We start from the raw sequence: 144,179 nt of genomic DNA on the forward strand, positions 1-144,179 counted from the left end.
TAGCCAATATCAAACATCCTGGGAAATCAACATGGCTGCAATGAATAGCTGTTAAGAATACAAATGAGGGAGCTTAAGTTTTTTTGGGTTATCTGAAATCCAAGCTGAATGCAGCAGCAGCCCTCAAAGAATGATTTTTTTTTAATATATAAATAATTCACTGTGTGCACAAAGCCTGCATTTTATTTCTATTTAGCTTTGGATTGCTCAAGTTTATTTTCCTGGTATTTGGAGGTGTGGAAGCATAATATTGGCCCTATCATTGCGAGCAGAGATGTAATTCTGGGAGTGGTGGGAGAGCTTGACTCATGCTGTGATTTCTTCCAGAAAGTTTGAACCATGACAGCTCCTGGTCTCCTGCTCTCTCTGCTCACCCCTGGAAAAGGCAGGGAGCAGGAAGAGTATTTTATGGACAGGGAAGGGAGGCCAAGGACTGTTTTGTACCCTGTGGTCCTGCTGAGGGGAGGCAGCCGTGTCTTAGAACAGCTTTGGGCAAGAGCTCAGGTTTCACTCCTCCTTTCCTCCAAAATGTGTGGCACACCTTGCAGTGCAGCAAACAGGCAAACCTCAGAAAGGGAAGCAAAATGCTGCCCTTCCTCAAAGATCTTATCAGCTCATGCAAGGGATTTCAAATACCTTTGGGAGTTTTCACTGGTACTCCAACTTGCTATTCTCTCCACAAACCCCTTCAGTCCCCAAATAGCATCTTAGAGATCTAAAAATCAGAGCCCCTGGCCCTCCTGCAGGCATAATAAGATTTGTTTCCTGTTTATTGGAGTGTGTCTGTGCGTGTTTACAGCACTGAGGCTGGAGCAGGGGCTGAAGGGAGCTGATGTCAGGCTGAAGGACCTGTTTTCTTCCTAAACTGCTGGGAACGCGTAATTATAATTGGCACCTTAAAATTTCAAAGCATCTTCCAGAATTGCTTCCACTCCATAGCAATAATTATTGCTGTACAGTCATGAGGAAACATCACATTCAAGAACGCTCGGTGTAGTTCACTTGATGAGGATGTGTGTATTCAAAGAGTAAAAGAACAATAAATGGAGTTATTCCTCTGAAGGCATTGAAATTCATTTGAGCTGATGGCCTGAAATGTGTGTTTGTCAAATGCAGGTAATGCTCAGTTATGCTGTAAATCACAGACTACCTGAGCTGGTGCATACTGATGTTTCATGAAAAGGATGTGCTAATGCTGCTTCTGCTTGATTTTGTCACCTCTATTTAGCCTTATATTGGTTGTCTGTCTAATAGTGGACTGAACCTGTATAATTTAATGTGTTTTTCCTTATTAAATGTAGATTTGGTTTGGCTTGTAGCAGAGGTGTGAGAATAGGTCAGGCAAGAGTCTGCCTCAGAACCTGAAGGCTTAAGCTAATTTCACTTTTTATCTTTTATCAAAAAATTAAGCAGTCTATCCTTTCTGTCTGTTCTTATAGTCCTGAAAAGGTGGTGAGCTGAGCTCACATTACAAATCAGGGTCTTAACCATCCCCTGAAATAATTGTGGTTTTGCTAACACATAAAGCATTTAATTAAAAGGTTGAAGGTTTATACAACCCTTCAAACCGGGAGTCTGCTTCCAGTTTTTAATCACATTTTTTAAGTAGAAATGGAAGAGTCTGCGGGAGTTTATTTTCTCTGCAATAAATATTTCTCCTGGGTGGTTGTTCTAGTGGCTCAGAAATTGAGTGGGCTTCTCTAGGGTCTTGGCACAGAGTTTGTGTGATCTTATAAGATCAATGGGATTAATAACTGGGCTTGAGCTTTGTTCCCCACCAGTAACCTCCAGCATTGGCTGAAGCCTCCTGCAGCCTCCAAAGGGAGTACTGGCCATGACAAGGCAGTGTTTGACTACCTGAATCACTGGTTTAACATTTATTCCACTCCTTTTTGGCCTGTATCTAAATTCCATGTTTGCTGAAATGTTTTCTCCCAGTGTAAGCCAATTGCTGCTGGGGCTGGAACAAGCTGCCCCTTCCCAAATGAGCCCTGGGAGGTGTTTGGGTGAGCCCCAGCCAGAGCTGAAACACACACAGGGGAGTTCTGGTAGGCAAAGCAAGGTGCTCAAACAATCATCTTCCAGGACACAAGCTGAATAAGTGTATCCATCCTTTTGGAAACAGCCTGGGAAGCTGGTGGAAGGAACTGGTAGTGCTAGAAAAGAATGAAATAACCTAGAAGTGCGGCTTTGGCTACCAAGGGAAATATTCAATTTTCATTAAAAAAAAAAAACCCAGAAAATTGTTGCTCAGTATAATTTTGCCTGAAGTTTTCTCACGCTGCTTCTGTTCTTGGAAGAGGGTATGTGGGGAAATTAGGTTCTGTCCAAGGATATGAGTTTGTCTGAAGGTCATTCAGGAGAGTGCATGTCACTAAGAAAGCACTGGCTCCCTCTTTATGACCTTCTGCCTTTTATTACCATGAAGGAAAAACATGAGATGTATTTAGCATTTGGAGTTTTCATATGTCAAAACTATGAAGAAAAAGGTGATACAGAGAAGGACCAGACCACATTACCCTCTGCAAGTCCTGCAGAATTTTGCCTCCATAGACACTGCTCCTTAGCTCAGTTTCTTGGGCTCATCAGTGCAGCTGTGTGACAAAACTTTGCAGGAGGTGTCCCCAAAGGAGTTTGGTTTTGACAATAACCTGCAATAAGTTGAGGAATGTCAGTGAGGTTGGTCTCCAAATTGACAGAGATAAACAATTAGGGATAAAAATCTCCCTTTTATTCTTTTGCCTGTTTCTTTTTTTATCTGTAATTGGCTTCTAATTTCAACATTTTAAAGCATTTTAAACATCCACCCTAATGATAATTGACTCACAGTTGGGTAGCATGATGAGCAGATGCCACTTACCTGTTCCTTGGCACCCCGAGCAGATACCACCTGCCTTCTACAAGGCATCATAAACAGATTCAACCTGTTCATTGGCAGTGTGAGACAAAAACACCTTCTGTGTTCCCTGGAAAAATGAGGCGTTGCCACTTGCCCTCTGCTTATTGTCTTGAACAAAGATCTGGCACATACATTCTGCCTTGTGTCAGCAGGAGGGATCAGAGATTGCCATTTATCTCAGGTGCACTCTCACCTTTAGGTGCATGTGGTGTCTCATTTTTCAAGAGCAATTAGGTGCAGAAGAAATCATCCCAGCAGTTACAGTAGTGCTGTATTTGTGCCTGGAAGCTCAGTCTCAGATCGGTTCATGAGGCTGCTGGATTTTCCCATAAGTAAAAGTTCAGGAAAGGTGCCAGCTGAGGTTAAGTAGTTTGTCATCATTTAACTTGGCTTGTGAATTGAATTTATGGTGGTGTTGTACAAAGCTTGAAGGATCTCTGAGTGTTTTGGTCAGAGATTCTTGCTGGTTTTTGAGATTTGCTTCCTCCCTCAACCCAGCTGATCAACTGGTGGCCAAAAAAAGGAGTTCAGGTTGCAGTGAATACAAATGTTGGCTGGAATGAGCCACTGGCAGCTCCTTTGCAGCAAATGGAACCTGGAGAATTTGCTCATGCTGGAATCAAAAGCTTGAACAGATATAACCCAAAAAGTCTGGAGAGCAAACCAGAGTGTCCTGGAGGTGTTCTAGCTGTTCTGTGAAATGATGTGAGAAGGACAGAATTCATCAGGGATTGTTCTGAGTGAAAGACTCTCGGTTTCATTCTCATCCATGCAAGGTATGCAAAATGAGAAAGCACTGCCCATTATTTACATCTTGCAGGTATCAGTCCCTGGTGCTGTGACAGAGAGAATTTTCTTAACCAATCCCTTAGGCTATGTATTTCATTTTCTCTTTCTCCACAGCTCTCCCTTTGCTGTCAAGCAGTAAATACACTTGTTATGTGTCCTCACTCCAGCAAATGACAGATCTTACCCTTAAGTATTATCTCTCATTAAGATGTCACTCCTGCCTCTCCTGCCCAAGGCAGCAGCCTCCAATACCTTTGTCTTAGTGGCACTGCAAATGCTTCCCTGTTTTCTCACATGCTGCCTTTCATTCCTGAATACTCTTCTGTAAAAACTCATAAACACCCTCAGTATTTTCCTTTAAATCCCTTTTAAAAGCTCTCCTAGGCCATGTTACCCACAAGGAACTCCTTGATTACAGACCCCTGGGTATAGAGACCACGGCTCCTTGCAACGACCTTGGTGCCAGAGTTCTGTACTGCCTTCATTTCTTCTCCCGTGTGAATAGTGGAGTTCTAATGACGCAGGCTGGATAGAGCTCCTGCAGACTTGGAGCAGATGCTGCAGAAGTGTTTGCCTCCTGGAGAAGCCAGAAGAAGCTCTCCTGGGCCTAAACCAGAGTGGCAGCCCAGAGGGATGGCACGGGTACGCCTTGTTTGAGCCAGGACAAAATCATCTCAATTTGTTTTTTCCTGTTGCCAAATAAAAGCTCAGTTCCAGCTTCACTCTTCTACACAGCTGTTCCAATTAGAAGCTGGGCCCTCTAAACTACTGATGAAGCTTTATTTTAAACACTCATGGTGCTGGGAGAGCAGTGTTTAGCTGTGCAGCGAGCGTCCAGTAGGCCGTGTGGGCAACAAGATGCAGCTAATACAGAATTTCTGAGCATGCAGGCATCTATTTGAGCAAGCTCTTGGGCACATCAAACTGTCACATAAGATTTCTGTGACGAGTTGGCATGAAATTCAAATTATGGGCAACTCTTGCTTTCCAGTCTGCTGACAATTTATTGGGAATTGCTCTGAGTCTCTGCTGCAGGCCACTCCTTTAGCTTAACATGACCTGACAGACAGTACCCAGTGCTGTGCTTCATGACACAAAACATCACACAGTGCCTCTGAAGAGAGAAGAGGGCAGTCCTGGGGGTAGAAATGCGTTTTAAAGCCTTTATAGGGAAAGAGAAGAGTCTTTATTCACAAACGCTCAGGATGGAGGCACTTGGCTTTAATTCCCCTCTATATCCTCAGGAAACTGGTGATGTGCTTGTAATGCAAAAATTGCCACCAGTACCATCCTAAACCATGGGTGATGCTTGGGACAGGGAGATATTCAATGACCAAATCAATTGCTTGCCTTGTGGCAGCACAGTGGCACCCTCAGCCCAGGTGACACCTCCTGGGGCATCACACACCAGCAGCAATTCCCAACCCAGGCTCATGTGGCTCTCAAATGGAAACATGCCTCCAGCCCCTTCTTCTGCAAGACAAATGTAAATTGCACTTAAACACCTCTTCCTAATTTAATTAGGAAATAATTTAAATCTCAACTTTTTCTCCAGGTCAGAGCTGCATGTGCTGCATCAGGAAAAGACTGTGCCCAGAAGGGCAGTTTGGCACAACCATCTCCATTGTGTATGAAATATCTAACTGCACTTCAGACTTCATTATAATTTATCTTGCTCTTCCCTTCTCTGCTTCTTTCCCCCACTGCTATATTAGGTCCTAAAAAGCCTGCAAACTCACTCAGCTTAATATGTCATAAAACTTTTTGCTACACTCTTTTACAAGCGAGTTTCAAATTAGATCAAATGAGAAACTTAGCTGACTCTGCCCAATATCTCAGGAAGCTTGGGCCCTCCCAGAAGGTCTGTACTTATAAATACCACATTTCTGCAAGCTCAGTAGCAAAGCATAGACATGCAAATGTGAGCAGGCCTCCCTGAACCAGGCAGTGGCAAGCACACCAGCTGCATTTGCAGGCAGTTGCATTGCACAGCGAGCAGGCACTTTGGAGCAGCTCCACTTGAAATGATCTGGGAAAGCCACAACCCTCTGCCTGACCACTGTGCCGGGAAAGATGTTGGTGGGTCCCTGGAAAGAATGAGTGTGCCTTTTCCCATTTCACCACAGCTGTGGAAATAGGAAGGCACAGCACCTTTTTTGGCCAAGGGAGTGCCAGCAGTCGTGGTGTGATCAGAGCAAGGAAAGTGTAATGTCAGTGCCCTTGCATGCAAGAGGCTGTGGGGCCGTAGGAGGGACAGGGTACTCTGCATTCAGCAGCTGTGCTGCTCTGTCTGTGCAGAAAGTGGCAGCCTACAGGTGTGGGGATGTGGGCTCGTGCTCAGCTCAGTTCAAAACCAGAGTCACGGTAAAGTGATAAGGGAGTCCTGAGGCATCATTCCAACTGAGTGGAATTAAGGTCTTATGTGGATTTACATTCATTTACCAATTTCTGACTTTCAGGACGTGTCTCCTCCTGAATTTAAAAGTTCCATCAACCAACCTCAGCTCTTCACTTTGCAAATCAATCCCCTCTTCTCTCTGGTGGGAATAAAATTGTTATTTGTAAGAGCAAGGATAATACAGGGAGCTGTAATTACCATCCACATTTTCAGTTCATGCTACAGCAGGGTGAAAAGTCCATGTAATTTTTGAGTGTTCTCCACCCTCTTCTGTTTATACTCTTCTGGTAGTGAAACACAGACCAGTTTCTCCATTTGAAAATGCCTATTTTACTCTATAGATGTGGTGGTAACTCTCTGAGTACTTGATGCAGGTCCCTCTCTGCCTGTCTCTTGCAGCCCCTTTGGCCCTGACCCCAAGAGCTGATCCCTGGCTAGTGCTGCTGAGAGCGGCTCTCGTTTTTCCCTCCTGACAGAGATGTGCTAGAGCTGAGGTGAACGCTTGTGGATTAAGTCTCTAATTAGAAACATGGTTTCAGTGTGCAACTCAGTCTAGGACAGGTGGGAAAGGATTTTCCAGATCTAAGCCTGTGGAGCTGCAAGGATTTTCCAGATCTAAGCCTGTGGAGCTTCCGAGGGTGGGAACACAGCACATGCAGAACATGAGTGTAATGTCACATGGATGCGCTTTCCCAAGTCCAGCTCACAAGAGGGAACAGAAACCCTGTAGGATTCAAGGACACCTAGGTCCAACATCTTACAGGGACTCCCATCCTTATGTTTGTCATTTAGGGAAAAGTAGAGCATGAAAGTTGCTGTGCGGTTATTCTTCCTGTCTTGCTTGGCTCCCTACCTTCACATTGTTTTTAAGCTCTTCTTAAAAAGAGCTTCTCCTCATGTTCCCCTCTGTTCTACATGGGGATTTTCAACCCATCTCACATCCCATTTTCAACCTGTCTCACATCCCATTTTCTCCTTGTGCCCATCCCATATTTTCTCCCCCTTCCCTACTCCCTCCCTGCAAGGATTTGTTTGTCACTTTCTCTTTGAAAATATTTCTAAGCATCTTCTGTTCTTCTCAGATCACCTCTCCCCCTGATAAAATTCTGTAATAAAACCCCTTTTGACAGAGTCAGACTGTTGCAACATTCATTTTCCTTTCCCGGGCTGTGAGCTGACCCTGACTGTGTGTAGGTCAGATTTGGTGGCTACCCCAGGCTACCCAGTGGCTGTGAAATCTGGCAGCTACACAGCCCTTCAGCTATTTGGCCTACATTATGCAATTTGTTTGGTTTATGAGCACCAGGCTCTATCTCTGCACAGAACTTATCTCTTCCCTGGGTGCTGTTGGAAATGGTGCTGTCATCAGGTGTGTTGTAGATGCCATTAAGTGAAGTAATTGTTATTTGACCCCATTGTGTGGGAAGTGTGAGGGTTCAAGGAAGCCTCTGAGGATGGCTGGGCTGTCACAGTGACACATGGGAAGGATGAGATCTGACTGCCTGATCCTTGGGTGGGTATTAGAAGGACACTGTGGTGCTCTGTTAGCCTGTCACTCCTTTCAGCTGTGCTCTAATGTCTCCAGGTGGAGCTCAAACCCTTTCTTGTACAGGCTCCCAGGTAAAATAAATTAGCACCTGAGTAGTTTGAGTACTGACTTTGAAACAGAAGAGGTTGTTCCCCTTAACTTGGTTTGTGCATCTTTGCCTCTGTTTTATAACTGGTGTTCTCCTGCAGTGGTACCAGTCAGGATTAGCTGGGGAACTGTGTCAGGAATTGTGAACTTCTGGAGATCTTCTCACAGTGCTGGCTGTGGCTCTAATAAAGATGCTGACTTTGGGATAGATTTATCATCCCCATGGAAAGAGAGCATCTGATGATAAAGGCAAAATTGGTGAGGTGGAGGGAAATTAGCAGGTGGCATTCAACCATCAAAGGGTCTCTAGGGCCACCTGTGATGGTGATAGAGCTCTTTCTTTAAATGGAATGTTTGGGCAGGCACATCTAGGGCCCTTGGGATAAACCACTAGCTTTACTGGTCTGGAAGTGATATTTGGAGCCTACATTTGGAGCCCTTTACCAATGTGGTAGCTTAGTTCAAATTAAATTAATTAACTCATGAGAGAAAATCTGAGGTAGATGCACTCAGGTATATTCCTGACTGTTCATGTAAAGGGAATGAAATAAAAACCTTAATTATTCTAGCTCAGAATTTAAATGAAATAAATTCTGTTTTATAGGTTTTTCAAACTAGATGATAGCAGACAATAAGAATGATGGGACAGTGGACTGGATAATGAATGCCATCCTAAACACCCAAAACAGGAGGCCAAAACCTCCTTCTCTGCATTTCAAAAACATAAAGTTTTTCCTCAAACCTATTAGTATGCAAAGGCTGTGCACAACTGAGGTGCAAGATAGTGGAGGTAAAGAATCATATTCCTGAAATACTAGTGATTCCTTACAATGCTCTAAAATTAATTCCCTGTGTATATGTATCAGTTTGTATCTTCAGTTTCATAGCCTTGAGCTGAGTAATTATCAATAAAATAGCATAAATAGCATGTGATTGACTTACAGATCAAAATCTGTGAGTGGGGTATTGCTGCCAGTGGGGGACAATTCCTTTCACAGCTGGCTGGAGCTTTTGGCTTTGGAGTAAGCAATGACACCTTATGTTCTTGTTCTTCACTATTTTCTTTCACTCTTCTTTTTTTTTTTTAATTTTTTTTTCCCAATTTCACAGTTCTCTGACTATCACACACACTGTGTCACTGCCTTTGTCCCCTGTGGTTTAGTTCTGGGTCACCTCTCCTTCCCGCTCTTGCACATCTGTTCCCTTGTGATTCTCCACTTTCTCCTCCACAGAGCAGCAACGAACACAAGCAATCATCTTCCTCTCTTTCTGCCCATGAAGGTCTCAAGAAAATATCTTAGAAGAAAAAGGGGCAAACAAAAAAGCCTGGCATCCTCCTTTGCTTGCTGGTGGATTCATGGGATGCTCTGGTGGGAAGCAGATGGGCAGGCAGAGTGGCCAGGAGGGAGGCAGCTCAGAGATCCCTCCCTGAGGCATCCCTGGGGGCTGGGTTCAGTTCTGTCTGCTCCTCTCTGTTTCTGTGGTCTCCTGGAGCCTTTCTCTTGGTCACTGTCACAGGGAATGAGCTGAAGAGCTCTGGGTGGCCCAGCCCCGAGGCTGCCTGCAGTGAGCAATGAAACTCTGCGGCCCACATCCCTCAGGTGCTGGAGGGGACCCAGACTCTTGGTGAACCATGATATTTCTTCCTCAGAGGCACAAAGGGGCTCTCAATCAAGCTCTGGCCTCTTGAGGCCTTGCACAAGCATTTTCAGCCTCATCCAGGCCAAGTTTCACATGGATGGCTGAGTCTTGCAGCTCTTTTCACAGTAAGAGGGATGATCTGCCTGGCCACAAAGAAGTGATAGAACAGGGAGGGGACTGTGAAATATTTGGCATCTTTGTTCAAGTTGTCTTCTCCTGGCCCTGGGAATCAGAGATGTGCCACTGGACGCAGTGCAGTGTGTGGAACTGTGTCTTGTTTTAGGAATAGCCCATGGAGAGGGAACCTGCAGGGCAGGAATGCAAACATGAGAGGCATCAGCTGGTGAACCAGGGCATGTGAAAAGAAAGCAGCAGCAGAAAAATTAGGAAATAAAATATTCTGGGGATTATTTTAAGATGGTGTATTAGAGGGAAAACATTAAATTTATCAAATTTGGCTTCTAACTTACTAAAGTCAGTCCTGTCCTCACTTTAAATGCTGCCCAAAGCAAAACTCAGTGGACGTTGAACTTTCTGCAAAAGAAACAACCATACACTGATAGTTTAGAGCCATGGTCATCCTCACATCTTACCAACTTTTTAATATAGTACTATATTACTATCTTAACAAATATATTACTGTGTTCTGTCTAGGTGCATAAACTGGAATTCATTGCAAACGGATTTATTTTCTTTTTCCCCAAGCAATTTGCTGTAATCAGTAAATTCTGACCAAATATTTAGTCTACAGACTGAAACTGATTTTTCTTCCAGAAGTAAGGCAAAAAACTGGGTACTGAAAAATAAGCTTATGGGCATGGCTGTGATAATCTGATTTTAGACCTAGCTGCCATCATTTTCTTTACCCTGAGAATGATGGACAGGTAAGAAAATATCTTGGCTGTAGCTCTCTATTCCAGCTGGCAGAAAGAATTCTCTTACCTTCCACCAGAATTTCCAATAAATCTATATTTAGTATCGTTCATAGTCTATCACTTGATGAAATTACTTTCCTTCGTGAATGTGCAATAAAGTCTGACAGTGAAATATGTGAGAACATTAAATTCTCAATGGCCATGTTATGAGCAAAGGTGATCCAACAAAAAATAATATACTTTAAGGAGCAGACAGCAGGGCCCTGTCTCTGATCTCATTGACAAGGCTTAGGAGTGGTAGACCTCTCTTTACATTATAAAATCATTCATTTATATGGGTGTATGGGAGAGAAGTTCTTTTTTCCACAGATGTGCTTTTCCTCTCCCACACAACATTTCAAATGTTTGATTTTACTAGTGTAAAGTGTTTTATTTTTTGTTAGATCACCTTTGTTCATGAGGTCTAGTTCAGTGTAAAGCCAGAGATAGAAATTCTATTAATAGAAATTAATGAAGAGAACCAATGAATTGAGTGATACAGGCTGGAAAAAACTATCATCGTCCCACCCAGAAAAAATACTCCCCTCAGGCAGACTATGATTTCCCTTTACCTATTCCTTATTTATGTTTGGAAAGCTAAAATTCTGCTGTTTCTTATAGAGAGAAGAATGTTACTGTTGGTAGTCAAGTTTCTCTGAGTCCTGGGTGGTTATTATCTACTCCTCTGACGTGGTTAAAGATCTCCTTCTATTTTAAGTAAGAAAAAGACTAGAATTTACTTGAGGATTAGGGTTAAAACTGATTGATGTGCTCAAGTGCCTTTTCTTATATCTGGGTATCTTACATATTTTCTTATTACCTCCATTCTCCCTAGGAAAACTGCCCTTGCACAGCCTTCTGCTTTTCTCTCTCTCCCTTTTAATTGTGTGTGTTTATTGGATTTCATTTCTGGAGGACCCCTTACAGAAAGGTTTTTTCATATCCTAGTTAAAAGGTGCTACCCTTTTATCACCCAGCTGAGGCTGGAATCCAATCTGAGCCCTCCCTCGTGGTGCTCTTTATTTATGGTATCATTACAGTTTTTTTCAGAAGAACAAACCCTCTGCAAAACTTCCAGGATGCTTATCTAGCAAGGAATGTCACTTAGCCATGGCTGGCCTCCAATCTGATGCCTTAAATACGAGCCTCACATGAAGATAATGCTTTTAATCAGAAAAGGGAGACAAGCTGTAAGAGCTTGTTCACAATATCTGTCAGCAGGGAGCTGTGGTGGAATCAGGACAAAATCAAAGTCTTTGTTTCCAGAGAGGTTCAGTCCTTGGGCTCCAAAGGATTTTTGAACAGCAGCACCAGGTGATGGCCCAGGTTTGTCCTCAGTCCCTGCTCCCACCCCACAGAAAATGCCAGCCTGGGGCTCCTCAGCCCTGGAGAGATGAGAGGGGCAGGGTAGAGGGCTGCAGATCTGCCCTCCAGCACTGCTGGGGCTCTGGAAGTTTGCTGTGGCAGAGATGGGAGCTGATGAGCCAACAGAGCTCTGCTGCAAAGTGTCTGAGGTTCATCAGCTGCTGTGGGAATTGTGGGGCAATTTAATTTCCCTCTTCTTGGAGGCCAGCACTGGGTTTTCAGAGGAAAGGTGTTGGTTGAGGGAATTTGGAAATAGCTGATTATAATAGCTAAAATATATATAAATATATCTACTTTATATATATATATATATAACCAATATATATAATGTTATATATAATATATAAATATATTACATATAATAATATATAAATATTTATATATATTTATATATAAATAATACATAAAATATATTATATAAAATATATAAATATATTAGATACAATATATAAATATATTTTATATATATTTATATACATAATAATACTATAAATAAATAAATAAATAAATAAATAAAAATGTATATATATAAAAAAAGCCAACCTGGTTTGCTGATTGCTTTTCAATTGCAGCTGACATTTCTAACGTGATATCACAGGTTTAGTTCCAACATTTCCTCTTCTATAAGGGATCAGATAAGAACAGACAGAATTACTCATTGCATTAGGGAAGGATTTACATATATGACTGTAAATTCCTGACTGGTAAATATCAGCCACTTTTGCACTGTGATAATTTCTACAAGCTTGGATTGATATACTGCTCATGTATGAAAAAAACTCTTATAAATAATCTGCCTAATATCCAACTCAAATTTCTGAACTAAACATAAAAGCATAGTAACTTTCCTAAGATTGATGAAATTCTATTGGAGTTAAAAATTTCCTCACCATCTCTATATTTTCCCCTATAAAGGAGTGTACAGGTAAGCACAACCTTTAGAGTTTAAAAGAAGCAACCTTTTGTGACAAGTTATTGTTCTAAATATGAAGAATTCATTAATCTTAAAGCCTAGATTTAGCCTTCTATAAAATATAAATATTAATTGACTTTGAATAAAAGACAAATCAGAAGATTTTATCCTTAAAACCGAGTTAGATTCAGGTATGTATTCAGCAACATGAATCTAAAATAACAATTCTTACATAAAATACCCATAATTATTAAAATAACAATTCCAAACCTTGCTGCCTTAGTCTTTATGGGAGTTTTTAGTGATATGGAAAAACAGAAGTGCTGATGATCCATACCTTTTTAAGGATACTCAATTTTTAACATATCCATTCAAAATTTACAGTTTTATATCAACTGGAACTCTGCTGTATACCTGCATCAAGTAAAAAATATATCTCTGCAGAAGACAATATCAAGTCCAAATGAGAAAGGTGAGCACTTCCCACCTAATCACAGAAACAGGAGAAAATGCACCTTTCACAGCAGGACTGGTAAAAAGATGTAATCAACAAAGCAGGGCAGGAGTCACATGTGCAGGTTTTAAAAAAACCCATTTCTGGTTAAAGTGATGAGCCACTGAGCGGCCAGACCTCTCCTTGGGAGTTTGCAGCAGTCTGAGCCTGCAAAGCAGTTATATGGCTCTGGGTCCACGTCTGTGTGAGAGGCAGAAATTGAACTGGAGGTGTGAAGAGGTGGGAAAATTCATAGCATGCCTGGATGCTCTCACTCAGGGGTTTTAAGTGGCTGTAGATCTCTGTGCTTTATGCCTCAGAGAATTAAATTATAGTGAATTAAAGACTCTGCTGCACAAACTCCAGTGATTCATGGGGGGAAGATATAAGTGATTATCAGGCTGTTCCCTCCTCTGGCTGGAGACTTCTTCCAGCAGGGTCATAACTTGGCCTGCCTTCATCCCCTCTGCAGTGAGTGCTGCAGTTATCACTCTGTCTTATTAATTGCTTACACAATCAATTGCAGTTTGGATTAACTCTCGAGGCAGTGAACTGTGGCACCAGGAATTAGAACTTCCCCATCACCTGCACTTCTGCTTCAGTGCTGGGGAATAAACAGAGAGGACAGGCAGGTGGAAAAGGCAGTGTCCTCTGTCATGCCAGCTAAATCTTAGCAGAGCCAGTGTGCTAGGACCCTGAAGCACCTCAGCATCTTGCTGCAGACTGAGTGTGCTTTGAATTATGTGCATTGTCCCCTGCCTGCAGGAGGTTTGCTTTGACCTTCCTGAGTGTGTGTGTGTAAACAGGACCCTAAAAAGGGAGGCTCTGCCCTACCCAGGAAAACAGGAGAGGGAGGACAGCTGAGTGTCCCTGCCACCTGTCACCTCAGGAATAATCATGTGGGAATGAACAGGCAGTTTTGCTATTTCCCTTTTTATGTTGTCTGGTTTTCTTACAGAAGCCGTGAGCCTGAGCCTGTTGCCACAGGCAGGGATACAGAGTGACAAAAGATCTGTGTTACCCACTTCAAGGAAAAATATGCCACTAAAAACTCCCATGTGGTAGGTGTAGAAGGAGCTGAGCCCCATGGGCTGTAATTTGGAAGTGTCAGAGCACCTTGTATCGAAGGAAAGGAAATAAAAGGGAGTGAGGGCATGAAAAGACTCATACCTGACCTGGAGGGGCTCCCCTGCAGTGGCAGGAGAAGGGGATGCTCTGGCTGTGGTCTCTTTCTGTGCCTGCTGAGGTTTCTCATGGAGGGATCTGCACTGGCCATGGCAGGAGTCAGGACAGCTCTCTGCCTCTTCTGCAGGTCAGGAACAGAAATTCCACACACTGGAAAGCCCAAAGCAGCCATCAAGGCCAAAAGACTGGCCTGAGTTAATTCTTACTTCAATTATAAATAAATCCAAGCCAACTCCTCCCCCTTTAATGCAACTTTTTGCTGTGGTGGAGAATTGAATTTACCCTTGGGTAATAGATCTGGTGATTAAATACAAATATTGTTTAAAAATGGCACTGGATTTTTAGCACCATTTTTTGTAGCCTCAGGTTCCATCCATTTGGTATTTGATGCATTTGACTGCTAGATAGGAATTTTTAGAACCTACCCAAGTAACCACTCAGGCCTTATGGGATAAATAGCTGGAACTCCTGGTGTTGGTTCTTTGTAAGCATACTTTCAAATTCCACAATAATTGTCAGGAAATTTCTTGGAATCTCTTCCAACTTTTCAGATTTTTTTTGAGTGACAGATGCTGCATTTTCATCGCAGATGGGTAAGTCTCATATGCAGAGAAAATCTAAGCTCACTGCTTCTATCAGAGCTCTTTAATCATGCACCTAATGACTGCATTTGTCCAGGGCCACTGTGTTGTACTAAGAATTCACAGTGAACTGATTATCTGCAAGTCTGTCCTGCTGAACATAATGTTTGCTTGCTGTAGAGAGCCAGGGGAATGTTTATCCCCCTGCTGCCTTAAAACACCAACACTTTTTCTAGGTGCCTTTGCTAAAACATGCAAGATGCCTCAGTCAGTGAGCCAGGCTCTCCAGCCCAACCAATATTCTGCACTGCCTTGTCCATGTTTCACCATGTGAATGTGAGAAGGCCTTTGCAAGGGTGCTGAGTGCCCCACTTGGTCTGTGGACACGGGAGAGAATTTAAATAGGTTCAGAAGCACAGAGGGAGGCACAACACAGCAAGCAGCACCACTCTCACTCCATTTCCCATAATGGCTTTGTTATCAGGACTACATGGACTTGTCAAATTTCCTCTCCCCTGCAGAAAAAGAGAGAGAAAAGCTGACAACAGTACATCCCTGAGGGCTGCACACCCGGGGCTAATCTCTGCAGCTCATCCCAAGGCTGTGAAGAGGCGCCTAAGGAACTCCAGTTTGTGAAGGCAGCATAGCCAGCATGCAGTTTATTTATAACAGCAGTGAGACCAGGAGGAACAGTGCTTGGGGGAGGGTAGAGCTCTCCATGTGGGTTTCATAAAACACAGAATGAATATTTAGTCCTTCAGGCCCCTCTTGATGCTGTGAGTTTGCATCATGATAAGGTGCTTGCCCATAACCTGCAGATATTAGAGGAGAAGCTGGTCATATCCTGGTGGTCATAATGCCTAAGATCCTAGGGAAATTATGTGATTAATGGGGCTGGAGGCACTTCTCATGTGCTACAGCAGTGAATTGCACAAATAGTCTTCAGCAGAACCAGCACTGTTAATAATTTCAGTGTAATAGATCCATGTCACTGTGCTATAATGGCATCCAGAAGATTTCTGCAGCGAATGCACTTGGGAGGAGGAGGGGACAGCTGGGCTGAAGCATCATGAAATGAATATTAGAAACATGAAGATGCAGGAGGAAGTGTATTTAAGAAGGGGTTTGGGCATGATTGTCTACACCATTATGTTTAAGTGTCTTCTAAGTGAGGTAGGGAGAGTTTCATCCCTGTCGCAGACATCTTTTCATGAAAAATCCTTTCCTTGGGATTTTTCCTCCTGAGAAGCTGAGAGGCCTCAGGAACAAAATGCAAACAATGATTATCTGCTGCTGTGGAATGCAACAGGTGCATCTGTGATTGGCTCATGTTGTTTGTTTGTAATTAATGGCCAATCACAGTCAGCTGGCTCGGATTCTCTGTCCGAGACAGAAGCTTTGTTATCGTTCTTTCTGGTTCTATTCTTAGCTTAGCCAGCCTTCTGATGACACCTTTTCTCTTATTCTTTTAGTATAGTTTTAATGTAATATATATCATAAAATAATAAATCAAGCCTTCTGAAATATGGAGTCAACATTCTCATCTCTTCCCTCATCCAAGAACATCTGTGAACACCGTCACACATCCCTGGGTGTGCTGGCACTGCAGAGCTGTGGGTGGCACGGGAGTGGCTGGAGGATGTGTGCCTTGGTCTGAGACAGCTTTCCATCCTCTGGGGAGCTGCCTGACCAAAGTGACCCCAAAGATTTTTCTCTTTCCCAAAATGAGAGAGAATTAGGAACACTAACACAGCACATTTGCTTCCGTCATGTTATAGTGACAAAGAGAACCAGAGCACTGAGGGAGGCATTTAAGGAAAAGCAGATCTGTAGCAGCTTTCCTACCAAACCAAGAAGCTTGGGCAATAAATAAGAGGCATTACACATGAAAAGAAATTGGATGCCCTCAGGGGTACTGAGAACTGGTTGGAAGCCCTAAATATCTGGAGTGCCCAAATACTGGGCATGACCTCTGCAGAAACATTAAATTGTGCAGAGAGGTGTGTGTTTTGGGTGCTTGTCATAGGCTGGAAGCAGTTCTCTCTGTCAAAAAGGCCATTTGTACCCCAGAGTGACCTATTTCTGAAAGGCTAAGAGTTCTTGCATGTAGGATAGATACAGAAGGGCTGGGAGGTCACCAAGAGGCCACCAACCCCTTATAACCTAATAGAGTTCAGCAGAGGGAATAAGCAAAGGAGGCCAAATTTTGAAGCACATGTACATTCTTCCATTCACACCATAATCTTAGAATTTCTAAATATGACAGGTAGTTTTCTAAGCACAAAAAAATCCCAAATGTATTTTAAATATCATTAAGAAAACCCCAGTCGCATTTGCTGATCCGGACTGGAAGGCAGACATATCCAGCAATTTCCTCTCTGCTTTAAAAAGAGATAATTCTCAAAAGACAAAATCATAATGAGAAAAATTGAAACACCAGAGTACACACAGTAATAGAAAACTCTTCAGGAAATGTTTATTAAATTTCAAGCCTCTGCAATTCAGCAGTGGGGGAAAACCAGGCCACAACCTCCTGCTGATGAGAAGGAGGGGCAGTGATTGTAAGTGAAACCAAATAGGTGTATGCACATCCATACACATTCCCAATAGGAAATTGGAGTATGGAGCTCTTAAATTTAACATAAAGTTCAGAATATTGATGAAAGAGACTAAAGACAGTGCTGAACAGCCTGAGGAACAGATGAAACCTTAGCATTGGTACATGGAGAGTCATAGAGAAGGATGATAAAATTATCCTGATACTAAAAAACTGAAATCTTTGTCATGAGGGTGCTGTTGGAACCATGGTAGCTTAAAGATGGAGGAGGTAAAGCAGATTTTTCAGGCAGTGATAAAATCTTTTATTATACCTGCTATCAGCATGGTCAAAACTATTTGATAGTCCAACAAAGACGTTTCTTCTCCTCAAAAGCTTTGCCTCAGGACTGCTCAATAATTGTTTGTTCCTTGCCCAGAGAGAAGGGGAATGATGGTTTCATGTTAAGAGCCAGTGTGGTAACACTTTCTCTTCTGTTCCTTATTAGGGAGGATGTTAAACAGCAGCTACTGAAGTGAAACATTTTAAAATCTCAGGATTTACAGTGCTTGTATCCAGAAGCATTGAAAGTGTTGCCTGAGGAGATTTATGAACTGCTTGTGCTGATTTCTGGCAAGTCTTGGAGCAAGAGGGCTGAGGGATGCCAGAGCTAATATTATGTCACAATTTAAAAAGGTAAATCGAATGACCCAGCAAATTACAGACTAATTAATCTAGCAACTCTCTGAAAGAGACATCATGTGAAAATAGAAGAGGATCCATAAGTAATGAAAGAAAAATAATAGCTGAATTATTGCTTTAGGTTTATGAAATATCAATTTACTCATCTTGTGATGCCAACACAGTACATTTTGATTTCTGAAAAGCAGTGGGAACTTGCCATATTGATGGAAACAGCAGTCTGGAGATATCGTGGTGGGCCCTTTATAAAAAAGAGAAATTAAAGTTGTTTTTATTACTAGGCTTTGTCTCATTTATCCAAGGCAAAGGGGCAACTATAAAAATCTTACCCTAGCTAGAGGAGAAGCTGCTGGTAAAAGGCAGCTCTGTAATGCAGCAGAAAAAAAGAGTAAGGACAGAGGTGGGAGAGGTATTACTCAGGAGGGACATAAATATATTAAAGTAGGCTTTTCTTTCTTTTCTTACCCATCTTATGGGGTCACTTGAGCTTCTACTCATGCTTAGTTACCTTCCCAGGTGAGCTGTAAGTCTCCTGCAGGTGAGGCTGGGTGAGGTTCTCTGTGCCAAGCAGGTATCACTGTCAGCATTTTCTTCCTGGCCTTAACACTTTAGAAATGAGGAATATCTGTCTGGTTTAAATGAGCAGGAACATGAGTCTGAAGAGGTGAGTAAGCTCAGCTGGCAAAAATCTGGGAATCTGCTGTCAGGCTTGGGTTTAAAGGCAGTAAAATGTTGTGGAGGGTTGGGTTTTTGGGCAAAGCATTCATTGGTAGTGCTGTTTACACTGATACAACCACGCCATATTTTTTTCTCCTGCAGAATTTTAATGATTCTGTACAGACATAACTTTGCCATTATGGGAACCTGGTTCTTTGTTATGAACACAAGTGCTCAGCTCTGAGATCTCAAACCACCTTTACAATCTTCATCCCTGCAATAGAAGTCTCTGGATGGCAAAAACTTCAGAACATCCATCTGACTTTTATGAAACTCTTAGGCAAAACTCATTAAAAAAACCAACCAAAAAAAAAAAACCCAACCCAACAAAGCAGTTGGAAGAGAATGATTTTTATTTTGAAGTACTTTGCATTTTGCTATGTATTAAAGTATATTTTGCTCTAGTCTATTCCTATATTTGTGAGGGGGATCTAAAAAGAGACAATCTCATGTAAAGAGCACAGTGACCTGATTTACCATTACCATATACTTGTAGAAGCCAAGTGAAACAAGAGTGCTTTCAGTTCCATGTAAATAAATATGTATTTTAATAACAGCCAATGTTGGTTCATAAAGGGAAGCACACTAGGAGAGTTCTTTAGGAAAAGATTACACCCTTGATGCAAAATCCTTTCCTAGAAAGTGATTGAAAAGAAATATGAACTTACAAAACATCATCTCCAACACAGAGCAGTCTTGGCTCCATTTGTTTTCTGACTCCCTTAGGAAAGTAGAAAGGCATTATTAAGGCACATCAATCAATTTTGGTAGCACCTTTACTGCCTAATATTATCATTGTGTACATACTGATAATTTCTCCACATGCTGTTTCCACAGCACATTTTACCTATCCATGCTTCCTCCTTGTAACAGTTATCACAAAAAAGTGCATAACTTGAATAATGCACGTGCACCAAGTGCTCCCCGTTACTTTGACATTATCCACCACTGGCAAAATCCATGAGAAATGCAGAGAAGAGATGGTCCCTTTCTCTCTACTACCACAACCCTACACATCACACATGGTCTGTGCTCCTCACTGGCTTCTCCTTCAGACTGTATCTTCCAGGAGAAATTTGTCACACAGTGGTGCTCCCAGAATAAATTACAGGTGTAGATAGAAATTAAAAAGCCTGCACTGTGTCACAGACCTGCTGTCAGAGCCTGGGTTTGGCCAGAGTTCAGCCCTCTTTTGGATCTCCACTCACTGCAGACACAAAGTCATTGTCAAAACTCTCAGTAGTTGTCCCAGTGTCCCTTTGGCTCTTACATTTATTGCCTGCTTAGCCTGCTACAAAATGAACTGAAGAAATGTTGTGAAAGACCAAACCCTCCAAATACAGTGTGCCACAGGACACCTGAGGGCATTTCCAGAGTCCCAAGACTTCCAAAGGTGAAGTTTTAGCTGGAGAAAAATCCCAGACTGCCCTGAAAACAGGCCCATACCAAGCAACAGAAAAAGATGGAAAACAAAAAAACTAGAAACAGTCAGTCAGGAAACAATGATTGTTGCAAAGTGATGTGAAGACAAAAAAGTTTGATTCCAAACCAGATGATGAGTTTAACCCTGAACTAATGGGGGAAAAATGACAGATGGCCACCTGGAGGGGTTTAATATCTCTGAGCACACACTGCACTGTCTCCTGTGGACAAGCTCTTGTGCTTCAGAGGAAGGTGAGAAAAGACCAGCCCTTCTGAACCCATGTTGTGTGTGCTGTATAAAGAGGAAGAAAAAAGCAAAAGAAGCTCCCACACCCCTGTGCTGCTACTCTGAGAGATTTGAGGCATGTGTAAGTGGAGAATAGATAGGGTGTGAACAAACACTACTAACAAGTGAGATCTGATCCACTCCCTACTCTGCAGATATTGAGAATTTGGAAGTTTTAGGATTGATACAGCAATCCTGTGTCTTAGTCCCTTCTTTATACAATCCCATTAATATATCATCCTCACTTTAAAACAGTGGGAGAGCCCAGTTCCCACTATCTTCTATGTAAGCTATTTCAGTTTCATTTTTTTTATTAATCAGAATCAGTTTTCTGATTTCCAGTCTGAACTCATTCTTGATTCACTCATGGCTATTTGATTTTGTATCAGTACAATTTTTAAACTATTATTATTTTATTGGTATGTGCTTTCAAACCCATTTAAAATAATTATGATGATGGTGATGTCACCAAGAAAACTGTGTTTGAGAAACAGAATTGGGACAGGTTACCTCTTCTGGCAATGAGCAGTAGCTGTTGACTGACTGAGGCTGTGACTACTCCTGAAACTTACATTTTTTGGCTAGTACTGTTGAAACACTCAAACCATTTCACAATAGACCTCTTGCAAGTTAGAAGTGAGAAAATTATATAAGTGAGTCCAGAATTAGCATTTCAGAGAGACCTGGGCTCTCTTAGGAGGCACAATGCAGTATCTGCATTAGCATCTTCCAGAAGAACTGGAGAGTGTTTTGAAATTAATTTCCTGTCCATTTCTCCTCACCCTGCTTTTGGTTCCCACTGGGGAGTGGTTTTGGACCATGTGGCCTTTTCAGGGCATGCACCTGCTGCACTCTGCTTGTGAATGTGGGTCCAGCTTTATGGGCCCAGACTAGAAATAAACACTCAACAGGGACTGTCCATGTGGGCGCTTTGAACCCAGCACAACTATCCTGGGCCTCTTCAGATTTTTCTCCCCACAGCTCCACTCCTCCTGGGCTGCGCTACTTGATCAATTTTACATGTCCTGCATGACCACAGCAAGGTGATTTCAGGATCTGTGCCTCTTGTTTTCCATCTGTAAGGCAGGACTAACTTGTGATGTTTCTTGAGACGATTACAATTATTGATGACTTGTGCTGAGTGCTTACAACAGTGATCACAGCAATTTTTATGACCTTTCCTCTTTGTGGTACCAGAAATTTCTCATTGCTGTTAATTAGCAACCAACTGAGAAAAGGGAAAAAAGAGAAAAATCACTGACAATTAATTTACCGAAAAAACCAATGGTTTTTGAAGAATTGCTTTTAATTTATTATTTATTTTTGAAACAAAAGAATTTTTTCAATGCTTTACTTTACTTTACTTTTTAAAATTTCCACAAAACATGGTGCTTTCCATTTAAACTTAACACAAATTTTGCTTAAACTATAAGGCCTGATTATATAACAGAAAACTATATCCAACAGAAAACTATATCCAAAGCATTTGAGTTTTAGGTCAAATATGACTTTTTACCTCTTCCAGAATGTATATGTTTCCTGGAGTTTTCCTGTGGCATTTTTCAGGTAAATGTGAATATTTTGATCTGACCTGAAACAAATTTCTTATAAATTTTCAGATGAAATGCAAAACTGGGAAAAAAAAAATACAAACTCACAATTTCCTAACTTATCCAACAAAACACTGAAACCAAGCAAAATAAACCAAGAGCGAGATTACTTCTGAAAGAAAAATCCTTGTGTAACCTCAATACTCAGCACAAGCCTCCTGTGGTTAAACTACGTCACTGGAGTGCAGCTTTGAATCCTAGAACAGTTTTTGGTGCACTAATACATCATTAATGTGTCTGCCTTTGCCTCTGAGCTGGCAGAGCATCTCTGCAGAACGTCTCTGCTGGAGACAGGAGATGTGCTCCCTCTGGGAAGAGGGGTTTGCAGCTTCATGCAGCTCAGGCTGCAGGGAGTGCCTGTCCTCAGGGGGCAGCCACCATAAACAACTGGGGCTCATATGCAGATGTGCTGAATATATTCACACATTTAAAGCATTCTCTTTACACTGAGTCAGGCTCTGCTAGCAGTAACAAACCCTTTTAGCACAATTTGACAACAGCTCGGAGAGTTTTCTTCCTGTTTTTTTCCCCTTTCTTTTTCTCTCTCTCCCTCTCTCCCCGTGTCATGAAGCAAAGACAAATATGACTGAATTTCTTTCTTCTTATGGTTGCAGCTTGAAATATTTAATCTCAGTAACTCTCTTCTACCCAGCAGTGAGAGAGATTTTCCATCATACCCGAAAGTCATGTGATACTCAACTGGTTTCTGGTCCTAGCTCCAGCAGGACTTTCTTTGAGATCTCTTAGTGACTGCAAATCTTAAGCAAAGATTGCAAGTGGAATAATTTAGCTGCCTCCAGAGCAGCACAAATTTCTTGTGTCAGAATCTCCATTGATTTGTTTCATGATCATTAATAAAATCCACATGGCAAGTGTTCTGGGCCTTCATTCTTCAGAGCTCACATGCAGGAGCTGATAGAATAGACTCCATGCCAGTTCCTGGTAGATATTTGTTATGTACCAGATAATTTCTTTCCTTGTGTTTTTCATACCCCCAACGAGCTGAATGTGGAAGGCTGCCCAGGTCTGTAAACCACAATTCTCCAGCCTGCTTATAGGAATGGACACACTGATTAATTGCAGGGAGACAATTAATTAATACAAGATTTTGATGCTGTAGAGCATCTGTTTCAATAAAGACAGGCCAGTCACTTCAGATTCTAGAAGAAAAACCATAATGCTATATGTAGCAATATTTCTAAAAAAATCTATTTCTGCCTATGACCCTCCAATCAAGCAGATAAAAAAGAAGAAAGAATTTCTTAAAAAAAAGCCAGTCTGGTTTTGTTTAGCCAGGGGGAACAGTGCTGGGTGAATCTGGAGGGCTCTTACTGAGATTCTGCTTTGTGTCTGCATTTGTTATTTCTGCCCTCATCCTTGAGGCAGCAAAACAGCCAAGGAGCCTTGAGCTAGCCCTAAGAAGAATATAGTCTTCCATCTATCTGAAAAGCACTCTGTGCATACCTGATGAGAACTGGATGGCTCAGTCTGGGTTTACACCATGATTTAGGCAATGAATTGCTCAGTTTTGTCCCTTCCTGGGTTAACCCTGCAAGGTTATCCCTGCACTGCGATCGTGTTGTTAGGGTGGCACTCTGTATGTTCCTAGGGTAAATCATATTTATGTGATGTGAGGTGGAATGTCCTTTGTCTGCAAGCCTTCAGTACCCCCACAAGATCAGTGACAGGAAGGAAATATTGAGGAACCCCAGAATCACAGAATATGCTGAGTTGGAATGGACCCATCAGGATCATCCAGTCCAGCTCCTGGCCCTGCACAGGACAGCCCAAGAGTCACTCCATGAACCTGAGATGGTTGTCCAAATGTTTCTTGAGCTCTGTCAGGCTTGGTGCTGTGAGCACTGCCCTGGGGATCTGTTCCAGCGCCCAACCACCCTCTGGGATATAAAACCACGTATGTTATGAGTATATGAATAAAGCACACTTTTTGTTGCAGATATTCCTTTACTAATTACCTTAATAATTACTAATTAATACAATTCAGGCAATCCCATTGGAATGAGTCTGTAGTCTGCATGCAGTTATAAAGGCAGCAAACTAGGAATTCTATTTCATGTTCTGATTTTCCTGTTACACAAACCCCCAAGTACATTCCTCAGCAGACATGGATGCTCACTAACCCTGCTTCTAAGACGAAATAAATATTTTCCAGGGCACAGCCTCTGTCCATGGTGCTGGAGACCAGAGGTACAACTTCAATGGGAGCAACCATCCCACAGAGATCTCCTTGTTCCTCAGACACAGATTCTCCCTTTTGTGGTCAGGTTTTGCTGTTGTTGGCAACCTGGAATTATGATATTCTTGGAGCCTAGTGGTTGGTTGTTGTGGTTCTGATGTGTTGGGGGCAAAACCAACATTCCCTGGGCACCTTCCCATTCTGGGTGTCAAAAAGCATTGAAGGGTTGTTCAGTTTTCTTGCAGTTTTTCTTCTTTCAGATCATATTATTACATTGAATCTAGCAGTGTTGTGGGTGTTTGGGGTTCATGATGAGCAGAATGCTTGCACACATTCCGTCCCCAGGATTTCACACAAACATGACAACCTTTCCAGGAATAGCTCCAGGAACATGGTGGTGTTTTAAGATTCATTTTGTGGGAGTTTTGCTGCTGCCGTTTTAATTTGCGGACTTTTCTCAAATTTTTCAAATTAATTGTCTCTTGCATTGTTATAATTAATAAATAGTGTGAACATGTTGGGCTGGTATAAGATGCTTATATTCTTGGTATTTTATCAATAGATTATGGTAGTACAGGTAGCAATGCAGAAAAATCAAAATAAGTTTTCTTTTATTTTCTTTTCTTTAAATCTAAAGAAGATTTAACACCAGTTTCTAGGTGTAATCACCAAAAGGTATCTGATGTCATTAAGCAAACTAAGGGAGAGCACTGGCCCTGCAGCCCATTTAAGCTGCCTATATTCAAAATTTATAACCTGGCCATCAACTCTCGTCCAAGGACATGTGGAAAATATTAATTTCCACAGTCTTCACAAGGAAACTCAGAGGTTCTTCTTCCTCCTGAGCACGTGGAGTGTTTTGTAGGAGTTACTGGGACCTCAGGGAGCTGACCTCTATATAGGAGTTGTAACCTCAGTATAGCAGAACTGACTCACAGAGCACCTTGTCTTTTTATTGATACAATAATTCTTTTGTCCCATAAGTGGAAAAACAAACCCAAAAATGCATTAAAAAAAGTCCTTGAAAGAATGCTGTAAGTCTTTGCCAATGCAGAGAGAGAAATCCCGAAGTGAATCTGCATCTCTTACAGGGCTGGAAATAACCTGTTTCTCTGAATTTTCTTCTGGGTGCAATATTTATTTGAGACAGAGGAGAGACAGCAACAAAATGACATATTTTCAGCAGTACATGACCAAAGATGCATCAGGATGAAATCTGCCTTTTTGCTGTGAGTGAATCTCTTCTGTCATGCTCCTGTAAGGGCTCCTTCACATGTGCAGCACTGTCTCCAGTTCCTCACCTGGTATTAAATGCATCCTGTCAGATTCAACAGTAGGGGCAGTGGAATTAAAATTTGGGGGCCTTCTACACAGCACAGGAGAAACTACAGCCATGGTGCCCATGGTCTGATTCAGCCCTGTTACAGCTCTTTTTTTTTTTTCCTGTGCATATTCCAGTTGAGATGCAGGAGGCAGCAAAGTGCTGAGCAGCTGTAGGATGGTTGCAGAGGGGTTAAATTCTCATCACCTTCTTGTGCTGAAGTCCCTCCAGGGATGGGTTTACCGGGTTGGCCATGGGTCAAACCCAACCATGTGAGCACCCCCTGAAGTTCCCTCTCACCCTCCCATGCCAGCACTGAATGTGCACTTCAGGGACCCTCACAGTCCTTTGCTTTCCTCAGACCCCCTGGAGATGCTGGGTGCCTCGCTGCTTTTCCGTAGATGGGACCACAAAAATTTCCTTGGACACCCCATCCTAACTCCAAACAGGTGTCTCCCACAGGTGGGAAGCAGAGGAATAATGAGGGCAAGGTCACAAGCCAGGGTGGAAGAATCCAGCCTCTCCCTTCCTTACCTGTGAGCATCCTTGCACTTTAATCACACATTTTAATCATACATTTTGAGGCAAACTTTGTGCTGTTGTCCTTAAGGGAGGACTGTTTCTCGGCATAGGCATGATGTAATGCTCCTTTTTTCACTTCAGGAAGAAAACAGTCATTGCAGTTTGTGCCTCAGTACTGCCTGTGCAGTTAAATAGCTCACTGTGCAGCTGTGTGTTGGAGCACACCTCAGTGCCAGCCTCAGAAAAACTCATTTCCCAGGCACAGCAGCACCGAGCAGGAACCTCCCTGGCACAAGGCTGACCTGGATGGGGGAGCAGGAGGTGACAGTGGCATGCCAGAGGCTGCTCTGCCTGCTGTTTGCCATCTGGGAGGGATGGTGGGTCCAGGGAAATCATCCCTGCAAGGCATTCTGTGAATGAGGCAAAGTGAGCACTGTGGGATTGGATTCCTGAGATGGACCTGTCCCACCTGGCTCATTCACCTCATCTCTGGCTCCACGGCTCTCTCCTGAGCCAGAAACCACAGCAGGAGGCAGCTGCTGTGCCCTCCAGTTTGTGCCCTCTGTGGGAGAGTTCAGACATTTCCCAGGAATGAAAGCCTGTCCTTTCCACCACCTTGCAAGCCTGAGGTACATGAGGCATGGAATGAAAATGCCTCTGTGGGTAATGGGAAAAATTTTCCTTGATGTTCAGCAGCTCAGAACACTCCCCAGAGACCAGGACAAGGGTGAACTACCCAAGCAGGTTGGATGTGCCCTTTGGGGTGCTCTTTGGATGCTCACCCAGCTCTTTGGGGTTAAGTGCCTGCTCTCTTTGTGCCTGGATTGCCCCAGGAGGATGTTGCCACAGGCCATGCCCATCATTTCTATGCCAGCTTTCCTGGCTGCAAGCTCTTCTGTATTCCCATAGGCAAAATGTCTGATTTTTATGCTGTTCAAAAGTTTTCAGTTACTCAGAAACTTCTGTCAGCTCCTGCTGCTCAGCCTTGGTTTTCATGTCCTTCTCTGAGCCTGAGCCTTGGGCATAAAAGCCTATTGTATTGCCACAAAGCAAGCCCAGAATTTATTAGTATTTTTACAGTTCCACTAGCACAAAGTGACTGCTGTGAAAGTCCATCATGATAAACTCCTCTGGGATGTGATGGCCTGAAACGGATCAAAGACATGCAGGAAGCAGAGCAGTGAGTGAGCATTTCCAGCTGCTGCACGTGTGCCAGGAATGCTGGAGTCCCTGAGAACTGAAACAGAGGGGGAAAAGAGGTGCCCAGCATGTCCTGATGGCAGCCAGCACATGGATATTACTATGAAAAAGGTGGTAGAATGTTTTGTTTAAATGCCTCACCTAAAAGCCTTGCAAGGTTAGAAGTTCTCTGGTATAATGAGCACATTTTCCTGGGATATGAAAGCATAGGATTTGCTAATCCACATTTTTTTTTACTGATTGAACTGGTTAGTAAACAAAAAACCTCTCTGCAATTCTGTGGAACCTTACTTTCTAAGATGGAAAAAATAAATCAGAGGTCAAAATCCATCTTTGACCTGAGCAGCTGTACAAGTCACTACATTTTACTTTGCAACAATCTCAAAAGTGTCAGGACCTTAAGTCTCTGCAGAAAAATTTATGCCATTTGTCCAAACTGGCTCAGAGGTCAATGGAAGCTTGACCGAATATAGAGTGTGTGTTGCTATGTGAAGACTGTTGGTCTCTAACCTCAAAGCAAGAAGCCAGACCTGCTTTTTCTTTTGGTACCATGTGCACATTCTCATTAAGCTACACTAAAATGTCACATCCTTCTTCCACATAAAATGGAAAAAGCTCTGGGAGGAATAATTTTGGTCTGAGAGAAGTTTGGAGGAAGAGGGCAGCATCTGCTTCTCCCTCAGTCATGGGAAGAGAAAGGGTTAAATGAGCTGTCCAGAAAAATTTGGTCAGGCTGAGGCATGAAAAAGGAGAAGAATATACTCCTTGCTCCTGGAAAGCCTGAGGTCCATTCCTGGCAGATGCACAGGTGGAGTCTAGATGGACAAACAGCTACTGAGCAGCAGGGTAGCTAATGCCATCCCATTCATATGCCAAACACTGGATGCTTCAGAAATCCAGGGCAGCTGCTTTCTGCTTTAAGAGGAAAAGGAAGTTTCTGACTTATGAATATGGATGGTTGAGACTGGGTATTCTATGCAGCTGTGAGTTAATCCCATTAAGGGAATGGATAAGAAACCACAAAAAGACATTCTAGGTACAGAAATAAGAGGTGGTCACAAAGCCCCAGGGTGCTCTCAGAGAGCTGAGGTGCATTGCACAAGCTTGCCCTGTCCTCTGGCCTCACCTCACCCAGCAGGTGGGGACAGACTTTTGCCAGGTGCCCCCATCTGTGGCTGCTGTTCCCTTGCTGTCTGCCCACAGGGCTTAGCAGGCAGAGAGAAAATGTGCTAAGAGATAGGAATGTGAAGAGGGGGAAATTTTGTGTTCACAGCAATTTCCCAACAACTGGCATTTCTGCTTTCTGGAGCAGCTTCTCAATCCTAGGAGCTTGGCTGGGCCACCTGTGGAGTGTGGGCTTTATACATCCAGTCAGCCTGATTTTGTGGCTAGAGGCTGCTTAGCGGTGCTTTTTTTATCTGGTAGTGCTTTTAAAGCAGAGCAGTTTTCTTTACTATTCCTCTTATTAGCTGGAAAATGCCAGCCAATGTTCTGTAAATAATGTGACAGTGTTTTCATAACTGCTAGCATCTCTGCCTTCCATCATAATGTAAATTAACCTAGTCCTTCTGAAGGGTTTGGTCTTTGGTTTCAAAAGTCTATCCCAAATCAGGACAGATCCTTTGGGCTAGGCCAAGGTTTTTCCTTCCTCTTCTTCTTCTAAATCCCTCAGAAGAAATTGTCCCACCCATCAGTCTCTTGATCAAGCTCAGGCTTTCTTCCTTGAGCCTCTCCAGTCTCCCCTCTCAGCTGCTTGCATGCTTGAGGAGCACAGAATATTCCTGCCAGAAGTGAAACATCCAGGCTGGTTCAAAGAAATGCAACAGGCAGGGAAAGGGCAGAAACAGAAAGCACTTGAGCAAAAAAAAGAGAAAGAGGACATGTGTGCCTTGGGAGGCAGTGGAGGAGGGCACAGAAGGGAATTACAGAAATATGGTGCAACTTGGTGAGCAGTGAAGGAGACAAGAAGAGCTGAAATGGTAGCAGAGCTGCAAGTTCCTCCTGCTCCTTGTGACGACACTGGCTGTGTGCTTTCTCCTGCTCTGAACAAGTGCATGCTTTAGCTTCTAAAATGCTGTGCACAAATAATATGTAGACCTGGGGGGAAACTCTCCCCCCACCCAAAGCCAGGGCCCTTGAGTAGCTGTGGAGCTCAGCTTGCTCTCATGGACCCCGCACATCGTGCCCTTGAGTAGTTAATGGTGTTCAAGCACTGCCTTGTTTTGGTGTCCTGGCTCTTAGCAAGGAGCAAGGAGCAGGAAAAGTGCCCTAGCAAAGCACAACATGCTCATTTCCTCATTTCCTGAGCTCCACTCTTGGTTTCTTGCTCATCATATGCACCTGTATAAAAAAATTCTCACTAGAACAAGGGACCTGTGTGAAACAGAGGGGAGGACAGGGACTCTCCAGCCTGCTCTCCTCCACGCAGCCCCCATCCTCTGTTTGACTTTAATGCCCACCCAGCAGGTGGGACAATATGTGCTCACTTATTCCACATGCCTTTCTCTGCCGGTTGCTCTGCTGCAGAGCGTGAACAAAAGCAATTCTGCAAAAGCACCGAGGTCTTGCTCTCATTTTGCAGCACCTACCACTCTGTCTGGGGAGAGCACACCTTGCATATACATTTTTGGGTTTGCCAGGCTGCACAGAGCTCTGGTGACCTCTGAGGGGTGAAGCAGAGGCTTGAGTCAGTCTGCAGACCCTGCTGTGATTGCTGGTATTTGATATCATTGCCCAGGAAGCAGAGAAGGATGGGGTCCTGGACTGCCTGTCCTGCAAAGGAATGAGGCAGTGTCCTGGTTCAGGGCAAATTTGGGAGAGACCCCCTCAATGGGGCTCCTCTAGGAAAGCGATTAAATTGCCCCTTCCCCAAAAGTGGTCTGGGAGAAACTACCTCCTTGGAGAAAAGTGGAAAAGACCTGTTTATTAAACAATAAAACCTAAACAATATGAAACAATAAAACCCCTTGCTGTTCCAAAAGAGATGACAAACTGAGAAAGTTCCCTCCCTGGATTGCAGTTCAGCTCACTCAGCCCCTCCAGTGCTGGAAATGTCGCGGCCCAGGCCCGACCTGGTGGGCCTCAGGTGTGAGCTGCTGGTGCTCCCCTGGGTGTTCAGTTCCAAAGAAAAGAGAAAAAAACCACAGTCCAGGGAACTTCTCTGCCTCAGCTAGCTAAACGAACTAAAAGCAAAAGAGAGCTCTGTCCCGCTGTCTGTCCATCCGCAGACAACACAGTCCAGAGCGGGAATGTGTAGGAGGAGGGCAGTGTCTGAAAATAAACTGCTGCTTCTACTCTCCCCCCTTCACTCTCTGGAACACATCTTAAAGGTGCAAAACTTATTATTCAGAAAAAACAGAACAAGACAATCAGGGATAAAAGCATCATATAGTCAACCCAGGGCAGGCAGGAAGAGAGTTTGCTCTGCCACTTGTAGAGATATCCCTGCCCTGAGCAGACATGGGAGGACTGCAGAAGTGGTTTATTGCAGACAGGCTTTCTGGCACTAGGAAGGGCTTGATTAGGAAAAGATTTCTTTCAAGAAAACTCTAAGGAAATATAGAGATAAAACCTGGAGTAATGAGGCAGTGAGATAATTGTATGTAGTGATGGTGAAAGTGGTGCCTGGTGATGAAACATGAAGGTATTTTTTGTGTATACTTGTAAATTTGGCTGTAATTCAACATAGGAGTTCATTTGGTTTGTTTCTAAGTAAAAGCAGACACAAATCCATGTCAGAAGCAATGACAAGCCCACAAGATAGATTTGCTGGGGGTTTCATAGCCTTCCAGCCCTTCAACCACCCTCTTGCAGAGGGAAGGGTGTTGGCTTGAAGAGGCTGAGAGCTGAGACACTCAAATCTTCCTTCCCTTTGCTTTCTTCCCTCTTTTTGTTTTTCTTTTAATCATACAGCTTGAACAGATAAGAGCTCAGGTGTCCCTGTAGCCTCTCTGCCACCTTTCTGTGATTTTCAGCTCATAAAAGGCTGCCTTGATACCAGGCAATAGGCAGAAGCCACCTGTCTTTTGGGGAAGGATTTTACCATGTATTTTACTTTAAAAGAGCGAGTTTTAAATAGCTCTGGTGCTATTGTGTGATGCAGAGCCCTGGAGCCTGAGGTGCACATAAACAAATGTGTGTTAGGAGGGGCTGGGGGTGACCGGGCAGCCAAGGGACATTTGTCATGGGCGAAAGACAAGCCTTCCCTCCTCAACATGCAATTTGCTGCAGTGCAGAGGGCCAGTACAAAACTTACACATCATGTCAGCCCCACTTTAAAAGGTCATTTTTTGTGGAAATAGTCCTTGTGCTGGTTCTCTGAACAGGGATGGATATTGGTCTCTGTGCAGAGCATTGCTCGCTCTAGTAGGCCCAGCTTAAAAAATTAAACATTGCTTTTTTTTTTTTTTTTTTAAATGAGCCACCTCAGTGCAAATCTTTTCACTCCCCTCGTAAGAATTATTTTTATGGGTTTATTTTAAGTAAGAGAAATTTCATTCTCCTTATCATCCTCTTTCCTCCTTCCCAAACACTTTTCCCTCAGAGTTTGCCAACATTAAAAAGAGGTATAAAACCTTTGAAAGCCTCACTAAGACTCTCTTCTCAGACAGCCATGTTCTCTTTGCTCACAGAAAAACACAGGACGTGGAAGATTTTTCTTCAATACCACCTGGTTTCTGGTTACAGCCTTAAGAAAATCATTCTACTTCTGAAATATGGCAAAAGCTCCTGTAAAGTTCTTCCTTCCTTCCTTCCTTCCTTCCTTCCTTCCTTCCTTCCTTCCTTCCTTCCTTCCTTCCTTCCTTCCTTCCTTCCTTCCTTCCTTCCTTCCTTCCTTCCTTCCTTCCTTCCTTCCTTCCTTCCTTCCTTCCTTCCTTCCTTCCTTCCTTCCTTCCTTCCTTCCTTCCTTCCTTCCTTCCTTCCTCCCTCCCTCCCTCCCTCCCTCCCTCCCTCCCTCCCTTATTTGCAGTGCTCCTCACCCTAGCAGCAGTGAGTGGTTCTCCAGGCTTACCTTTCAAAATCCTTTTAATTCTTTTGGTCTTTTGGGAGGGGAAGAAAACCATGAGGGTAAGAAGGGCACTGCTGGAGACCTGCCTTTGTGTCAGCAAGTATTAATTAAAACAGGGCAGATCATCATCTTGTTTCATGTAAAACCTTTCCCTCAAACAGTTTCCCAAGACTAAAGGGATGCTAAAAACCCCAAGCCTTCAAAGTCCAGAGTTCTCCCTGTGAATGTCCATGAACCCTGGACAAGTGAGGTCCCTCTGGAGCTCTCTGCCTACCTTGTCTACATGCAAGTGTTAACTGGAGCTTTGCAGAGCTGAGGGAAGTGTGGAGATTGCATTATGCAAACAACCTCAGCTCCTGCTCGCAGCCTCGGGCGCTGCCATCTGTGCCTGCTTGGCAAGGGGAAGACAGGCACAGCCCTGGTGGTGCTTCTCACCTTTTGAACAAAGTGACAAAGGGCCTTTAATTATGAAAGAAGGAACCAGAAGCCACTTGGGCTGCAACTCACAGGGGGACTCTTCACAGAAAGGAAATGTATTTGCTGATGAATTATTCCGAGAGAGGAAGTGAACCAAAGGATTCCTGGATGCTTATTTTCCAGAAATTAGGTCAGACCTAATTAGTTGCATAATTAATTGTCTGATTGTCTAACTAGTTAACTCTTAGAGACCTTTATTGACTCCTGGTGACAAATGCATGCATGCATGTTCTACAGGAGAGGTCCGGCTGTGCTTTACACACTGCAGCTCCAGCACTGTGATTTCTGGGACAGAACACTGGTGCTGCTGTGTGATACATGGAGGTTTAACAACAGCAACAAGGGGAGAGGCAAAATTGTAATTACATATGTTTACATGTGAGATTTGGCTGCCCTTCAAGTGTCTTTGGATGTGTTTGAGCAAGGGTGAGGCTGTTTTGAGCACAGGTCACCAATTTCCTCCTTAGCTTCTCATGATTACACAGCTCACTCTCCTCAGGGATGAAGGCAGGTGTTTTTTGATGAGCATCAAAACAGGACTAGCACCTACAGCTTGGACAGTCAAACTGAGAGGTCTCTAGTGAGGATCTGAGAATGATGACTTGTCTGGTTAACACAAGTGCAGAAAGGATGGTGAAACTGAGACCAAAAGCACCACCGAGATCATGTCTGCATAATGGTATGCTGTAGGACAGACACTGAAGCTGAGTGCTAGTTATGATGGTATTAGGTGTGTGGAAAAAATATCCTGAGTGTTCCCATGAAGAAAAAAACACCTTACTGGAAGAAAATAGAGTACTGATGCCTTGAAGGTTTTTTCAGGGACTAATGAGTGCTTTGGTAGACTCCAGTGTAATCACATGAAAAGATGCCACCATCCACAGAAGGAAGGAAAACTGGTACTAAAAGTGGTGGTTGTGGGCAGCAGTGGTTTAGGAAGCAAGGAAGAAAGAAAGGATTCCAGAAAGGAATGAAGGAAGAACAAGCAAAAGAAAGGTAAGGTTGGGTAGCAGGAGAAGTTGCTGGAAAAAAAAAAACAAACCCAAACCTTGGTTAGGTTGCTGTGGTTGAAAACAGTACCATGGATATGCCACCTCTAGAAAAAAGCCTAGTTCAATGCAATTTTTTTCCCAGTCCAGGCTATTAACTCTGTAGGGAAAGAGTCTTTCAGGACAGGTACAGCACTGAGCAAAATCACTGTTTCTGGTGCCATTGCTAAATTTGGTATTTGGCACAGCCTCCTGACAGACAGACCCTATGGTTATACTCAGAGACCCCTTGGATCAGGGAATCCTCTCTGACTGCAGGCCTTGGTGGCAGGAATGAAAAAATAGAATGGCTTTGGGCTTTTCTTTGATGTGGGTTTTGGTAGTTCTTGGAGCATTTGGGGGTCATTTTAAAACTGCTCTAATTTGGGTGTGCTCTTCCAGCTTTTGATGTCCCCACTTTATCCAGACTATGTTTTCACCCTCCTCCTTCTGCAGCCTCCCCAGGGCACTTAGGGTTGCCCCATGCCACCATGACATCTGTTAGACAAGACAAAAATGCAGCTGGCAATGTGGGAGAGGAAAACTGTGAATAATCTATGTAAAAATTAGGGTTTTTCTCCCCCCAGCAAAGTCCAGGGAATTTGTAGAGTCAGAGAGAGGGATCTGTTCATATCACCCTGATTTTTGGAAATTGTCTCGCTCAAACAATGACAACTTCAAAGCAGAATGTCTCAAGCTTGGCAAAGGGCCAGTTATCCTCATAACAGTCACTCAAATGACCAAAAAGGAGAGACAGAGAAGCTGCAGGGCAGCATAAAATGATTTGTGCGCCCAGAACAGAGAGCTACGAATAGAGTTCTGGTCTTCCAGCCGCTGATTTCTGAAGAAGTGTTTCTAAGGGATGTGGATTCTGTTCCTCACATGACTGCAGGTAAAAGCAGAGCACTTCCAAGCACAGACAGCATAAACCATCATTGTGGAATGGGGTAAGGCTGAAGCAATGAAGTATAGATGTCCAAGGGCTACCTGCCTGTCCACACAGCACAGCCAAGAAAAGAACAAAATGTGAGCATTTAAAGCTAATCAGACATTTGTAGCTCACAATAAATACCCAGAATTGCAGTGCAAAGGTGACTGGTGTAGTGTGGTGCCTGGATGGCTCCTAAAGGAGCTGCTATCTCTTTTTCCAGAGACAGCACATACTCTCTCATATCAATATTTTGCTTTTAAACCCCACTGACTTGAACTTTACCTTTAAATTTTTTCTCTCCATAGGAATTTTTCCATGCAAATTTCCATTGCTCTCTTCCTGGGAACTATACTTCAGCTAAACTGCCCCTTTAATGCAGAATTTTAGCACTGGATATTCAAATGACTCAACAGAAATGTCCATATTGCTCAATTCTGCCCTGCAATCTTCCACCCACTCACAAATACAGCACGTTCCCATCTGTGCACTGCTCTCATTGTGAACTTGTTGATTTTTCCTGTTCTTTTTTTGGTGGAGATATGACTTGGTGCAGGCGTTCAGGCTGGGGTAACAAAGACCCAGGTGACACATGGCAAACTCTGCGTGAAGCAGAAAACAGAAAATACAATATTTTAGTTACAGCAAGGTTAAACAAAGCATATATCTGATGAGTTGGGCCTGGAAACATATTTTTGTCTCACCCAGCATAATTTCTCTTGGAAAACCAATACTTTACAAAAGATTTTCAATGGACTTGGAGAAGTGGAGGGAAAAGGGCTCCTCTGCAGTTTCTTAACGTTTGAAATCCATTCCTGAGTACTTTTATCCCTAATTAAAGGTCACCTACTGGTTTGTGAACAACTGTTAATGAAGAGTTTAATTATCCAGATGACAGCTATAAAATCCTACTCCTGTTCTTGAATATTTTAAAGCAACAACGCCCAGACTTTCAAATATGTGCTTGTAGCCAAGTACTCAGACAAAAGCTCTCAGGGAAGAAGAGTGTGTATGTGCAATTCCCATTTGCATACACCATGGGAGATTGCATATGCCCATATTAAAAATGCAAACCTGTGAGGAGGTTTTTGTGTGCTTGCTTGACCATTTGAACCAGACCTACCTTTCTTTTCTGTTCTTTCATTCAGGGAGGGGAGGGATGGTTAAATTATTCCTTGAGGATAAATCATTTCACATTATTAACTCCTCTTAACAACAAGGCTGCATAAATTAAATGTAAGATTATCTGCTGTGTCCTCAGTGGAATGATTAGGAGGGAATCTACAGGAAAGAAATGTGGTCAAATGATTTGAAGACTTGCTAAATGGGATGCAAATCTCATCTTGAATTCTTAACAAGCTCAAACACAGACCTGCCTTCTAATGAGCAAACTCTGCTTGGCATATCTGTGTAACCCTCAGAGCAAAGCTGTAGAGAAAATGGATCATGGTTCATTTTCTCTACTGAGTCAGGATTTTGTTTTTATTGGCACTTTTGACCAGGTGCTTCTGATGCTCCTATTACCTTTACCCATGGTGGCAATTTCTGTGATGCTGCTTTTAGTCTGCCAAGCTGAAGTGGCCCCATTTCTCATTTCCCACCACAACACCTGATGAATGTTTGTTGGGGAGGTCAGGTTTGGGTTCTCCACAAGGTACATGCCTGAAGGGATGATATTTCTATCAAAAATATTAAGAAGTTGCTTTTTGTGTTCTCACTGCCAGTACAGTCTCTTTTTTGACACTCTGGTGATGGCACCATAAGGGCAAACAGAAACATAACTCTTTAACTCAGCCTTTTTGGGGGCTTGGTGAAGACTAAAATGCAATGAATTGCCACAATGAATGGCAATTCTACCTGTAATAGACAAATTAGCAGTTTTTTCCTGTGAATCAGAGCTAGGCTTTGATTCAGTTTCCTCGTTACCTTTGGTCTGTCTCTCCTACTCACATGAGCATATGTGCTCACACAGTCATACTTTTATTTGTTTGAGCAAAACACCAAACAAAAGAGAATTACAAGCTCTGGCTCTAAAAATGAGGTGAAAAAAATTAGAATGCATCACACAAGAAGAGCTGTTCATATGAATTAAAGAGGAAAAAACAAGCCTGTCCGAGTTCTGCCAATGGTTAATATCTTATTTCCTAAGAAATATGAGTTAATACAAGAGATTTGTTAAAACAAAGACAGGTCAGTCCTCCTGTGTTGTTTGCTGAAGAGGTTTCAAGCACACCTTTCTGTGCTTTGTTAACTCTCCAGGAGGGTTTTCTCTGCAGAGTCTCTCATCTGTAGGTCACAGTGACCTGACTGTGGGGGCTGCACTGCATAAATGGAACTCTCCAGATAAGCAGCAACATTTATTGCATACTTTGTCAACATATCTCTGGCCACACACTTGTTCTCAAGGCACTGTGTTTTGATATTGGTTTTATTAAAATAGATTTTGGAAAGGGAAATGTAAAATAGTTTAGAGATTGCAACATAAACATGTGGTTCAAGAGCTGAGGAAACCCACACCAAACACCAGCAGGCTTTTTTGTACATTACAAGCATGGACAAAATGTATCCTGAGGTATTTATTTTTTCTTATACTGCTTTGGCGAAATAAAAAATAATGATACAAAAAGACCAGTATCTCACACAGGAAAAGACAGGTTGCACAATGTCCTACACAATCTGAAAGATTTTGAAAATTAAAATAAAAATAATAGCTAAAGCCAAGGAAATCTAAGGACTGGAAGCAGGAGAATTTTATCTTGATAACTGCACAGTCAGTCTCTCACCTTTGGAGCTGCCACCAGAGCTCCTGAGCAGCATGTGTGGGCAGGATGACATGTTCTACACAGGGCAAGCTGTCCAATTTTGCAGTCTTTACCTGCTCCTCAAGTATCAACTCATGTGTCCTCTGGAAGAAAGCCCATGGGCTATGTGGCTCAATTCCAGGCCCTGGTCTGACTCTGGGTACAAGACACAACCCTGCAAGGTCTCTTTTCAGGGATTTTAATTAGAAAAAACATATTTAACTGTGTTCTGATTCTGCAAATGTCTGAGCAATGGGTTTGCATGCAGTAGATGGTCTGTATCAAGCTCATGTGCCTGATTTATCTGTGAGAGGATTTACTAGACTGGCTTCTAGACTGCTGTGCTTGTGTTTTCCTGAGCTGCCAGGTCTCATTCCTGGTAAATGGACAGAGCTCAGCCAAAAAAAGTGTGACATGACATGTAAGAATTTTGCATATTTATCATGAAAAGTGGGGTAGTGTTTGCCAAAGAACATCCCTCAATTTTAGGCAAATAATATAATCAGGACCCGTTAAAAAATATCACTAGATTATTTGTCATTTTGGAACATCATCATTCAATCACTTCCATCGGGATGGGTTTTAATGGCTGCACACCAGCACACAGTATATGACATAAAGCATTTGTGAAAAAAAAATTATTCCTCTGAGTAGGCAGATGATCTTCCCAGAGATGAAGTGTCTTTTCCACTTTCCCGTTTCATTCTTCCTTTTCCTGGATCTTGGAGGGAGTGTTACTTGTGTTGAGTAATGAAATTTCCCCCGCCAAAACACACTGTCTTTGATCTCCCCTGTTTTATGCACTAGGGAGCTGATAGTTCCTTCCCTGGCTAGGACTGAATGAATAATCACCTCCTGTTGTTATTCACATAAGATTCAGATGCTGAAATGTGAAACTGATGACAGGGGAAATTATGGATAGAAGCATCAAGATTTGCTACTGAAATTTTATGAGCTGTAGGTAGGAAACATTTAAAGCACATCACATTTAACCATGGAGACTCCAAGCTTTTATAATTTCATGGGGCAGAACTGTGAGTTGTTTGTGAGATGGGAATGAAGCCCAGACTGCTCTCCTGGTGTTTTCTTTATGCCCACATATCCACACACAGACACATAATCAGCAGGAGAAAACCCTACCCATCCATGAATTTTGTTGCAATTTGGAATGATGAACCATGCAAAAATTAGATATTCAAATCATGTAAAAACTCTGTGCATTCATTGAGATGTTAGTAAAATCCCCTGCAAAATCAGAAAACCTTGATTAAATTATTTTTTTCTTCTTTTTATCCTTTTGGGTTGTTATTTCAACATATGCAGCTTGTGATTTATTTCAGGTCTTCCAATCTGGACCAGCATGTAATAAAGTGTTCACAAAGGATTTTTTTTTAGAAGGGAAAGAGAAATCCTAAAAGGAATATACAGAAAATTAGGATTTCACACGTACTTTTATGCAGGGATGTAAAAGCCACATCTAGTTCCATTGTTCTCTGTGCAGCCCAGGCAGTATAATACACAAATGCTTTTGTATGGCAAACCTGACTCACAGGTCTTGGTGGAGCAGCCCATTGGCCCATGCTGGCATATCCAAGGCTCCCAGACACACAAGTGAATTCAACTTTGTGAAAACAACTTTAAAGTACACTCTTTTTATTATGAGGGGTTTCTCTTGCCCTCATTCTTGCTCTTTCTTACCTTGAAAACAAACCTGAACCAAACCAACTCTTTAATAGAAACTCAGATGAAACTCAGGTTTCTCTGAGCCTGCCAATATAAACCAACATAAACACCACCCAAAATGACACATCTGTGCAGGGTAAGGCAGGTCCATACAGTGTGGAACTGCAAAGATCCAGCATAGCTGGAGATGCCTCCTGCCTCTCTGCTGTGCTCAACAGAAATGGAAACATCATGAGATATTCTCATTCCTAGCAAGCCTGTGCTGGAGGAGGGCTTAAATTGGCCTTCTGTCTCCTATAACCCCAGGAGATGTGATTAATGAAAAAAGCTAATTATCTGCATTGCTATAACACAATTCACAGGAAAAGAAATTAATTCTACTTTTTTTTTTTTTTTAACTGTATATAACCACTACTTAATTCTCAATAAGCAACTAACATGTCCCTAGAATGAAGGGAATCTCTGCCCGCATGGTGGGAGATACCAGTTTGTGATCTCATTTATTTCTTGAGAAAGTTCTACATGAACACTTTGGCACTTTGTTCTTCAAGAACTGATGAACATGATATGCCATCTCTGATGGTTGTTCATTGAACAAAAAATAGGGAATTGGAAAGAATTTTCTTTTCATAAAAAACAAGTTTGCATGCTATGCTGAAGTCATTATTCAAATTCATATACTTGCAAGTGATTAGCACACCGCCTCAGACACAAATTTATGCAAGCATTTCAGTTCAAGTGATTCAGGGGAACTAAAGAATAAATAGTGCCATCACCGTTTTTTGATGCAGGAGGGCAATGGCCATTTCTTGTGTGGAAAGTATGAGCAGACGAGGAGATCTCTGTTCTGTAAATCTGGGCTTGCATTTCACAGCAACCAAACTTGCTCAAGAGAATGAAGAAATCCCTGCGGAAAGTCTTGGTGAAAATGGCATAGAGGAAAGGGTTAGCGCAGGAGTTGATGGGGTAAAACAAAACAAGCAGGATCTTGGAGTTGGACACGGTGATGAGAGGAACCTTGAGCGAAGCCGATATGGCAAAGAAGGATATTGGTGCCATGCAGAGGAAGTCGGTGAAGATGAGTATGGCCATGCGCTTGGCGATCTTGGTGTCGCTGTTGGAGGAGACGACGTTGGGGTTGCGCACGGTGAAGTAGATGCAGGTGTAGCAGACACAGATTACCACGAACGCCAGCACGTTCAGCACCAAGAGAAACATAACATAAGCCTGGGCAAAGGGTGTCTCTATATCCATGGGCAGGCAGATGCTGACCTTCATGTAGCTGCTGACCCCAAATATGGGAAGGAGAGCTACCGTGAAGGCAAACACCCAGCCAAACGCCATGACGGTCACGGCGTGGCGCAGGCGCACCTTGCGGTGCAGCTGCATGGCGTAGGTGATGGTGTGCCAGCGCTCCAGCGTGATCACCGTCAGCGTGTACACCGACAGCTCGCTGGCAAACACCGTGAAAAACCCCGCAGCGTTGCACCCTGCCCCGGTCTGCCAGTCTATGGCATAGTTGTAGTACTGGCTTTTGGTCTGGATGTCTACAGAGGCAATAAACAGCAGGTAGATCCCTATGCAGAGATCGGCAAAGGCAAGATTGCACATCAGAAAGCGAGGAACGGTGAGTTTGTATTGGCTGCTTATTAAAATGATGAGGACAACAGTGTTCCCAGTAATGGCTAAAATGTTGATGAACCATATCAGGACTCTCAGAATGTTGTATCCCATGATATCTTCACATGGGTTGAAAGCATCAGGTTTAGGAGAGCAGACTACATTAACTACTTCATTGCATAAACCATAGTCGAATTCATTCTCTGCTGGGTCAAATCCTATGCCATAGTTGGAAATGTAATCTTCAGCTGCAGACCTTCTCTGTAGTTTTTTGCTAGGCTTCTCCTCAAAGTCTTGCTTCACCTGAGATATGCTACATATAGGATGTAATTCGGTCCTGAAATTGTAAAAAGAGTAGAGTTGGAAGCTAAGAAACACAGTATGAGGCAAAAAACAAATACAAAATCCTCCAGTTTCCATTAACAGCACAGTTTTTCTGGTTAGCTGATTATATAGATTACCCTGGAGCCTGAAAATTAATAGTGCGGCTGGTCCCTATTTATAAAATACTACAAGAACATGTAAATGACTTGGAAACATCATAAACTGCACGGGAAAGGGAAAGCTAATATTTGCCTAACGCTCAGGATGCAGTTATCCACCTGGATAACACACTCTGTAAGAATCCTCCCTCATCAGAAATTAATTTCTCACCTAAGCTGTCACTGACAAGCATGGGGGCAATGCATGACAATAAACACCGGTGTGAGACTGAGCTTTGAGGAATGAGTCAAGTCAGCTAGGAATTCTCAAATTCCCTCTTTTCTAAAGGTTTTGACCACCACCATCTTGTAACTCTGCCAGGGCACAAAACTCCATTTTGTGCTGTTCATTTTTAGTGTCTCATATCATATTAGTGATTAGCCAGTAACACAAGTAAATAGCACAAATAAATTCATTCAGGATTCCAGATAATCTCTAGATGACAGATGCCAACAGAAACACAAGGCACAGGAGACCATTTTGCTTAAAAACTGTTTTTTAAAATAAGTGGATTAGGAATCAAGTGAAGTGAAGCAAAACCAAACCAAACCAAACCAAACTGAATGTTTTACTGTAAAGAGTAGTTGCTTTTGTTTCTGTCAGAAAGCATTTTTTAAACATTTTAAGATTTTTTTAGTAGCACAAGTAAATACTAGCATTTTTGATAGTTTTGTGTTTGGGTTTATTTTGCAGAGTATTAGCTCTGTGCCCTTCTCCATGCATAGACCTACAGAAAAAACAAATATTTTGGCTGATTATATAAAGATGATCAGCTCCAACAAGATCATAGATATCAAGAAATATCAATTATAAACATGAAATGAATTGTGAGTTTTTACAACAGCTCTTTGGCTGCCTTAGAATTTGGTTGCCCCATGAACTTGCATCCACAGTTTTGGACCTAATCTGAGTTATGGAATAAAACACTTGACATTTTGTTGTAAAACCAACCCAGTTCAGCTCTGCCTACATTCAGCTACAAGCCAGACTGCAGTTTAGGTGTGTAATTTCTAGGACAGGACCCCAGTTTGTCTTCCACCCTGACTCTGAGCACAGTTGAAAGAAGAACTCTCTAGGCAAGTAAAGCTGAAATTTTTAACAACTGGTAGCAGCCTAAAAGGGAGAATTCTTCTTTGTAACCTAATTTTACCTTTTGACTTTCTGCACTCACTACGTCTTCTGAAAATTGAGTTTAAAGGGTCTGCAAGAAAGGAAAACTAATGAAGGTCCAGCACCAGAAGGTGAGGGACATTTCCTATGAGATTCTGAACATCCTCTACTATTATCAATATTTTTTATCTTGCCTGTCAACTGAGTCAGAAAACTGATTTTCTGTGAGGTCAAATATTCACTATGAAGGTCACAGTAGCAATAACAAGGCATTACATTTTGCTCTCCTGTGTTCTACTCGCATAAGGATGAGTGAAGGGTCCAGAGTATTGATCAATATATCAACAGTTCTCTGGCTGAAAGGGAATAAAGGCTTCCAAGGAGCAATAACAGAGAAAAAATCCTTCATTTTTTAGTGCAACAGGCACTTGGGGGCACTGAAAGCTACAGCAATTGGTGGTTCTTTGAAAATGAACTGAGGAAAATGTTTGTAGCCAATCATTTCTCAGCAAGAGGCAAAAATAAACTTTTTCTAAAATTTTGGAGGCACTGCCTGGACCTAAATATATACCCAGGCAAGAGTGATTTGTAAGGACAATTAAATATTTCTGATGATTACAATTCATTAATTCTTGACTTATTTTTACAGCCTGTGTCCCAAATGAAAGCAGGATCCCAAGGAATAAGGTGTTTGCTCCAGGGAAGGGCAATGGGGAGTGTCCTGCTGGTTCCCTGTACTGGGAGCAGGCAAGATGAAACTCCCAAGGGAAGGAAGAGCCATCCTCTGATACTGACTCTTTGTCATATCTTTGCCCTCTGTTTCTCACCCTTTGGGCTGTGCAGAGCACTCAGAGCAACAAGTTAAAACATCATTTCCCAAGGGATGTGTGAGTCCTTGCTTCCTATTAAAACCATGGGTGTCATCATACAGTTAATTCATTCCCTCTCTTTGTAAACTTTCCTTACAGTTTAACATTATTTTGCTCAAGTAAACTAGAAAAATAAACTGCGGAAAGGGCAACCTAGAGAACAAAATTGAAATTGGCAGAGTGCTCTGACAAAAATAAACAAAAATTACTACCTTTGTACAAGTTGTTATTTAAGTTGTTATTTTATGCGCCTCGTCTGGATCTGCTGGCAGCAGGATGTTGTGTGCTGAGAAACATGCTCAGCAGAATAAATAGTCTTGACCTGTGTTCTGTAATAAGTCCTATCTCAAGCCAATCATCCTCACCAAAAAGTGCCATTAAGTGAGTTGTGAGCAACTGATAGTATGTTCTTGTGAGATGAGGCCCAAATACCATTCCTGATGCTGCCACAATTTTTGAAAAAGTAGGATTTCAAGTGACAGCGCCTCCAAAGAATAACGATCAAGTGTAAGGACAGAGTCATATCAATGCCATTCTTTTGGGCAGAAGGTGATCTTTATGTCAAGGAAAGCCAAAATCTTTCTGAAGTTCCTAATGGCCTATGTCAAGTTGAGGGTTTTAGCATCCGGTCTCTGCCCTATCCATACCTCAAGGATATTATTTTCCAGTCAAGGAAAAATGTGAGGGGAGTTCAACATACTGTACTACACTTGTCTTAAGAATTCAGCTTACCTTTTCTTAGGCCAGCACCACATTATTCAAACTACAGATCAATATTTGGCATGTAAGCCTTATTGGAATGAGAAAAAAAAAAAAATCAGAACTGTCTTATGTTTTAATTGTGTTTCTTAGACTAGCAGAACTGTGCTTGATGTGGCATCCTCCAAAAGTTAGAAAGCGCTGTTGCTGTAACAGGTTTGAGCTTTCCATTATCACAACAGCACCTGTTTGCTGCTGCACTTAGTTTTTGGAGAGGTGATTGACCCACTATGGTAACTTATTTTATCTAGGGATTTGAGTGCTGCAAAAGTCTCAAAAAGGGGAAATCAAACATGAACAGGCTGCCAGAAAGGGGCTGCATATCCCTGTCTTAATTCCTTCCCAGAGTTCTCATGTGAACAGCAGCTGCTGCTGTGACCCTTAGAAATGCACTTCTGGGGGTGATGAGGATGAGGCATCCTTTTTGTACTCCCTGGACTGCCTGGAAGTGTTTTGTGAGCCAAATGGCCACAAGGAATGACCCTCTCCTGTGAAGGTGCACGACAAGCCAGGTCACACCAGGGCTCACACCACCACAATAAATCCCTGCTGCTCTGAGCCAAGCACAGCTTTCACCAAAGGAATATTACATATTGTGTGATCAAGCACTATGCAAAGTATTAATAACTTCTAAACTTCTAAACAACCTGACAGCCTTCAGTGAACACGCAGCTTGTGCCAGCTGTCATGAAAACTGCTCTGAAATGAAAGAGGGTGTAGCTACTGTATGTGTGACTAATCTCTGCTGAAGTGTATGGTAATACTTTCAGTCTTCAAACCAAACACATGCATCCACTTTCTCCCTTTAATCTGGAGAGGGGATCTCAGTTTCACACCAATTTCACCACAAGAGACATGACCGTGTGAAAGAAATGAAAATTTTTAATTATGTTATAAAAGAAGCTGACAGGAAGGGTTCATCTAGGTAATAGGTTCTCATAATTTTGCATTTATGCCTAATGTTTGGTGGAAAATACAAATGGTAACTGTTAAAGGCATGGATAAATATTCCCAATTTGGTTCTGCTGACCAGGGAAGTGGAGTTGTGACCAGACTTGCTCCAGAAGCAGCCCCACCATGGCATGGTGCTCCAGCCCAGCCTCGAACATCCGCACTGGGGCTGTGTGATCTCTTCACAGGTTTCTTGGCATTTCTTTGCAAAATTACACTTACCCAGGCTGTGCAAAGGGCTGTGTTGTGTTCTCCTTGCCTTCTTGCTAGCCAGGGAAAGGCTTCCAAAAGTGTAAGGGTGTACTAAGAGGGGACTGAGTGCTGAGGACTTCAATTCCATGTGCGAGTGTGTGGCATGGAAGTTTTTCAAAGCCCAAGTGAGCAGACTAGATACTGAGAGCTTACCACAGGGTCAGGACTACTTCCTTCTGTAGCTTCCCTTCAATAGCAACTCCTTGTTTGTGAAAAGTCCAGTTGCCAAATTTAAGTGGTGGATTCTGGGATTTGGCTCCTGATTAGGCCCAAGCAGCCCAGAAGCCAAATACCTTTGAAAATATGAATCAGAGTGATATCAGTGTTCCTTTGCAGATCCAGAACTAAACATGCTTTCAGTGGACTCACTGGAAAACAACACTTTGCCACCAGTTCTGGAAGGATTGGACCCATTTCTGCTCAGAAGCCACCAGGCACTGTGTCTGCATAAGACTGCACAAGTGTGTGAAAATGCCGCCTGCTGATCTAGTTCTGTTGTAGTGAAAACCTAGCATTTTGGACCAAAAATGGGTGATGGATTCTGTCAGAGACTTCTGTCATCACTACAGTCTCCACCATCACACTTGTGCTCTTAACACAGTTTTATAAGAACATGTAGAAAATATTTATTAGTTATCAGCAAACTCAGTTATCTTCCCTTGTCTGAAGACAATACAATGCTAAAAGTAAAACAAAGGACTATTAAAGGGTATTAAAAGAGAAGCTACTAACAGTTTATGCTTTCTCTGCATGGTTTTACTTTTCTTTGAAGTTTTATGCCACTTCTGAAGACGATGTCTTGAATTGTAACAATGGTTCATAATTTGTTTTCTCTCATGGTAAAGTCCAAGCCTTTCAGGACATGAAGTGAAGGAAAAATTTCAAACAATACCAAGGGTTTTTGTAGGAAACAGTTCTTCATGTTTTCCAGTGGCACAGATTCAGGAGGTTCATTAACTACTAAATGTGAACATTTCAAGACTGTATGACTGAGGTGAAAATACTCAGTGAGAATCACTGATACCTAAAGCCTCACTGCAACTTGGTAATGGAAAATTAAAAACAGCATGGAAAACTTTTTTTGGAGCCTAAAAAGGCACCTTAGCCTCCCACCATGCTCTGCTGAGTTGCGTGAAAGGGATCTGCTCAGAAAACATGTCCCAAATTGCTGTGAATGTGAAATTAACAGATAATATATCTGTGATGCTTGGCTGGGCAGTGCTCCAACTTCAATGAGGCTTTCAGAAAGAAGAGTTTGGGATCACTCAGTGGTCCTGTTGCCCTCCTGGAGTGATGAACAAGTGTTGACCATCTTCTCTGCAAACACAGCCTTCCCTCCAGCCACCTTCTGAAAGAGTTATCAAATGTTTCCTGGTTAATATCTTCAGTGTGGCTCCAGGCTGGTCCCAGTGAAAGATGGATTTATGACAGGTGAGGGCAGACTTGTGTCTGGGGAAGGTGCTGATGCTATCAAAATTTAATAATTCCCTGCATGCACTGTGTGGCATGCATAAACCTGGACGTATTGTGTATTTATTTATTTCCATCTATTTACTTACCTGCATTGAAGAGACCTTTTCTATCCACATTTTGAGGAATTTTATTTAATTCACTATCAACTGCTGAAAAGCACCAGAAAGAAAAACAAATTAAATCACTTACTTTTGTCTTTTCCAGTTTGTAAATGCACAGCAATGACTAGGATAGGTGAAGTTTGCCTCAATCAAAGATCTAAATTTGCTTAAGTCAGGAAGCTTTTTTAAGTTGTATGTAGACCTTGCTCTTAGCTTCTTAATGAATTCTAATCCATGACTTGGCAGGAAACTGATTTTCGTGCTGGAAATATCCCTTTAAGAAAACATATGAAAATCTTGGTAAAAAGCAAATTTACTGCTCAACAATGGATATGTGTTTTAGACTGTCCTACTCATTCTCTGAGTAGTGACTGGAAACAGATCAGCTAGAAATCGATGATCCAGTGCTAAATTGGGTGTTCCTCCAGCAAACTGAGGTAATATCCATTGCAAACAACAATCAAGTGGTGTTAGTCTGTGAGAACAAAAGAAAAAAATCCCATAATGTTCTGGATGAAAATTAGCAGGCACATAAACTATTACTGCAATATGATGCTGAGCTTAGTAAATACCCAGAATTGCAGCAATCATCCCATAATACTGTTAAAGGACAAAAAAAATGGCTGATGAAATCACAATAGAAGTTTGCTATATGAACATCACATCATGAGAAGGCTGCTGTGGAAAAGGCAATAAACACAAAGAGAGAAGCTCACATGTGGATACAGGTTGGGGATATCAGATTTTGTACTCATTAGGAAGAAAAACATTAAAGAGAGACAAGGGTGGCATTGTTCAGGCTGTTAGGAACAAAAAAATCCCAATAAAACCTTCTTGGAGGTTTAGAAAACAAATATAGCAGAGACTGAAGCAAAGGAGGGGGCACGACTGCAGGAGTTGGGAGAGATGTGTTTATGTGAAGGCAATTACTGTGGGAAAGGCTATCAGAGGCAGTGATGGAATCAGCAGCCATGAATGAACTAAAGAGAGCATTAGAGGGGCTTTTAAAAGGAAACATGCTTTGCATACACTTAATCTTGACTTGAAAGTGAAGGAAGAGAAGAAGGACCAAGGGTGCTCCTTCTCCAGGCTAAGAGAAAATCCATCCCCATAGTTCCAGACTGTAGCAGCTGGGGCAAAACATCTCTGCATTTCCCTTACTGGGACACAAACCATGTCCCTCAGATCATGACAGCCTGACATCAACTCCTTTCTCTGAATAACAAAGGTAAAAGTGAATTGCACAAAATCACTCTTCCTCCTTTAAGCCCTGTGCTCTCACAGCCTGAGACTGATCCAGGATGCAGGGTTTACTGAGGCTGCACTGCTCCTTATTCTCCAAGAAAAGAACAGATTTCTCCCTAATCAAGGAATTGGACTGACAATATTTGCAGTTTTCTCCATGTGCCCTCAAAGGTACAATTTCCAGTTCATCTTTGACAGTCTGATGTCAGGACACGTTATTTGATCTCTATCACCCCACGTGCACAAATTGTTTTTATTATTGCATTATTACAGGAGAGTGGTGCCATGTGAGGGGGAGACCAGGTTTTAGCAGCATGTGATAAAGTTTAGACAGTTGCTATGTACTACACACACATTTGCACCTCTCTTCTCTGGTCTAGAAGAAAAATTAGTATCAGGAACGGGCTCTGCTTGAGCACCAGCCATGCCTAAGAAGTTCATAGGCAGATGATGGAGCAGTTTGTAAAACTGGTAAAGAGGATCTTGTGTCCATGCTGTGCCCACAGTTGAGGCTTCACATCCAGGCTCTGCAGGAATGTGCCACCTTCAGCCGCTGGACAATGGGCTGTGGCAGAGAGGAGCAAACACAAACCCCACTCCTCTGCCCCAGCTGGGACTGTGGCTTTTACAGAAGACAGACTGGTGTGTTCCAAAGTGCTGTGGACTTCTGCAGGGCAGGCTGAGAGACCTCACAGAAGAGGTCCTGAGGTCCTGGGCCTGTTTCTAGAGGAGCTAAACCTGGCAGCTGATGAGAAATTTTGGGCCATCGATTTCTACCTTGGACGCTTGAAGAGGCAATTAGGCTGCAATGAGCAGCCTCAATTTTCACTCTGATGCTGATGCTGCCCTCAGTGCTCTGCCTAATGAAAACTGTCACCAGAGTGTGTGCTCATGAGTCAAAAACTAAACAGCAGATTTCTGCTTAAATCCAGAGACAGCATCTACCATGGCATCATTAAGAGAATGTGTAACTTCTTAGTTCTGAACAAGAGCACAGGAAAAAAAAATGTTTCCTTTGGCTTGTTAGATAAAAAGCATGACTGCATCCAAATTGGTTTTACACTGTGTGGAAATAAATATGAATAGGGATAGAGCTTAAAATTGTCTAAAAGTTTTCTGAATCTTTCATCATCTCTAAATAGTTTCAAAGATATTTAATAGTTTTCCCACAAAGACTAGTTATTTCTTATTGAAGAAACTTCTCTTTTTATGCTCATTATCACACATAAACAGATGTGAGTTAGGGAAAGTGCTTTGCATACCCCTGTGGGGTTCTTTTTCAGTATGTCTGTGAGGGATAGCTATGGATACACCACTGAAAAGCCCCAAAAAGCAAACACAGACATTGTGCAGGTGCTTTAGTAAATTACTCTATTGAGTTACCACACACACCTCAGCACAGAGGTTCTTTGGGATGCTGTTCTCTAGTTAGAGGCTTGATAAATTAAATAAGCCTGATGGACAAGATTATAAAGTGGCAGTAGGAAATGAAACCAGAAGGCATCAGCAATTGAAATACGTGTTCTTGTGTTATTGTTGCTTGGCTGTGAGTCATCAGCCTTGGCAGCAGCCGGTCCAGGAACAGCAAAATGAATCTGCCTTCTCCTCAAATCACTTCCCTTTCCCACTGGGAGTCTCTGTTGGATTAGCAGAAGTACTGACCAGCTGATGAGGTCTGAAAGACACCTACAGAAACGGCAAAAAATAGCTCCTGGAGCAGAAATCAGAGCAGGATAGGCAGACTGGGGAGAACAATTTTCTTCGTGCTTGTATTTAAACTGATCTCTGCTGCACTTCAGGGCTCAGCTGTGGAGCTGGGGATCTGCTGGAGCTCTCCTGCAGCATCCAAATGTGGGACTACCAATGAAGAAAAATTGCAAGGGTGAGATGGGGCACAGCCATGCCTCACTCTGCATTGAGCCAGGACACAGCCAGAGAACTAAGGACACCAGAAAAGGCTGGTGCAAGCCACTGCAGCTCTGAGAGGAGCTGCAGACCATTAAATGAAACAGTGCAGCTGAAAATTGAAGCTATGAAACTCAAAGTTGGAAAGAGAGTGTATATCTGTATAGAAGGAATATGTATAGTTGTGGGATTTATTAGCTACTTGATTTACTGGCCTACTGTCAATGCTGAAATACTTTAACTCAAAATTTGATGTCTTTCCCAAAGAGAGATTCTAATTCAGCCAAGAGCTGTAAGTCTGAGAGAGGAATTAATTTGTGAAGCTCTGTAGCCTGCACAAGGCCCATGATTGGTGCTGTCTATTAGTGTTTCTTTCACATAACTTTAATATGATGGATTATAAAATAGAAGTTGGCATTAATTGACTCCTTAATACTGGTTCAGGAAGATCAAGAGTTAAACCACCTTGATATTCATTCTATTAGAACACTGCAGTCTGCAACACGGATTTGATTGCAGCAACAGCAAAAATATGATTTGTCCCAGCAAAGATATGATTATGGGTCAATCATTTCCACAAGTGAAAGCACATCCCTGGTGATGGATGAGTAAGAAGGCTCTTCTCTCATGATCTCAGCCAGGATAAAAAGGTAATTTCCCATCCACAGAATAGTGGATGTATTGGTAATGGAACAGAAAACTTTTTACACAAATAACTCAGTGTTAGAAATTGAACTATCAAATGAATCTCAACTACAGGCAAATCAATTTGATAAACCTCCAGAATATGATTGTATCAAGTATAGCCTGCAAAGAAAATGCACTTACTTTTCGCTACAGGAAACAATGATTTCCCAAAGAAACACTTCAGATTTTACTGATTCAAAGATGCTCCAGTGTCAGTCTTTTCCAAGAAAAAGAAGATGCTTTGAAGGAACAATGGAAGTGGAGCAGTAAGCCCAGCTCTTTATATCATAGCTGCACTGATCATCACACAGTGGAAAATGAGGCCTTCAGATGAGCTCTGGACTCAACTGAAGGTTAATAATTTTTTCTCCCTCCTCTTCAGATGTGTAACCACTCTAGCATCTGTGCAAAATCTTCCAACAGCTCCAATGACCCCTCTCACTTATCTGGGGTGACTTTTAGCCCTTTCTGGACAACCAGGGTAGATGCAAAGAGAGAAAGGCTCCAATGAATCAGTGAGATGAAAAAAGAACCTCACATCCCTCTTGCAGCCCTTACATGTGGTGGCTTGTGCTCAGAAAGGCAGGCAGATGTGCAAACTCGTATATTTTTGGAGCCTGTGGCAAACTGTGGCTTGAGGTAATGGTGGCTGAGATCCATGAACATCCTACTGCTGAATTTCTACTGCTGAGTTCTCAATTCCCATCTCATCATTCACCAAGGACATCCTGCTGGAACTGTGTGGGATGTATCTCATACCTATCCCAATCCCCATCCCTGTAGGATGGGAATTTCGCTTCAGAATCAAGCTGCACAGATGCAGGGGCAGATCTTCAGTGGCAAGTCATTCAGATTTCAGCATTAGAACCACTCACTCAGTCTTGATTTTGCTCAAACAGAAAACCAAAAGCATTTTTTTAGCAGAAAAAACAAAGCAGAATGACTCCTCTCTTGCACAGTTTAATTAACTGTGGAGACAAACCTGGATCTAAATCTCTCACCTTCAATACTCTCAAAAACTTGAGGACAAAGTGAAAATAAAGTTCTAGACTGTAATTTCAGTTGTGGCTTCCTTTTTTTTAAAAATTCAGAGCTAGACCTCTGGTCTTGACCTCCAAGGTTTGCAAGATGCTGAAATCCAGACTGGCATTCATGTGTTCTTCTCTGACCTTTTCTAAGGAGTCAGTAATGACAAAAATGTTATCCAACTGCTACTTACAGAACAACAGGTCCATTGGCTCCCTGGAAGACCTCATTTGGTAATTTTTCTAGGTTGTGATTATCACTTAGATTTCTGAAAAACACAATATTTTATGCTGAAACAATCTGAGACTAAACAAAAAAAAAAATCTTGCAGAAGTTACTATCTTCATTTTTCAGAATTGCAAACAACAGAAATAGTTACAGCTCATCCAGGTATGTTCCATTAAATGCATGATCCTCAATGTCCTGAATTCCATTTTTATTGAGCCATCTGCAAGAGAGAAAAGGAGAAGAGAGTAGTGTTCTTATTTATGGTTCATGACTAAAATGTATGCAATTCAAAACAGGGAATCTCAAAAAAAAAAAAAAAACCCAAAAAAACCATTAAATGGACATTGAAATGGTGAAATTTCTGTAAATCCTAGCCTGTAAGACTCCAACAGTGGAGGCAGGCTTTGGAGGGGGCAGACATGAATAGGGTGGATGAGTGCTACCATCAGAGATGGCAGCTGGAGTAAGCTCCAGAGTAAGTTCCAGAGTAAGGTCAGAGCTGTGAAGATGCTGGTGCTGCTCATGGCTCCACTGGGAAGGCAGCAGAGGAGCCAGGGAGACCAGAATCTTTCCTGTTGATGCTGTCAGTGCCACTCACTTTTACTCTTAGCAAGATGCTTTTGAAATGCTGGGCCACGGCCTCACCTTTGCCAGTTATTAGGGAAAAAAGCGTGCTGTGTGCCATGGGCTGACATTCACAGCCAGGCAGGTGCAGGAGGAGGGCTGATGGTCACTGAGCCAGGCAGGAGGGCACAGGGGGCAGCCACACTGCCCAGGCAGCAGGTGATTCCTCCTACACTGCTGCCTTGACAGATTACACCCCCTGTCTGCCCTGCTGCCCAGCCCTTCCTCCCCAGGCTCCTTTCCCCAGGGGGAGGCCACAGGTAGTGAACCTGGCTATTGGAGCTCCTGGGGCTCTCTGCCAAGTTTTTACTCTGGTGCATTAGCTAATTAACGTTTAATGACCTTCCTTCTGTCCCTTCATGGTGCTAAAAATTTACATTGAGGTCAGTTCTATTTATCATCTTTACGGTGCAATCTTTCATCTCGCCTTAAACGTCACCGCGCAGCTCACGCCCTCTCCAGCAGGCAGTGACAGGGCTGATTGATGGCAGAAATGGCCTGATTTAATTAAACTGTCAGCCAACCCGGACTCTTTTCTAATTCACTTTGAAAGCTGAGCATACAAGTGACCCACTTATCTGAGGTCTGAGGTGGTGAGCTAAGGTCAGCACGGAAATCAGTCATGGGTCTGGCTGAAAGGATTGCTCCTTTGACCATGACAGGCAGATGCACATAGCTCTGTGTCTATAATGTCTGTCAGGATGGATCAGGAGAGCTGTCACCGTCCCCGTCACTTGCCAGCACCATTAGACATGAGTGAGCAGGCACGGAGGAGAGACAGGTCCCTGCTTACAGCATTTGAAACATTTATTATATTACATTGATCTTATAAATTTGTAGCTGCCAGGCTGATAGATACGTTTTTAATCACACTATTAGCACTTGCTGCATTCTCTCACTGAACATGATGTTAATGCAATGAGATACTAAGGTTGTAAAACAGTCACTGTAGCCACACAGTGTGGACTATATACTCCTGACACCTGGCTAATAGCATCTGAGTAGTAAAAAGAGCAAAAAACAATTACTCAGACCCTGAGACCTCATTATAGTACACATAGATGAATTCCTATTGAGGCATATTCTCCCCTCACTTCAACCAGCATCCTTACTGACTCCACTAACTCTTATGTTTGCAAGGTGACAGTGGAGGCAGAGATCAGGGCTTGGACATGGGAACTTTTCCTTATGATTTCATGGCTAGAACAGATTTTTAAAACTCTAAAATTCACCCAGTGCAAGAGGTCACTGTCCCTAAGGTACCATTTGCACCCTATTTCAGGAGTGGAAAGATCTGTGTCAGAGCCCAAGTTGCATGCAGATCTGGAAGCAAGGTGGATTTCTTCCACAAATTTCTAGCACTTCATCACTAAATGTCTCCTCAGCTCCCACCTGGGCTGATCCCATGCATAGCATAAGATTAAGTCCAAACTACTGGTGGAAATGTGCTTGGAGCCTTCCATAGCTAAGCCTGTTAAAATCGTTTCTCCCTAGAATGTGGGGGTTCAGTGGGTCCTGGATGATTTAATCTTCTTGATACGCCTGCTTTCACTAAATGATGTTGCTGTGACTCTGTTGAGTTGCTGGGGTTTAAATTTTGTATAGAAAAATGGCATATTTGTGCCTAAAATGAATTAAATTCACCACAGCACAAGGAAAGCCTAATCAGGGACTCTCAAAGGGTGCATGCAGGGCCTCTGTCCCAGATTGGTCAGGGGATAACTACAGTAAAGTTAGGACACTGTCTGATCAGGGTGCTGGAGGCCAGGTCTGCTCACACAGCTCTTGCTCCTTCACACACACTGGTGAGCGTGGGGAGCCTGTGACAATCACAGAATCACAGAAAATTTGGGCTGGAAGGGACCTTAAAGATCCCCCAGTTCCAAACCCCCTGCCATGGACAGCAACACCTTCTTGAGACCAGCCTGCACAAATTTCCATCCAACCTGGCCTTTTCCAGGTATGGGGCATCCACATCTTCTCTGGGCAACCTGGTAAAGAATTTCTTCCTGGTATAAGCAATGAAACATTTTGGGGAGAAAGGAGAAAGCCAACTTCAAGCTGCTCAAGTGGCACAGAGAGATCAAAACACAACAAAACTCTGGGATATTTATCTTACCCTGCAGTGGTATCATGAAAACAAACATAGTATTTGTTGTGCAGTGTTTTGTAAATATATACTTGGAAAAAGCCTGTGTGTATATGTGTGTGTGTGTTTAAAACTTCAGAAAAGTTTAGAGGGTTTGTGCATAACTGATAGGGAAAAGGGAGAAGTAAAGCTAAATGACTTCTCTTCATTATTGATGGTCTGACCTTGCTCCCACAGAATCAACGTGAGCTCAGTCAATTCAAACCTCGCTTTTCTCTCTCAGTGTGCCAGGTAAACCACATGGTGGAAATTTTTTCCAGTCTGGCCACTGGCTAAGTGTAAGGAAGGCAGCTTGTTAGCAAGCAAACAGTATGTTTTGATATACAGAGAGAAAGGATCAAAGAAGCCAGCTAGTTCATTAAAATACATGACTGCTCAAATCAAATGTAGGGCCAGCTAACCACGCAGCTCCAAACTGCATTGAGAACCCACTTGTACCAATGCATTAACATTGTGTACACAGAAACCACATTTCCACAACATCTTCATACATTCTGCCCAAGTAATAAATGTCTTTGAGTGATGTGTCTGACTGTAAATATTTATGAGTCGTGCCATCCTTTTGAACACAATTTGTATCGCAGGGAACTGTAGCTGTAGGTGTTTAACCTTGGCATTGGTAATTACTAAATTCGCTCTCTGATGTGCTTCTAAAATAAAGAGCAGGAAGAGAACACAACAAAAAGGAAAAAAACTCCAAAAGCATTCATTTGTTTCATGGCAGAGAAACAGAATACAGAGATCTCAGGGGCAAGGAGAGATGTAAAATCTCAAATTGAATTTGGAAGTGTATGAAAAAGTGTCCAACTGCTGCTATCCTTGACCCTGTTCTGGAAAAGAAATGAGCTAACAAGGAGAATAATGAGTTTGCTATGTCTACTCACAGAATCACACTTTCAGAACTCAGGCCCATGAATGAATTTCTTTCAATTGTACGTATATTGATATTGTCTTGAATATCTCTGAAAAATAAAATACAATAGAAACTACACCTTTTTGTACTTCTACGAGCCTTTCAATACAATATGCTGCTTCAAACACAGTATTTTCCCCTTATATTCAATCTGAGGAAGTAATGCAGACAGAGGGTAATAACCAAAGTTTCCAAGACATTTTTCTCCCGCAGAGCACAAACCTTCCTGATAAAAAAAGGCTGGAGCAAAACGTTTCCAACACCCCCATACTTTCCTCCCAAATAGGCTGAAGACATTAAAATGCATATAAGCTCAGGTCTATAACCCTGAGGTGGATGAAATAGCTCCTCCAGCAAACATACTCCCCAGAAAATGCAATGTGAGCCACCCCTTCTCCCAGCCTCCCTACAGAAGGAGAAAAGCCATTAGCTTTTCTGGCCTGATCCAGCAGGGCACCTACCAGCCCATGAGTCATTCCCCAGCTGATGTCAACAGGGCTGCTTATAAGCTTTGTATGTGCTTAAGAACTTAAATGCAGGACCCCTGTCAGTGCAATTTGTTGAATGGACAAATAAGAATTTCTGTCTTTCCTCAGTTGTGACTGATATAAATATATATATATATATAAAAGGAACATTCTGTTGCTGGCTCAGTATAGGCCTCAAAGAAGTTAAATAATGTTACTCATAATTTAGACTGGGGATATTGCTGTTTCCATGCTGTTTCTGTTGGAAAGCACGGAACAAAATTAATTATCTGCAAAGCTTGAAATTAAGTGCAAAAATTATCTCATGCTGACAGCTCCATGCAGCCACAACTCTGCACAGAGTGACACTTAGAGGCTTCATTCAGCAAACTGAGGGCAGCAGGGGCAGGAATAGGGAGGGAACACAGCGCCCATGTGAGTGAACTGTATCCCTCTACTAAAGCTCTGCCCTTTATAAATTTCAAGATCTGTCTTTGGGACTTAAATACTGGCACAGCTGAGGCCAAGGGGAATTCTTTTATTGACCTCAGAAGGTCCAAGGTTTGAACTGAGGTCTAGTTTGGGACTCAATCACTATCAAGGTCTGTTTATTCTTACAGGAAAGTGAGGAGTTGCATCTAAAAAAATTAAAAGCTCTTGTTGCTACAGGACACAATAATTCCTGTCCAGTTAAGACTGATGATAAACACAAAGGTGTATAGGTAAAAGTCCTTGTAGAGCCATAGCTGTTGCATTTCCTTCATGGTTTCAAAGAGTAATGAACTGAAGTTCTCAGAATTACAAACATCAAATGTATTCCTGAAATAGATTTCTTATCTTATATGTCTGTACACTATATTCAGGCATCACCTCTATGTTTTATATGCATTTTTAATTGAAATTAATGGATAGTACTAAAATAGCCATTAATAATTGCAGGATTAATGTTTCTGCAGGTTGAAATCTTCTAATCAAACATCTGAGGATGCAGAACTTTGTATGTGAATTAACAATAAATCTTGTTCAAAATAATGTTTTCAGTTACACTAGGAACTTACTGAGAAATGTATGTCAAAATATTTTTCAGTGAAAAAGAAACCAAGTTTTTCTGATATGCATTTTTCTGCAGAAGAAATGTTTTAGGAAATTAATGGCCTGTTTTCATACAAAACTGCACAAATATTTTTTTCCACGTTGGCACTGGAGTTTTCAATTGTAAAAATTTTTAATTTTCTGGACAGTTTTACTGACAGAGGAAAATGGAAAAGGGTATGGTAGATAACCCCCTGAGTTTGAGTTTTGGTGTGGTTTGTTGCTGTTGTTTTTATTTTTCTTTTCTTTGTGATGTGGCCGCTTCTGATGGAACTCAGCTCTGAGATCAGTGACTCTTCCCATGCAGGTCAGAAAATTTTCACCAGGTGACAACAAATTTCCTCTGCCACCATCCTGGTTTGGATTTCAACTTCTGAAAGAGGAGTCAAAGGCTGTTGTCTGTCCCCTGGGCCACCCAGACACTGCAGTTAAAGGAAGAATGGTCTGTAAAGTCAAAGTTCCAATGCTTTGTAGAAGGGAGACCTGGAGAGAACTGAGACCTCCTGACCATCAGTGCCTGCAAAATCACAATCAACACGCCACTGCAGAGCTAATAAATAAACACATGGGGAATCATGTTTTGAAAGGTTTTGCTGGAGGAGAAGAACAGTCAAAGGCAGCTTTCAAAAAGTGAAAAGCAAATGTTCAAACTTACAGCAAAACTTTCTGGAAAGAGTGAACCTTGTGGACAGCAGGTAAAAACCGAAGGCCAGTGTTTGATATCAACCTAAGGGGAAGAGAAGATGAAGATTATTCAGTCTGCTCCTGGAAAGAAGGCAGCAGTTAACGAAGAAGAAAGAATATTGGAATTAAAATGGTTGTCACAAAAGGCAGAGTTTAGCCACAAAAGTGGGGTTTCTCAGTAGGAAACTTGACATTGTAATTTAAAAAGGTTTTTGTCCAAAGTGCAAGCTGAATTCTGCTGACAGAGGTAAGGGGAGAAACCCTACCTTGGATGATAATACAGTCCCTCCTGATGATCTCAGTAAATTGTCCATATTAATTTCCCAACAATATTCTAAGAAATCAACTGCACTGACATGTTATAATTATTTTCATGGTAGATGTTTTAAGACAGAAGTATTGACCCATCACAATTTTAACCTTCTACTATAACAGAGAACACATTAATTCCAGGGGAAATTAATTGATGAAATTAGGAGAGAGTTGGGACATTTTACTCGCCAGCACCTTTGATAGTGAGGAGCCAAAACCACGGGAACATTTCAGCAGTTTGTGCAGCTGGAAATGGACCCAAGCCTCTGTCCTAGATACCTCCACCCTCCCTCTGCACTGAGCATCACTGGCCTCTGCACTGTGGTTCCTGTCCATGAAACACCACCCCAAAACTGTTGGTTCTGAAGGACAACCCTGTGCTCACAGCCACTGAGGCCACAGGTATCCAGAGAGATGGACCACATCTAATTTAGTCAAATTTTGTTATCCAGAGCAGCGGCAAGGTCAGGAAAAATGTGATGTTGCCATGACTGGTGGCTGCTGGTGGCTGGGAGGAGGGCTCAGTGCTGGAGGGAGGAGCTGGACTGGACTGGCCTCTGAACATTTGGGAGCTTTTCCCAGACACCAAAAAGTCTCATGTTTACCCCACCAAACAAAGAGAAAATATGGATTCTTGAAAGTTTGATTACATCTTTGTGTTTTTAATATATGAGATGGTAAAGAAGGTAACCTTTCACTGAGAATATTGGTTTCTTAAAGAACACAGGATATGTAAGTTTTTTTTTTTTTTTATCCTGGCACTTAGAACAACATTATTTTATTATTAGATCAGATCTTTTTCCTTTTATTTATTTATTTTTTAAACAGAATCATTCCTGAATAGCTGAATTGTGATCAAAGGACTGGTTGAGACTAGAAAAAGGTAACATTGTTCACATGATTTTTTTTATGAACCTAGATCATTTCAGGAGAGTTGCAGTCTTTCAGGTTTCATAATTTGAACTGAAACTGAACGGTTCCATGTGACAACCAAATCCTACATTTGGGAACTCAGGGTGACACATAAGTCCATAAAAAAGTCATTCACTTGCATAAGTACTGCTCTGAGCTCCCTGAGATGGTATCTGGGTATCCTCAGATGCTGAAAAGCCAACTTTGATCTGTCTCATCTTGTAAGAGAAAGCAAAAGTTCATATGCAGGGAAAAATTAAAGTAGTATTAGTGAATATTCAAGAAGTCAATTTTGGAAAGTTGCTGAAATGTCAAGACTGTTTCATCTCAGGGTTCAGAGTGGTCTGACATTGCATTAACTTAAAAATAACAGCTGTCACGTGTGACCAAGAAAGCTCCACAAAAATGCCTGTGAAAAACTATTATATATAGTTAAATAGAAAGCATGGTTAATGAAGCAGGTGAATTATACAAGGCCCTTGTTACTTAAAACAATTCTGCACTTACACTTCATAAAAGGACTTCACCAAAAAAATTAGAAGCAATAGAAGAACCTGTAACTCCCCCTCACAATATTTAAAAATACACATTCTAAATTACTGGAGATATACAGGGTTCTAGTGGAAAGCTGCCTTTAATTTTAAATGAGTCATATGCTAAAAATCAGTGCAATCCTATTTTACAAGCCCCTTTTAAACACAAATTGTGGCATACATTTCCCCGAGCAGGAAAATGAAGGAGGAGACTGCTGCCAAGCAGTGTGTGGCTACTGCAGGGCAGAGAAGACATAAGGAGCTTTTCTTTCTACAGTCCTTCCCCAAGAAAATCTCAATCCTCATGGTGCAGCAATGAAAGGTGACAGGGCTCTAGCATCTGCTATTCAAACCCTACTCCCAAAGGCAACTTAATCCCAGCATAGCAAAATTCCACATTGGCTCTCAGGGCTTTCACCCTACATGGGAGAAAAACCATCCCCAATGCCTTGGGTTAGTTCTGATCTTTCCAGTAATTCCAAAGTGTTCAGGGCTCAGTTTTCACTGGTGTCAGCTGAGCAGCATGAGATGAAGAGGAAAGCATCTTTGACAAATCTTTACATATTGAAGTAAATCTACAGGTGGTACAAGGCACTGATTGCACAGAGGCACAGAATGGTGATTAGGAGCAGGAGAGGATGTTCTTTTAATTAAATGCAGAAAAAAGAACTGAAAAAATATTTAGCTAGACTGTAGCCTACATCTTCCCTCTCTTTTTATTCCACCAGCAAATCTCCAGAGGCCTTAAAGTGGATAATCTTTTTAGAATGTAGATAATCCAATTTACTGAATATCTTTCCTGCAGGACAGCTTTGTCAATATATTTACCATACAATGTATACATCCTTAGTAACCTCCCTTTAAACAAGTGTCCTCTTTAATCTGTGTTATAACTGAGTCCCCCCTTGCCATGCATAAACAGCTTGGTGAGAATATTTGTTTTTTTTTTTTCAGATTGCTGATGGCTGCTTTCCAAGGTATTAATTGTCTTTCTGAAAAGGCTTACTAGAGTCAATACTTAAGAAAACAGAGCACCACAATCAGCAGAGAAAAAAAATATATTTCAGAAACTAATTCCTGGAAGATTCTAGCTGCTTATCTCCAGATAAGCAATTTGTCTGGGGTTTTTTTTGTGCCAAATTGTAGGAGCTATTCTGACATATCTGGGAACGCAGTTCACCTCATCAATTTACTGTGGGCATTTGCTAAATTGCAAACTCAAGGCAGACAGAGATAAACACAGCTTCACTCAGGAAGCATTATTTTTGGGTCCCTTAGTCACGCTGGTCTCTTGATGGTGCTTGGGAGCCTGGTTGCAGCAGGACATCCCTCTGATTCAGGTATCCCTAAATCTGCAGCCCCCACTCCTGGGGAAAGGCCTTTAACAGTGAGGCCAAAGGAAGGAGTGGAGCATCGCTTCTTTTTGTTGAAGAGTCAACTCCAAGAAAAGGGTCAGGAGTTCTGTGGGGTTTGCTGCACCTGCAGCAAATGCAGGTTTGTGGTTAGGAAGCACCAGACAGGCACAAGTTGCTGAAAGACTTTGGAGTTGGGCTCTGCTCCTTCTGCGGGCAAAACCTACAATTTTGGGACCTACATTTTCCCTCCCCTCCAACAATTCAGCTGTATGCTCTCAAAATTAACCCGAAAGGAGTGTTACATTCAAATCTTTGTATTGTAGGCTGAGATTGCTTCATACAGGACATGGATACCCCTCAAAAATGAACCAAAGGACATAGATCACATATGAGAACTAATTTTGGAAAGAAAATGAGTTTGAAAAGCCATCACCACATTATTAAGGAGACTATGGCACAGGTCTCCCTAATGAGAGCCAGATAAATAATCTTGTACCCATGAAAAGGTCAGTAAGTTACCATTTTGAAGCAGCCTGTCTCTCTGGCATATACCCAAGAAAACCAATTAGCAATTCTCTTCACTGCTTCTAACAGACTGGTGGGAAAGTTAAGGTTGCCTGTTTCTAGAAGGTTTAGGCTGTTCAGCTCTGTGTTTTTTCAGCATTTTCCTCTCCTTTGTGTTTTTGCCATGGTGGTAATGATGATGCAGGAGACAAAGGGAGTGCCAAAGGGGCTGGGAGGAAATGCATTTGTCTCCAAGCTGACAGAGATAAAAGCATATTAATATTCAACAGCTGGTGGCCATAATGAGCCCATGAAACCGATGAGGGGACTGACAAGGCTAGCTAGAGCTTCTTGCCTGCCCATAAACATGACCCAGTGGCTTTACAACTATTTTTGTAGAAACACAGAGAAAGCCTTGCAAACAATGTGTTGCAAAGGTCATTAAACTAATGGGTTGTAGTACCTGGGCTCAATTTTGGACATTGAGACTGATTATTTATTTTTTTCCTCTGTGTTTTCTGAACTAAAAGCACCAGTAAATATAATTTCTTTTTTCTGAAAGTTTTTCTGCATTGTGTTTTAAGAGTTCTGCTACAGCCCCAGAACTGTGTAAGGAATCAGAGCATGTGTCTTGTACCCTGCCAGACTGTCCCCACAGCTGGGGGCTTCAGAAGAACCACAATGATCCAAGGATGGGCAGGTACCCAAGTCCTTTTGAGATGCTGGTTGCAGCTTGGTCACTCTGTACCTCCTTAGACAGTCAGACATTATCACCTAATCTGTTATGTGACAAGATATTGACAAAACCATGTGCTATTCCTTCCTAACTTACAGCAATTAATGCAAAAATTAGGCAGTGATGTACAGGTTTACAAGTTTCCAGGTTTTACAAGTTTCCAGGTTTTACAGGTTTCCTTTCATGGCCTTAAAATTTTTATCATTTCTGCAATAGCTGCTCCACACAGATGCTTTACACTTTTATGAATTATTCTAAACTATAGTCCCACATGTTTACAACCTTTTGCTTGTGTATTGTATAAAAAACCCTGAACAACCACCACAAAACAGAACAGAAAAAACATCAATCTATTAGCCTTCTCAACACCTTACCTTATATTTTCAGTACTGCCTCTTCCTTGCATGTCACAGGAAGGTGAATATGAGGACTGGGTTACCTTTATCAGATGGTGTTTTACAGCCTTCCATCAAGGTTTCTGCTTTCTCATTAAATTAACTATCCTACCCTTTCAAACAGCTTTCTGCCTGTTCTGTTTCCAGAAGGGCAAGCACCAGTCAGTGAAGCCAGGGGATGGAGAAAATGGCATCTTTCCTCCAGAAATGCAGGGGAGAACACAAAGAGAGGTGATCTGACCATGTTGATTTGAGTATGATGTTACTCAGCATCACACCCAGCTCTTTGGATACACAAAGTCCCCAACAAGAACTTTGTGTCCTGCTCCCAGTCCCTGTGTTGGGAAATGCTGTGGCTCCAACAATATTGCACAGATTTATACCCCCAGCACACCTTCCTCAACCCCTGTTTTTAGAACAAACCCCACATTCATCTGCTCAGAAGCTCCCGGCCATGGAACCTGCACCTTTTGTGCTCTCTATAGTCATGCAAGACTGGGGGGTTTTACCTCCTAAAATGAAGGCACAGAGGGGATCCAGGATGAATCCATTAGTGGAGTAAACACCAAAGACAGATTTTATGAACATAAATCAGAGAAAAGCTTTGACACAAGAATGAACATGGATTAAGGGGCTGTGAATAAACTAGAGGAAGGCTTGTAGTTACCAAATCATTAAATTTCTAGAAAAGCCTCTCCTGGAAAATGGAGCAAAGGAGGGAACAGTGAAGAGCATCAGGAATTTCAATAAAGCACCTAATTAATGGGATATATGAAGTGGATCTGGGAAGAAATAGGATACAGCAGCTGGAGAGTCTCTTCTAGCCCTCCATGCTCATAGGAGGAAAAACCTTGAAAAAACTTCAAAATGCAGTTTCCTCTGATATCAACTAGCAAGTAAAACTAGCTGAAGAGGACAGGGAAATGGTCAGGTGGACAAGCAATCCTCTGTATTTTCAACCTGTTGCTTCTATAGGTCATAGGAATGGAATCTCTGAATGTTTGAGTAAACATGCATGAGAGCGTGGAATGACAAGTGTTCACAAGTGTTCAACATCCACTAGTGCCAGGAGAAAAACTTTCACTATTTCAGATATTTAAAGTGAGAATTTACCTTGTCCTATGATTTCTGTGTCCCATATTTAAATGCTTACTGTGTGTTTTTTAGTATGTTCACATTTTTGCTTCGATTTCATGTGAGACAAATGTGCTATTGTTCTTTCCACCCATCTGTACGTCTGACAAATGTACTGGGGATTTTACATGGAATAAACAAATGCTGTGGTTTTGTTCTTAGGTGGCCAGAGCTACTCAAAGTCAGCAGTCACTGCTGGATGACTCAGGTTTGAAATGGGAGGATAAAGGCACATGATATCTCCTCATGACAATGCAAACTTAGAGCTTTATTTCCCCACTGTCAAGGGAAAATCTGTTTCAGTTATGCAAACACAAAAGTTAAAGTTGACCAAGGCACCTGATGAATTTGATAAAGTGGGAATCAGTCAAAATAGTGGGAAGAGCAAAAATTCTACTCCAAATCTAGACATATATTCCAGTTCAAGGAGGGTTTAAACTGTAATGGCTTCTGTAGTGCTAAATACACCTTATCTCCTAAAGTCCAAGTCTTAAATCTCAAATCTTAAAGTAAAAATTCAAAGCAATGCCCCTTGGCATTTTTGAGCCCAGAACCTATCAGATATTAGTGATTTTCAGAGACTTTAAACACTTCTTGGCTTACTGGGAGCTATGCTTATCAAACTACTGACCTGATTTCATACTGTCTTTATAAAATTGCTAACCAGACAATTAAATGTTTCCTTTTATGTACTGAAATGTACAAACCATGGCCAGGCTTCTCACATGAGTAAGGAAAACAAGGCTTCTTGTATGAGTGAGGTTTCTTGTGTCAGTCAGGAAGATCAAATGGGGTTTATGTGTTCAGGTTGGTGGACATAAAAAAGTTAAGTTGGTATCCTGCTGGTATCCTGCTCACCAAAGGGCATCATTTGAGCTGTACAAGCTGCCACCATTCAAATAAACTAGTTTTAAATGGGATTCACTGGACTTCACTGGAGTTCTAACACAGAGGAGAGATCATCAGTCACATTAAAACCACATGCTAAAAGCAGTGAAAATGTATTTGAGTAACCAGCTTCCTGTAAGGATGCATTCAGTTACCACTGAATTTTGATGGCAACTCCACAGAAGCAGATGTGGCAACCACAGAGGTGAAAATCACATTCCTGATGAGGGTGGCTGAGGAAATAAAGCTGTACATACAGCTTTATTTTATATTTTGTATACAATTATTTTGTATCTGTATACAGCTATATGTTTGTATTTTGGGGATCTAATCATCTCACATCAGGCATTTATGAAGACCATGGCTATAACACCCCCTTTGCCAAAGAAAATATAATCTGAATGTTTAATATCATGGATGAGACATATAATAGAAGGCAGCACCATAGCAAAGACTGATGAGAGATTTTATTTTTGTCTCTAAGCTCCCAGGAGGAATTTCAACCTAAATTTGTTTCTACAGATGTAAGAAAGCTCCAGCTCCTCTTCTCATCACTCATTTTCAACCTCTTGCTTAGAAAGGATGGAGGAACTTTTGTGTGGGACTCTTCTGTGGAAGCTTTATCTTCAGCTTTTCTGAGGACTGTGCAGGCATGAAAATGTGTCATGATAACGTGCAACTGGTAGTGAGGAGAGGGAATCATCCTGTCTTATCACCCAAAGTGCTCAGCACCCCCTGGACAAACACACAGGTGTGTAACTCAAAGTGACTCTAGGAGTTGTAAAGAGCAAAAGGTCTTACAAATATCTGAGGCTTGGAAGGTGTTGGAAGGCGTCTTTATCGATGTATACGAGGTTGTTGGCTTTCTCAATTCTTCTGCAAAGAGGAAATGAAACATCAGAGAAAAAATATATCAATAAATTGATCTTACAATTGTGTTTGTCCCATGATGCAGTGGAACAATACCCTGAGGTTTTCTTTTTGGCAGCAGCAGATCTGGATGATTTCAGGGAGCAGCCTACCATGGACGGGCAGACCCCACCACCTTTTGATCCTGGCAGTGATCTGAGGATAAATTTTTGCCTGAGCAGGTAAAGAAAGGGGCAGCTAGATAAGAGGATGGAAAAGACAAAGGGAGATTTCAATTGCTCCTATAATGCTAAAAATTCTTCAGTGCTTACCTGAACCAAACTGCAAAACCTTTGATACTTGCCTATAATGAATCTTTATAATTGTCTCCTTTGCATTTAGATTGCTCATTACTTACATTTCATGTAGTTTGGGAAGGTTGGAAAACACATTTGCTTCTATGACCTCCAAGGCATCATTCTGTGAGATCTCTCTGAAAAATAATTTAGAAGTCAAGATATTTCAAGTCATGGTGAAGTGGAAAATGGAGAAGGGAAAAATTCACAAGGAACTTCTTCTCAGATTACTGATGAGTTTTAAAAACAAGGTGGATATCAGATAAGAAAACAGAAATGCTGCTGAGTACAAGGGGCAAGCAACAACAACAGTCAGGAACAGAGATCTGAGGCTGGAGTTTGTATCTGCAGCATCAGCCCTGCATGTCCTGCTGTCACCATTCCCTGAGCATTAGAAGTCAAGGTCTATCCATCATGGGCTACTGGCCCTCTGACATTGCTAATTACTGAGAGAAATTTAATGAAACCTTTTAACTCAGTGAAAAAAAGAGGAGGTGAAGGTGACTGAAAACAAAGACAGCTAAAAAGTTCCCAAGAAATATTGCACAACTTCAGCAACAGGACACTGCTCTCTTGACTCCATGGGAAGAACAGAGATTAAAATTAAGCCACCAGCAGATGTGCCCTTGCTAGCAGCAGCTGGAGAACACAGAAATGAAGGAGTCTTCCACACCTTGGAGCAAACCTCATTTGACATGGTCTGTACACAGTCAATGCCCACTTACAGCCAGAGAAGTGCAGAATATAAATAGCCAGTTTTACTGCTCTCACCACACCAGAATGCATCTCCTGCTAGTCCAGAACACATCTTTCTTTGCTTCCTTAATCTGTGGGCTCAGGCTCTGGTGTAATTTAGAGCTCAGGATTTCCCCTGGTGAATAAAGTGGGCATTACTGCAGTGTCCCCTGTCCCCTGGCATCACATCACTTATCCTGGCACTGACCAGGAAGGTCGAGGTAAAGACAGCCATGCCAAAAGATTCCTCACTGCCATTTTTTTGGAAATGGTGCCAAAATGTTATTTTCTCAGGCTGAGGTCAGGTGTAGGAAGTAAAATTTGTAATACAGCTGTAATTCAGTGATATTGTCATGGTCTGTTGCATTTTAATCATAAGGTAACTGCACACATTTTTGGAATGAAACCTTGGATAAATAGATTGGAAACGGGATGACACTTGTTCCCGGGTATCTTGTTCTTCTGAAATTATGATGGTTGCAAATAGATTCAAATAGGCCTGAGGTAAAACAAGAGATTGTAATGTCAGGTGCACAGCCAAAAAATAATCAGAAAAATTAATCAGAGGAATATAAATGTGTTCCACTCTCTTCTAAGTAACAGCTGAACCATACCTGACAGATTACCTGCCCATTTAAGACAAACAGAAGCCTTGCAAAAGAAGACATGTTTTTCACCTGACCTTTTCAGTTTTAAAAAATGCCTTAGTGGTTTAATATCTTTTCGTTTAATAAGAAGTTTTCCCTTCTGTTTCCTCAAGGTTTTTTTTTTTTTTTTTTATGGGAGAAATTCAACTCTGCTCTGCTCCAGGAGCTCCAAACTGGCTGGAGAATAAGAAAATAATAGTACACAAGGACTGACAATAGGTGCTTGGCAGGGTGCATTGAGGACTGGGTTTGTTTAGCAGTGCTGAACCACCAGCTCACCTGTGAGTGTGTTCCTCTTTATTACTTAATTTTCAGCAGCAACAAAATGTTTCAAAATTACTTAATTTTCAGCAGCAACAAAATCCCTGGAAACAGGGATTCCTTCATGCCATGTGAGATACCCAGCCATTGCAAGGGATATTTCAAAGACTTTTTATCATCTTCCTATTTTCTTTAAAAATAATTACAAAATATAAGTAGAAATATCCAGAAGAATAGAATAGAATAGAATAGAATAGAATAGAATAGAATAGAATAGAATAGAATAGAATAGAATAGAAGCATATAAATACCATATACTGCCTATGAGGTATTTGTATGACAATGTAAAATTCACTTGCCTAACTACACTCTCAAAGATTTAACAATCTGGGAGGTGTCTCCCACTTTTAAGGTTTGGTTTGGTTTGGTTTTCCTCATGCTCTTTTTGGGTGGTCAGGTGTATATTTGCCATTCTCCACAATCTAAAAATCAGTTGTCTAGAAAAAAGAAAATCTTCAGAAAAAACGTCACGTTTAATGCCAACAAATATATTTAGCCAGCAGACACTTCATGCCACTCAGAAGTTCAGGGAAAAAATGTTGCAGATGTGTTGGCCTTACACAGGGAAAAAAGGATTATTAAGAAACCATAATACAGTTGTGACCTCACCCAGCAGATAGTGCTGCTGAGGGTAATAATTTTTTATGATCCAATCTGCTATCTAACTTTGGAACAACTTGGATGACACAGCTTTTTTAATGGATTGCTTAAAAATGAATGTTTCTGCATCAGAAGAGTGTTTTGGCTTCCTGTGAGTGTGGTAGGTTATTGGCTTTGTTTTGATGCAAGAAATGGAAGATACAGATCTGATTAAGCTGGGGCACACGCAGGCCATGGCACTCTGGAAGGCTTGGAGAATTCATGGTGGAGAAAAGGAATGAAGAGAGGGAGGAAGATAGGAATCTCTAAACTGTTTTTGCAAGATTAGGTTTTTAAAATAGTAAGTTTTTTAGAGATTGTGTTTTAAACAGAATTAAATAACATCTGTGTGAGGGGGCTTTCAGAGATGTGGGAAATGACTTGGCTTTTATTCTAAGGTGCCCATTCACAGGTACACAGGCAACAGGCTTGGTTTTTTTAAACAGGTAATGAATATAAATATGTCCATTTACAATGACATTTTTTTGTCTTCCAGCTGAAGCAAACTTCTTTTTTCAGCTAATGAGGTTATGAGCATCTCAAGACCAGCAAAAGGAACAGAAGGGAAAACGGTCAGTGGCAGAAGGCAGTAACCCTTCTGGTGCTGAGCTGCATCCTCTGTGTTCAGGGGATTGCAGTGGTGAGGGAAATGACCCTCTGTCCCTTTAGGCAATGAACTGTATCCTCTGCTGTACTCTCTCCAGGAAATCCTGGTGTTGATAACCTTAATCTTTATTGTTCTTTGCAGATGAACCCCAGTTTTGGGCTGCACATAAACCTGATAGGCCTGTTTTTGAGATAAGAAGGATAAATAAAATAAAACCATTCTGTTTAGGAGATCAGGCACACACTGTGAACAACTGGCAGCAATAATCTGGGGTTTGGTTGCATAATTTGTGTGAGCTATTTATTCATACCTAGCAAAAACTGCACACCTGCTCCTGGAAATCTCAAACAACACTGTCTTGGATACAGGAGTCCATGACATTAAAAAGTGCAAACCACTGCTGCTCACATCAAACAACCAACTTAGCAGACTCAGATCCTCTGCAGAGGAGAGCAAATAACACCTGAGGCAGCAGCTACAAAGAGAAAAAAAGGGATTGCTGGCTAGTGTTTGTGCAAGTGTTTTGTCTTGCAGTATAAATACACACAAACAGATGATTGTTCATAATGCAAATCTGATTATATGTCATCAAGAGAGAAGATAGGGCTGTTATTACGTTGTTTGTTTGGAATGAATGACACTATTAGTGCTACTGGTAGCTATGGCAGGAAACCCAGCCAGCAATCCCAGCATCACTTCTGAAACAGACAAGCCTTGGAATAGATGGTGTGCAGAAAAATCAGGGGCAATTTCTTCAAAAAAACCCCAAATATCCAAACCACCCAGTGGTTGCAAAGTGCTTAGACATCTGCCTGAGCTTAGTTTTCACTGCATGCAGAGTTGAAATCACCAGTGATCCTTGAAAGCATAAATTGTTCACTCAAATACAGCCTAAAAGATGAAATAGCATTCAGTAAAGGCATTTTCCAAAGGCACAAAGGGCAACAGCTTTTATTTTTCTGCAAAGAGAATGTAAGACTCTAGGATGTGACATCACAAGATTAAGGGATCTCCTCTAATTTGCCACCAAGGCAGCAAACTGGAATCACTATTACCCATTCCCAGCCACTGAGTGCAGTGTATAATTTCCATGTGTGATGGTCAGAGCCAGTGTTAGAGGAGACAGAGTTGGAAAATCATTTAATCTGCCTGCAGAGCTGCCCCTAGGCAAGGCCGGGGGTACAACTTTGTGACATCTGTGGCAGAGCACAGTGTGATCCAGAGCAAGGATTCCTCTTCAAATCAGCTGCACCCACAGCGCAACCTGTAAAAATCAAGATACATCAAAATGGCCTTTTAAACAATTCTGTTAGCAAAGGACTTAGAATTCATGGCAGTTTCTCTGTAGTCCATTGAAGGAAAAGTCTCTTAGGCTAACCAAAGTCTTACAGAAAAAACAAGACTGTATTAAACTCACAAACTTGGGGCCAAGTGGTCTAATGTTCCAAAATAACAAAAGAATAATAGATTGGAAGTTCATGTCTTTTATGATAGGAATTCCTTTCAGGATCAGAATGGGGCATGCAAGGATAGGATGCAAGGTAATTTCTTCTCCTGCTTAGAAATAGGACTGTTTTAAAAAAATTGTGTGCTTATATATGCTTGCCTGTGTACAGATAACAGAGATCAGTGAGTGGTAAGTCGTGTCAAAAGAAGAGCAGAGCACACAAGAGGCAGAAGAGCAGCTTGGACCAGCATTAGCCCCTCACACAATGCCCAGGGATGTGTGATTTAGAGCATTAAGACCTTCTAGTTCCTGCAGTAGGAATGACAGAGAGAGGCTGCTGCCCACCTGGTGAGTTTGGCTGCCTGATGGCCACAGTAAATGTGGGATTTATGGATATCTGCATTTCTTGTGGGATTTATGGATTTCTGCATTTCTTCTCTCCGTGGTGAAATAGCAGAGGGGACTGCCCTGTCTGTCGAGGCTTCTGTGGTCCTTGCTTGGTGTGTCCACCTGGCACAGAGATGTGGCACATGGTGTGAAGAAGGGATTTCACCCATCTCCAGGCACACAGTCCTGCTCTGTGGTCCTGGTGGTGACTCCATTCCTGTAAACTCCTACAGCCTTCCTTAAATTCCCTTCCAGAGCAGGTGTGTACACAGGCAACACGCTTGATCTGTTCACCTTGTATTTCCTGTGATACATTATAATTGGGTATTTATTGGCTATTATCCTTCACCTTTGACACAGTTTTTCTGTGGCATAGCTGTCCTGTGGATTCCCAGGAATGCTTTTCTTTCACTCTGAAATCAGCAGTGATGCTGGAGGTTCCAGGTACTGATTCCCAGAGCAGGTGGCCTCACTGTGCTCTCTGTACTGCTACAAATCAACAGCATTGTGCTCATTTAAGGGAAAGGAGAAGGGAAAAAAGGCCAGCAGTGCTTATTTCGCCCCCTTTCTATAAATATAAATGCTCTTTAGAGCAATTTTCCAGGTCAGTTTTACTCAGTGCTTTGACGGATGCCACAATTTATGTTAAGCTTCACAGGTAAATGTGGTGCTGCCCAGGCAATCCTTTCCAGCATTCACTGGGTGAGCCCCCAAGGGACCTGCCTGAGACGTGTCTGAACTGAGAAATTAAACACCTGGCTACCTCTGTCTCCTCTGTCTCTCTCTCATGGATGGAGTGGCTCTTATTCCTTCAGCCTGATCAGAAACAAGGCAGTCTAAAACCTACTTTTGAAAACGTGCCTCTGAAGTGACAGCAAAATGCTACTCCATTGATTTAAACAGGTTACAAAAGAAAAGCCATTTTTCTTAAAAATATTAGAGACTTTTGACCTTTAAAAAATAGATAGTTGACACTTTCTCCTGTCACTTTTCCTTGTGAACATGAAAAACTTGTCTCCCTGCCATGATTTATTGAACACCAGGGAGTTACAGGGTAATATCTCTTAGCAGATATTGATGTTTCAGAAATGAAATCAAGGACTGACTCTTCTCATCATCTCTTTACTTTGCTGAAGACACACACATGTGTTGTACTGGCCTTACTTAATAAGTGGAAAACCCATTTAACCAACTGAACACTAATGGCAACTCCACACTTGGAGTCAGAGAGTGCATCAGTCTTTGAGGGAGATTATCAGGAGGTGCCAATGCTGTGCCTTCCTGTCTTCTCCAAAGGGCAAGAAACCATGTTCTCAAAAAAATCCTTGCAGGCTTGGGAAAAAAAAAATAAAATGCAAATTTCTGCTCAGCAGACAGAAGCAAAGGGGATTTTATTTCTATCTGTGCTTTAGCACCATGCCAGCAATCCAGATGAAAGTCTGTGGAGAGTTTGGTTGCATCAAATTAATTGTCCATGTAAAGGTTTTAAATTGGTCTCCCTAATCTGAAAAAGCACATGATTAGTCTGCAGAATTGGGACTGATAACAACCAGATCCAACAGACGAAGCTACATCATTACAAGAATTGATTTTATAATCAGTACAGTTTGGGGGACAGATATCTGCTCATACTCCAGCACCAAGGGAGTGTGTTACACTCCTTTCAGTTTATTGCCAGCAATGCTGAAAATGCATGAAGCTTTGTAGGGTCAAACAAGAAAAAGGGTCTTTGGAGGAAATGGCAACTTTCCACAGAAATCTGGCTCCACACAGGCAGCCCAGAGAGATGGGGCTCAGAACTCAGTGCCCTCCTGCCCCTGGGACAGACATATCTGCTGCCCCCCACTTCAGGAATTACTAAATTTTGTCTTTGGCTATGAAAGCTTGCAGGGAAGAGAGAAAAATGCGTGTAAAATAGAAACACCCACTCAGTCAATGGCACTTTTTCCCCTTAGGCATGGTGGGCTCCAGAGGATGTTGAGACCATGCTGGTAGACTAAGATGGGTGTTCAGCTGAGGAAGGGACCTTCTCTTTCAGAGATGCTGATATTCCTAAGCTGTAACTCCTTCCTTGGAAATGGGCAAGCAGCATTTATTGCCACTTATCTTTTATTACTCCTCTCTTGGCTTTAGTAGCCAGCTAATGATGAATAGTTTATTAAGATGACCTGGGGAGATGAAGAAATTGCATTGGAGACAATCATTCAGCAGAGCAGCTGAACGAGGAAGTGCAGCCAATAATTTCTGGGAAAAATCAATAGGCAGACTGTCCTGGGCTGGGAGAACATGTGGCTTCCAGAGCTCAAAGTCTGGTGACAGCCTTTCCAAACAGATCCTCCAGGAGCAGATGCTCCCAGATACTTAGCAGACAGGTTTGAAATGCTTTAAGGATGCACACATTCATGAGAGGCCTCTGGAGGACAGTTCATTACTAATTCAAATATATTATAGAAACAGGGATATCCAGAATAACAAGTGCCTCAGACAGGCACAAGTAAACATTTAGGATAAGACAGGAAAATTCTAAAAAAAAAAAAAAATTTGTTCTTGCTTCTCAATTTTTGCTTTAAAAATCCTCCCAGAACACCGAGTATTATTCACCAGAGCAAATCATATAGTACATACAACACACAGTGCTTTTCATTTCAGTGAAAATAAATCTCCATGACTTGACCCATCATAAGAAAAATATTAGCATTGCCTAATGTTAAGGCCAATTATAAATATAGGCATCATCCAACAGCTGCCAGCACCATGCACTACATCTTTCAAATGTTCTCCTGAAAGGATTTAGGTTTCTATTATTCAATGTTAAGAGCTCTCCCTGAGAAATATTCTTTTCCAGCACAGAGATTTCCTTGTGTCTTTATTTTAGTTGCATTCATTCTTCTCTTCCACAAAAGCAACTTGCTGTCCTTATGTTTTGTGTCTAACTGAACCCTACAAACTCTTATCCTTGAGCTTTGGCACCAGGCTCAGCTAAGATGGTACTGCATAAATGTTTGTATGATTACATATAACCTAAGCGAGGAAAAGGATATTCTTTTTTATTTCCAAAGTTAAATCCAAACCTCTGCCTCACAACAGGCTGCCAGAGAAAAAAACACACTCCACCAAGAAGCTACTAAATCAAAAACTTCAATTGTGCAACAAGACTTCTTTATATAATTATGATATCATCATGAGCAGAAAAAATTACTGCTAACCCCAAATCTGCAGGTTCTGTACTGGAGGATGCAGAGATGACATGGAAACATGGGAATTGCACACAGTCCCTACCCCTTTTGCCAAGTGGCAGCAAAGAGGAGCCTGAATCAAGATACCCTGAGTCTTATTTAACAAATAACTAAATAGCTGTCCACTATGAAACCTTTGAAAATCATATGCTTCCACCAGAGTTACAACCCTTATCAGCAAACTCTGCAAGGCTGCACACAGATAAGGAAGACTTAACAGGGGGAAGGGAAGATGTTATAAAGCTTGGGCCAAATTTCACTATGATAATATGTTTTTGTGTTTGTGTGTGTATACACACAATATTCCAATAAAAGCAATAAAAATAATAAACCAATGGGCACAGGATGGTCCTTACTCACTGAAAGCAGGCAGCAGCTGCCTTTCTGCACACCTCACCCCATTTCCAAGGAGGCTGCTCTGTACCCCACTCTGGAGAAGCACTAAACATACAAAGGTTTTCTGCTCTTGTGGGGCTTTCACAAGGAAATCCCTAGGCTGGGCCCAGCCCTTTGATGGGGAGCCCTCAGGAAGAACCATTCCATAGGAATGAGGCAAAACCCAGAGGCAATTTTCAGCCACTTGGGAGAAATCCTGTGTTCCTCCTGTGCCAGAACACTTTGATCTACCTGGGAACCTTCCCCTCCCCTCTATCCTGGGGCATAGAAGGGAGTTTGACCTAGAGGTGATGCAAAAAGCCTTATTGGAATTAGCTCTTCCTTCCTCATCAAGAGAAAGGAGGAATCTTCCTCCCTGGCCACAGCACTAAAGAAGAGGCTGAAAAACAAATGTGGTTTGAATTAAAAAAATCATGTTTTCCTTACAAGTTGCTGTGCCTATTCCTTTGCTGAACAGTATTGCATACACTTATGATATTTTTTCTGTCTGACTTCCTGTATTGGTGTAAATAAAATGGAACTCACTGTGTTTTCACAGTGCTCAAACCTGGCAAAAACCTTTTGTATTTCCGCTAAAACTCTCTGAGAAAACACTACTGATAGGAGGAAAAACAATTCCTGAAGAGATCCCAAACCACAAAAATCACCATTTGGAAAAGTTATGATGATGAAACACATTTAGAAAATAAATAAATAAAATTAAATCCATCATTTCTGATAAATATCATTGCCTTTGTTGAGACTGGAGAAGATTTCAGACTCTGCAGCAGAAGGAATGAAAATTCAAGGATTTTAATAGTGGATATGTATTTACATTAGCATTCTACATTTTAGAGGAGTGCATATTTTCCTGCAATTTTGAGTAAGTGTTTTCTCTGGAAAGCACACAGCTCAATACACAGAACACAGAAGTACACAAACTTAAAGGCAATCCTGTGACAGCAAATGAGCTCAGATTTAAAGGAAAGTTAAATACTGAATTAAAACTAAGAGAAAAATGGTATAGTTTCTTTTTCCACCAGATGGAAAAAACATGTGTTTTTAAATAGTTTTAATGGCAAAATGAAGAAACAAATATAATATTATGGAACATGATCAGAATTCTCTCCAAAAGATACTTTGTCTTGAAATTAATGAAATTTGGACCAGATGCCTGGACAGAAGAGCATTTTTCTTACATGCAGAAAGATCCAGCAAAAAGAAAGCAACCAGCAGCACCTGCTCACACCACGTTCTTCTACACAAAGGTAATAGGGTGGCATTGTACTCTTTCCACCAGTTCCAAGATGGGTCTGCAGTGTGGCTCTGGCTAAAAATTCTCCAAGTGAATGCCCTGTGCTCCACCTGAATGCCTTTGGTGAGGACAGATTATGCAGCAGCTTAAGCACATGGGGTTTTAATTTTTGTCTTTGCTCTGAAATCGTGCAATTGCTACTTCAAAATGGCAGGGTCAGGACAGTGGCACCTATTTAACTTCAGGACCACACAAAGCCCCACATGAGGTATTTTGGATTTAGTTGATCCTAATGAATTCAAACCTACCTGTGTATTTTGATTTTTTTGGTATGTGTTTTCTTGTGTGTGTTTGTTGTTATCTGTTTTCGACTGGCACACCGTTCCAATAAATTTTATAACTTATTTTTAGTGAAATAAATGAACCTCTGCGAGCATGCAAGCCCCAAGAACCACACAGAGAATATTTATCGATTAGCCCTGCTAAAAGAGATTAATGCTACAAAACAACTATACTTTTGCTCATTTTTTTCTCTGTGTGCTGCTGAAGTCAATTTGAGGACATTCACCCACTGAGGACTGAGAGGGGCAGAGAAAAGCCCCTGGAGTTCAGGGTATGACCTGAGCTCAGGGCACGACTCTCTCCCATCTAGACCTGTGACTCTCCTAAATCCATTTTGCCATCATTCAAAGAGTCCAGAAGGGTGGCACCAGGAATCAGACTCTCATATCCTCCTCCTTAAAAGTGTACTGATGGAGCCCTGTTAGAAGAGCTCAGATGTGTCAGGAACATGATTACTTGGGAAGGTGCCAAAGGAGAAGAAGGGAGGCCGCCACTAAACAGGGAGAAACGCACTTGATTTTCTTTTAGGTCACATTTAGTTAAAAGTGAGGTAAAAAGACTTTATTGATGTGGATGGCAAAAATCTTCCATTTATCCACAGATGAGACACAGCATGGGCAAAGCAATCAAGCCTTCCCACAGCGCCCCATGAAGGAGCCTGGACACCCACTGAGACCCCATTTCAAAGGCTGGCCAAGAGAGGCTGCTGCTGCTGACAGCCAGCTGTGGCAGCCCCAGCTTGCAATGAATCACCATCTCCTGAGGGCACAGGCTGAGCTCACCCTCCCCTGGTACGCCAGCCATCAGCCCACCCAAGTGAAAATAAAACATTCATCACGCACATGCAGACTGGATATGAACAAATGACCCAGAAATCTGGGGGGTTCCAAGTCCCATTACCCTCTGCCTGAGCCGTTCTCCTGTCACACCAAACTTGTTGTGACATATTTTGTGTGGGCTGCCTGGTGGGGGTGGAGAACAACCCAAAGCCTACTTTGTCATTTAGTCCTGAAATTATGTATAACTCATTCAACATACAAATGAAAGGGAAAAAAAAAAACCTACCACGAAAGAGGAAAATGTGGTAGCAAGGGAAAAACTTCCTTGTAGCGTATTAGGTCTTCATTTGAATTCCAGCATACATCTAAATGAATTATATTTTTTAATTTGTTTAACTATGCTAATAGTCACCATGCACTGGTGGTTTTAGCAGTATTTTCTCTTTATATGTGTGACTCAGGAATTGCCATAGCAACTTGCTTCCTAATTAGCCTTCAGTTCCTAACAATCAATACGATTAGACAAGGTCAGCGCTGGAGTAAGAGCTGGAGGAAACTACAGATTTCAAAAAAGGCTGCTGAGAGTGAATAACAGCAAGAAGAGGAAGAGAGGGCTCCTGGATGGTCTTCCTCAAAGAATGGTGGTCTTCCCCAAAGAACAATTATTGCTCTGTCTCCTGTGATCCAGAGGAGTTGTGGCAAATGAGAGTGTTGCCCCTTGAGTGCAGAGAGCTTTCAGCCTGACAACAGATTCACAAAATATGGGGAACAGAAGCACCCCTACGTGTGCAGATGGAAAGACACCTTACTGTCACATTGCTGGGACTGATGCTGACTGCACACCACCAAAATCAAGTACAATTATGTCCTAGATTTTTATCAATATGAAATCACTCTCCCTGTGTGGCAAAGGTGCCTGAAACCTGGAGACTGCCCAGTTCACAGAAAGGTGCTGCCTGGGAGTTAAGCCCGTACAGCGTTTAGCTGAGGTCCCATTAGGAGGCCTTCTGTCTGGAGACCTGAGTGATTGCCCCTGCTGACACAATTCCCCCCTCATTTTTACAGCCTGTTTCAGTCGTTAACATGTTATCTGTTACCCTGAAAGCACAGTGCCTGGCAGCACAGTGGGATGGAAATATAATGTGCTGCTCAGAGCTACTCTGGGTCCTGGGAATACAAAACAGGATCCTTGATATTGACAGATGAAGGCTTGTGAAAAACCACTTTACTTGTTAGTGTGTTTAGGTCTGCTACCAAGAAACACAGGCAAAACCAAGCTTATTTTTAAATAAACAGTTTGTGTCGTCAATTATGCCTGGGCACACGGCTGTCGCAGATGAACTGAAATCCATTTTCTTTCCTCTGTAGAAAATCATTGCCTCTTGGCTCTGTCCTCTGTTGCTCCCTGGAGTTTACTCCTGTGCTTCAAATGTGGCTGCAACCTCAGTTAGTGGCACCAGGTCCCTGAAGAGAGGGTCAGGATCAGGGAATGGAAGAGCCAGGATGGTGAAAATGTAATGACAAAGCAGTCTGGACAGTGCCCTGTGAGGACACTTCAAGTCATGAGTTTTGAGGCCGTGTGTCTTGACGTTCCTCTGCACAGGACGTCTCAAAGAAGGATGAGAGGGTTTTAAGCTCAAAAAAGGCAGCTTTTATTAGAATATCAGCTAGGATAATTAACTTCAAAGCAGAAAAACCTTACAGGATATTGGAAAAGAGCAGGGAAGATTTTATATCCGCCCTAGCCTGATGTCCAATACCTTTAGAAGCTTGGAGTTCATAGAATCATAGAATAGTACAGGTTGGAAAGGACTTTTCAAGGTCATCCTGTCCACCTTCCCAGAGGGACATCCACTAGACCAGGTTGCTCAGAGACCAGGACAACCTGACCTTAAATGTTTCCAGGGATGGCTCATCCACCACCTCTCTGGGCAACACACTCCAGTGCCTCAGCACACAAACAGCAAAAAGCTTCTGCCTTATATGTAATCTAAACAGAACCTCTTTTAAACCTTTAGTTTAAAGCCACTACTCCTTGTCCTGTTGGGACAGGCCCTGCTGAAATGTTTGTCCTCCTCTTTTGTGCAGTCCATTTCTAAACATTGAATGGCCAAATTCCTCAATGGGTTGTGGCAGCTCAGACCTCCTCCAAATCCTGTCCCTCACCCCTGGGGCTGCTCCCTGCTCTCCAGGGCAGACCTTGAATGACACATATCCATCTCTGGCCTCTAACTCTCCTACCATTTGCAGCTCCTTAATCCCACAAAGGAAACACCCCACAGCCCTTCCTCCAGGGAGCTCTGCTGCTGCCAGCTCTCCTAGAGAGCCTCATCTCATTGGAAACAGAAATAATAAATAAGCACGTTCTTTTCACTGCGTCGTGCTCACCCCTTCTTGCAGCACAGATGGGAAAAGTATAAATCTTAAAAATCCAGCACAAGAAGCCTTAAAAATGTGGGGAATAAAGATGAAAAACAGGCCAGTATAGAATCCTCATTCCAAATAAAAGATAAGATTGACAAAGGGATTAGACATGTCTAATGAGCACCTTCACTTCATAATTACACTAGGAAGGATAAACACTTCCAGATAAAGATGTAAATCTTTGTGCTCTTGAGCAGAAAAGCGAGACAGAAGTAAACAATGCTTCCAAATAACAAAAAATGGTTTAATTCTGTCCCCACTTGAAATTCTGCATTATTCCTGCTTTTAGTGAAGAAACTTCCAAGCACAAGACAAAATGGAGAGACCATTCCTGGCCGAGAAACTCCCTATTTATTAACATGAATTTGTTCTGCTCAGAGGAGGAAGCACCCTATGAGGTGGACAAAATACATTCTCCATGTGTATGCGCTATCCCACAGTTCCAGAAATATTCTCTTGAACATCCTCCTTCAGAAAGTGACATCAGCATCTCTCACAGGTGAGGTTCTGTCCCTGTCCCCAGCTCCCAATCTTCTGCTGACTGCTCTGGAAAACTCACAGACAACTAGAGCTCTCCAGCTTTCTGTGTTTCTCTCACAACCATTTGTAATTTCCATCTGTGGTGTTGGCTCCCCAAGCATTCAAAATATTTTCTTGCTTAGTATCTGTCTACCATTCTAAATCCTAGCAATTTAAAGGTTTCCCAGACTAGTCTCTGTGTATGTACCAGCACACATGCATGTATTTAAGTATATAATATATATATTCTGCCATGTGGTGAGTAGTTTAGTCACAAAAGGTGCCCCACTCTCACTTATTTTTAAATGATCACACACATATATGGGAGTCTTCATCCAAACCAGGCTCCTGCTCTAGAAATCAAAACAAATATTCACAATATTTTGTGAGCAAATTGTTCTTGGCTTGGTCACAAAACAAACAATGGGCAAAATGAATCTCTTGTTTTTACACCTGGGATGAATTAGGGCCAGCAGAGCCTTTGATAGAAAAATCAAAATGCAGCTCACTAATAATGATAAAATGCCCAGTTGCCTCTCCACTGAGCAAAGGAGCCATCAAACTAATGATTAAATCCACATCAATCATTTGGCATAATAAAAATAAAGGCTGTGCAATATAATGTTGTCAGAGAATCAACATCCCCCCCTGCTTAGAAAATAAATGTCTTGACTTCATCTCAACATTTGTTTTCCATAAATGCTGAGGTTTATATCAGCATTTGTATAGCAATGGGAAACATTCATTCATTGCAACATGTCAATTCCACTAGCATTATTCCTAAAATAAACAGAAAAGCTGGATAAAATTAATATGGGAAGGTGTTTCTGAAATCCTCCTGAAATGGAATTGCCATTTCCAATCTGGTGCCAGATTTCTTCTTTCTACAAACAGTATTTAGTAGTGGCAATAATAAAAATTGAGGCAAATCCCATTTAGAGCAAATTGGGCACAATTTCAAGGAGGTCACGCCTGTTGCATTCCCTCACTGGTACAGTTACAGTATTCTCAACAAGATTATTATAAAAAAAACTATAAAAACCTTTTTTAATATTTAGAAAATACCTATTTTTCTTTTTTTTCCCCAAAACCACTTAATTTTGTATTCACAGTTCTGCTTACAAGTCAGTACATTTTAATTCTGAATTCTACAAGAAATTTGGGAGTTAATATGTAACTAACACATAAAGGAGAACATTTTTTGAAAATTATTGAGGGTTATTAGAATGAATATACTGATTTTATAATGAAAAAGATAATTATTTAATTCAGGACAATATTCTGACACATCACATAAGAAAAAAACATATATTTTGCCATGTATGAGTGATGAATTATATTTGAAAATGTAAAATGTAAATAGAACCGGCAATTTTGAGTTCTTAGTTCTGTGGTATATGATATTAAATTTAATAAATGTACCACTCTGCCACTTTAAGAATTATTTAAGTTAATTATTAAATACGTATTTTTATATTTACAAAAATGGTTTTATATTTACAAAGATGGTTTTATATTCACTTAGATGGTCATTTATTCTAACTTGAAATCACATGAATCTCATAATAAAATACAACTTGAAACTTCCTTTCTTTCCAAATAGAGGGAATCTTCTGGAGGAAAGAGATGAAAACTGAGGAAATGACAGACTTTGGGGAAAAATTTTTGATTTTTCCAGCATCCATCCTTCCCTCTTGGAACAAAAACCCACCCAAAAGCACCTGAGATGAATGTCAAAAATCTGGCAGACATAGCAGCCTCCATGCCCAGGGGAGAAAAGAAGAAAGATGATGGGATAAATTCTGCACCACAGGATGACCATCAGTCCTGAGGCTCCTTGCTAGGTTTGCCAGTCACAATAATCAGCTTCATGCCTCAAATGCAAGGACCTGGACTGGGACTGCCTTGCAGAATTTAATGGTCCAGAGGAAGGAATTGTCTCCGTGTGATGCTGAACCTCCAGCTTGTCTGACACAGCTTTTTGCTGAAATGGTGGCAGGGGAAGCCCAGCAAACTGACCAAGAGCAGGGCAAGCCAACTGAGAAATAATCTTATATTGATAATTCACAACATTTTCAATTGCAGAGCTGGTGTTTGTTTGGTTGGCTCTTTGGGTTGGATTTTTTTTCCCCCACTGGGCTGAGAGCTTCTTTAGGAACTGTGCATTTCACCCCTAAATCCCATTTTGGATGAATGAGGCTGCTTGAGATCCTACATTTATAGATGCAAAAAGGCTATCTTAATTTAGCATCCATTTAGTTTTATCTGTCTTATTAGGATGGAGGAAGTCAGAAGACGACTGGATCAAAGTTTCCTCCTGAAACAGAGTGGGAACTCACACAAGCTTTTGCCCATGTTTCATGTTTTATAAATTCAGGTAATCTGAACAGTATGTCACTGGGGAAAGGCATTAAAGCATTTAGCATACATTCAGACAAGTTGGTTCCCTTTTTTTCTCTCTTTCTCTGTCTAGACAGCTGTAATACAGGGACCTGAAATGATGTGCAAGATGATCCTCCCATTAAATGCTTCAGTCTTTAATGCTGGCTTCACACCAGTGCAGTTAACAAATAAAGATTCTGCTAACAGTTCATTACCACAAAGCTTATTCTTGCTCAACAAAAGCAAGTAATGACAAAATGTATTTTCTTTCTAAATTTATTTTATCAAAGAAAGCAAGCATCAAGATAGTAAACCACATAGAAAGAATTATGGAATATTTCTTTCTTGTGCTCTGATGTGTTTCAATTAAAATATGCAAATATTAGTGTGTTTTTCTGTGACTTTTTGAATAGAAAATTTAGAAAATCTAGATATGGACACCATTAATTGATTTTACATTTCCGAGCTTCTTCTTCTAAGGGTTTTTACTTTATTTGTAATTTTGTTCCATCCAAGCATTAGAAAAATCCTGAGATCAGATTATCTTTCCCTGAAATGTAGCAAAACTGTAATTAAATCTCTGCTCTTTGACATCGGCAGTGAGTAACTGACATGGATAATAAATTTCTCCTTCAGGTTTTTTAGTTGTGCAAGGGATGACAACAAGTGGAAGATCTCTTCCACAGTTAAGCTTTGGCAGGGAAAAGCAGAAAACCAAGTGATGATGCAGCAAAAGGTTTATAGGTTGTAATGAAGCCACCCAGCCTTCCTTCATTGCTCGTTGCGTTTAGAACGCAAGGCATAGCTTCTCCTGGCGTGAAATAAACTGAATTTGGAACACCAGAATATTTTCACCCCAAACACAAAATTTGCCATCCAGGGGTGATGTTTCCAAAGGCTGAAGCAGTGGAGGGTGGTCTGAAGCAATGGCACTGCCTGGGGAAGGAGAATTACCCCAGCAGCTCACGGAGAGACGGCGGAGCAGTCACTGCTCTGCCTGGCTCCTCCATCTCCACCATGGATACAGGAGCCCTGGGAGAAGCTCCTGTGGCTGCTCACCTTCCACATGCCGTGTGTGAGAACCCATACCAAAGAGCAGAGGAGGCAAAAGAACACTGACACACCCTGAAATGCACCTGAGGACAGGCTTTCTTATGCGATTCTGCCGGATCCATCTTGGAATGGACCAGAGGCATGAAGTGCCACCAACCCCTACTCTGAGGAAAAGCCCTGTTCCAACCCACTGATCACCATCCAAAACAGACTCTCACCTGTGCTGGGGACATCTGGGACTTGCAGGAGTCCAGCTGCAGGAGCCAGGAAGCCTCCTGTGATTGCTCCCTGCCCGATCACCAGCCTGCTGACTTGTCCAGGGCTGCAGGGAAAGCCCCACATCACAGCATGGCCCCATTCAAACATTTATTCTTTGGGATAACTGCCTGAATTTTAAATTTCTTTGCCTATGTTGGTTACTTGCCTTAATGTTTTTGAACAGTAGTACTCTGTTCCCTGAGAGAAAATGCATAGACTAATTTAAATGCATTAAGCAGCATACTTATTTTCACAGCCTGCCCTCAAGATGCTGAAAGTTACACAGAAGTTCCTATAATGTAAATTAGAATTTAATATCCATAGAGTTGCACCTTGAGAATATATCCTGAAGTATTTGCTACCAAAGGATGACTTTTACCTTATTCAGTAGGTATTTTGGTACACAGAATGGTCTGTGTACCACTTTCACCTAAGGGATGTAAATAAATACTTTTATAAGCATGCACTACTTAACTTATATATCACAGCAGATCCTAAAATTCATATTTTTCCACTTGCAAAAAAATAAAAAGCAGGTTAATCCAAATGATGCAACAAAAGGTAGAAAGCAACTCCTGCCTGGATAAAATTTCCAAATGCTTTGGCTACACTTAATCATAACCATTTTCTCATTTTGAGAAATGAACTTATTTAAGCCTGGTCTTTTGCATATCAAATGAGGCAGCACACAATACAAGGAAAACTGGAGAAGCTGTGAAATGCTGAACAGCTTTCTTGGTAGCAGAAGACACAGCAGAAGACACAGCCTGCTCGTCCTTAGGCGATCCTGTGATTCCTGCCTCCCCCCTTCCCTCCCACGTCTTTGGGCTCTATGCTGAAAAGTGTCACAGAGTCACCTGCAGGAGCTTAATGAAGCTGATTTTAGGAGCACATGGGATGGGTTGGACACTTGCTAGCCCAGTGTCTGATGGCTACTGCTCAAGAAGGTTTGGATGGTGAATGCATCAATTTGCCAGGTTGTTACAACTTGCTAGAGAAAGTGGTCTTTGCATTCTGCCAAATTTTCTAGGTGAGACTTACAACCAAGGCAAGAATTCTGGTCCTCCCCCAGCCACAGAAAGAGAGACACCCCTTGATTCAAAATTCTGTCTTCTGGTCTCCATTGTCCACAAGTAACTCCTCTGAGTTTAGATAAAATTAAAAGGTGATCTCAGTGTGATCACTCAGCGTGATCCAGCTGAGTAAAAGGAAAGTCAAAGGGACTTGCCTTTTAGCCTAGAGGGGCAAACAGGAGAGGTTTGAGCATCATCCATCAGGTTGGTTGTTGTTTGTGAAATAGGCTGGTGCTTGTGTGTCTAGGTCACAGAGCAGCACCATTTGTCCTTAGGAACTATCACTGGATCCACAGTCTCAACAAAGAGAAAACCAGAAAATCTTGAATGCACTAAGTAATTGAGTAAATACATGATTCAGGGCTATTTTGCTCTACCAATTCATGAGGAAGCAGTAGACAGCTGCTGTCTTGCATGGACAGAAAACTTCCTTTTCCAGGAGTGTCAGCTCTGGTGGCTTCCCTCCACCCTCAAAGCTTTAGCTTTCCATGATCTCCAGAGGTCATTATGGGTTTAGCTCATCAAGCTCTGTGGTCCATACCATGGTTCATGCTCTTAAAATGTGTCTTTGCCAGCATCTGCTATAAAAATGCTTCCCTTCAATTACTCCAAAATAAAAACAGGGCCAGTAATGGTGCTTTTTTTTCCCCTCTGTGACATCTTCTAGTTCCAGAAGTACTTCATCCTCACAGCTGAGTTTCCTTAGGCTGCAAATAGGTTGGGTTTGAGAGCAAATGATGAACCAAAGCATTATTTTTTAGCTTAAACCCTTCAAAAAAACAAATAACTGATGATGAATTTTCAAGGGGATTGTGCCTGAGGGTACAGACATGAAGCCTCTTTTGCTTGCACAGGGTAACACAATCAGATCAAGCCTCCTATATATATAATGCCCAAATCAAGCCTTGTTAGATCAAGATTCACAAATCTACTTTGCCACCTCATAGTAACAGCAGGAAACTCAGAAACACAAAAAGAGAGACTTGGTGTTGCTTGTGACTGTGTCTACTCCAAATTAAGCTCTTTCTGTGCAGGTTGAGGATGACACAGCTGCTGCTGAGCATGTCAGATTGATTTTGCTGGGTATGTGCCTGCATGGGACTGCTTTCTAATTTAGTAACTGGAGGGTTAATTAGCTCTGGGAGTGTAAATAAGTCAGTTAAGCAGAAGTCCAGAAGAACTGCCATGTTCCAGTAGACTAAGACCTAGGAGTAGACTAAACATGTGGCAAAATTAACCAATCTGCTTTCCTGAACACCTATTTGCTAAATTGACATGAATGCAGAGTTGTGCAGAAGTTGGAGAGCTGCTGGCAACAAGATGGCAAGGCTGTTCCTCAGACCTGAGGGATTCTGAAAGGTTTTCTGTAGGAAAATTCAAGTTGCATGTTTAGTAAGAGAAGCCTCTGATACTTAGAGCCTGTAAGTTTATTTCATAATTTCAAGTGTTTTATTTAAGAAGCAAAGATCCTTCTCCCAGGACATACTTCAGGAAAGTTGTTGCACCATATGACAGCCTGCAGAATGGTCATTTCATGTTTTGTCAGCAACTGAAGGAATTTAGATGGTTGAGAAGTTAATGACAAATGAGAAAATGGTTCAAATGGGCTCTCACTCTTAAAAAAAAAGGCAAAAGTACTCCAATGGCAATATTTCCAAATTTAAACAAACAAACAAACAAAAGAATTCAGGTGAAACCTAAAAGATTTTGTATCAGGGAGGTCAGATCAACACCTCCATGCCAACATTTCCAAGTCACACTAGTTTTTCCTTTATGGATCATGGTCATTAGTGTCCATTCTGAAAAGTCCTTGGACAGTCCAAATAGAAAAAAAATTGAGAACTTTCTTGGATACTCTGACTGAAAAGTATTTGACATTTTCTGGCAAAATACATATATTTAAAGGTCTCAGCAGTTTAAACATTTGGGAAGATACTAAAATGCATAGCAAAAGCAGGAAAATATAAAGGAATTATTTTTCTTTGAAAAATAGAAAATTCAAAAGCCTTAATTCACTTTGAGGGGAAATATAACAGAGTTAGGATTCTGAGGGAGGACTCATCCCTGATTTAACCTAGAATCTTAAAATCATTAAGGCTGGAAAAAATGGATATGTCACAGGATATTCTGACTTGGAATGGTCCCTCAAGGATCACTGAGACCTCCAAATTCATCAAGTCCAACCTTTGACCAAACACCACCATGCCAAGTAAACATTTATTGAAAATGCCTTCAGGGGTGGTGACTCTACCACTTCCATGGACAGCTTGTTCCAATGCCTTAAAACCCTTTCTGGAAATTCTGACATTCTCCCTGGTCCAACCTTGACCTCCCCTGGCACAGCCTGAGGCCATTTCCTATTGTCCTATTTGCCTGGGAGAAGAGGCCAAGCCCAACCTGGCTACAGCCTCCTTTCAGGAGATCTTCTGAGGATAACCAGTCTTCCTGTTAAAGGCTGAGGCAAAGACAGCATGAAGTACCTCAGTGTTTTCCTCATCCTTGGTGCCAATGTTTCCCCCTGGGTCCACTAAATGAATGAGATTTTCCTTGGCCCTTCTTTTGCCGTGAATATATTTATAAATCCCCTTTTATTTCCTTCCTAACCGAGTTTTTGCCTTTCTAATTTTCTCTCTACATGACCTAATGACATCCTTGTACTCTTCCTGAGTTGCCTAACCTTTCCAAAGGTCATAAACTACTTTTTCCCTGGATTGCTGCAAAAGCTCTGTGTTAGCCTGGTTAGTCTTCTTCTCCAACAGCTCTCATCTTTCAGCACATAAAGACACTACTTCTGTGCCTTTAAGATCTCCTTCTTGAAGCCTTCCTGAACTTTATTATTCAAGACTCTTTCCCAAAGGACTCTCTGAACCAGTGTCCTAAACAGGCCAAAGTCTGCTATGACCTGTGGGAACCCTCATCCTCTGGCTGTCCTGAGCAGCCAAGACCCCTGCCAGGGGGCTCAGAGACCCTGGCACAGAGCCCAGAATGCCCCTGTGGTTTTGATTATGACCCGTGGAGCAAATTACCAACCTTAGATGAAGATCTGCAAACCACAACAGTATAGGTAGAATAATAGTGAAGTCATCGCGGGGTGGAAAAGTAGATTTTGGGGATTCTGGAATGGGGGTTCAGGAGTCAAGATGGAGGAATCTGGGTGTGTCCAGCCTTTCTCCTTCTTCTTCTTCTTGGCCTCCATGTTCTGCTGTGATGTTGGCACTTACAGATTGGTTTAGAGTAGAAGTTCACTGTCTAACATAGGTGATAGGTATTGGAATGTAATTGTAAACATTTTACATGTAGCTTTTAGTATAAAGACATTATACCGCCCCAGGGGCAGGCAGAGTGCCTGGAACTCTCCTGCTGGACAGACCTCGGCAGGACAGGAGAAAGAATTTTATAGATAAGATACAATAAACAACCTTGAGACTGAGAAATTAAGAGCCCTGACTCCTTCTTCAAGCACTGGGCTGGGAAAAGAGGCTTTGGAACTCTTCTTGGGGTCACTCTGACCAGTGAGAGGCCCTGACAATGCCCAAGATGGCCTCTGACCATCACATTTCCAACTTGCACTCAACTGCCTCATTCCCTAGGGGTGATTCCAAACACCACCATTTCCCTCCAAATTCTGGGCTTTAACGCCCATCCTGTTCTCAGAAACACACACAGGAATGCTGTATTAGTGATGAAAATCCCTATGCTGGACTGAAGAAGATGCTGTTTTTCCTCAGTAACACATTCAGGAAATATTGTCACTCTCCATTTTTAGCCTACTCAGTTCTAGGGGAGCACACACATACATTACATTGAAGTGTCTCATTTGTATACATCAGGCCATCCACATTTTACCATATGGAGGTATCACATTATTAATAGCTGTTTTCCTTAAATAGGCTACAGTTTGCTTAATCTTTCTTTCTGTGCATGATCTTGCAAGAGTAAAAAGGCTTTCATACAAAGGCTGTGTTTTTATATGCAAATCTATTATTTGATTACTGACTTTTTTTGTCTCTACATTATCATGAATATTTCTGATGAATGTTTTATGGGTTAGGTTTAGGATTTGTGAGCTATTTCAAATTTTATCTGTTTGCTATATCATCTGCAAATACCACAGTTTTGTTGATGTTGATTGGCCTCATTTACATATTTATCACACTTTTATTTTCAAGGAAATTTTGCTATAAACTCACTGTCCCCATTTCTCCTCCATGTACTACCAGTAGATGGATGTATTTTCAAATTGAGCCCATTTCCATATATAATTTTTTTGGTTAACAATAAATCACCACTTAGAAACATCCCATTCAATGCCTTCATACACATCTGACATATGGTTTCTGAGTAATTAAAGATAACAGAAGCAGCTCACAATGCACTTTGCAGCCCACTTCACAGCCCAAGGTGTCAATGATTTTCCATAAGGACGAGGCTAAAACGAACCCTCACCACCTTCTTGCTAAATCCCTTACTCATGCAGGAGTACAGGGGAGAAGGGTAGGAATGATGCAGAGAAATGTCCTTTGGAGTTCTGCCATTGCACACACAGCACTGAAAAAGGTGCTGCATTTTAAGTATATTTCCCCACTTACACTGCTCTTGGGTGAACAGCCTGTTTGTGATTCCCTCCTGTCAGGGTGCAAGTGCTGCTCTGTTTCTAAGAAAAATGGATTTGCCCATATATGAGATATTTCAGAAAAATCATACATGAGGCAGAATAGTTCAGATTGGACAATGAGGGTTATAATTTTTGGGGCTAGCACCAGCTAAGCCATAGATTTCCTGTTGTTAAAGAGAAGTAGGAAACATGTTACACAGGGTTTTCCCTTCTAGTGGTGGAGCTGCAATGCCTCCACAACAGCATACTAATGAATGTAAGATACATCTGTTCATCAAAGGTGCTCATAATTGTACCTCCAGGCTGGTCACCAAAATTCACAGAAATGAGCTGCTTACACTCTTTGTGTACTAAGATTTTTGGATCCATCACCTGTTAGAAAATTCTCCCGTGCATCCTGCCAGCTGCCTCTGAACATGCACAAAACAATCCTATTTAGTTAATTCATTAGTGAAAAGAGAATTAGCTGGCCTATTATTAACAGGAGCTCTTTCCTCCCTAATCTTTTCAACTGCTTCATTCCAAAACTCACAAAATATTCAGTTTCCTGTGGTCTTCTGCTATGGCCCTGTATTTATTACCTGCAATGACACTCCATGCTAAACCAGCCCTTTGACTGAAGACTGCCTGGTTGCTGATATGAAAATGTATTTATGACAACATTGTTCTGGAAGGTGTCAATAAAAAAAACATTCCATTTTTTTTCTTTAGACAGAAAGATAAAACTATATGAAGCTCAGTGATAGGAACTTGCTCACAGGCTGTAAAAGGAGTTGCAATCAGAAAACGCTGCTTGGAGTAAAACAGTTGGTTCCTAGTAAATATTAACACAATACATACATTTTCTCTAGGTCAACAAGTCCTGTGAAAGCTCCCTTGGGAATGACTCTCATCTTGGTGAGGACAAATCTCCTGAAAATAGAGAAAACAGGGTGATTATTTACTATTCACAACACAGGACTGTGCAGTAGCCTTGCCAGCACAGGAGAAGCCTTTCCACAGGCACAAGGACGGACCTATGGCTGAAGTCTTTGGCATCTAAATACATCTGTAACATCCAAAATTACAGCACAGCATTGGGGCTCCTCAGGGGAAAAAGCATCATTAGTAGTTGCCATTTCCTTTTTTGCTGCAGGAAGAAATCCAGACTTGCAGCTTCTCTGTTTGCTGAGAGAGAACAGCATCTTTCTTATCTTAACTGTTCTTTTGAGTGATGCTCAAGCACAGGATGAAGCAACCTGTGGAGCCAGACTGGGATGAGCTGCTTACTCAAGGCTGCAAAGTGCTCCATCCATGCTCATTCAGCAACTTCAATAACTTCATGGCTTCTCACAGTCTCTCTTCTAATTAGTTCACAATATGCCACAAAATTGGGACTTTGGAATACTTGATCACACATGCACCAGGACAACACTTCTATAATTTTTAAAGGTCACAGAATATGCTTTATGAAGAAAACCCATTTGAAATATCCATTTAAAATATTTGAAGTGTAAGGCTCTTTGTTAACCTGGAGTTGTCTTCTTTAATCTCTATAAACAAAAAGGACTAGAAAACTTCTGATAGAACCCAGCCAATGATATATAGGGTCTCTACTACTCCTCAGAGAAATCAGGTGTCATCTGCATGATTGTTTTCTTTCACACATTTAATCATTGATAAGAAGCTAGCACAAACAAATGCATATGACATGACCTGCTCATCACAAGCCGTCAGATATTGGTTGCATTGAGAGACAGTTGTTAAAAAGGTTTTTTTTCTTTATTTTAAGAAAACACCCACCCAACTTTCACACATGAACATGTTACATACATATATCACATCCTGGGATTCAGTTACTTATTGTATTTTTCTGTGGAAGGGGAAATGGATTTTTTTCTGCATTACTATGGAGTTATTTTATCTAGTGAGCATATCTGCCAGACCACACCTAATTTTCATCATCTCAAAACGGGTTTTGCATGGCTGTTTGGGTTCACCTTTCAGCTCATATGCTGTCTCATTGTAAGGTCTGCAGGAGGACAGAAATGAGAACTCAGCCTGCTATTACCTGCTGTGCAGTCCTGCAAATTTTAACACAATGCCTCAAAACTAGAGACTTACTTCCTTACCATTCACATAAAGTATTCATGCAATCCTCATCTATGTTTTATTTCAGATGATTAGCTGAGAATTTTCATGGAAGATTATCATGTTTTAATCAAAATTTTAGGGCAAAGTACCTATTATTCTGTCAGAGTACCAATGTGACAAGTTCACATTTTTTAATTGTAGGTCTTTAATAGAATCTACCCCCTCATGAGTTAATATTTACTTAAGCAGGAAAAAGTCAATGCACACCTCACTTAGTTCCAGAGATGTCATAGTGATTACACCAGGAGTGAACTTGGTCCCGCACTTTTTTTAGACATTGAAATTTATGGTTTTCTCAGTTGTGAAAGACGATGAAGTCAATTTTGTATTTCATTATTCTTGTACTATCGTTAATGTAAATCAGAAAGAGCTTCAACACACTGTCACACAAGAATTACAGTATTGAGATCATTATGCAAATGTTAGAAGGATAAAAGAGCTTCCAGAAAAGGCCTAACCTGGATTAGGCAATTTGTAAAACCTGACTGAAAACGGGGCTGGTGTAATGCATGCAAAGCTGAGGCTGTGCTTTCAGAGTGGATGGGTAGAATGGATCCTTGCAGAACACCCAGCAGGCTTAGTGCTACAAAGCTGAACCATCAGGAAACCCTTTAACTTTGATCTGCTTTGAAATCTCTCTCAAACTCTGCTTTGTAGAAACGCACGCCTAATTTCTGAGCCCTAAAATAAAGGGCTTTGTCTGAAAAGCCACCTATCATTTTTTATGGCAATGTGCTAAAATGAATCCTCTCTCTGCAGGCACAGGTCATCAGGACATTTGCAATTTTTAATTAAACAGTGGCCTATGCTGTGCTTCACCACAACAAGAAATTACAGTCTGATACAGAAACTAATGAAAAGTAGGGAATCTCATTCATAGATGGAGTTACTGATATGAGAAAAGCCTCATCTGCATAAGACTAAAAATCAGACCTTGAGTTTCTTTGTTGAAGATCCTGATATCCTGTGTTAATAAGGTGCCAGAATTCAGGATCCACTTGTCTAATGCCCTGAAGCAGTTAAAACAGAATTGAAGTTTAATAGCTGAAATCTCATATTCCACTTAAAAAAAATTAAGGTTAATTGTTTTTAAACATCTCTGCATGAGCTATAGAAAGTCAGACTTCAAGGCATAACTAGCAGTGAAAATTAGAACCATCTACTCATTGAATTATCAATTGTATAATGAATAGAATCTATTATAACTAGCCAAATTCTTTAGTGTCAATAAATCTCACCAATTAGTCTCCAAGAATCAATCTGTACTTAACATGAGATGCTGGCTGTTCAGTACCAATTCTTTCTGAGGTACATGGAGAAAATAAATGGAAAGCATTTCCTAGGTTTTGTTTCTGGCACTATTTTAGGGTCAAATAAATGAATACAGCTCACCTTTGCTCAAGCATGTTTCATGTCAAGGGAAGCAAGTAAAGAAAAGCTTCCTTTAAAAAATGTGTACTTAAGACAGAGTTGCAGTGTTTGGTCCTAAAAATTTATGTTGGCACTTAGGTACCAGCAAGGAAAGCATTGAAAGGCCTAAATATTCAGTGAATGGTGTGGGATTGAAAACCCAGAGCCAGGTGCCAACACAAGGCATGAGAAAGTCCCAGAAAGGACTCCAGTGTTGGAGCCACCAAAAACTTAACAAATGACACACCAGGAAACATGGAAAAGGTAACAAGCCCCAGATGGTCACATGGTTATCCTGCATTGTGGAAAGGCAATATACATAGCTGGAAATAGAAAAATGGCAATATTAACTACTGTTATTAACTATGTAAAAGGATAGATTTCAGTGTGGCCCATTGCTTCAATGACATCCAGGAGAGGTTTCTAAATCTTGACTTAAATACCTGTTGAAAGTAATTCTTGAGGAGTTTATTGGTAGGGACTGAAGCTGTCTGCTCCAGTTTTACACTCACACTTTCTATATTTCTCTGGACTGAGCATACAAAATTCCCACAGTTTTTTTCCATTTCTCATTTTTAATTGTTTTACATATCTCTATTGTATCAATTTCATTTTTCCCATGAATGGGTTAGAGTAAACTCCTGTATTATAAAGCTACTAAAAAAAATGTTACAACTTAAAGCTAGACCTGTCAAGATGAGGACAGAACTATCTCCTATAGATTTGTTTATTTTTACAGGACATTTAAGCCTGATGTTTAAAACAGTAGCATCACTGACACAGATGACTTGCACTTTATACCACTATGAAGAACAAGCAATAGAAATGCATTTTGTTTCTGTATGGCTGTGTCCAGTATCACAGAAATATCACAGTGGCAAATTAATCTCAGAGCCTGTAGAGGACATGATGCAAAGAACAGAAATTAGCAGACACTGCTAAAATGTTCTGGAATAACCCTCTAACATTTCCAGTTATGAAGAGATTTATTGATCTTTTCTTAAAATAGAGTCTTCAGCTGAAGTAGTTCAGACAGGCAGAGCATAAGACACGAAGAAAAAAAATCTTCAGAAAAATTAATGTTCTTTCATGCAGCCCCACATGATTACAGTGATAGAAAAGAGATTGACCTCTTAATGAAAGGATGGAGGGCTGGATGTCATTATTTAAATATCTGATGCTCAAGGTACGGGTGATTAAAAAGGCTTGTAAAATTAGAAGATAAAAAAAGGTGGAACTATACAGGTCACTTCTGCTAATTGTCTCTGAAAAAAAAGTGCAAAGGGAATCTGAAGCCAATGTAGCTACACTGTGTTTGTGAGGTTAGCCATTTGTGTTCAGAATGGTGTATTTTACATATTCATCAAAAGAATTCTCAGACCGTGGTCCCACAAGTTTTTCTTGAACAATTAATAAGGTGCTCTTTGGCACAAATTTTCCACCAGAACTTTCTCCCACAATGATTTTGTGTCCCCTCCTCCCAACTCCCTTCCTTGGCACAGGCCTCCCCCTGCCACTGGCAATAACCTTGCGCAACAAAGAACTGCACTGATTATCAGAAATTAGACTGGCAAAAAAAAAATAAAACAATTTCTGCATCATAAAGCCTGGCTGAATTTAGGTCTTTCAAAACACTCGTTAAAACACATTTCTTAGATCTACTTAAGTCACACACAGTTAATCAGAAAAGTGTGTGCATTGTGGAATTATCTTCTCTGCCTCATGTAAATTGCAAATTCTTGATGTTAAAATGAACTATATCAAGCAGATACTATAAACTTTATAACTTAAAGACCAAAGGAAAATAAAATAAAAAGCCAAAAAAGATTCAGTGACCATAATGCTAAATCACCAACTTTGGTTCTAAAGAAATAAATGTGATAGGATTTTAAAGAACATTTTTACTTTAATCTCTGAGCTAATAGACTGATGCTATCACCTTCTAATCCTCTGCAGCAATGTGCATTTTGTCAAACAAAGATTTACAGTGAAATTTAATTTACTCTCTGTTATTCTTTTTGGATGTTTCTTTGTTGTTTCTTTGTTTTTGCTTCTTGCTTTGGAGGTTCCTGCACAAGCAACAGATGAATTTTTGCTTTACATCAGGGGAACACAAAATTATTCTATGACCTATTTAACGTGCCCTTGATTAAATGCACCAATCAACAAGATCCTGCATCCTGGTGGGGGGGTGAGGGGGGTGTTTCTGTTTTGCTTGATTAGTCAATACAATAGTGAAAGAATATTTTGCTTTTCATGCTGTAATAGGAGACAAATAGACACTGCAGACCACATCCCAGATGGTGTAAATCAATTGATCTGTGTCACTTTGGCCCTAAACTTCTGTCCTAATTCTCACCAGAATGAATAATGAGATTCCTTAGAGCGGAATGCGATGTAATTTAAATTTATGAAGAACATTTGTAAGCCTCCAGCTCACTGAAATGGGTTCACACTGTCATCTGACTTCACTGTGACTGGGGCCTGGTTCTAGTGAACACCTCACTGGGAAGGGGCATATGTAGATGCATATGAACATTAAAGTATTTCTCCTGCTCAGCTGCCTAGGTGGAAAACCTCTGGAATCTATTAAGTAGCTTGTAGGTGCTTTCAGACAAAGCTATGTTTTCCCTTTCCTAACAGCAGGCAGAGAGAAATACAAAAGTCATAAATTGGATGCTAAACATCAGGCTTCAAAACCCATCAAGCTAAATGCAAAAAGCTTGGGTTTATTTTCTTTGAGGTTTTAAAGTCTTTAGAGTGCATTCATATCATGCTGCTAAGCTATTTTCAACACTCATGAGGGTTTAATTTAAGAACGGGAAAAGATTTGTATTAGTCACCTCAATTCCATGGGATTCTCAAGTAGGGACTTTGTGAAGATGAGTAAAGCAGGATGATGAGGAATGGCACAGGCAGTAACAAAAAACATCTCCCACCATCCTGCTGGCTCATCTTTTCAGAGAGATATGGCATTATCTTAAGAGAAACCCAAAGCCAAGCAGAATATTTCTCTAATAATGACTATACATGTAACTACAGATTCATTTCAAAGAGTGGACCCTGATAGCTCAGGCACACTTGAATAATGGAGGAAGAGCTTTGCAATTCATTTGTTCAACTGAGACATGGATTTGAGTGTCTGAGAGGCCCTACTTCATACACATGTAAATGGATTTATGAGAGAAAGAGCATAATCCCTTGCTAACATGCACAATCTGGATTGAAGCATCTGATCACTGCATCCACCTAATGTGCTTAAGTTAGCTCCTCATCCCTTTTAAATGCTCGAGGAAGAAGTTATCTAGACAGTGCAGCTGGTTTATTCCTCTTGTGGGATAGTAAAAGCTGGTAAAGGTGAGTGTTCCAAGGAAAATCTAGGCAATGCACATTTTATGAAGAGGACAGAAAACGTATGGTTAATCTGGGAGGGAATGTGTCTTCCTTTCAGGAAGGCTACTTGGGAATCTCTTCAGGTCTGGGAGAGATGTAAAGGGCATCTATAAGAAAGAAAATATTTTGGTTTGTGAGCAATTAAATAAAGTATAGTACAGACAAAGTAAATACAATTAGAATTGTGTTGATAAAATTTTTAGTGATGTCCATTTGCTTTGCAGGTCTGAGTCTAAAAGGAATAAGTGCAGCAAGCTGATGAAAAATCACTTCTTAATCTTTATCAGGTCTCCCATAAAAATCAATTTCCTTTTCTTCTTGGAATTAGATTAAAAGGGTAATTAACAGCACTGATTGCATTCCTATTCTAAATTTAGTTAACACTTATGCAGTGTAATAATGCCCCCCAGCCACAAAAAGCTGCAGGGAAGCATTTCAAGATCACACCCCCAGTGCCCTTTTCACTTGCCCAGTGCCCACAACACCATGGCAGGGATAACAACAGGTCTGTTTTCTCAGCAGAGCTGTGATGCTGCTCCCACAGGCACACAGCAAATTTGCTCTGGGATTTGTTTTTCCCCGAGGACCTTGCTTAGGTCAGCTAATTAATTGCCCACAGTGCCAGTAGGCAGCTAACAGCTGATAAGGAGAGATAAGGAAGCAGAAAACTGTTGAGGAAAAAAAAAAACCAAAAAACCCAACCAAACAACCAAGCATCTGAAAGACTGTAAAAGTGGTCAAGCAACCGGCCTGTAAAGCTTACTCTCCTCCTCCTTGGGTTAGTTTTCCAAAGCCAAGGCATGTTTAGTCTCAGCACTGATAGCCTTTTCATTTCTGGACAAAGCACACCCTGTCCGCAGTAGCTGCCTCATCCCCCAGGGCACAGCAGATAGCTTCCTTCTGAGGTCACACGTGCAGCCAGTTAAAAATAAAGCTCCAAGATGCTTTTAAATAGCTCTGCTCAAATAAGGTGGGAGGAATCTGGATATGGAGGAACAGGGAAAAAAAAAAGAGAAGATTGCAAAACTCCTAATCAAAAAAAGAAATGCAACACCAAGGCTTTTACTCAATAATGGTCTACACTTATTGTAGTTATTTCAGTGCATTTAGGTTGGGTTGATTTACACTGAGGCAAAGCTGGAGATGCACAAGAGTTGTGATTATTCAGACCAGCTGCCTATGTGAGTTAACTGATTTTGTAAAGTCCCTGACAATTAATTTTGTTGAAGATTTAGGAGCAAGCAGCAGTAACTACACAATGATCAGGTAAAGCAGGCAAAGCAATGCTGGCTTGGCAGGGAGGATCTCCTCACTGCTTTAAGCTCACCCAGAGCTGTAGCAAAGCAAAGCTGGAGCTCTGGATTTCTCTACAGTGTATACACATACAGAGAAAAAGGGCACAAATTGCAACAAACAAGTCCTCTTCAGGCCTCTGAGCAGAATCACAGTTATCATGTTTGCATCTGGGAAGAGTTTAACTGCTTGGAATGAGTTACCACAAAAAAGGCCAGCAGTAAGCTTGAAAGCACAGCTAAAATTGCTTCTATTAATGTCAAAGGCATGCTGAGAAAAGTGTTCTGTGCAAGATAAATAACACCAGTGAATGAAGTTATCCCGTCTTGGTTACAGAGAGCCAGGAAATAGTGATTGCTTTATTTTTACAAATAGCTATACTTTTATTAGTTTTGATTATCCTGTAAGACACTGTGTTACTTTTAGAAGAGCACATCCTTGTTCCTCACAGCTTACTTGCAGGGGGCCTTTGAGAAATGTACAGCATGTGATGAATGTACAGCTTCCTTAAAACCTGACCTTGATATCTGCAACCATCTTTGTGGTGAGGAGGAGCCATTAAAAATTCATTCACTCTGAGCAACATTCTTGGTGTTACATCTGTTTATGTTAATAGCTCTAAATTAATATCTCTGCATATTTTCCTGAAAAAAGGAGCATTGTACAAGTACTGGGTATTTTGTTCTTGCAAAAAGAATGTTTCACTTTGTGTTCTTTCCCATGGGCAGCTTGTCAAGGCAAATACAGTTCTGGAAAATGTCCACAGTCCAGTCAGATAGGAAGCTTTTTAGGTATTGTCTTAACAACTTTCCTCCCCTCTTTTGATGCAGTGCAAGAATAGCCATCCTGCTCACACACAGCCAGTCACTTAGACTCTTCCTGTCCCAAGAATGAGTCAAAAAAGGTCTTACTTCACAGCAGGGAGAGAACTGGCGTTTGTTCATTGTCTGAGGTCATTCCCAAAAGGTGACAAGTGTTCTTTGTGTGTGGTGTTTCTGCCTCTAAGACTTTGGGACTTTCTATGTTGGCAGGGCCAACATACATGATGCTATTTTTATGGACTGAGGCAAATCCTGCAGGGAAAAAATCCCTTCAATTCTGAGTTGGGTGCCTTAGGAAAGGTAAAAGAGAAAAGGAAGCTTTTCTGCAGAACTTCTTGCTGAACCATCACTGGATAGAAAAACACTAAATTAATTACTTGTGACTGTGTCACTTTATCTTGATAAATTCATTAGAAACAGCTAGAGTGCTTTTAATCTCCTTTCCTATCCATATCTTCATAGATACTGTACCTATGTTGCTTCATGGGACACAGCTGAAATATCCCAGAATATTAATGAAATAAAAAGAAAGACACTCACTGTTACATTCCCTACTTAGCACACAGTCTAAGAAGTAACAGGGTCCCCTCCAAATATTTGGATTAATTTGGATACATGCAAAGGCTTGTTTGAAGTTGTAATGAGATATCAGATACTCCCAGTGCCAGAGCAGTCAGAAACCATTTAAGAAACAGCACTGAGACACTGTACTCCTCTTTCCTATCTGAATATAACAAGCTTTGCAAAAGTAAATATTCTCTCTGCTATCTACTATGTGCTGTATTTTCCAAAGAGAAGTGTGAGTGTCAAACACAACTAACTCAAGTGGAATTATTGGGAAAACAGCCTCTCTGGAAGGAGGGGTCAAACAGCACAGACTCTGCTCTTCCCAGGGCACCAGATTTGTGCTGACACAGCTATCCTGAAATGCAGAAATGTGCTGGGGCTGTGCCCCATGCTCCTGCTTCTGCAGCACCATGGCAAGGGGAGAGTTTACTTCTTTCTAAATTCTAAAGCACATCTTTAAATTTTAAATGCTTAAGTTCTGAAATAACACTCAAAGTGACATAGTGGAAAAACATCCCGAACTTAGGTCACTCCAGCACCATGCAGAAAAGGAAATCTCCTCTGGTCATACCTTCCTCTAATCTGAATCTCTGCTGAATCTTTCAGGGGCCGGTTCTTGGAATTGCTGCTGCATGTGAAAGGGAGTGAGCCACAAAGCACACTGAGAATGGGAGTACCCATGAGATTAAAGTGAGCAACAGGTTCCTGTAATTGTGAAAGAGCTCACAGTCCTTGCAATTTAATGCCCTTTGCACATTTTATTCAAGTCCTGTAAGAATTCCTGTTCACTGCCATTGCTCACCACACACTCCCACATCACTGGTCCTCTTCCCAGCCACAGAGCTCCCATGTCAAGAACTTTTCTCAGCTCATCTCTTGGAGATTGCTGAGGGAAACAATCACAGGGATATCAACTGCAGGTGCCTGGACTCTTCCAATATTGTCCTGCACTCTCCTGAGAGTCTCTCTTCTCCCTTGCAGTCTTTCTCTGTTATTGAGGTCCCTTCCCCACAGACATCATCAATTTGATAGGGAATGAAAAAGCAAGGAATTCTCCTTACTTCTCCTTGTACAAAACAAAATAAATAATTACATTTCCCTATTTTAGCAGGAATTACCTTGCCACTGCAAATAGCTGAATTTATCTATCTACCTTCCGTTAACCAGGGATTTATTTTCATGTATTAAGATGATGCTCCTGACTAAATATAGCATGGTAGCTAGTGTGCCACTATTCTTAAAAATACTAACTGTACTATTTCCTTTAACACTGGCAGGTCTCTTCTCAGTAATACAGAGGACAAAGCCTGCACTGTTGTCAAGCATGGACCTTTATTGTATTTGAAAGTGAGCAATATTGTTTCAGAAAGAGGCCACCTTGACCACACTGGCAGCTGAAATGCTGGGTTGTGTTCAGAATAAAGATCTGTTTCCTGCTTTCACCTTCAGACTGCTTCTCAAACATGAACCCTCCACGGAGCACTTAAAAATAATAAACATACATGGTACTCCTAAAAAGGGTGATAGAAGAGTGAAATAGAGATGGGAGAAACCTGACCTGCTCATGGCATAGCTGCAGATTATGGAAGACCTCTAAGAAAGAGTTTAGCAGTTATGCCTGGGAAAATATATTCTTTGCAACATCTAACCTCAATGGATGAGACTTCTGCCCCCTTCCTACACACCCTTCCATCATATTTCTTGATTTGACTGTGACATCAGCTCTCTAAATGACTCTGATAGGCATCTCTTTGCATAGAACAGGGTAAAAAAAGGCATGTGGATGTGGCACTTGCTGATAGGATTTAATGCTTTCAGCACCTCATTTAGACTCCTATTCCATTAAACAGAACTGGCTCCACGAGACACAACCAAAAATAAATGTGACAAGAACAGTTCAGCATACTCTAATAATGAAAATATTAAAAGAATGTTTCAGCTCTCCACAAATTCTTTTCCTAGGTAATTTTGATAATCTTTGTAAAATCAGACCAGTTGAATTGCCAGTGCAAAGTCTCAAGCTTTCCCTTACTCTTCTCCCAGGCCCTCTTTGGGAGGTGGACTAGAAAGCGAATTGAAGCTCATAGTATTCTAAATGCTTAAGGGTTTTGTGTCACTTGTTTGCTGCACTCTTTCTCTAAAACCTTCCTCTCCTTTCTCCAATGTAAAAACAGAGGGTGCGGTTCTGATCCCTTCCATCTCAAAAAGTGTAATTGAGTATTGGGAAAGGGAAAGAGGGGGGCAGTAATACTGATCAAAGACATGATATGATTTTTGTAAGAGGAATAACCAATTTGACTTTTTGGCATGGAAAGCTTAAAGGGATGCTAGAGGTCCACAGAAGTCCTGGAGAGGGTGGGCAAGGACTGATGCTTCCACACAAATTCCAGGCAACCCCCTGGGCTGGAATCATTTGGAGGCTGGAGGAGTATTGTGTTAAAGTATCTTGAATGCTTCCCTGAATCTTAAGCTACCCTTAGGAGTTCCCAAGACTCCCTGTAGTGCACAGGATGCTTGATTCACCACAGCCACAGCTGATATTGCAGGGAGAGAGCAGGCAAAGGAGGGGCACCCTTCCTACAGAAGGGGAAACTTGCCATGATCTGCCTTTGCTGGGCTGTAACCCTGCCTGGAGACCGTGGACAAGGAAATGGAAACTGGGAATAGCACGGCCTCAGCTGGAGCTGATGGGTCAAATTTGAGTTGCTGACCCCTTGCAGAAGATGTTCTCTTGGGCTATCCAACATCTCTGTGAAGGTCTGGGGCAAGATCACGTTGTAAACAAGCTGTGGGGAGTTTCTTTCTCACTGCATCTGAACAACTGTGGTATTGCTTAAATGGTGGTTATAGCAAGTATCCCATCAATAATCTACCTGTGGCTCCCAAGTCAAAACAAAGATAACTTCCTAATGCACTACATAAGGCATTTCTAACCTACAGAGATATATTCAGCAACACTGACTCCATCTTGCTGTGCCCATATTGATTCTGAAGTGAAGCCCAGTGTTTTCAAAGCCACACCAAGGCTTCAGAGGATATTACTCTATATTACCTTGTGCCTGTTTCCTTCATGACAATATCAAGGCTTATGTTTTGCCTGATTGATTCCAGCTGATAGCTCTGACATGCTGCAAAGGAAATTGCAGGCTTTAGACTGTGAGGATGACCAAGCAGACCTCAGCATGAATTAGGAACTGACTATGAGGTTTTTTTTTACTGTGGAAAGAATAGATTGCAGCAGCAAACACTGCAAGATGCAGTAGGCACAATGTGCAGTCCCTGCACAAGCTGGACACTCAGAGAACTTTGAACCAGCCAAATAATTTGGAAGTTAAATATTTAAATAATTGTGTTAAACTAGGGGAAAGAAGGCCCAATGGCATCACTAACAAAATGCACCTACAGTAAATAAAATACAACTAAGTCACTAAATGCTGATTTTTGCCCAGAAACTCAAAGCCAGCTTGGTGCTGAAAAGTGTCTGTCTCCTTAAGATTCCTCTTTTAATCTGTTTGGAATAATACGGGCTTCATTCTATTTATCTAAGTCTGAATAAAGGTATTTATTTTTAGAGAACTATCAGCCAGGCCTTAGACAAACCTGTGCTTCCCAGGAAGTACAGGGAAAATATTTCCTCTGCTGGCCCTTACTTTAGGAACATGGTGACTCCCATGAACTCCTAGATGGCAAGACTGAGTGCTTTTAAGCAAACAAATTTTTTTCCTAGCATAAAGGTAGTGCTTTGATTTAAGACAACAGAGAACAATACACAGTAGGCCATCTTCTGAACAAAAGTCTGTGTGAAAGAGTCAGGTAAACTTTCCTGAGTTCACTTCATATATCAGAAAAAGGAATCTAAGCATCCCTGCTTGCACTAGAGGTGTGAAACAAAATGCCTTTTTTCTCAGAGAGAAACAGAGAACCAAAAAAAAAGAAAAAAAAAAAGAAACAGAACAGAGCTCTGCTTGAAAACAAAGTGAAAATAAATCAGCAGTGAATGGATTAGCTTCAGATCAGACTGCCTGGAGCAGCCTGATCTGGAACAGCAGAGCACTCAGGGCTTGTGTTTTTTAAATTAGTTTTAATAAATAGAATCAATAGCTCAGATTATGAAGAAGAACAAAAGCACAGATCAAATCGATCAAGGCTGTAGCTTATCATTATAAGCCAAGGGGTGTCTTCTCTTGTCTGAATGTGATAAGATGGTAAAAGAATCCACTTGCAGCTTTTCAGTATCTCTCCCAGAACAGCTGTACACAGAGCTGGATACTGAAAATACTCCAGGTTATCCAAACGTAAACACAGACTCCCTTTCCTTTTCCTCACAAGGAAAAATGAAAAAAACACCCAAAATAATAAATAAAACCCAAAAATAATATTTTTTTCCTGAAGATAAATGTAGGAATTTACAGGGAGGACAGAACTAAACAGATAAGCAAGCACCAAGTATCCTGCTTTATATATGGGGTTTAATGATCAGGTGAAGAGATTCTTGGTCAGCTCACTGGAAAAGTGTATTTCCATGGAGTAGGTTAGGAAAGGGTGCTGGAGAACACCATGGAAGTTCTCTCTAACCCCAGTGCTCAGCCAAGGGTTATCCACTGGAGGGGAGCAAGGGAGGTGAATTAACTTCAATCAGGCTCTGGGCAATGGGAGGGGATAGGTGCACACAGGCACCTTGTTTTCCTCTTTATCCTTTTTTGTTTGTTTTGTTGGATTCTTTTTTCCTAAGGGACTTTGCTCCTGGGAAGCTGCAGTGTCTTATTAATGGGAGAACCTGAGGAGCTCCCCTTTCATCACAGGGGTTTTATCCTGAACACCCCGAGCACCTGCTCTGAGGAATAAGTGCCACATAGAAAATTAAAGCGCTTAAACAGCCCCAGCCCCCTTTTCTTCCCCTCCAATGAAACTTTTTGTTTAATTTAAGCCAAGTACAAACCAGCAGTCCTGAATTTATTTCATCAAATATAGTAAAACTGAGGAGGTTTTTGGCACACTATGGGATAACACTCTAGATGTGTGAGAACAATGCAAGGTGCTGATAACCTCTGCTGACTCGCATTCATCCTCAGGTTGAAAAGCTGGCATCAGTTATGTGGGATTTGTGCTCATGAATAGCACATAAGAGTCTTTTTCATTGTTGTGGTTGAATTATAGATAAACAGCAGAAGAGGAATAGTAATCTTGTAATAATAGAATTTATGACAGATGTACTACTGAAAGTCATTCACATGCTCCAGTGGTGAGCGTGGTTCAAAGCCTATCTGGAACAGACTTCCATCTTGCTAATAAATATTCAGAGACTTTATAGTCTTCAAGGACGTAATATTGAACATCTGACAGAAAATTCAGTGCAAATTCATGAACAGTTTTTATTACATTTCGATCGGAAGTAGATTCCTTAATGTTTATAGCAAGCAGTGCCTTTGCCAGAAGACACAGAACTTTCCTGGGCAAAGTATCCAGTGGTTAACTTGAAGTCCAACAAAATACCAATTATGATTCAAGCATAGTGTAATTTATTTTCTATTCAGTGAGGAAGAATTGATTTTCCCAGCAGTGTCACTTACACTGTAATGATTATTGCACATAAGACAACTTAAGAAAATGATGGAAAAACAAATTAGATGGGCTGCAGATCTTTGGCTTATCTTGACTGCTCACCTTGAAGAGAGAGTTAGGGAAACATAAGATACAGTACTGGATGTCAGGGTGCTCGAAACCCCTGCTCTCCTTCCACCTCCTTGATGTCTCATATTAAAATTTAAATAAAGAAAACAAAGCAACATTTCCAGCAGCGATGAAACAGCACATTTTGCCAGTCTGAGGGCATCTGCTAAATTAAAAACAATGATAACTTGCTGTGAGAGAAGGTAATTAAAGGGTATAAGTTGTGTAAGAAGTTGGATATTTCTAATGCTCTCATTTTATTCTAAACATCCATTCATGAGTCACATGAGAAAAACATTGCCACAAATCCTTGGCTTCTGTTAGCTGACACCTCAGTGCTGATGACCAAGTGCTAAAGCAATGCAGTAAAAGACTGGGCCCAATATTACGACACAATCCAAGGGAAATCAATAGGAATTCTTCCACTGATTTTTTCAATTTGTATTGGACAGACAATTTATTGCATGCAGAAACCTGAATAATGAGAACAGAGGTTAATCAATCAGTGGTGCAGTGATAATCTCTTCATGCTCAGATGGAATTGTCCCAATCAGAGTTTCTAACAAAAAAATGAGTTGGCCTCACATTCTTCTCCGGCGGCATCCACAATCAGCCAACGTTCTGTACATTAAGTGCTGCACATCTTATCTAGCTGATAGAATTTGCTGCAAGAGGCTTGGTTAACCATGTTTGGTTTAGCTTAAGGGCAAGAAAAAATGACAGTCAGCATCAACCACTGAACCTGAAACGTCCCTGTGAAGTTTCACACTCACCCTTCCAGAATCATTACGTGTTCCCTCAGATTTATTTCAAAGGTCTGCAACATTACTCTACTCTAATTGCAGCTTCCTTGCAGAATCTCCTATCTTTTCCCTCTGTTTTACATGGCAAAAAGTCTTTTAAGTTTCAAAGACAAGTTGGCCTTGGAAAAAAATGTGAGAATGCATGGATTTTGTATCTGATTACGTTGTCAAGAAAATGTGCTGCTAATTTATACCCCTTGACCTGTTGGGTTAGATTCAGAGCTTGTTATTTCACCCCTTTTGATTATTTCACCTCAAAAGCGAACTACTTTTTTTTTTTTTTTTTTTTTTTTTTTTTTTTTTTAGTGTGACATTCATATCTATTCTTGCAAATGGATTGTGCAAAGAGTAGGTATGATCACAGCCATTCTGTCTCACTTTCTCAGATTAAGAAATGCTTCTGGCAATGAGAAAATGAACATTTGCTCTGGGTTTGACAGCTGTAAAGGATGTTTATTTCCCAAGGCTTTGTTTACAAGGCTGCATTGTTTAAAAGAATATTCTCTGCTGCTTTTGGACTCCCTCTCCATTGCCCTTCTCTGGAATCTCTCCACCCCCTCAATGTCTCTGTGTACTGAGGGGCCCAGAAATGGACACAGCACTTCAGGTGTGGCCTCACCAGTGCCCAGTACAGGGGGACAATCACTGCCCTGGTCCTGCTGGCCACAGCATTCTTGAGACAGGACAGGATGCCACTGGCCTTCTTGGCCACCTGGGCACAGCCTGGCTCATGTTCAGTGCTGCCAACCAGCACCCACAGGTCTTCTTCTGCTGGGCAGTTTCCAGCCACTCTGCCCCCACTCTTTAGCACTTCATGGGGTTGTTGTGGTCTCAGAGCAGGACCAGCACCTGGTCTTGCTTAACTTCACAATGTTGGTCTCAGCCCATCTATCCAGCCTGTACTGATCCCCCTGCAGAGCTTCCTGCCGTCCAGCAGATCAACACTCCCACGCAGCTTGGGGTCATCTGTTATCGAGGGTGCTCTTGATACCTCATCCAGATCATCAATAAAGATATTGAACAGGACTGGCCCCAGCACTGAGCCCTGAGGGACACCACTCGGCACCCTGGGTGTGGCACCATTCACCACCAGGCCCTGAGTCCAGCCTGTTCTTACCCAGCCAAGAGTACACCCATCCAAGCCATGGGCTGCCAGTTTTTCCAGAAGAATACTGTGGGAGACAGCATTAAAGACTGCACTGAAATCCAGACAGTCTGAAATCCTATATCCACAGGCTTTCCCTCATCCCCCATGGGTCATAACAACCAAGCTGGGTCAGACAGGACATGCCTGTCCCAAAGCTCTGCTGACAGGGCCTGGTTCCTTAGTTCTCCGGTATGTACTCACACTGTGAGCCCTTGTGATCACGCTCAAGGTGATCCCTTCCATAACCATCCCTGCCACCCAGATCAGGCTGACAGGCCTGTAGTTTCCTGGATGCTCCTTCCAGCTCTTCCTGTGGATGGATGCTACCTTGTCCAACCTCCAGTTGTCTGGGACTTCCCTGGTTAAGCAGGACTGATGGTAAATGAGGGAGAGTGGCTTGGTGAGCCCTTCCACCAGCTCCCTTGGTGCCTTTGGGTGAATCACATCTGGTGCCATAGTCTTGTGAGTTTTCAGGCAGCCCAGCATAACACTAATTACTTCCTCCGGGATTACAGGGGGTCTATTTTCTCTCCACCTTGATCTACGAGCTCAGGGGGCTGGTTATTCTGCGGAAAACTGTTCTTACTGTGTAAGAGGCAAAAAAGAAATTAAGCATGACAGCCTCTTCTACATCACATACAGGAAGCATTGAAAATATAGAAAGCCACAATCAAAATATTTTCTGCCTCTGCTTATGCTTTTTGATTTTCCTATCTCCTTCACTCAAGGGTAATCTTCTAAGGCACACAGATGTTTTAGGTGATTATCCTTTATCTGGCAGAAGTAGCCTCTCAGTGAGTATTGCTATTTCAGCATGGAGATAGCAGGGAATGATTAGTGATTGGTTTGACACTGTTTTCTTTCCGGGCAGTATTTTCCATCACCTCTTCTTCAATAAGATCAGCAAGGGCAAAGACAATTCAGGTGACCATGCAAGCTAGGCATAGCTTGGAAAGCATGCTCCTCAGCAGGCTGGCAGTGGAAATATGGGCAGAAGCTTCTATTAGGCAGCTGCTGAAATACAGATACTAAAGGTTGGAAAAAGACCTTCCACTAGGGAGGAACTCAAAGCCATGGAAATTCCTACACTGATGCTATACTTGATGTTGAAGGTGAAATTTAGACCTCCACATAGTCTAGGTGCACCTTTTTCCTTCTTTGGGCCATTTTTAGAAAAGCGGTTGGCATCTTATTGAAGCTCAAGGCTTCTGGGATTTTTGGGCTTCTAAGATTGAGAGCCATCCTGAATCACCTGAGTTCAGACTAACAAAACCCTGAGTGTTGCTATGCGACATAGGCTGAAGCCCAAAGCTGTTCATAAAAGTAGGATACCAGCATGTGGTGTTTTACAGAAATCTATAAACTCCTGTACACAATGGGCATTGTAGAGATGTACTCTAGCTGGCAAGCCAGCCTAATAAAAATAGCAGTCTGCCACCTCACCAGATCAGAGGTTAACAAGCTTTCTGTGGAATGCAGAAAATCCTCAAGGAGACGCAAGCAGGAGCTCCTGAGGCGCCCCTTGCCTCATTGCCTGTTTCAGCTGATAACCACCTCGGCCTGGAGGACACTTGAGAGATGAATCCACACCTAGAACCAAGGCCGCCCCTGGCAGCCTCACACTCAGGGTGAAAAAAACGCAAAGCCTTTCAAAGCCTTGAACAAAGACCCAGTCTCTCTGATTCCCAGTGTCGCCAGAGCGTCCCTCCCAGACAGCGTCCACACCTCTCAACAGACAAACAAAATGGCAAAGCCTGAGCTGGTGCTAGACCACAGCCCTGAGGCTGCACGCTGTCCCCACCAGTACATGCATCAGTACATGCAAGGGAGTGGGAATCAATCCTCTCCTCAGTGGGAACTTCATGGAAACTGCTGGCTCCTTGTCCAGCCTGTACAGTGCTCTGTCAAGCTCAGGATGGACATGCTCCAATTTCTAAAGTGTTCAAAAACCAACATGATTTCTGGGGTGTGGGCCTATATTCATATAACCAACATGATTTCTGGGGTGTGGGCCCATATTCATATAACCAACATGATTTCTGGGGTGTGGGCCCATATTCATATAACCAACATACTTTCTGGGGTGTGGGCCCATATTCATATAACCAACAAACAATATTCTCTGACTTCCTAAATTTCTCTACGTTGTGTTTCTTTATGCTGACATAACACAGCATAGCATGTAGAGAAATGAAGGAAGTCAAAGAATATTGTTTATTTGTTATATGAATACTGTAAGCAAATACTAAAAAAATTCCTGTGGATGCAACATTCATGCATTTATGAAGATCTTTAGCTAAGGAGAAATATTCAGAGAGCAATTAAACTCATAAAAGGGTGAGAACCTTCCAATTAGTGCTCCATAGGCAGTCCTACTGACCATAACGGAGCCAACCGTTAGCCATAATTGAAATACTCACAAAATCTCCACCTCAGCTCTCTTTAAATTACTGGCTGTAACACTGCTGGGAAATGCTGCTCTTCTAATACAGTGACAGAAACTGATACAAGAAAAGTACAGAAAGGAAGAAAGTGGAAGAGGTGATCATGCAGATGTACCAAGTCAATAAAAATGCATTTGAGGGGAAAAAGCCCTGAAACTTTACATCTCACTTGATATTAATAAATAGTAGAGTTATAACTTTCTCTGCTGAGAAATAGTTAGTAGAAAAAAATACAAATATGCAAGAGGTAATTTTTTTTTGTTTGCTATTTGGAAAAGGGAAACATATTGCTATAGGAGAACAGTCTGGTGAATAAGGTGAGGCTAAACCACTGGGTTAAACTCTGTACTCTTGGGAAATTGCTCATCTCTTGCAACCCATAGCTTTGCTGTTACTGTAATGGATAAAATTGTGTTTACATACTTACCAGGAATGTTGTGAAATCTGTTAAGATAGAAAACTTTGTGAGCCCTAAAACAGTTTTATCAATTCCACGTGGCCCATTAAAACAATTAAAATCTCCCCTAAAAATTTAAAACAAATGCAAACTTTTAAAAAATTATTGCATTTGCGTGTTGAATACCCATTTTATTTTTCCCCGCAGTTGTTTCCTGCCTACTGCAATAGCACAAAGTCCTGAATCTGCAAATCAGAGCGGACATGTACTTTTGCACCTGCGATTTGTCCCACCGGGAAGCAGCGGAGCAGCCTGGGCAAGCAATTAGGATGTGTATGAACGCCTGTGGAATCAGACCCTGGATTTTTTTGTAAGGTATTCCCTCACAGGGGCCACTAATGCTGATTTCAAAGGACTGGAGAATGAGGTCTGGGCTTCATCTGCCATGGCAACAATATACTGCAGATAGGAAATTGCAGCTCGTGGGATTCGGATGCAGCGAGTATTTCCCCAAACCAGTAATTTCACCTAGTAAGTTGCTCTGCCAAGGCAGTTCTTGGTCTGCTGTCATTTCCTAGCACAGCCTGTGCTGCTTTTATGACTCTTCACTTGCCGAAAATGAAAAGCAAAAATTTCCATAGCAGTGCTGTTGGCCAAAGAAAACTTTGGGGACAAGAGAAGTTTTTTAGCATCAAGCCACTGTCTTTCCATGGGTTTATAGCCCCTCTAGTTATACCTTCCTTGCTCAGAAATTTATGTGTGTCTACAAATATTCCTGCTGGGAGACTGGACTCCAAGGAAAGACTCTTCAGAATTGATTGCTTCCCAGTAGTTGTCAAGAGGCAAAAAGTGGATTTGGCTGTTGGTGTTCTTTCCTTTAAAGCTGTGAAGAGGCTGGAGATGACAGAGGAAGCAGCACAGGTGGTGCTTCCACTGCTGGAGACAGATGTGCTTTCCTGCCTCAGTGAATGTCTGTGGCTCTCACAGGCACGAATGTTTCCCACAGAACCCTTTTACAAAGGGTCTGGGCCTCAAAAATGCCTACTGGGCTACTAAAGGCAGCAGCCTAATGTGGTTATACCATGTGATGGTGAAAAAAAGAAATCAAAGCTTACCCTGAAGGTAAGCCCTGAAATCCAAACCTCTCAAAGCCAAGTGTAGGCAGGGCTGTTACACCAGAGATTATTTCTAAGCACAAGACATAGCACAGAATATAAAACCATTAAAAGGCTCCCAAAGGTGTGTCCAAAAGATAACCATTATAATTCTTACCCTGCCTTTGTGACATCCTTTTCAGTGAAGAAAACCAACCTCAAATAACCACATATCACTTCTTTCTGCTCCTGGTTTTGGGAAAAAGGGACAGGCAGAGGGTCCCTCCTACCATTATTGCTCTCGCACCTCAGCCAGGGCTATTTTAGGAGTTACAGCTATGAATGCACTTTAGGAGTTCCAGCTATAGATCCACACTGGTGTTTTCCAATCTCATCCCCTTTTCCCTGGGTCAAACTGGTGCAGGAAGAAGTTAAACACAGATACTCTGTGCACATACACAGGTGTGTGGGCACACTTCTTGGGGTAGACTCTGGTTTTGGGGGTAAGAGGGAGGGAAGATGTCTTTATAAGTATCCCATGGTATCCCAAAAATTTGGAACATAAATATAGGACACTATAAAAATCTCCTGAGAAAACAAGCACCACTTTCCTTTCCAATCTTCACAAAGTCCATCCAGTCCTTCATTGCGTGCTACTATTTCAAATTTAAAAAAAAATATTCTGATCTTCATTTGAAAGTATATTCCCCCCTTGCTCCACTCTCAAACAAAAGATGAATGAAACACTGAAAACTTGGAATTTTTCCCCACTGCATGTTTATGCACAGAGTGTTTTTGGAAAATCACTGAAGATTCACAGATTCCTGACTAATAAATATTTACAAATAAATTCCAATTAACTGGCTGTATTTGGGAAGGATTCATATCAGAAAGTACACCCTCATGTATGTGGATATGGGGAAACTTTGTGTCAATAGGACCATTCTCAGAATCATGCTCCATAGGCATTCACAAACCAGAATTTCCAGGCAAATATGTTAAAATGCTGAACAGTAATAGCATTCTTCAATGGATAAGAGAGTGAGAAGAGCTGAAAGCTTCAGCCTGCAGCTCACCCAGTGGGTATATGCTTAAAATTGAGGCTGTCCTATCTACAGGAAGATCTGAGTGTGTTACTTTTAAGGATACAGCATTATTTAGGTAGTCCGGGCAAAGAGGGAGGCTCAGCAAGCTCAATACACTTATGAGAAGCAAGGATTTGTTCAGCTGAGTTGGGTTGGAGGCTGTTTTCATTTCACTCAGACACATATCTCCCTCTGCATATAATAACAGTCTGTAAGTTCTCCTCCAGCTACCCAGGAGCAAATGATTGTAGGTGGCTTGATAAGGTAGTGGGAGATAAAAAGCATCCCTACCCTCCAGGCTGAGCTCCTGAAAGATCTAAGCATAGTTGGAGGAAAACATCGAGCAAAAGTAAACAAACTCCAAGCTTTTCTGACCCTAGACCCTCAAGATCAAAGAAATTACACCTGAGTAAAAGGCAGAAATCAGGCTCCTTATTATAGTGTACGTGAGACAATTACAAGAAATAATTTTCTATACTCTTACATGAAATCCATGCTTGGTCTGACCTATAATTTGAAATAAGCTTCATTTTAATGACTTAAATTTCACTGCTAATAAGAGCAGCCCAATCAAACCACAGGCAAAGTGCATGAAATAATTTACAGATTTTTGTCTGAAAAGGTCAAGGTCTTAAACAAAGAAAAGTGGCTTTTTCTACCAGAGTGCTTGCCCCTCACTGTGTAAAACTAATAGACTGCTATGAAAAATAATACCTGCCTTATGTGCCTAAACTATCTTGTTTACTGGACACACAGACACACAGAGACAAACACACTCATTCCCAATCAGCTGCTGCCAAAATGAACAGCACATGGCTGAGAGAGCTCCCCACTGCCAGATGGTGAAAATGAATGGAGTTCTTTCCACTGAAGTTAATGAAGCTATGACAATTTAAATTAACTGTGAGCCTACCCCAATTATCTGTTAACTTGCCTGCACAAGGACTTGGGAAAGTTAAGCAGAACTAACTAAACTAAACTAAACTGCCAGCAGGAGAGGAGACAGTGAGGCATGTTGAACTCTGCACGGGTTTCTTTGGCTCCTCAGCTGGATGTCTCACAGGTTTGCTTATTTTTCTTTGGCAGATAACTCAGCTTGCCTCTGCAGGACCCCCTCCTGCACACACACTGCTGGCAGTCAGAGCAGCTCTCCCTTTGGGATGTATATTCTTGTAATCTCTCCTCTGGGCAACACTTTTCCTGTTTTTGTGGCATTCCTCACCCACTCTCTCCTGTTACCCTTGTTAAGCTCTCACACAAGCAGTGTTTCCAGTGACATGTCAGCCTGATGAAACCCCCTCAGCATCTGCAAAGAAAACCCTGGAGGGGCACAGCAGACTGGCTCCTGCTGGCTTATCAGGTGACACAATTTATGTGTGACACTCTTCCAGAGAAATGTGATTTGCAGCTTTTACAGGCACTGTCCCACTGGGGATCTCTTCTCCAGAAATCATCTCAGAAATTTATCTGGGATTATCAAGTATTTGAGAAGCTTTTTTTAATTTTTTTTTTTATTTAAGTGGCATGGTCTGGGATATTGAGGGAGATAATAAGCTTTACTCTTCAAGACTGCAATGCTGATATGAACCTGCTAAGTGTCTGATCTAGAAAATTATTAACTCAAATTCCCAAGATGCTAAATGTGATTGAGGAGCTGAAAGCACAACTGCATGGACAAATACAAGGATAACAGATGAACTGGCCTGGCTTGGTAGTTCTTACAGTACAGCAGCTGGGTCAGGGCATCAGTGGCACCCACACACGTCTGCATCCCTCTCTTCATAAATACCCTCACTTCCTATGTGAGGGAAGGGAAGGCAGCTCATTGAAGCTGAGACTGAGCCACATAAGCACTTTAATGTCACTCAAACTTGTGAAAGCATTTCCCTAGAGCTCTGAGTATGCTCTGCTCTCCCAGCTAGCAGCAGTCATCTTTGAGTGATACCCAATAGGATTCCCTGTGCCAAAGTGTCCCTGCATAGGATGAGAGATGGAGTTAATACATTGCAGTATTAGACACGAGATGGCAACAAAGTCTGGAATGCAGTGTTTTACTTCTGCAGAGTGAAAACTGATGAGTTGTGAGAAACTGTCGTAAGGGGAGTAAATGAAGCCAGGAAATCATCCTTACTGTGGAAGTGTTTAGCCTAACACACCATTCAGAGCAAAGTAAATTAACTGCTGCGTGACACCAGCGAATTCATGACTCCTCAAATCTGCTCAGAGATTCAGGTTCTCGTTGGAGAAGCAAAAGACAGACCTCCACCCTACTTTGCAGTGTCCCCTAGGCTAACCAGCTTCCCCATTTTTACCACATTTTAGTTTAAAACTGCTAATTTCAGATCTTAGTAGGGCTTTTTTTTTTTTCCTGCTGTGCCTCAACACTAACTTCGGTATTTACCAGATCCCATCTCATGAATAACATTACTGTCAAACTCTCCTGGGTTTTTAACTATATTAATGACTTGAATGGGGAGGCACACAAGATGAAGACACCATATTTGAGACAAGAAAATGTAACTCCCACAAATGACTATTTAATCTTCCCAACACTTTAGAAAAACATTTATTATTATCTCATTCACTAGCCACGTTTTGATTCTTTGTAGGAACTGAACCAGAACATATCTAAAATGTCTAACCGAGAGGCTTTATTTCAGCTCATCAGCCCAGGAGCCCGTTTTGCCTGGTTTCAGATGTGTGGGGATGTGACACAGCCTGGTTTGTGTGTGTGCATGTGTACAGCAGAGACTGCTGGAAAAACCAGAATTTATACACTGAGAGAATCTCTCTGTAGCTGACCCCATTGAAGGGCATCAGCTTGGTACCCACCCAATGCTGCATGCAAACAAAATCAAGTCTTGGCCTTCACTGTTTCCCTGCAAAAAGCTCAGTGATTTAGCAAGTCATTAAATTTTAAGTGAATGCAGTTTCATAGCAAAGATATATTTTATACATACATACATACATACATACATACATACATACATGTGTGTGCATATATATATATATATACACACAATTATACATCTCCAGACTTTGCCATCCCTCTCTCATACATGCACCAAGCTGCAGACCCTATAAGTAAGGTGTGAGCCATCTCCAAGAATTTTTTTATAGCATCAGGAGTAAGCCAGCAGAGAACTGCACTGCAAGGCACTTCCATTGTGTGCAGTATAACTCCCTGTGTTCAAAAGCTCCTGGAAGTTTAGAAATTGAATGTTTCTGTAAATATATATATCTTTGGTCATTTATACCAGCCAAGGATCTGTCCTGCTGAGTTTATTATCCTTTTGTGTAAATTTCCTCTGTTTCTTTTCCTCCCTTATGATCTGTCCATTTCTTTTTATCCTCCCAATTAAAATGTTAAATAAGAATCCAGCCTAAGGATTGGACCCCTGCACTGATATACAGACAGCAATCTTACAACTACTATGTTGTTTTCTGTATTAAAGTAGGAACTGATCATAAATTCAGGAAGAGAAGAATGTAATTCTAACAGATGCAAAGCTGGTTTGAATTAAAAACTAAAATAATTAAAAAGGCTTTAGTCAGCATGTAATACGTTCTCAATATGCTCTGCTGTGAAAACATTCTCATCTTATTCCTGAAAAGATAAGAGTAGGATTATTGACTGACTGTAAGATTAATCACCACAACACAGAGAGTTCAAAGCTTCATGAGTCTTAATTTCCTTAGTTTACTTCATCCTCTCACACCTTGCCTTTCTCAGGTTAAGGTCAGTCCATCAGTATAAACACCCAAGCAAGAAGTGTAGCTGTTTGCAGGTTTCAGTGTAGTTTCAACTCTAAGTGCGAAAGAATAAAGAAACATCCTAATTGCAGCTGTCAGTAACAGTGTTGCAGCTACAATTCACATAATTTGCAGCTTCTGTCGCTGGGAAGCACATCTGACTCGCTCAGTACACAGCACAGGACTTGCTATTTCTAGGCAGCTGATGTTTTAGTGCTCAGACATCTACTCAGCCTTGACTTGATAGTCTAAAGTAAATATCCTTGAGCAATTGTAAAAAAAACACCTATGCAGCGAGCAAGTAAAAAGCCCTGCTGTTTATAGTTTGCAGATGCTTGGGAGAAAACACTCTATATAACATAGCTCTAAACTGCTCTGACAATGGCTAAACTGCCTCCTAGAATCATGGAATCATTATGGCTGCAAAAGAACTCCCAGATAATTGAGTCCAACCGGGAAGCCAGCACCACCTTGTTTACCACTCAGCCGTGTCCCCAAGTGCCACATCCACAGTGATTCCACCACTTCCCTGGGCAGCCCATTCCAACGCCTGATGACCCTTTCAGGGAAGAAATTTTTCCTAATATTGAACCTAATAAGCCCTTGGCATAGCTTGAGACCATTTCCTGTTTTCCTGTTACTTGGTGCTATCCAAATGTTTCTACTTAGTTTGTTAAATCTTAAGAAGGATCCCTTCTGAGAATGTTATTTTTGTTTGCATTACAAAGCAAGGCCTCTAATGAATAAATGAAATCCTACTGATGGTGGATATCAAAACTTGAAACTGGATTTTAAGGCTGGAATACATCTTCAAGCAGCAAACCTGCCTGCAATTGCTACTGAGTCACTCCCTCCTCTCTTCCCTAGAGGCAAATAATTGTTAATACTTGACCCAGTGAGCCTATATTTCCCATCTGAACTGCTGGACTCTGGTTTCTGATAGATTGACTCCAAAATTGTAAGTCAGAGCCATCTCTCAGGCATTTTTGGTATGTATAAAAAAATACCAAAAATTCTTCTATCCAGGCAAAGATTATAAAGCAAAGCAGCTAATAACCATGGCCTCCGCTGTAAACACTCAGAACATGGCAGCTGCAGAATGCTTGGAAATCTGCAAAAAGCAATGGACAAACCAAGATGTGATTATCCTCTCATGAGATTTTGGCCTGTAAGTGAAAAAGTAGATGTGGCAGAAATGAGAGTGATGGAAGCATGTGGATTCTGATCCCTGCTCTGTTTCCACAAGGTGAAATTGAAATCACTCACTCTGAGAGGCTGCCAGCCTTCCCTCTGCAACACCCTTGCTAAGTCCAGCCAGGAGCAAACCCCTATCTCATGCACCACACTGCAGAGCTCAAGTTTCCCTTGGAACCCAAGCTCTCTCTATTGGGAAGCCAAGCACAAAAAAATCCCTCACAGCAGGATGTGCTTAGGACCAACTTTCAAACACTAAAAAATGACAACAATTCAAAAATTCAGCAATGGCAAAGAGATAATTGTTAGGGAGGGCTCTATTTTTGCCTTTGTCATGAGTTTTCCTACCAAGTGTCTAAGTTGGTTGCTACATGCCAGGGTCCCAACTTCAGACACAGCTGTAGTGAAATAGGAACACACAGCAAAGGGAGAAGTGCTTGAGGCTGATCAGGCTCCTGCTCTCACTCTAAAGCATTCACCAGCAGGCTATTCAACATTCTAAAGGCACTAGGGAAGGACTCTGAGATAACTTAGGAAAGTTATCAAGATCACATGGAAGGTGAAGAGCTGTAAGTGTACTGAATGAACCCCTCTCCTTTATATTTATTTATTATATATAAATAAAACAGACTGCATCCAGACTCCCAGAATTGAGCTCTTAGGTGAAAAAAATACCTTGTATGATCTGTATGTAGCAAGAAGTATCTGCTTGTGTCCTGTACAGAGTTCTTAGACACTATGGCCTTTTGTGCTAAAGTTGGTACACTGATCAAAAAACTCTTTTCACCCATTAGGACTTTTTGAGAAAACATAAAGCAAGATTTTCCTGCTAGCAGGAGTGTACCTGCAGTGTCATCTGGAGCAGTAAAACTTATTTTAGTCACCTGAATCACCCCACTGGGCACTCAGTGGAGAGATGCAGAGGAAAGCACTTTTCTAGAGTTCCCCTTTGATCCTGAAGGAAAAATCTAAGATTTATTTGTCACTTGATAGCTCTTCAGCTAATGTATCTGCCTTTGGTAATGCTAAGGTTTGGTATATTCAAAACTACTCTAGGCAGCTTTCAAATTTTTAAGGCATGCTGAAATCAGTCCCAGGGCTATACTGATGGAATGGGACCTGAATTACTTCCTGAGAAACCAAAAGCTGGTTTATTTTGAGAAAGTGAGAAGAGAGTCAAGTTGAGAGATTCTAAATCCAGTATTTGCACAGCACTGGCAGAAGAAAGGATTTGTTTGCTGTTTTCAGTCACACTAATGTTGTATTCTGCCTGTTTCAGAGAATAGCACTCGTGCTAAGAACCCACAAATTAGCATCCTCAACAAACCCTCGAGAAGTTAACAAGGAGAAAACAAATCCCACTTTACTAACAGGTGCTTTTCAGCAATACTCTATTTCTTTGCAGAAATAATTAAAAAAATACTTTTGCTTAATCCCTAGAAGGCAGACCTTAACTGTGTAATCTAGAGAAACAATCAAAGCAAAATTAAACAAAATTAGCTGTACACGCCTGGAGCACAGTGCACTCAAGATTTAGATGACCTAAATCACAGATGGATTAGTTTTTCCTCTGGTTGTGAGAATGATTTAAACTTTTACTGACCTTTTGTGGTTAATTCAGACATTTCTCTCAAGTTTTCCCTGCAGTCTGCTTAGTCAGGGAGCATAACAACCCCTCCTTATGAAGAAAACAAAACTTCTACCCTAGGAAAACTGTGGCATCATGACCATGGATTTACTGTGGTGTGTAAAATTAGGATGGGGGTGTATTTTTCTTACTAGTGACACATCATTCCTCATTGTATCCTCCCTTCAAACTTGCCACTCCACTTATTAACCAAAGACTTTATCCAGGACTACTCCTTTTGGTTTTGCTTTAGGTTGTAACAATGCCAGATGTCTGTGGGGGTGTTGGCAAAGGGTGATATTTGCCTTCAAACTATTAAAATGAAAACAATCACTTGCAGTTAGATATTTGCCATGGCGCAAGCTCCTTTGCTTGCCTGTGCTACTGACACAGAAAAACAGCTGCCACACGTTATTTTTGTATTGCTCACGTTACTTTTATGAAAAATAATGAGAAGCTTTAAGATAGACAAAACCCCTCCTCTATCTTCACATTGTTCACTCTCTCCAAGCACAGCCACGCCGTTCCTGTGGCGGAGGAGGATCCCTCTCTGAAAGTTTATCAGAGTCCTTTCTGCAATGCCTTTGAGATTTCAAAGGGAAAACATTAAGTTCCTTCTTGGCAAACAACACAAACCTTTGGAAAGCTCCTGCAGTACAAACAAACACTCATCATCGACTTGTTTGGGGCAGACAAGTTGCTCGGCACGTTCCGACAGCGCTAAAAGCAAAGCTGTAAAGAAAGCTTAGACTTTATGCTTCAAATTACTGTCACAGCACCAAGGATGCTTGTCTCAAATTTAGCCTGCACTTTGTATTATAACGTGCAAAACCCTTTCTTAACAGAGACCTCACAATGAGCACGATCAGAGAAATGGAGAGGAGTTTCAAGGTGTAATTGAGCGAGCATCAGAGGAAGGGCTGTGCTCTGCAAGCAGCCGGCTTGGAGTCTCCCAAGTGACTCCCTCAAACCTGACCTTTGGCTGGCCAGGCAGCAGCTCCTTTGGAGAGCCAGGCTCTCAAACACAAGGCTGCTGCTCCCTGACACAAAGGTGCTGCTCCCAACCACAAGGCTGCTGCTCCCAGCCGCTCCCTCTCCCTACTTACAGCTCGGTGGCGTTGGCAGGGATGTCCTGAGGAACCTGGACTACCTGGCTCTCCTGGCAGATGAAGACCCTGCCCAGGCAGTGGCAGGCAGAGTGCTGGCATCCCAGGCAGCCCTCCAGGAACAGCAGCAGCAGGCAGGAGAGGGCTGGAGACATCTCTGCCCTCACATCTGTGCCCGTCCCTTTATCGGAAAAGGAGGAATGCAGAGACCTCCCAGGCTAGCTCCCTGGATGGAAGATCCGCCCCAAAAGCTGGGACAAACCATGTGGCTCTTAGGGGATGACTCCTCTGCAAGTTTCACTTCGTGACCCCACATTCCTCATGGCGTTGGAGTGGGGATAGCGATGGGAAATGCTGATTTTTCATGACACGAGTATTTTGTATTTCAAGTGGTGTTGAAATGAGGGGGCCCAGCTGTACTAACCAGCTGTACTAACCAGGGCTCTTTTAACATGCTGGGGAAAGGTTCTTCCTTCTCAGCTACACTATTTTTCATGTCTTGCTTGGTGAGACCAAGGGACAACAAAGCATTTTTACTTTCTACAGCCCAGACCCTTTTTTTGTCCCTGAAGGAGAAGCACTCTATTTATGGCACTATTTACGCTCCCATTCATGGATCCAAGGACCCCAGCTTTTGTATTTCTCTTAGGCAAAAGTAAGCTGATAGCATTTTATATAGTCTACTTCATGGGGTAAGAGCTCTACAGACCTGAAGCCAGAGCTAAATAATGCCTTTTTTCTCACAGCTGTGATTATTTTTCATGCAGTTGCTGATTCATCTCCTTTTTTCCTTTGGCACCTTTATTGGAATCGAAACAGAAGAAAACTCCACAATCCAAATTGTCCCTGTGGACTGGTAAACTAATTTCATCATCTAGAACAGAAATCCTAGAAATATTGCCAGATCACTATTTGTGGCGCAACAGGAGGAAAACAGCCTCAAGAATATCATCAGAAGGCTTGGATGTTGAATCTTGTCTTTGAGTCCCTATTTTTTTGTTTTTACTTTTTTGAGTGAGCTAAATTATCTCATTACAAATATTAATCCTTGAGGAAGGGGCCCTGTGAACACTTTGCTATCACTGAGTCAAACTGCACCAGGCCATTACCTGGAACCAGAATTTCTCTACAAGACACTTGAAATGAGCATTTTGACATAAAGGTTTTTTTGTGGCGCTTTAAAAAAACAATAATTTTTTTTTGAGTGTTCTATTGATTTGTTTTTCTTTTAAACCATAAATAGTTGCTAAAGACACACAGAGCTTATAAATCATGTGCATTAAAAATAAGGGAGGGAGCCATGGGTGATTCTGTTGAACCTGACTCACATTTAATCCTTCCCATTGCTTGGAAGGATTTCTTAATCTTGTTAAAAGCTGCTGTTAGCATGTTTGACATAGTTTTTTAAATGGCTGAGGTTTTTTTCTTGTCTTTCATAATCAAAAAGCATTAACAAATGTAATGAGACAAAAGCCACCATGTTTTCCCTGAATTGTGTGACAAAAAGTTTCCATCATTCTCACTTTTAAAACAAGCCTCATATTATAGATGTTTCTTAAGGGAACTAATTAAGATTTCTAAATTAATTACAATAATTCTTAAACTTAAGACTTACCCCAGTTGTACCAAATATTTCCACCCATTGATTTAAGCCTACTCAGGATGAGAATTTAGATTCACATAGGAAAAAAAAGTAAGGAAAAATCATGACAATTTTTTTCTAACAATGGTAGGCCTGTAATGAGTTGTAAAAGTATTCTTTTAGTTGTATGTGTAAAACAGAGTCCATTTTTCTAAGTTTTGTGAGAAAGACAGTGAGTGCCAAGAAAAAAGAATTTCTAAAACCTTACTGACCGACTTTTTCCTTCTCTCTCTGTCTTCCCTTTCCTTTGAAAGATCTTAAACCTACAAGGTCTTCTGAAATAAGTAAAACCTTCAGTCACCTACATCCTCAATGGGATGGAAACTGCAGAATTGCACCCTATGATCAAACAAATTCCTATTTAGTTAAATTTTTGCTGTAGCCCACTGAAAGTTGGATTAACGACACACTTCTGGATTTAAACAAATGCCAGGAAGACAAATCATTTGAGGCTTTTGGGGTTTTGTCTTTTCAATACAAAGTCCTTAACTCCTGCAGTCATAGACTAAAAGCAGGCTGAGAAAATCTCTAAAATATGAAATGTGAAGTTTCAGGCATATAAAGGGTACACGAGTATTTGGATAAAAAGGAATTTAAGCTGTATCTTTTCATACTGAAATTCATCAGTATAAATGGTCATGTTATACTGATGAAATGGATAGTAATATTTATGACATGGTTGAAAAATTGGTAACATTCTCTGAATGTCAAAACAATTTTCACTGATATGAAGACATCACAATTTGATTAACTTTGGGATTCATATATCAAACCATGAAAGTTGTTTCAAATGATAGCAATAATTCTTCTATATACAAAAGTCAGAAGATCAAAAAATATCACGACAATTATAAGGGATTTTTCCAATTAATTAGTGAAACCAAAACTATAATAAGTATGTTTGATTTTAATACAGCTAGTAAAATAGAGATATTTTAAAACATCAGGTCAGGTTCAGTAGAAAATCATGAATATAATGAACAAATATTGGAGGGAGGTTCTCTTCCATTTTTGTCTGGTGATACCATTTTATCAGTACTGTACACACTGCTCCACTTTCACTTACATCAGTTAAGAATGAGATGACAATTATTAAATAATATAAACCCCTTATCCAGACTGCAAGCTTCCCTTGTAATACTGCAGAGATTAGATTTTGATGGAAATATGCAAGTATCATTACATTCAATAAAATCAGGCTAGTATGCTAAACAGAACTGACATTTCATTCATATTGGAACAAGCACTAAATCAGGACCACACTAAAACTCCCTGAGGATACATGAACACTCAGAAGGATCTCTGAGTTGTTTTAAAGATACCATCCAAGCTCTTGAGGAATAGATTCTGGTGTCTGTTAATGTTTTGAGCTGGGAAACTCTGTCCCATTTCTGCACATGAATGTCAAATGTCACACAGCCACATCAGCACAGTCCCCTGCACTGATGAATCAGCTGGGATGCTCTCACTCCCAGCTCAGGAGCACAGTTATCTCCTCTTGGGAAGAAAATTCTTATAAAAGAAGGGGGAAAAAAAACCTTCCTGGTATCTTTCTGTGGAATTTGCACTCCCAAGTCGGTCCTGAGTGCCAGGTTGGAGCTATGACCATGTCTGAAACCCCACAGGACCTGTTGTGGGGGACCACCATCAGAGCATCAGTGCTAGGAGCAAGCATGCACTGTCACTGAGACTCATGCCGTTGAATGTGTAAATGCAGAGATGATGGTGCTTTCAGATATTTATGAGAGCCTTATCTTTGCATCCATTTGCAGAAGAACTATGCTCCAGCTGGCAAATTGGTCTTGAGAGTGTAAACTGTTTTCCTGAGTAAGAAAACAGAAATTTCCCAAATTGAAGCACTGTAGCAACAGAGATGCAATTAAGTGAATTATGACAGATATTCAATGATGATGTTACAGATTATGAAATTAGATGATGTCTGAGACAAGCAGTTAATTCAAGGTTATGTACTCAACAGTGGATCTTGTTTAAGATGGTAGTTAGGGAGTCTGGTCGATAGGACTGGCCTCTAAAATCAGCACTGGCCTCTAAAATCAGCTCTGGTTGAGTTTTGCAAACTCTGAGGAACCAAGGGGATCTGCAGACTCCATGCTCTGACCAAGCAGCAGTGCCTGTCCTGGGCCATGCTGTCACCTGGATGGATGAGGTTACAGTGGGAAATAAAATGAGTCACCCCATCTCTCTCTCTCTCTTGCCCTCAATAAACTTGCTTCACAGACAGTTCTGAGCCCTTTCTCTGCAGTGTTCATGTGGCCAGGACAGCCCCTAAATCCAGCTGCTGGATATGTGGGAGCAGCTCTTTTCCTTAAGGCAGGAAGGTCAGCAGGTGCTGGAGTGCATCAACCTACAGGCAAGCAAGTCCACAGCAGCTTCTGCTTGTGTTTCTCTCCTCTGAAACACAGCATGACAGCGAATTAAGTAAATACTGTTCCTACTGATGTTTCCCAGCCTCAGAACTCTGTTTAATTACTGAATGCCTCTTTATCAGTGGCTTTGCTTAACAATAAGCATTCTCTAAAAATGTGTAGGCAAATCAATCACCTGCATGAACAGATGACATAAAAAACACATCCAAAAGAGGTTTATCCTTTCAGAGTGGATATTGCTTTCTCTTTTGAGGATTTCCAGCACAGAGTTTCTCCCTGTGGCTTTACAAGCTGCAATAGCCTCTATTGTCCTGACTGCCATGCTATGAGAAGAAAAAGGTGTTTTCTATCCAGAAAAGCTGGCAATGTGAGCTGGAGCAGATCCTAAAAGGAAATTAGAGGAAATTACTAAAAAGGTCTCTGACACATCACTGATTTACCTTTTTTGAATGACCAACATGGGTCTTAAAACAGCAGATCATTGAGACAAAGAGATCATTGACCTGATAAAAAGATAATGTTTTATGCGCTTTCCAGAAATAGCAGTTCTGAACAGAATATTTTTAGCTTCACCTTTTTCTGCGAATGGGGATTATTTTAAAATACATTTGAATGGACAGACTTTATCTGTGCCCTCGGTGCTGAGAACATAAAATGTTAAAGTAGCGTAATAAAAGCAGTATTATTGCTCTCTCAGTTCCTTTAGCCATCTGCTCGCATGAAACCTCAATTCCAAAGAGGAGTGGAGCAGAGATGGTAAATCAGCCACCAGAGGGAGTGCACTGACTCGGGAATAGAACACACCCGTGTGAGGCAAAGGATCAGAAATTGCATGGAATTATGCCCGTGACAATTTCCTGTGGCTGCCTGACTCTTGACCTCACAACTTGGCTGTGATGAGTCTCTCCCTTGTTAAATTGCATCCCTGCAGAAGCTGCCCATCACATGGAGCTGTGTCCAATGCAGCAGCAAGCAGCTGCACTGTGCTCTTACTGCCCTCCTGCTTGAAGATGGATTAACATCTTGTATAAACAGTCCTACCTATCTATTCAGCTCAGGAAAGACATTGCCCAGCATGGAAGGGTCTCATAAATTTCTGATTTTTCTGCTGACACTTCTCAGTGAGCTTGTGCTATGGGCTAGGGGAGTTTTGACTTTATTTCCCTCTGCCCCAATACTTTTATGGCTTTGATGGCTAACAAGCTCCCACTCAGCCCTTTATCTGTGTGATTTTTCTGAGGCAATCTGAGGATATAAGCACCTCATGTGTTTTCATAGCACAGGAGACATATGCAAGAAGCAAGAGTGAAGTTAGAGACTAATCTTTGTCACTCCATCTAGTGTTGCTCCTCGGGTTCAGGTCTGTTCATCCCCAGCTGATAATAAAAGACGCAGCCCATCTGCTGGGTTTCTCTCACATGTCTGCAGAAGCACAGTTATAGAAGTACTTTTTCTTTGCACTGTCCATGAGTGGGTTTGACTAGACCAAAATAATGCACAAGAGACACCAAAGCCTGCCTAGAATCACACTTTGTGCCGTATTTTCTCCTCTGACTCCTTCCCCAGCCAGCAAAAGGTACCTGAAGGTCAGGGATGTGAGGAAAGAGAAACCTTGCCTGAGTGTGGAGTCAAGGAGCCTGCCCACGGGCGTCCAGAACCATGCACTGCCCATGTCAGCACCAGGGGAAACCCAAGGAATCCAACAGGGACAGACAAATGTGACCGTGTTCAGAGGGGTCTCAGACTGGGGAAGAGACGAGGATCTGACTCCATGTTTCAGAAGGCTTGATTTATTATTTTATCATATATATTACATTAAAACTATACTAAAAGAATAGAAGGAAAGGTTTCATCAGAAGGCTAGCTAAGAATAGAATAGGAAGGAATGGTAACAAAGGCTTCGTCTCAGACTCCCTGTCCAAGCCAGCTGACTCTGATTGGCCATTAATTACAAACAACCAACATGGGCCAATCACAGATCCACCTGTTGCATTCCACAGCAGCAGATAATCAATGTTTACATTTTGTTCCTGAGGCCTCTCAGATTCTTAGGAGGAAAAGTCCTAAGGAAAGGATTTTTCATGAAAGATGTCTGTGACAGACAAACACAAAGCCCCAAAGCTGTGGAGGACAAAGTCCCTGCAGCGATGCAGGTGGGCACTGCCTGTTCAGGGAGCAGATCTGCTGCTAAATTGAGACATGTGGTTATTCCCCTTTACTCAGGACTTTTGGAGAGCACTGCATCCATTCTGGGGTGCCCAGACATCATTTAACTGAGGGAGAGCAGAGAAGAACCAAGATGGTCAGGGCAGGAGCGCTTGCTCTGTGAGCTGAAGCTGTGAGAACAGGGTTTGTTCAGCCCAGGGAAGGAGTGTCCTGTGGGCAGCTAAAAGTAGCCCCCAGTGCCTATGAAGGGATGGCCTGTGGACACATAAAAACAGTCCCCAGTGCCTGCAGGATGGTGATCAACAAGTGGACACAGAGACGCAGAGGTGAAGGGTGAGAGAGCAAAAAGTAACAGACTTGGGTTGAAATAAGTGGCATTCAGAGTGGATACAAGGAGAAAATTTTTCAGCTTGAGGACACTGAAGCAGGGGCACAAGCTGCTGGAGAGGCCATATTCTCTCCTTCCACAGAAGCTGAAAAGACCAGACTGAATAAGTCCCTGAGCAGCCCAGTTTGACCTCACATTGAGCCACATGTGGGACTCCCCCAGGTCCCTCTTTCACCTGAATCCTTTTGTGATTCTACTTATGGCTCAGGGAGGAAAAAAAATCTCCCTAGGATGTTTAAAATAGAGACTGACTCTTCATGCTTTTCCTCATGCCACTTGCTTTTGAGCATGGTTACAATATACTACTCAGCTATAGGTCTTTAATCCCTAAAGAAGGGAGAACTGTTTGTCAGCATGAACAAAATAGGCTGGCAATGCTTTCTGCCCAGCATTTCAAAGTTCACAAACCTGCCATTCAGGACAGTTTAATGACAAACCTGAAGTCCTTACTCATTAGAATTCAAGAGGCTATTAATTCTTTCAAGTACAATTTATTATGACATAAAATGAATTAAAGAAACTTTATTGATGCCTCCACCACATGCCATAATTATAATCTCATATTAAAGAAGGAGAGCTTCCTGGCAGAGCATACATGAGAAGTTTGAAAGATTGAAGTATAGAGATATCTGTAAAGAGAAAATTTGTTTAATTCCTCTCATACTCAAAATTGCCCCATAGACAGTACTAACAACCTGTTGTTTGGCCATTTGAAAACCAAATTTCCTTAAATTCACTCAAGTTGGGTGAGCATTTCCGGCATTAAAATACATTAAAGAGATCTGAAATGGAAATATCTTTACAATGTACCTATCTTCTATTTTTTTTTTGACCTCATACAACCTAAGAGAAACCATCTCTGCATGAGAAAAGGAAGAACTCAGCTGTGATTGATACATGAAAGACACTAAATATCCTTCCGGGAAATTAATTTCATTCTGACACTTAATAAAAAAAAAAAGAGAGAGGCAAGAGTGAAAAATTAACATTTGTTAAGGCCTCTAAAGAAGATGCAGATGACTAACTTAATCCCTATAGCAGATTGAAGAAGAAGGAGAAAAGAAAAAAGCAGCCTGGTGCAATTAGAGTAGATTATTAATATTGATAGAAGGAGGTTAAAAAAGTGGCTCAATTACTTTGCAGGAATAGTGTTTTGTGTACTTTTACCTTCCTGACAGGTAGGCTAAATAAGCTGCCTGAGGTGACAATTAGGAGCCAAAGAGTCACTGAATCTTCTTTTAGCACTATATAGCGAGAATGAATATTGCAGATTTGTTTTAAAGCATCCTTGAAGGTCATCCAAGGCTTTTCCTAGTTTTGCTGGAGCTTTTACAGCAAAAAAACCCAAAAATTATTATTTTGCTTCATTCACTGGCTGATGTGGAATGACATTAAAACCTAAATATTATTCCAATCTCTGGCAACGATTTTCCTCTTCCACTTTTCCCTGAGCTTCCTGCTGGGGCTCCTCAGCTGCTGCTGAACAGTCCTGTTTTCCACAAAAAGATCCACTGGAATTAATAGGATTACTTATGGAACAAGGTTCTGCCAAACATGGCTAAAAAATTCAGGATCTTCCCCTTAGCATATAAAATAATGAAAAATGACACATGCACTTGAAAGCAAGCAAATGAGCATTGAAAGGAAAGATGGGCATGTCTAAGTCTTTACACAGCTGTAGCCCTGGAAAAAATGAAAAAGAACAGCTCCAAGTTGCTTCAGAAAGCTCAAATTAGTGCTGTAAGACTGCCCATGATATATTCATCCTTGGAATAGCTGTCCTTTGACACTTTTTCTGTCAGAAAGCAGGTTATGGCATGGAAGGTGACAAAGAGTGACAAAGAGGAGCCTGTGATCCTTGATCTGCTGCAATTGCTCTCGATGCAGAGGGAGCAGGTCAGGCCCAGCTCTCTGCAAGAGGAGAAGAATAAGGTCCTGACTTTGCTCTTAAGGCACAGAATAGAGTGGCAGGTAGGCTAATGAGATTCTGCAGATGATGAGAAAGAAGCTTGTCCATATCTCTGAGGTGTTTTATAGCCCTCATTACCATGCCATCAAAGCGCTCTGCAGCTCTAATGCCCATTTTTGTCCCCATTTCTGCAGCAAAGAAAGACTTCCAGCATCATTTTACAGATGATATCAGGGGAATTAATGGCACATCTGCTGCCTGGTGGTCGGGAGATCCCCTGGGGTGCAGCCAGAGACCCCAGAGAGGTGCAGATTTGTGCACAACCCCAAAGAGAGCTGCCCAAGCTGGGGAGCTGGGCTTTGGGCTCCTGAGCTGCAAACACACACATGGGACTTCTGACCTCTCCCTGGGCCACCTGCAGCCCCTTTTGGCATCTGCACTCTGCTCCTCTGCACACCCAGCTATGGCCTGGCAATGCAGGAGCATCCCTGCTGCCTTCAGGGGTTCACTGGCATCCACCCTGGGAAGCTGAGGAAGGACAGAGAAGCACTGTGGCTCCTCCTCACATCCCAGCCAAGATATCAAACTTCCTTTGTCTCTGAAACCCCATCCCCAGCATTTCCACAGGATTTACTTGCTCTTCAAAGGATTCAAACAAACTTTACAAGCCGCAGTTGAAGCCCTAACAGATGTACAGCTACCCAAATTGAAATCTGGCCAGTGTAGAAGACTCTGACCTGTGTAGGAAAAGCAAGTGCTAACAGATTTGTGTTAGCCTGCCCACCCTGACAGATTGCATGTCTTTCACTCAGAAGGGCTCCTGTGGCTGCTGCCACCCTTGTGACAATGCTGGGATGTCATTCACTGATGGGTTAGAGAAGAAAAGTTTCAGATATTTAAAAAACATTTAAATCTCTTGAGTGCTGCAAGCTAAAAGCAGAAAAAAGGACAAACTCCATCACATATTTAACTTTTCTTACCTCAATATATTTCACTTTTCTAACCTCAATATATTTATTTTTTCTTATCTCTACTACAGTTTTCACTCATGTGACATGGTTTTGCATGATATAATTTATCAACAATTGACACATCCTGTTGTATGAGATGAAAAAAGCAAATACTTTTGGGACTAAGCTGACCACATTTTAGGCATAACAACCTGAAACTAGACTGCAAGACTGTTTTACCTTTCATGGCCACCTTCCTTTGGTGTTTTTAAGATGCACCACAAAGGTGAAACACAACCTGTTAAACCCTGTCAAATGAGGACCAGACCTTGACTAATTTTTGCTTGCCCAGATGAACTTCAAAGTGCTCGGAGACCCACAAGCTCTCAGAGGTGAGGTTTTTGTACTGTCTCTTAGAAAGTGATATGATTATATTTTACAAGTCTGTTCTGCTCATGCTCCAATCTGAACAGAAATCTCATTAGGGCTCATTAGCTCATGCTCAGTGCTAACCAGTGCTTCTCCTGATGTCACTCCTGACTGGCCTGGCCTGTGGGTAAAGTGATGTGGCCTTTGCTAGCAGAATAACATGTGGAGGCTGTAGTGTCAGCCTTGGGGACATCAATGCTGTTTGTCCAAATACAAAGCAAGAGAATATTGTTGTGCACCCTCCCAAACCACAGCAGCTGTGGGAAGGGGAAAGAAGGCCCTTGGCCTCATATGCCTCACTTGGCCTCTGTGGAATGCAGGAGGGCTGAAGATTCCCTTAGAGATTCCCAGCTGAATTATCTGCTGAGCCTGGGCTTGCAGTGCTGCCTGTCCTTGGGGAGCCCGTTGTGCTGGCTGGCTGCTGTGCAGGAGCAAAGGAGCTGCTGTGCCCCCAGGATGTGGGGCAGTTTAACTGCCCATCCCTTCCATTCGTGGCCCTATAAGCATCAATGAAGATTCATTTCCAAACTCTATTGACATTCACCAAACTTACAGGGTTTTCTATGTTTGTCCTTTCTCCCACAGCCCCCAAAAACATTTCAGCATCATTATGGAAAAGCCACGAAGCAAGGCTGATTCCAGTGGTGGATCCATTGACTAAATGTGGACACAGTAATTATACCTGCTGAAAATGATTGTGGCAATAAAAGAAATTTAAAAGTGCCAGCAGGATAGAGGTCACATTACAGAAAATGAAGGGATGTAAGTGAGAAGGAGCCAGGCCATACTGTCCTTGACTTCAGTGCAGCTATGCCACAGCACCACTGCTGAAGGTTTGGACTGCAGCAGCCTGGATAAACAGCTTGCCTCTGTATCAGAGCAGCAGCAGAGAGACATCAAAAAGGTGATAAATCTCAGAGAATGGTGGTAGGGATGTGCTGCTGGGCCCAAATATAATCAGCTTTTATGGAGAGATTTCCAACGCTTGCTCTTAAGGCCTAATTGCAAGACATTATCTGGCCAAACAGAGTATGAAGTAGCAGGTAATAATGATTGCCTGCAGGAAGCTCAGGTAGTGCAGCACACAAGATGAGGAGCTATTCTTACCTCACTTATTACCCAGGAGCTGATTCAAGGAGTAGTTACAGTTGTGCCATTAAGCCACTGGTCACCCTCATACATCTCGATTCAAATTCATTATAGGAGTGATTTTACCAAATGCTAGCAGTGACACTGAACTGTGGGAAGAGGATTGGATATTGAATGAGGAATAAAATGACTTACAAAGACTCCCTTTGGAGAAAAAAACAAAATTAAAATATTTAGCCTCTGCATGTTGTTATGCAAGCTTGCCATCCTGGCATTAACAGTATGCACACTTATGCATAAAGGAAAAAAGAATGAGTAACAGTGAAGGTACACAAGTCAAACCACTACAAAGACCTGTAAAGCTTTTTGGGAAACAGAAACCCAGGCCAAATATGCCCTTCAGATAGGATATTTGTCCAAATCTAAAGCTACATTGGTGACAGAACACCAGAAAGTCGTCCAGCTTCTGGGCAGAAAGCTTGCCAGCAGCAGCAGGAGAAAGTTCCCAAGGCTGATCATGGCCAATATTCACACTTTCACATCCCACCACAAACCCTGGTTTTCGTCACTGACAGACCACAGCTGTCGGAGGGAGCATTCTCTGATGTGTGTAGGAGAAGGTGACATTTCTGCCATGAATGAAGGTGACAGCACCAAAGTTAAGCATCTGTAAATAGCTCCTATTTCATCTCTTTCCTCCTTTGTCTTCAACAGATCTGTCAGTGTCATGTGGCACATTTCTGACAGCAGCAGAAGAGTAAATAGTATTTGATCCTACTTAGTTTTCTGATCCTGTGATGAGATTAGAGCTCCAGATTCATTACAGAAAAATCAAACATTTCTCAAATATTAAACTCTGAATCCACCCCATTCTGCAAAAAAGCTTGAAACAATAGATCCCACAGTCCCAGCTGTACTTGATTTCTCAGCTCAACCCCTATGCTAAAGCCAGATGCCACCTACCAAAGGAATTGACTATGGCACAACATGGGCCAGGAGCAGGTTGGAAGCAGAGAAAGGTCCAGTATTCAGCTTTTCTTCCATTTCTTTTTAAGTGCATCTTCCCAGGAAGAGGAAGGGGAAAGGACTGTAGAGGAGGATTAGCTCCAGAAACATCATTAGATCACCAAGAGGGGCACATGACCATGCTGAACTGTTGCAGACATCTTTTATGAAAAATCCTTTCCTTAGGATTTTTTCTCCTGAGAAGCTGAGAGGCCTCAGGAACAAAATGTAAACAATGGTTATCTGCTGCTGTGGAATGCAACAGGTGCATCTGTGATTGGTCTTATAGAGTTGTTTCTAATTAATGGTCAATCACAGCCCAGCTTGCTTGGACACGGAGCCCGAGCCACAAGCCTTTGTTATCATTCTTTGCTATTCTATTCTTAGCCAGCCTTCTGATGAAATCCTTTCTTCTATTCTTTTAGTATAGATTTAATGTAATATATATTATAAAATAATAAATCAAGCCTTCTGAAACATGGAATCAACATTCTCATCCCTTTCCTCATCCAAGAACCCCTGTGAACAGAGTCACACTGAACCCCATCCAGGGAGTGGTGTGAATTCCCCTTAGGAATCTTCTGGCAGTGGCTGCTCTGTGCTGAGAGGAGTCAGAGAGCCAGTGAGGGCAGATAATACAATTACACTGGTTAACTCCAGCTCCACATGACCAGCAACCTTCACAAAAACCAATGGCAGTCACCCAGGGGGTGTGAAAGAACTCAGCTCGAGCAGTTGAGTTATTAATGGCAATTTGCAAGCAGACCAACCTCTTAAAATATCCTCCAATCTAAAGATTAGGCGCAGTATCAATCCTTGAGATAAGGTTTCAGGGAGATCTGAGGAATCACAGGCCTGTAATCATGACAACGCTGGGCAAATTAGCAAAAACTGTAATAAAGGATGCATCTACATCGCGTGGAAATCTGCCAGAGCTGAGAGAAACTGCTAAGGGAAATCCTGCCTTGCAGATCCCTGCATAAAAGGGAGATTGTGGTATTTGATATTTGTATTTCCAAAAGGTTTTTTGACAAAATTCTTCTCCAAAGTCAAATAGCTAAGGGAGAAAAGGAAGAGTTCTGACTGGGTTTAAAAAGAAAAAGTAGCCAGGGTCAAAATGAAGAGGCTGAAAAAAGGAGATGATCTGAAAGAATTTGATACAAGTCTGCAAAATAAAGGTTGGCATGGGAGTAAAGGATTGGAATCAACTTTTTTACTACCTCTTTCATTCCAAGAGCTATGGGTTATCACACGAAGCCAGGAGAGCTGGTTTTGAACACAGATCTCTGAAATTCCTTGTTATTGTAGGTGCAAGAGTGGACACTGATTCAAGGAAAAATTGTATAATTACCTGAAAAAGAGATGATTTAGGGTTCTAAATGAACTAGCCACAAGAGATTTAAGACATCACCAGAAAGGTATGAAGTTGAGGGCTGAGAGAATATGAGGGGAAGGTATTACATAAGTTTGCCTGCTTTAGGTGTCCATTCATGAATAATTCTGGAGACAGAATAGCAAATCCTTGGTTTGAATACGGTCAACAGCATTGAGACTCGAGAACAGCCAGTCCTGGCTTAAAGAGAATTAGCTTTCTACAGTAGCTGAAGTAGAGCTGAAAACTTTCTTCTATGATAATAGAAATACATTATGTTGATCTCCAACAAGTTTTCTCTTCAACATTCTTGCCCTTTTGCATAGAAGTTATAACAGCAAAATATTCTGGAACTGGCAATTCTGGAAATGGGAGACACTTTCTAGTAGTGAGCTCTTGAGTCATAGATCTCCACTGCCTCCGGATTCATGTGAGGACAGTGGTACTTTACTAACAGTTGAAACCATTGCTTGCCAAGCAGATGTCTAATTTTATGAATTAGAAATGTTTTATACATACCAAAATCACAACTCATGCTTAAAATTGGAGAATATTCCTGGGTTAGGGACTCCCACTGGCAAGGGAACATCTTGCCCTGTTCTGAAGAGATGCAGCAAAGTTTTCCTTTTTTGCTTCTCTGTTAAACTAATCTAATTCTGGGCATCTTTAGCCACCAGACCTCTGGTCTTTTGATGCATGGAGTAAATGAAGGAGAAAAGATGTTTCTCTAATCATTGACTTCAAGTTTGCTTGCAGAAGAAGGAACAAAGAGCACCTGAACTAGGAGGTAGAACAACTGCAGCCCTGCCTTAAGCAGCATTGCTAGCAAATGATCACAACTACAGAAATCAGAGCAAAATTCAGCTGCGAAACACCTAATTATATGTGCTCCTTACCCTAGCTTCTCTCACAGAAACACAGGACATGGCATGATCTTTTGATGGTTTCTTTTCTCAAAGTGGTAGAGAAATTATTTTGCAAATTGTTTTTGCTTTGGAGGCTCAAAAAAAAAAAATCACTGTTCAGTGAAATATCAAGATAAAACACAAAGAAAGACGCTTTTTCCTTCTTTGGTCCTAAAAGCTAGATGTGATCATGAAAAATAAAGAGTTGTTTTTAGCAATTGCAGAGTTCTCTGAAAGAAAAAGCCTTAGCAAGTAAAATGCTCAGTGGCAAATGCCTTGACTTGGAACTTTTGATGTATTTTAACTTAATGTTCTTTATCCTTTGATAAGGATTCCATGGATTTTTGCGGATTTCCAAAATAATGCATTGATAGCAGCCTGTATAGAAAGAATTTGTGAACTACTATATTTCCCTCCAGACCTCAGCACTTGCCTGAGTCCTGCAATGTACCCAACAATCATGACATTTGCTGTGCTTAAATAGGGACCAAGCAGCATGCTAGACTATGGATTTTTGTGTACTAATATTTACCTTAGGTGTTGGATATGGTTTCGTTAACTTAATTTTTATTTAGTCCTTTGAGTCTATGAGACATTTTGTCAATAAATGATGATGCACTTTTGCACATGTTGCCCTCCTTGTGTCTAACAAACTGCATTAGCAGAACACTGTCTGCCCACAGCCTCTGGGAAACTCTGTGAGAACAAGTTTGCAGATAAAATATTTCCTTTCCCAAGGAGGCTTCAACTTCTAGAAGACTCCCTTGACTTGGATACATCAAGCTCTTAGTGACAAGGTTTTTGTGTTCCCTGAAATCAAGGTGCTCAATACGTTTCTATCAATCCTATTTATTTTGATATTTTTCTATTAAAAAAAAAACCTAAAAAACAACAAACTGCCAAACCAACAACAAAAACCCATAAAATCCCAAACCATAATTGAGTTTCTAATAAAATCTGTCTGTGGCCGGGGTCTTAGGATGAGGGAAGAGATGAGGATCTGACTCCGTGTTTCAGAAGGCTTGATTTATTATTTTATGATATATATTACATTAAAACTATACTACAAGAATAGAAGAAAGGATTTCCTCAGAAGGCTAGCTAAGAATAGAACAGCAAAGAATGATAACAAAGGTTTGTGTCTCGGACAGAAAGTCCGAGCCAGCTGACTGTGATTGGCCATTAATTACAAACAACCACATGAGACCAATCACAGATCTACCTGTTGCATTCCACAGCAGCAGATAATCAATGTTTACATTTTGTTCCTGAGGCCTCTCAGCTTCTCAGGAGGAAAAATCCTAAGGAAAGGAATTTTCATAAAAGATGTATGTGACATCTGTCTTTTACATTCTCATTTTTTTGGTCTGATTTCTCACTACCATGGATGCTGAAGGCCCTGGCCAGCTGCAATTCCCATCTCTCAGAGGCTGCAGGATCTATCTTAGGAGGTACCACACTGATGCACGCACAGCCTCTGGATTTTTCACCTCTCCATCTTCTGCTTATGGAAATCAGGGAGTTAAGCAGCACACAAAGGATCAGAGCTCCATATTGTCAGCTCCATTTTCAGGGATTTTGCTCCCTAGTTTTGCATAGTCAATATTTTTATTCCTAGGTGGTGCCCCTCCCGAGCTGCCTTAGAATTCTGTCAGCTTATGCACTTGGTCTGATCAAGAATTGAAACACATTGTCACAGAATCACATAACAAGGGACTGTGATCAAAAAAAAAGAAATCACATTTGACAGAGAGGCAGCAAGAAAATGAAGGGTGGTGACAAAGAGTTAATGCTCAGACTCCTCAAAACAATTGCATCATCGGGGTTAGCAGTTTCTAGTGATTTTGGTGATTCTATTTAGCACTGAAAATGTTTGCTGCTTGGCATTTCAGTGCTTACATAATTTATAGTCTATTATTTGATAATGTATTGAAGCAGGTTGTTGTCTTTGGCACCATCAAAGGTGTCTGCTAATTCACTGCTTGACCTTCTCTGCATGCGTGTAAAATGGAAAAGAAGTGGTGCAGGGCACACTGCGGCAGTTCCAAAAACAGCTCGGTGTTCAGACAGCTTGGTTTGGCTGAACCTCACCACCAAACTACAGCTTTATTTGTCTCTGCTTGGAAAAAGCAGCAAAGAGGTGGAAAGGGAGTGTTTTAAAAGATTGGTGCATTCTGTTCTGTCTGGCTCCTCCAGGCAAGTATAATTGTGTACCCAAGGCAGTGAAAGTGTCCTGACATTAGGGTGAAACTGGGCACATTGTGCTTCCACCTAACCCCATGTCCATGTAGCCAAAGGTGTCCTCTCCTGTGTGTCTTCTCATCCCTGAGAAGAGGAGGAGATATGCTCACAGTCAGCATACACAGGGAAAGAAGGATTCTGCTGATCCTCTCTCCTAAATGTCTTCTTCTCACCCCTAAGAGGAGATATGCTCATAGCCAGCATACACAGGGAAAGAAGGATTCTGCTTGGACATAAGAACATTCATGGAGGTATTTCAGCTTTTGAAAGCTGAACACAAACAGTTTGCATCCAGTTTCCCAAGAGGTTTAAAACGCTAGATAAAAGGGATCTACAGAAGTCCTCAAAGTGCTGGAAAAACCAGGCAGGAATATCAGTCCTGGAGAACACTTTGCTTCATGCATTCCTGGTCATGGGGAGGACAGAAGGTGTTGCTGGAATGTCACAAATGGAAGAGAGCTCCAAGGCTGCCCTGGGACAGAAGCTCCCCAGCAGTGCCCTGCTGCCCTGCAGTGACCAGCTGGGGGATAATTTGCCTGTGCCACAAACTCCCAGCTCCTCAAACAAGAAGCAATGATTTTTAGGAACCAGCAATCACCCATTGACTTCAGTTTGCACTGCAAAGCCAGGGACTTGATGTGGAGACATTAAAAATAATAATAAAAAATTAATACCTATGTTACTCTGCTGGTGTAGGCTCACAGAAGGGAGGATATGAAATTTCATTTGAAGTGGCAGAGCTGTCACCTGTCCCTCACAGGCTTCACCCTAACAGCCCACACTACACCTGCAGCTCTCCAGCTGTCCTAAATCAAAAGCACATTCCAATACTTCTTTTCCTATTTGATTTCCATTCTGTATCTAATTTTGGAGAAAAAAATAAGTAGAACAATGTACTGGGAGAGGCAAGGAAAATTTAAATAACTTTTTGGTGCCAAAATCATTGAAAGGGTTGATTAATCAGAGATGCCTGGTAGGGCCACAAGATGGAGAAGGTTTCATTGTGGCAAGGTTTTCTTGATGCTCTTTCCCCCAAGCATGACTTGTCTTTTCCTCTGTGAGCCACTCTTATATTATGGAGAAACAGTTGTGAGCCACAAATACATGTTAACTGCAATTGATCAAGGACAAAATGAATAATTTACTTTCTGAAGAAGAGATCATCTATATTGTTGTAGACTTTTTAGGAAAGAACTTTTTCCCTGATGTTACAGCCATCCTGTTTCAGCTGCATTTCCATGTGGCAAGAGTGCTGCTTTGTTTCTAAGCTGGCACATCCCAGCAGAATTGCCCACCTTTTTTTTTTTTTGTTTCAGTGCTTCTGATCTTAAAGAACATGAATTATTCACAAAGAATTCCATACATCTTCAAAACATTTCTTTTAAATAAAACTGCATGCCTAATTCCCCCCACCCTTGATTATCCACAGTGAGGAATAATGACTTTGAATTGTTGAAGATGATGAATCCCTGGCAGCTCTCTACATATGGCTACACCCACCCTCTTGTCTTTGTCAGACCTGCTGCCAGTTTGTGCTACTTTGGCACAAAAAAATTATAATTTTATAGATTGCTATATTGCATCCATTTCTGTGATAGCAGTATCAAAAGTTGTTTTAATAGTCAAAATAAAAAAGAAAAACAACCCAGTGTAAAAGGTTGAATAAGATATGAGATTTCTCCAGGAAAGCAAAAAAAGATGAAAACAGCTAAACACAAACAAATACACTGAACATAATATGTGTAAGAATAATCAGAAGGTCATCAACTCTGTTATTTTTCTTGATCCTCTTTTAAACTTCTTATTTTAAGATACACACAAACTCTACAACTACAATTAAAAGAATGCCCAAGCAATGTAACTAAATTCACCATTTACTTAAGGAAACCCAACAAACCAAACAGATTTAAAAACCCTTTTCCTGTTAGAAAGGTGGAGTTTTTCCAGTGGGTGGAAAAAAGGGGGAATTTTTTCCAGAACAGGAAAAGGATAGACACACAACTCCAGCTGCCTGCCTGTCTGGCATAGGCTGTTGGATGCACTGCGAGCTGCCTTTTCTAGAAAGTGTAAGTGCTTGCAAAAGTACTGAACACTCATGGAAATCAGAGCTTAAACAAATGTCTGTGCCCCAGAGATATCCTCCCTGCTCAGACCTGAAGTGCAAAAAAGGAAAAAGGCTGAGGGAAGAACCATGACATCCACCTATTTATTGTGGGGGGCGTTTGAGCTGCATTTGCAGCACCCCTGAAATCAGCTGCTAAATAAAGATCCACTTAGATTGGCCAGCATGAAACTGTCTCGTTTGGTGAGCCAAGGTGTGGTGTGTGAAGTGTGGGGAAGGCAGGCCAGGGGGATGCTCAGGAAGGCAGGGAAGGTGATTAGCACAGAGTGACTGAGATTGTTGGCCAGGCTGAATTTCCGACAAAGAGAATCTGGCACAAACAGAAGTGCAGGGAAAGCAAAGTCTGTATACAGATCTAGTGATAGGTGCTAAAAGATAAAGAACTGAAAGCCTGAAGGGAAATGTGTATTAGCCATCACATAGGGAATAAAAAAGAAAATTAAGATAAAAACATTGCTAAGAACAATAACAGAAACACCAGACATCTGATAGAAATGCTGCATAAGTATTATGATCCCCCACAATAAATAAACCAGAAGAGGCCTATCATGTACTTACATAAGAATTTTAAACTTTCTTATTTACCTGTGATTTTCAAGGTGACTCCCTACCAACCCAGGATCCCAGCCACAGGAGAGTTTGCTGAGTGCTTTCTCTCCAGAGAGGCACATACAAATATTACCAAGCCATTTGGACCACTCAAGTGATTAGAAAAACCAGGAAAATCGCAGTTTGGGGGCAAAAAATACCCCCAAAACCACACAATAAAAAACCCAAAAAAACTTCACACACACACGAAGAAAGAAGTTCAAGTTAAAGAAAGCTGTGAGGCATGAGAAAGGGAGAGGTGCAAGGAGAATGTGAAATAGAGCCATCTGTAATCCCCAGTGCTGCAGCTATTTCAGGAAGAAAGGAGCGAGCAGAGCGTGCACAGCCCAAGGATGCAGAGGGCTTTAGTTCAGAGGATGATGTCTGCAGTGCAACCCCAGGAAAAGCAAGGAGTGTGTGCACAGCCAAAGCCAGGCACCTGTCACTCAGCTGCCAGATTTGCAACTGCACTATTTTTAAATGAATGTTTTGATTCCAGCTGGGCTCTGGTGCCAGATGTAATACTGGTAAAACAACACTGATAAGCAGCAATCTTCGGCTGGGCAAGTGTGACCAACTGCAGGTGATGGAAAATAAGTCTTCTGAGGCCAGCTGGCAGCAGCAGGCTGTGGTTAAAAGCTGCACAAAATGAAATCTGATCTTGTTTAGGATTTGCACTTGTCTACAGAAATATTGTATGGAGCAAGCAGCTTTCTGCTGAGGTGTCAATGACTGGGCACAAAGGGCAGAGCTCAGGTCTGGTCCAAATAGCTGCTCAAAAAAAAGGCAAAAGGAAAACTACAAAGGGACTGGTCTATATGAGGCAGGTATGGATTTTGGGCAGCAGTGGAGGCTTCAGAATCTTCAGTGCTCCTTAGCTAAAAATCTGAGTGAATGTCACTTGCGTGGCAAAAAAACATGGAAGAGCTTAAACTTGGGTAGAAGAATTACTTTGAATGGTCCAGAGGACCAACAAGACTCAGCCAGAGGACAAGTCAGTGTTCCTCCCCACTTGCTGTGCAGAAGTTCCTGATGCCATCCATCACAGGATTAAGAGACAGCAGGATGTGAAGGTGTGCCAAGAAAGGCTGTGTCCACATGCAGGAACTAGTAATGTTCACATCAACAACTAAGAAAAGGCAGGTAAACCTGGCCCCAGATTTAAAAAGATTATCATGGTGGAAAAAAGGTGCAGCACAGAAAGGAGGGTGGCACAAGTGCTCACTGCAGAAATTTCCTGGAGGTGCCAGGAGGGGCATCAGAGCCATTCCCAGGCTGACTTACTACAGCTGTGGCACCTTTACAAACAGATCTCTTCCCAAACAGCCTGTTTAGTTTGATGTGCCCAGGGACCATGATAGCATTAGGGACCATAATAGTAACAGGAGCAATATTTAGTGCAGCAGTGCTCACTGCTGGCACTGCACATCCATCTTGCATAGAGGCAGCATCATTTTGCAGTGTATCTTACACTGGTCCTAAATCCCCTTTATTATGGAAGAGGATGTAATCTTAGTAGTATTCCAGAGATTTAAAAAGAATTTTGTTGTATTTATTGACAATATATAATAAAGTTTCTTCCAGCATTCACTGGCTTTTTGACTGCCTCACTTAAACCTTATAACTGCAGGATTTTGTTCTTTTTTTTTCTATTGTTCATTTATAAAATTCAGATTTCTCTCTTTGTTGATTAAGAATCACAGGAACTGCATACCTGAGAAACAAACAAACCACAGGCCTTTCACAGAATGATTAACTAAGGGAAATATTCATTAAATTTCAAATGCATGTGAGACCTAGCATGGAGTCATAGAAGGAGGATGGTGAAAGTACTGCAATGATAGATTAAAGAGACTACAGAATTTAAAAGCAATGATAAAGACAGGATGTGTAATCATAATCTCATAAGACCAAGCATAAATAATGCTACCAGTTTGCTACAGCAGCTTTGCAATTTCTGAAAATTGCAATCCTGAAATCATCTTTGCAATCCTGAAATAGGATTTGTAGGATTCAGCCCATTCTGGTGTCACTGTTGGAATAGTTCATAAACTCTCAGGGGCCTTTCAAGACAGCTGGATAAGTACCTTCAATCTGAATATTCATGAGCTTGCTTTGAGGGTATGTGTTTGAATCAAAAACCATTTCACTTTGGCTTTACATCACATTTTATGTTTGCGTGGTACAGATTGGTTTTAAGCAGTTTACCAAACCTCAGTCTCCTGCATTAAACCACAACATCAGCACAATGAAGCAGTGCTGCCTTCTTTTTGTGTGGCAGGAGGGACTTCGGAGGACCATGTGAAGCTGGCAGGCTTGCTGAAATCTGCTTCACTCTGCACTGACTCTGGACTCCCTCTACATTTCATGGTGTGACCTGCCATTCTCATTGCCATGCAGTAACTTGTTCCTGGTGCTTGCAGCAGAAATATCTTTAAAATTCAGTTCTCAAGACCTCCCCACCCTTGCTCAACACAACAACCCCTTCAGGACAATGAGGAATTCAAATATCTAGGGCACAACAAAATGAAACACGTGAAAAGGAATTAAATGTGAGTGGAGGTGTTCTGCATGGACACCTAGGGACTTCTGGTTCATGAGAACTAAGGATGTCTCTGACAAAGCCATTTAATCCCATGCTCTTCCTTGGAGCTCAATGTGTCTTGTTAACCATCAAAGCAAAGGATGTAATGAATAATCCCCATTATCCATCAAAAAAAAAAAAAAACAAAACCAAAGAAAGAACATCAAACTCCTTGACTTTCTTCAACCACTACGCTTCTTTTCTGCCATGAATGCACTTAATTCTTTATCAGAAATTTCAATTATTGCACAAAAACAGGTCAGGTGGAGTGAAGAGATTACAATTAATGTCTCTTTGTGCTAATGCAGTTCATAATTATTGAATAAAAACAAGACAAGAAACAAAACCCTAAATGTTTTAATTCTCAAACACACCTGCTGGATAGCTGGGCCACATCTGTATTGCATTTGCCAGCCCTCAATCATGGCATGTCAGAATCTGGACATAAAAAATGTTCCCAATCAAGCCTGACGGTTCTTGAGTGTGTCTGCAAATATTTTTCAGATCATCTGGAAGAAAATATATTATTAAAGGACCAGTGCTTGACCTGTGAGCTGTTTGCTTTGACTGTTGGCTGCTTCCTGCAGTGGGAGTGGCATGGCAGGATGGCCACCAGGAAAAGGAAAATATATCCTGTGTGAATTGAGATAATGGGGCTCCCTGTATAAATAAACATTTGGCATGAGAGCCCCTGTGCTTTATAACATTTGTAAATCCTTCTACTGGACAAGGCTGTGCTGGGAATGATGTAATGACACAAATACTGTGACTTGTGCCAATTATTTAGGCACCACTGGAAAATGAGATAGAAGGAAAAAATCCTAACAAATATTTTTGTTTTCTGGATATCGTAAAAATAGAGAGTTTACTGATGCAACTCTTTATATGGATAAAACATTCTACCAACCACCACCTTTTTCAGACAAGGGGAACTAGGTCCCTTCCTGGACTCAAAAAATGGTTGTCAGCCTGTTAATTTCATCAATTTAACACCAGCAAAAAGTGTTTTCTGTACCCAGAGGTTGTAAGGGGAGCCTCGTGTGCAGCCACACTGGTAACAGCTGCTCACAGGTGCCCCATCCCTGAGCCAAGACAGGCTCCAGGCTCTGTTAAAAGCTGTCACACAAGTTCTCCTCCCACCAAAATGACCAGCCAGAAGCAAGGATGGCTCAGCAGGACACGTGCCTGTGCTACAGCACCACTAACTTAGCGATGAGTTTAAATTCCCAGCATCCACAAAAGTCAAGAGGCTGAAGAGATGGAAGTGAGATTTCCAAGTCACGTTGCCCAGGCACCCCACGTACCCAGAACCAGCCAGGAGCATCTTGCCCAGGTACAGCTGGAGCTGCAGGAGGATGTTTTTCAGAGAGCTCACTCACCATTTCCTCTGAAGCTCTCCTCCTTCCCCCTCCTGCCTCTGAAGTAAATGATGTCTGGCTGCCAGGAGCAGCACAAATAACGAGAACATAATTTACTTCACGGGGACTATGGGTCACCAATTGGCTACAGCTGTGAGAAAGGTAAATGTGCTCTTAAACTCCATTACCAGAGATATTCCAATACAGATCTAATAGAAAAGCTATTCTGCAAGACATTCTGCAAGGTAGGTTGTATATAAACAGATAGCTGCTTAACCCTGTATTTCCAGATGATCATTAAATTGCACTGAATCTTGCCAATATTTTGGGAAATGTTTGCAATTTACCAATTCAGAATTCAAATACAAATATAGCCCCATTGTGTACCAGATTTTCAGTCCTGAATACATTCTTCTTGTGGGAGAAATGAATAAATTGAGACTGTTGGCAAATGGGGGAGCCTTACAAGGTAATAAAGTGAACACTTTAGTCAAAACAGCAAACTTAATGATGAAATGTAAGTTTCACTGCTTTTTCCCAGCAAGTCATGGGAAGAATGCATTTAAAAGATGTTTACATCTTTCTACCCCAGCCCCTAACAGAATTAAAAAAACAAAAAAATCAGATTTTGAACATCCTGTGCTGACCTGACAAAGTAGAAAAGAGAATGGGGGGGGGGGTGTCTCTTTTGCTGTTTTGCCTTTTTAAAAAAATCTTTAAAATATATTATTATAGGACTATAGTAAGGCAATCTGGAGGCTTCAATGGGAAGGTATTAAAAGACCTAGACAATTTAAAGAACCTCTCATTCTCTCCCCAGAAAATCATCTCTACCATGCAGTTACTTGCTGCAAGTTATTAGACAAGAGTGAAATAAAATTGCCTTCTTATCAGAATGTAATCATTGCTTAGGTCTCAGTGACAAGATGTGAATCAGCAGTGTGCTGTGTGTATTCCAGGCCAGGTGTCAAAGAGAAAGAAAAAGCACTGGGAGAATTGCATAAATTGGATGAAGTTGCTCTCCTCCTCCTCTCCCCTCTCTGCCCTTATCCTGGTGTGTGTCCCAGTCCATGGAGATGCTCATTCTCTGGGGATGCTTCAGCGGCCAGGGTTCCTGCTGGCCCAAGCCCTGAGGCTGCCAGGGGCAGACACTGCTGCTCTGATGGAGACAGTGGCCCATGGAGAGATAAAATGTGACCAAAAAGCTAATACCAGCTAAATTTCAAAAATTTCAGATGTTGTTCACTGCTTTTTTTTTTTTTTAATCCCCTATCAATCTGCTGATGGTGGTTGCATTATTTTTCTTTCTCCTCCCATTTTAGGACAAACCTTCAAATTGTACTTGCCCTAATGAGCCAAATGTGCCCAGACTGTTCTGTGCCACAAGCAGCAATCCTGAATGCTGCACTGCAGGGATCACCAGGGTCTGTTAGAGCTTTCAAGCTGAATAACAGGATCTGTGTGCTCTCACTGTTTAATTTTTCATTTCTTGCAGCCATGAGCAAGACCAGAAGGACTTTGGGAAGGAAACTTCGGGGTCAGCTTTCAATATTTGATGCTATTAACAAGCTAGGACACCTTCAGGAATTCTGCATTGGCTTTGAAAGGAAACAGACACAAATGTTAAACTTGCTATACAAATGTTTATAGAGATGGCAAAGATATGCTGCAGAGCCAGTTGCACCAAGAAATATTGATTGTCTTGAGGCTTATGTGCTTAACTATTTCATTGCATGGATTTTATAGGTGACATTTGAGAAAGGTTAATGCATTCATCTTATTTTGAGCTAAGGGGGACCACAGACCATCATATAGTAGGCTGTCATCATATATATATATACACTGAGTAAAAGTAGTTTTCTAGAAAACTTTAAAACTATATCAAATGTTAATACCTAAGTAAAAATACCCATTTTACATCAATATTTTTTGTTGGAGTCCAGCTAATCTCAAGGTGATGATAACAGGAATATTGAAGTGTGATCTCTTGAAAGTTTAAAATGAATGTAGGAAAGAAAATTTCATAACAACTGGCCTCTTTGCCTCTTTGGAACAACACTTTGGGGTATATGTTCTCAGACAGAGCCAGTACACAGTGCTGAATGTTTTCCAAAGGTACAGTAAGTACCACCATTTTACAAGGATCTCA

General features: G+C 41.6%; 1 protein-coding gene across 4 annotated transcripts; it reads right to left on the bottom strand.

Annotated features, from left to right (window-relative positions):
* Nucleotides 1–37,240: 37,240 nt before the first annotated feature.
* On the bottom strand, nucleotides 37,241–119,144 carry FSHR (follicle stimulating hormone receptor). Of its 4 annotated transcripts, XM_064709364.1 has the most exons (11): nucleotides 118,896–119,094; nucleotides 89,799–89,870; nucleotides 70,606–70,770; nucleotides 65,927–66,001; nucleotides 65,461–65,535; nucleotides 57,862–57,933; nucleotides 55,619–55,696; nucleotides 52,113–52,181; nucleotides 51,927–52,001; nucleotides 46,959–47,144; nucleotides 37,241–41,209 (listed from the first exon to the last, which is right to left on the bottom strand). In XM_064709364.1, the coding sequence occupies exons 1-11, from the start codon at nucleotides 119,048–119,050 to the stop codon at nucleotides 39,982–39,984; spliced, it is 2,250 nt and encodes a 749-aa protein (XP_064565434.1). In that variant the 5' UTR covers nucleotides 119,051–119,094; the 3' UTR covers nucleotides 37,241–39,981. The 4 variants fall into 4 exon arrangements, with proteins under 4 accessions (XP_064565434.1, XP_064565436.1, XP_064565435.1 ...); XM_064709366.1 differs by lacking the exon at nucleotides 70,606–70,770 and having other exon boundaries at nucleotides 118,896–119,144; XM_064709365.1 differs by lacking the exon at nucleotides 55,619–55,696.
* Nucleotides 119,145–144,179: the final 25,035 nt, after the last annotated feature.

This window comes from Zonotrichia leucophrys, chromosome 3 (assembly GCF_028769735.1).
Source record: "Zonotrichia leucophrys gambelii isolate GWCS_2022_RI chromosome 3, RI_Zleu_2.0, whole genome shotgun sequence".
NCBI classification, from domain to species: Eukaryota; Metazoa; Chordata; class Aves; order Passeriformes; family Passerellidae; genus Zonotrichia; species Zonotrichia leucophrys.

What these genes read in the sequence shown, in the direction of transcription:
- FSHR (XM_064709364.1), bottom strand. Translation starts at nt 119,050, where the DNA reads ATGTCTCCAGCCCTCTCCTGCCTGCTGCTGCTGTTCCTGGAGGGCTGC. An exon ending in CAGGCAGCCAAACTCACCAG is followed by an intron (nt 66,002 to 70,605) that starts GTGGGCAGCAGC and finishes ATTATTTTTCAG; the next exon opens with AGAGATCTCACAGAATGATG. An exon ending in CTTCCCAAACTACATGAAAT is followed by an intron (nt 65,536 to 65,926) that starts GTAAGTAATGAG and finishes TCCTCTTTGCAG; the next exon opens with AAGAATTGAGAAAGCCAACA.